General features: G+C 44.9%; 2 protein-coding genes across 2 annotated transcripts; both read right to left on the bottom strand.

The window, feature by feature from the left end:
- Positions 1 to 20020: 20020 nt before the first annotated feature.
- Positions 20021 to 39124, bottom strand: LOC137528071 (granzyme A-like). The gene is made up of 5 exons (XM_068249330.1): positions 38896 to 39124; positions 29650 to 29797; positions 27931 to 28072; positions 26373 to 26645; positions 20021 to 23035 (listed from the first exon to the last, which is right to left on the bottom strand). Exons 1-5 carry the CDS (start codon positions 38948 to 38950, stop codon positions 22865 to 22867), a joined length of 789 nt encoding a protein of 262 aa, XP_068105431.1. The 5' UTR covers positions 38951 to 39124; the 3' UTR covers positions 20021 to 22864.
- Positions 39125 to 69452: 30328 nt separating this feature from the next.
- Positions 69453 to 72072, bottom strand: LOC137541603 (zinc finger MYM-type protein 1-like). Its single transcript, XM_068263029.1, has 3 exons — positions 71991 to 72072; positions 71669 to 71896; positions 69453 to 71389 (listed from the first exon to the last, which is right to left on the bottom strand). The coding sequence occupies exons 1-3, from the start codon at positions 72070 to 72072 to the stop codon at positions 69453 to 69455; spliced, it is 2247 nt and encodes a 748-aa protein (XP_068119130.1).
- Between the last annotated feature and the right edge of the window lie 45121 nt (positions 72073 to 117193).

Below are 117193 nucleotides of genomic sequence, written 5' to 3'. Positions count from 1 at the left end.
ATTCTTTGCCTTTTAAGGGTCACTATTGTGAAACATTTCAAAATATGAAATGTTGCAGCGTAAAATGCACCATAAATTACTTTTTTCCTATGTTGCTGTCAACAGGTAGTAAAAGCCACATTTTTGGACTAATGTTGAGCTTGAATAGTACGGAATCATAATTTCATATCACAATTCGCAATTATGATGCAAAATCGTAATGCAAATTTCTGGCAAATTTGTAATTATTTTTGGCTCATGAATGTAGTTATGGCCCCCCAATAATGCAAAATTTGAATCTGTATTGCAAGCAAAAAGACCTCCTCAACACTTTCAAAGATGCTATGCCAGGGGCTGCCATATTTAGTATAGCAAGTGCTGGTGGCTGGCTACGTTTGTGGCTGCTGATTGTTGTTCATTGGGGATCTTCAATCAACATACCGAGAGGATATTGGAGGGGAAATTTCCAAGGATATTGGATTGGGATTGACCACAGGTAAGTATTTATGGTTAATTAAGAATAATAAAGAATTTTATTAGTGGTTATGATTTTGTTTAACTTTTAACTCTCTGTGGAAATGGGTAAAAGGTACTGCAATTCTGCTCAGACTACTTCAGATTCAGAGTGAGCGGCATTGCAGAGGAGACAGTGTGGACCTGGAGCTCTAGCATCTGCTGGAGCCTGGAGCCTGAGTAGGTGAGTGTGTAGCTCTATCTTCCACCTCGCTTGTAACTCTGGAGCTCTAGCATCTGCTGGAGCCTGGGTAGGTGAGTGTGTAGCTGTATCTTCCACCTCGCTTGTAACTCTGGAGCTCTAGCATCTGCTGGAGCCTGGGTAGGTGAGTGTGTAGCTGTATCTTCCACCTCGCTTGTAACTCTGGAGCTCTAGCATCTGCTGGAGCCTGGGTAGGTGAGTGTGTAGCTGTATCTTCCACCTCGCTTGTAACTCTGGAGCTCTAGCATCTGCTGGAGCCTGGGTAGGTGAGTGTGTAGCTGTATCTTCCACCTCGCTTGTAACTCTGCCTTACAGGGGGAGCACAGTGGCAGGAGGGGGGGCCCTAAGGTGAGGGAGGGAGGTTAAAGGGACTCCGAGCAGTGCAGAAACTATGGAAAGATGCATATCATTTTAAAGCTCTCTTTCTCCTCTTTCCAATGATATATAAACCACCACCCTACGTCTTTTAGTTTTCGCTATTTCGCGATTGAAATTGCCGCGGTCGCGATTTCGATCGCGAAAATAGAGAAAACTAAAAGGTGTAGGGCAACGATTTAGGTGTCGTCAGAAAGAGGAGAAAGAGAGCTTTAAAATGATATCCATCAAGCCATAGTTATATTGTATTACACAGGACGACACTTTCCCCAGTGTCAGCAGCTCCATTCTGCTGAATGCAGGTGCTGACTTTGACAAAAAGTCGCCCTGTGTAATACAATATAACTATGGAAAGATGGATATCATTTTAAAGCTCTCTTTCTCCTCTTTCTGACGACACCTAAATCGTTGCCCTACACCTTTTAGTTTTCTCTATTTTCGCGATCGAAATCGCGGCCGCGGCAATTTCAATCGCGAAAATAGCGAAAACTAAAAGGCGTAGGGTGGCGGTTTATATATCATTGGAAAGAGGAGAAAGAGAGCTTTAAAATGATGTGCATCTTTCCATAGTTCCTGCACTGCTCGGAGTCCTTTTAAAGTACCAGCTATCAGTGCTGCCCACCCTCCCATCCCACCAGCCAGCAGTGTTTCCACCCTCCCACTCCACCAGTGTTTCCTACCCTCCCAACCCACCAGCCATCAGTGTTTCCAACCCACCGCCCCTGCAATTCCCACTCAACCTACACCAGCCACCAGTGGTTCCCACCCCCACCAGCATTTCTCCCACCCCACCAGCACCCAGCATTTATCCCTCACTCCCACCCACCCCACCGGCACCCAGCGTTTATCCCTTCCTCCTACCCACCCGCACCCAGTGTTTATCCCTTCCTCCCTCCCTCCCACCCCACCAGCCCCCAGCATTTATCCTTTCTTCACTCCCACCCCACCTGCACCCATAGTTTGTCTATCCCACCTCACTAGCACCCAGCGGGAGAAATGTGCGTTTACTGTATGTCTGAGGTAACATTTCCTGTATTTCATATATGGGGAGTAATATGTGCATTTCACATGTGTTGGAGATAATGTTTTCTGCATGTAGCATCTGTGGTAATGTTTTCTGCATTTCACATCTGTGGTGTCTGCATTCTATATCTATACAATGCATGTAATTGCGCTCATGACATATTCACTCAAACATCCTCCTCCTCGCCCCCCTTCATGAACTCACTCACTGGATGTTGTGGTCTTAACAAGACCAGTCTGCGCCTTCGGGGTGTATGGCCCCCCCGTCGCCTTCCAGGCTAAGCTCCGTTCCCTTTCAGGTCGGGTGCAGGGTTAATCCGCGCAGGGTCGGGTGCAGGGTTAATAAAAAAGCCGTTGCAAAACAGATAAAAGTTTTTAAAAACAGCACTGAGCAGCTAACTGCACAGCGCTATTTTTAAAAACTTTTATCTGTTTTGCAACGACTTTTTTTTATTAAAGTGGAATTACACTATTGAAATGTCACAGAGTAAACATTTTATTAAAGTGGAATTACACTATTGGAAGCTGGTCTTCCTGTGTTTTTTTCCTTTTTACATCCTATCAAGCCCCAAGATATAACCTAGCCACGGATTAACCGTGCAACCGACCTGAAAGGAAACGGAGCTTAGCCTGGGAGATGACGGGGGGCCACACACCCCGAAGGTGCAGACCGGTCTTGTTAAGACCACAACATACGGTGAGTGAGTTCATGGAGGGGGGCGAGGAGGAGGATGTTTGAGTGAAATATGTCATGAGCGCAATTACATGCATTGTATCTTTATATCGCTGGAGTTAACACAGAGACTTTTTTTGCAGCACTTGGCATAACTGGCATAAATATTGTGCAATCATACATTATTGATTGGACTTTGAGATTAATCGTTTGATCTGTTACTTTGAGCGAGTGCTTTAAAACCTTTTTTTTACATTGCATTTTATATCTGTGGTAATGGTTTCTGCATTTCATATGTGTGGCGTAATGTTTTCTGAATTTTATATATGTGGAGGAATGTTTACTACATTTCACATCCATGGTAACGGTTTCTGCATTTCAAATCTGTGATAAAGGTTTCTGCATTTCCAGTATGTGGCGTAACAATAGGCTCTATTCATAAAACTTCTGAGTCGGAAAAAATCCTGGAGGTAAAATACCGCAGTGGTATTTTACACTTCTGGGTGGTCATTCATAGAAATCTTCCCAGCTGCGATAGCAGAGCGGAGATCTCCCGCTGAAAGCTGGCGGTAAGCTGTCGGAAGACATGCGGAAACACTTCAGCCGGCAGAGTCCCTCCGTGCACTGCTCTCTCTGGGAGGTCTGTCCCATTCACTTGTATGTAATCCGCAAAATCAGAGAAAGCGGTATTTCCCGTCCACATACCGCTTCCTCTAAACTTTATGAATGGCCATTTTGTTACTTTTTTCTAGATAAATCTAGAAAAACACTGGAGAAGGCGGAAATTTCTCGCTCTGCTGGGGGATCGTAGATTTTCATGCGGGAACAGCTTTTATGAATGCCCACTTTGCTAAATGGACGGGAAAATCCGCTGTTTTGAGCGGAAAACTTGCGGTAAGGTTTTATGAATAGAGCCCAATGTCTACATTTCACTTGGAAATGGTTTGTGCATTTGACATTTGGGGCAAACATTTCTGCAATTCACATGTGTGGTAATGGTTTCTGCATTTGAAATTGGGGATGATGGTTTAGGCATTTTACATTTGGTGTAATAGTTATTGCATTTGGCATCTGAGGTTTCTGCATTTTATATGTGGCGTTGTGTTTGTTTTATTAGTTATGTCTTGGTAGTACTGAGTAGGACCCCTTTTTGCTTTGAAAACTGCTTTCATTCTTTATAGCATTCTTCAGATTTTGGTCAAATTGATGTGACAGCATCACGCAGTTTCTGCAGATTTATCGTCTGCACATTCATGATGTGAGACCACCACATCATGGGGGAAACACTGCATTGTTGTGTGCTTTTTTTGTGGGGGGAATGCTGCCTTATTATATGCATATTTTTTGGTGAGAGAACATTGTCTAATTACTTCTAAAAATTTAGGGCCCTTTTCACATCCCACGTCATGGCCACACCCATTTCTGACATCCACATCATGTCCATTCCCATTTTTCATCGGACTACCTTTCTCCTTGGTACCCCAAGGTGCCCCGGATCTATTAGGATCCTAACAGTGCCCATGCTTGTACAAGTAGTCATTAAAGGTACTATTATCCAAAAAACTTTTCTTTTCTTGTATGTCTTCGGATCCACTCCAGGAGATGTCTCACTTGTCCTTAACCACTTGAGGACCACAGTCTTTCTACCCCTTAAGGACCGGCCACTTTTTTTCCATTCAGACCACTGCAGCTTTCACGGTTTATTGCTCGCTCATACAACCTACCACCTAAATGAATTTTGGCTCCTTTTCTTGTCACTAATAAAGCTTTCTTTTGGTGCTATTTGATTGCTCCTGCGATTTTTACTTTTTATTATATTCATCAAAAAAGACATGAATTTTGGCAAAAAAATGATTTTTTTAACTTTCTGTGCTGACAATTTTCAAATAAAGTAAAATTTCTGTATACATGCAGCGCGAAAAATGTGGACAAACATGTTTTTGATAAAAAAAAAACATTCAGTGTATATTTATTGGTTTGGGTAAAAGTTATGGCGTTTACAAACTATGGTGCAAAAAGTGAATTTTGCCATTTTCAAGCATCTATGACTTTTCTGACCCCCTGTCATGTTTCATGAGGGGCTAGAATTCCAGGATAGTATAAATACCCCCCAAATGACCCCATTTTGGAAAGAAGACATCCCAAAGTATTCACTGAGAGGCATAGTGAGTTCATAGAAGATATTATTTTTTGTCACAAGTAAGCGGAAAATGACACTTTGTGACAAAAAAAAGAAAAAAAAAAAAGAATCCATTTCTTCTTCTTACTTGCGACAAAAAAAAATGAAATCTGCCACGGACTCACCATGCCCCTCTCTGAATACCTTGAAGTGTCTACTTTCCAAAATGGGGTCATTTGTGGGGTGTGTTTACTGTCCTCACATTTTGGGGGGTGCTAATTTGTAAGCACCCCTGTAAAGCCTAAAGGTGCTCATTGGACTTTGGGCCCCTTAGCGCAGTTAGGCTGCAAAAAAGTGCCACACATGTGGTATTGCCGTACTCAAGAGAAGTAGTAGAATGTGTTTTGGGGTGTATTTTTACACATACCCATGCTGGGTGGGAGAAATATCTCTGTAAATGACAATTTTTTCATTTTTTTTACACACAATTGTCCATTTACAGAGTTATTTCTCCCACCCAGCATGGGTATGTGTAAAAATACACCCCAAAACACATTGTACTACTTCTCCCGAGTACGGCGATACCACATGTGTGGCACTTTTTTGCACCCTAACTGCGCTAAAGGGCCCAAAGTCCAATGAGTACCTTTAGGATTTCACAAGTCATTTTGCGGAATTTGATTTCTAGACTACTCCTCACGGTTTAGGGCCCCTAAAATGCCAGGGCAGTATAGGAACCCCACAAATGACCCCATTTTAGAAAGAAGACACCCCAAGGTATTCCGTTAGGAGTATGGTGAGTTCATAGAAGATTTTATTTTTTGTCAAAAGTTAGCGGAAAATTGATTTTTATTGTTTTTTTCACAAAGTGTCATTTTCTACTAACTTGTGACAAAAAATAAAATCTTCTATGAACTCACCATACTCCTAACGGAATACCTTGAGGTGTCTTCTTTCTAAAATGGGGTCATTTGTGGGGTTCCTATACTGCCCTGGCATTTTAGGGGCCCTAAACCGTGAGGAGTAGTCTGGAAATCAAATTCCGCAAAATGACCTGTGAAATCCTAAAGGTACTCATTGGACTTTGGGCCCTTTAGCGCAGTTAGGGTGCAAAAAAGTGCCACACATGTGGTATCGCCGTACTCGGGAGAAGTAGTACAATGTGTTTTGGGGTGTATTTTTACACATACCCATGCTGGGTGGGAGAAATAACTCTGTAAATGGACAATTGTGTGTAAAAAAATCAAAAGATTGTCATTTACAGAGGTATTTCTCCCACCCAGCATGGGTATGTGTAAAAATACACCCCAAAACACATTGTACTACTTCTCCCGAGTATGGCAATACCACATGTGTGGCACTTTTTTGCACCCTAACTGCGCTAAAGGGCCCAAAGTCCAATGAGTACCTTTAGGATTTCACAGGTCATTTTGCGAAATTTGATTTCCAGACTACTCCTCACGGTTTAGGGCCCCTAAAATGCCAGTTCAGTATAGGAACCCCACAAATGACCCCATTTTAGAAAGAAGACAACCCAAGGTATTCCGTTAGGAGTATGGTGAGTTCATAGAAGATTTTATTTTTTGTCACAAGTTAGTGGAAAATGACACTTTGTGAAAAAAACAATAAAAATCAATTTTCCGCTAACTTTTGACAAAAAATAAAATCTTCTATGAACTCACCATACTCCTAACGGAATACCTTTGGGTGTCTTCTTTCTAGAATGGGGTCATTTGTGGGGTTACTATACTGCCCTGGCATTTTAGGGGCCCTAAACCGTGAGGAGTAGTCTTGAAACCAAATGTCGCAAAATGACCTGTGAAATCCTAAAGGTACTCATTGGACTTTGGGCCCCTTAGCGTACTTAGGGTGTAAAAAAGTGCCACACATGTGGTACCGCCGTACTCAGGAGAAGTAGTATAATGTGTTTTGGGGTGTATTTTTACACATACCCATGCTAAGTGGGAGAAATATCTCTGTAAATGACAATTGTTTGATTTGTTTTACACACAATTGACCATTTACATAGAAATTTCTCCCACCCAGCATGGGTATGTGTAAAAATACACCCCAAAACACATTATACTACTTTTCCTGAGTACGGCGGTACCACATGTGTGACACTTTTTTGCAGCCTAGGTGCGCTAAGGGGCCCAACGTCCTATTCACGGGTCATTTTGAGGCATTTGTTTTCTAGACTACTCCTCGCGGTTTAGGGCCCCTAAAATGCCAGGGCAGTATAGGAACCCCACAAGTGACCCCATTTTAGAAAGAAGACACCCCAAGGTATTCCGTTAGGTGTATGGCGAGTTCATAGAAGATTTTATTTTTTGTCACAAGTTAGTGAAATATGACACTTTGTGAAAAAAACCCAATAAAAATCAATTTCCGCTAACTTTTGACAAAAAATAAAATCTTCTATGAACTCGTCATACACCTAACAGAATACCTTGGAGTGTCTTTTTTTCTAAAATGGGGTCACTTGTGGGGTTCCTATACCGCCCTGGCATTTTACGGGCCCAAAACCGTGAGTAGTCTGGAAACCAAATGTCTCAAAATGACTGTTCAGGGGTATAAGCATCTGCAAATTTTGATGACAGGTGGTCTATGAGGGGGCGAATTTTGTGGAACCGGTCATAAGCAGGGTGGCCTTTTAGATGACAGGTTGTATTGGGCCTGATCTGATGGATAGGAGTGCTAGGGGGGTGACAGGAGGTGATTGATGGGTGTCTCAGGGGGTGGTTAGAGGGGAAAATAGATGCAATCAATGCACTGGGGAGGTGATCGGAAGGGGGTCTGAGGGGGATCTGAGGGTTTGACCGAGTGATCAGGAGCCCACACGGGGCAAATTAGGGCCTGATCTGATGGGTAGGTGTGCTAGGGGGTGACAGGAGGTGATTGATGGGTGTCTCAAGGTGTGATTAGAGGGGGGAATAGATGCAAGCAATGCACTGGCGAGGTGATCAGGGCTGGGGTCTGAGGGCATTCTGAGGGTGTGGGCGGGTGATTGAGTGCCCTAGGGGCAGATAGGGGTCTAATCTGATAGGTAGCAGTGACAGGGGGTGATTGATGGGTAATTAGTGGGTGTTTAGGGTAGAGAACAGATGTGAACACTGCACTTGGGAGGTGATCGGACGTCGGATCTGCGGGCGATCTATTGGTGTGGGTGGGTGATCAGATTGCCCGCAAGGGGCAGGTTAGGGGCTGATTGATGGGTGGCAGTGACAGCGGGTGATTGATGGGTGGCAGTGACAGGGGGTGATTGATGGGTGATTGATAGGTGATTGACAGGTGATCAGTGGGTTATTACAGGGAAGGACAGATGTAAATAATGCCCTGGCGAATTGATAAGGGGGGGTCTGAGGGCAATCTGAGCATGTAGGCGGGTGATTGGGTGCCCGCAAGGGGCAGATTAGGGTCTGATCTGATGGGTAACAGTGACAGGTGGTGATAGGGGGTGATTGATGGGTAATTAGTGGGTGTTTAGAGGAGAGAATAGATGGAAACACTGCGCTTGGGTGGTGATCTGATGTCGGATCTGCGGGCGATCTATTGGTGTGGGTGGGTGATCAGTTTGCCCGCAAGGGGCAGGTTAGGGGCTGATTGATGGGTGGCAGTGACAGGGGTGATTGATGGGTGGCAGTGACAGGGGGTGATTGATGGGTGATTGACAGGTGATTGACAGGTGATCAGTGGGTTATTACAGGGAAGGACAGATGTAAATAATGCCCTGGCGAATTGATAAGGGGGGTCTGAGGGCAATCTGAGCGTGTAGGCGGGTGATTGGGTGCCCGCAAGGGGCAGATTAGGGTCTGATCTGATGGGTAACAGTGACAGGTGGTGATAGGGGGTGATTGATGGGTGATTGATGGGTAATTAGTGAGTGTTTAGAGGAGAGAATAGATGGAAACACTGCGCTTGGGTGGTGATCTGATGTCGGATCTGCGGGCGATCTATTGGTGTGGGTGGGTGATCAGTTTGCCCGCAAGGGGCAGGTTAGGGGCTGATTGTTGGGTGGCAGTGACAGGGGGTGATTGATGGGTGATAGGTGATTGGCAGGTGATTGACAGGTGATCAGTGGGTTATTACAGGGAAGGACAGATGTAATTAATGCACTGGCGAATTGATAAGGGGGGGGGGGGGTCTGAGGGCAATCTGAGCGTGTGGGCGGGTGATTGGGTTCCCGCAAGGGGCAGATTAGGGTCTGATCTGATAGGTAACAGTGACAGGTGGTGATAGGGGGTGATTGATGGGTGATTGATGGGTAATTAGTGGGTGTTTAGAGAAGATAACAGATGTAAACAATACATTTGGGAGGTAATCTGACGGCGGGTTTGCGGGCGATCTAATGGTGTGGGTGGGTGATCAGATTGCCCGCAAGGGGCAGGTTAGGGGCTGATTGATGGGTGGCAGTGACAGGGGGTGACAGGGGGTGATTGATGGGTGATAGGTGATTGGCAGGTGATTGACAGGTGATCAGTGGGTTATTACAGGGAAGAACAGATGTAATTAATGCACTGGCGAATTGATAAGGGGGGGTCAGAGGGCAATCTGAGCGTGTTGGCGGGTGATTGGGTGCCCGCAAGGGGCAGATTAGGGTCTGATCTGATAGGTAAAAGTGACAGGTGGTGATAGGGGGTGATTGATGGGTGATTGATGGGTAATTAGTGGGTGTTTAGAGGAGAGAATAGATGTAAACAATGGATTTGGGAGGTGATCTGATGTCGGATCTGCGGGCGATCTATTGGTGTGGGTGGGTGATCAGATTGCCCGCAAGGGGCAGGTTAGGGGCTGATTGTTGGGTGGCAGTGACAGGGGGTGATTGATGGGTGATTGATGGGTGATTGATGGGTGATTGACGGGTGATTGACAGGTTATCAGGGAAGATAGATGCATACAGTACACGGGGGGGGGGGGGGGTCTGGGGAGAATCTGAGGGGTGGGGGGGTGATCAGGAGGGGGCAGGGGGCAGGGGGGGGATAAAAAAAAAATAGCGTTGACAGATAGTGACAGGGAGTGATTGATGGGTTATTAGGGGGGTGATTGGGTGCAAACAGGGGTCTGGGGGGTGGGCAGGGGGGGTCTGAGGGGTGCTGTGGGCGATCAGTGGGCGGGGGGGGGGCAGATCAGTGTGTTTGGGTGCAGACTAGGGTGGCTGCAGCCTGCCCTGGTGGTCCCTCGGACACTGGGACCACCAGGGCAGGAGGCAGCCTGTATAATACACTTTGTATACATTACAAAGTGTATTATACACTTTGTAGCGGCGATCGCGGGGTTAACATCCCGCCGGCGCTTCCGTATGGCCGGCGGGATGTTACGGCGGGTGGGCGGAGCCAGTTGCCGGGGGAAGCGCGCGTCATCAATGACGCGATCGCTCCCCCGGCATGCCTAAAGGACGCGCCGCCTGAAGGCGTATTGCGGTCCTTTAGGCGTCCACTTTGCCGCCGCCCATGGGCTGTGGGCGGTCGGCAAGTGGTTAAGTTACAGATTCTTTGCAGGGGTGTCAAACTCAAATACAAAGTGAGCCAAAATTGAACACTGGGATCAAGTTGCGGGCCAACCTCAAGCAGTATTGAATTGTGGTCTCCCATTGCTTGTTGGACTGACATATTCCAACTTGCCTTAACACCCTTTCAACCAAAAAACAGTGAGGGTGGGGGAAAAGGAGAGGACACATATTAATTAGTCTTCCTGGGGCCCTGTATGGTCTTAATCCGTATCCAATGCTCAAACTAATTAGCTGTAATGATGAGTGGAAAGGTTTGTGTTAGGAGTGGAGAGGGGCAGGTTAGTGTAGGAGTCAAGTGGGGAAGGTGACAGGCATGAGAGGTTAGTGTTAGAATAGAATACAGAGCAGGAATAAGAAGAGATATTTCCCAAAAAGTAACTTTGGCATTATCCCGAGCCAAAAACACAGGCAACCATAACAAAAGTATGCGAGAAAGGATTCTGTTTTTAGAGGGGAAGGGGGCTCTGACTGGGGGAAGGGGGGTGCAGTTATAGTGTTTGTCATACGTGCTATATTACCCAGATATGCCCCTGCCTCCTTCCTCTATACAGTTTTCTGGTCTCTATATCTTTACCTCCCTCCCTCATCCTTTTTCCTCCCTCCCCCATATGGCTTTCCAGGTGTTCAAAGGCTTTCACCCCCCATATATCCTATATGGTGATTTAAAAGGGCCATCATCATGCAAGTGGGGAAACCACTTGCAGGCCAAATTTTAGGGCTCTGCAGGCCTGATTTGGCCCACAGGCCAGAATTTGACATAGCATTACATATAACATAAAAATAAGCATAGGCGTATAGTCTCACTAATATTATAAATGCAAAAGTTTGACTGTTTGGATGTTTTGATGTTTGTTACTCAGTCATGCAATAATGGCTGAACAGATTTGTTTCATTTCAATGCAAATTATTGATGCCAAAGGCTGCAAAGCTAACAAACTAGGCAGGGGCGTAGCAATAGGGGTTGCAGAGGTTGCGACCGCATCGGGGCCCTTGGGCCAGAGGGGCCCCGAGGGGCCTTTCCTCAACTACAGTATTAGCTCTCTATTGGTCCTGTGCTGATAATAATTACTTCTATAGATACTTTGAATAGCGGTAATCATTAACAAGCTGCTCCCCATCCCCTTCTTGCACCTCTGACACTGTAGTTGCCATTGGCAGGTTTTGGTGCGCCGTATCAATTGTTATGTATAGAGTGCTTGGGAGGCCCCATTGTAAAACTTGCACCGGGGCCCACAGCTCCTTAGCTACGCCACTGAAACTAGGTAATAGGGTATTTGAGTAAGGCTAGAAACCCACTAGGAGAGCTTTTCTGAGCGCTTTGTGATTTGAAAAGCTGTAGCGAATTTAATGCTATGGGTGTGATCCCACTTGAGTGATGTGATTTTATAAAAATCCCCCATAGCATTGTATTACCAAGAGCTTTTTCAAATCACTAGCGCTTACAAAGCGCTCCCAGTGGGTTTCTGGCCTAATTGTGTGTTAGGGTTAGAAAAAGTGGGCGGAGCCAACACCAGCCAAATACATACCCGGGCAATGCCAAGCCATCAGCTAGTATATAAAAAATAAGCATGGGTGTATAGTGTTTTCTATATTGAGGCTATTATTGGCTAAAGCGCAACATAGAACAGGCATTATATTGTAAATTTGGCCTGTGTTGATAAAAATTGTAGTTAGATGTCAAAAAGTCACAACCTTCAACTGAGTCATATCAGACTACAAAAGGTTACTGAAAGTTCAGTAAATTAGCATCTCTGTGATGGTAGCTGTAGACAGGCATCCACACAGACAACCTTTCAAAATAAAACTAGGACTCCCTGTGGGTGGGATACATAACATTTCATCAGGTTGCTACTATCCAAAATGACTCAAGTGAGGACTGTAAAGTTGAAAGAGCAACTTTACTGGAAGATAGTAGTAGGGTAAAAATAAATCAAGATGTTGCAAAGTAAGAAGTTACAAAATAGAAGATCAAGAAATGATTGCTACCTGCTGTATAATTCGTTCATGTTGTTTGATACTTTGTGAGCCTGCAGGTTATCATTTTTACTGCTGGCGGCCGTGAAAAGCCAGACAGCACCAACTGCCCTTATTTACAAACATGCCCACTACCAATGTGATAGGGTAAAAGGTTGTTTATATACAGTCAGGTCCATAAATATTGCAACATCGACACAATTCTAACATTTTTGGCTTCATACACAACCACAATGGATTTGAAATCAAACGAACATGATGTGCTTTAACGGCAGACTGTCAGTTTTATTTTAGGGTATTTACGTCCAAATCAGGTTAACGGTGTAGGAATTACAACAGTGCTCCCTTAACAAGTGGGAGGCACATATGCAAACTGTTGTAATTCCTACACTGTTCGCCTGATTCGGATGTAAATACCCTCACATTAAAGCTGACAGTCTGCAGTGAGGCTAGGTGCCCACATAGCAGAAACGCTAGTGTAGCAGTAAATCATGTGTTTTTTATGCTAATGGAAGTCTATGGGCGGCAGGAAAAAACTTTTTTAAAAACGTTTTTAAAAACGCAGGTTTTGTTGCATAATATTCATAAACGCATTAAAAACGCACATAATGAAAGTCAATGGGAATGCAATGGTATGCGCTTTTCATGCATTTTCCAAGCGTTTTATATGCGTTCCCCCCCCCCCCCCCAAATTTTTTTATGCTGTACTTCCGCTTCCTGTTCTCTTCCTAGTGATTTGCATAAATGCAAAATGAAAACACATGAAAAACGTTTTGTATATGCGAACCGAAAAAGCATTAAAACTCACCAAAAGTGCAGTAAAAGCGTGCACAACATTAACATAAAACATGACATAAAATGCAGCCTTTCACATTATGTTATATGTGTACCCAGCCAAAGAACATCTTGTTCATTTAATTTTTCATGGTTGTGTATATTCATGGACCTGACTGTATTTGCAAAGATAGAGATAGGGCCTGTTTCCACTACACGCAGATTGGATGCAGAATGGATGCAGAAAAACTGACTCCAATGAATGCCTATGGGCCTGTTTCCACTAAACGCGATTTTTCTGATGCAGATTTTCCCATAGGCAGTCTATAAGGGCCTGTTTCCACTACACGCAGATTTGATGCAGAGTGGATGCAGAATGGATGCAGAAAAACTGACTCCAATGAATGCCTATGGGAAAATCTGCATCAGAATAATCGGGATCGGTTGAAAAGGGCGCCCGAGCTGCCTGTATGAAAAGGGCGCCGCCATAGACATCAATGTTATTTCTGGAAATATGGGCTACAAGGTGTAGAAAAGGGCGCCCGAGTTTTGATATAGGCTACAAGTGAGCTCCCCTTTGTAGCCCATATTTTTTCGGCTACAAGGTTTTCGGCTACAAGCGGGCTCCCCTTTGTAGCCCATATTTTTTTCGGCTACAGTAAGGTGCCCCTCTGTAGCCCATATTATTGACTTTTTTTTTGTAGCCGAAGTTTTTATATGGGCTACAAGCACTGTAAGCCGAATTATTTCATTCCCCCACTATCCATGGCGGCCTGGAGGGGGAATAGTAATTAACACATCCCGGAGTTTCTTTCTAGCCGAAGTTTGTATATGGGCTACAAGCACTGTAAGCCGAATTATTTCATTCCCCCACTATCCATGGCGGCCTGGAGGGGGAATAGTAATTAACACATCCCGGAGTTTCTTTCTAGCCGAAGTTTGTATATGGGCTACAAGCGCTGGAAGCCGAATTATTTCATTCCCCCACTATCCATGGCGGCCTGGAGGGGGAATAGTAATTAACACATCCCGGAGTTTTTTGTAGCCGAAGTTTTTATATGGGCTACACCAGGCGCCTTGGTTTTTTTGTAGCCCAAGTTTTTATATGGGCTACACCAAGTGTCTTTTTTGTAGCCGAAGTTTATATGGGCTACACCAGGCGCCTTTTTTGTAGCCGAAGTTGGTATATATATGGGCTCCACCAGGCGCCCTTTTTTACCGGCGCCCTTTTCATGTAGACCCGAATAATCGCGTTTAGTAGAAACAGGCCCATAGGAATTCATTAGAGTCAGTTTTTCTGCATCCAATCTGCATCCAATCTGCGTGTAGTGGAAACAGGCCCATACTGCTTGGCTGTTGAAAACAGTCATCTTCCACAATGCAATGAGGTACACAGACAGGAATCTGTTCTATTCGAGAAAAGGTAAAGCTTTGTTGGGGGAAAAGAGGTATTAGCTACTGACTGGGATGAAGTTCAGTTTTGATTTAAAGTTCGTCAGTTTTGCTTTAAAGGAAAAAAACTAAAATAATTATGGGAAAGCTATAGTTGATTTTGTGTCTACTGAGCATGTTCAAGGAATGTCAAGGTGAAATAAATTACAATTATTTCATGATTTCCCATTGAAAACTATGAAAATTCAGAATTTCGAAATTTAATCCAGAATTTCAGCAGATTCGGAACTTGGCAATTTCGACCATCCCTGCTCGCTAATAGTGCTGGTGCTTCCACCTTCCAAGCCGAGGAAGAAACATCGGAGTCAGTGAAGTGTGCCATGAGGCGCAAGTAAGTGAACCAGTGGTGTAACTACAATTCATGGGGCCCACAGTGACACTTTAATGCCCCCCCCCCATGTTCACACCCCTTCCCTTGCCTCCCCTTGGTGCCCTTCAAGGCCTTTGAGCCTGTCTCACAAGGGTCATAAGACAAGTGTGGCCATCATGATCTTCCCACCCATAGTGATTGTGGCCACACAAACACCTGATTTGAAATATAGTCCCCTGTATCCGAGGAATGGAAGGTTAGAAGTTGCCCCCACCCCCCCCCCCCTCCCCCACTGCTCCTCTATAGTTACATCCCTTAAAGGGAACCTAAACTGAGAGGGATATGGATGTTTCCTTTTAAACTATACCAGTTGCCTGGCAGTCCTGCTGATCTCTTTGGCTGCAGTAGTAAGTGGATGACACACCTGAAACAAGCATGCAGCTAATCCAGTCTGACTTCAGTCAGAGCACCTGATCTGCATGCTTGTTGAGGGGCTGTAGCTAATACTATTAGAGACGCAAGATCAGCAGTAGAGGTAATTGGTATTGCTTTAAAAGGAAAAATCCATATCCTTCTCACAGGGGCGTAACTAGAAATTACTGGGCCCCCCTGCGAAACATTGGATGGGGCCCCCTCCAATCAGGACAGAGCATTCGGGCAGGGGTAGAGAGGTTGGGGGCTGGATGTTGTACAGAAGAGCCTGCTACACAATGAATAGATTCTGTCTACAAATCTTTGTGTGCAAAACTTTGTATGATTCCTTATCAGTGGCTGAGCAGATGCAGTCATTAGAACAATTTTACAGAAAGCGGAACATTTCTTTCTCTCCTTGCCCTTAGTTGTCAGTCTCTCAGGATGGGGCCCCCTGTGGCTTTTGGGCCCCCCTGCGGCTGCATCCTTTGCAGGGTCTATTGTTACGCCCCTGCCTTCTCATTTTAGGTTCCCTTTAAATGAACTACCTGTGACCCTGTCCACTTGCTCGGGTGTGGTATTCAGGATAATTTCTGTTACATTGCTGAAACTTGCATTGAAATGTAACAACACCATGATGCAGCCATAAGTAAAACTGAAATATAGGGGGCCAATCAGTGGCGTAGCTAAGGAGCTGTGGGCCCCGATGCGAGTTTTACAATGGGGCCCCCCAGGCACTCTATATACATAACAATTGATACGGCGCACCAAAACCTGCCAATGGCAACTACAGTGTCAGAGCTGCAAGAAGGGGATGGGGAAGAGCTTGTTAATGATTACCACTACTCAATGTATATATAGAAGTGATTATTATGAGCACAGGACCAATAGAGAACTAATACTGTAGTTGAGGGAGGGCCCTTCGGGGCCCCTCTGGCCCAAGGGCCCCGATGCGGTCGCTACCGCTGCACCCCCTATTGCTACGCCCCTGGGGCCAATTCATAAGGCAGTGAAATAAGAAGAACCTTCTTCCCTTTAACAAAGTGCATTGACATGATGTTAGTTCCATGGAATATGTTGGCGCTTTATAAACTAATAATAATAATAATATGTTTACATTTATTTTTTAATCCTATTTACAAGATGCACAATATTGTTGAACACATTTAAAACATCTCCCTAAATAAAATGTATGAAGCATGTTTTTATTATACTTGAATATTATTCTCATTAAATGATATGCTATATTTTGCTGTCATTTCACTTTATAAGTAATTGGCTTATATAAAGAGCACCATAGTTCTAAATGAAGTCTAATTATTGAATGACATCTAAGCGCCTTCTACAGGTTCCTTGTACACAAAGGTCATTTCTGAAACAGTTGGAAATCATTTGCTGCACTAAAGGGATACTTAAAGAGGAACTCCACTGAAAATAATGTAATAAAAAAGTGCTTCATTTTTACCATAATTATGTATAAATGATTTAGTCAGTGTTTGCTCATTGTAAAATCTTTCCTCTCCCAGATTCACATTCTGACATGTATTACATGGTGACATTGTTACTGTGGACATGTTATGTAGCTGTTTCTAGCTGTTCTGGCTGTTAGACAGCTCTAAACAGCCATTTCCTGTCTGTGAACATTGTTACATTGTGGCAGTTTGCCAGGAGTACCGCGGTATTCAGAGCCTCTAGTGGGAGTGGTTTCAGCACAAAATCAGTCACACAGCGCCCCCTGATGGTCTGTTTGTGAAAATCATTCTATTTCTCATGTAAAAGGGGGTATCAGCTACTGATTGGGATAAAGTTCAATTCTTGGTTGGAGTTTCTCTTTAAAGAGAGTCTGAAGCCTCCAGAAAACACTGTTTTTATTTTACAATGCTGTTAAGCATGAATGCCCCCTGTGAAATGCAGCAATCTCAAAAAATCCCCTGGGGAAGATTAGGGGATTGGTTCCTTGTAGCTTTGTTCAGTAGCTCTGCCTCTACTCCATCAATCTGCTCGGATCGCCGCCACTCCCCGCCCCTCTCAGTCTTCTTTCACTGAGAGGGGCGGGGAGAGGCGGCTGATCGGCGCAGATTGATTGGACTGGAGGCAGAGCTACAGCCCAACGTTCTGCCTCCCCCGGGCAGCAAAATCCACGACCTGGAAAAACATGGATTTTTGCCCCGTGGTTTTGGGGGGATTAATTGAGTGTTCAGCCATGGGATGCGGCATTTCAGAGAGGGCATTCAAGCTTAACAGCATTGTAAAATAAAAACAGTGTTTTCTGGAGGCTTCAGAGTCTTTTTAAAGGGAATCTGAAGTGAAAATAAACTTATGATATAATGATTTGCATGTGTAGTACAGCTAAGAAATAAATACACAGAGGCTCTATACGTGCTACCTGAGAGCTACTGTTTGTCCCCTGTTTTATTGCCTGATGAAGCGGGCTTGATCCTGCGAAATGCGTTGCATCTATTGGGGCACTAATAAAGTGTTTATTTATGTCAGACAAGTAGTCTAGTCTGCTTTCGGAGGTAAGTCCACCACTGCCTCCCCAGCATATTTTAAAACTTTTAATTATTGTTTTTATTCTGCTGGCGCCTCTGTTCATCAAAGTCATTATAGTGTCCACCCTTGGTGGAGGGGGGACCCACCCCTATCTTTCTTCTATCTACATAGAGCGACTTCTTAACCCTGAGTGAGGACAGATCTAATCTCCTCACCTGCATTCACAGTGGTTGCCTCAGCGGTAACTCTTGTTTGTGAGTATAACCTTCTCACATTACATTATTCACTATTGTTCCGAGCATACTACACCATATTGGGCTTTCGTTGTCTTTTTCTTATTAGCGGCAGAGATGTGAGTCTAATATTTTTTACAGTACAGGAAGAGTTAAGAAACTCCAGTTTTTATCTATGCAAAAGAGCTTCACTGATCTCTCCGACTTTCAAAGTCACAGAGATCTCTGTTATCTGAAATCTCAAGTGTCAGTCACTGTATTTTGTTTTTTCTGCAGAGGAAAGTTCAAAAAGTCATTAGCCTGCTCTGTGAAATCGTTTACAATGCTGAGTAGTGTGTAAATTGCAAATATTAGAGAATGATACAATGTTATAAAAAAAAAAAAAAAAAAAAAAAAAAAATATATATATATATATATATATATATCTGAAAATAAAAAAATTAGACTATTTTCTTTGCTACTAATGTTCTATTAATTATCACTTCTACACAATCAATTCATTATATTCTCATTTTTTTCTGCATCAGTGTCCTGTAATAAAAATTCAGTTTTACTCATCACTGGGGCTTCCAACAGCCCCCTGCAGCCGTTCCGTGCCCTCACAGTCACTCACGGATCCTCCTGTACCTTGCCACCAGCTAGTTTAGTTTTTGGCCAACAGGCTTACTGCGCCTGCGCAGGTCTGGTCATGCGTCTCCTTCTTCGCATTCCTATTCGCAATAGTGTCCTGCACAGAAGGCTGCGCATGGTCAGGCCTGTCAGCGAAACGAAGCTAGCTAGCGGCTGGGTACCAGAGGATCCGGGAGTGACTACGAGGGCACGGGACGGCAGGAGGGGGCTGGTAGAAGCCCCAGGTGAGTAAAACCGATTTTTTTAAGTATCCCTTTAAGTTTTAAGGTAAGCATCTTCTGCATGATATTTTAATAGATAAGATATTACATTCAATATAAACATTAAAACTATGACATTTACAAATTATATTATCATGAACTAGAGAGAAAAACTGTAGAGGTTGGCACTGCTGGCAAACTCATTTATTAAAGTGTAGTCAATACAAATCTGTAATATTGCATAACGAGTGACATTACACTTACCGATGCAGGTCAAGATGCTGTAGGTGGGTGCAGGGCACAGTAAGCCTGATGGCCGTTTCGCACATCTGCGCTTCTACGGAGGCTACCGTGCCCTGCAACGGTATGCGTTATGTCACTTCTTATGCAATATCATATATTTGTATTGATTGCACGTTAATGAATGAGCTTGCCAGCAGTGCCGACGTCTACAGTTTTTTTCTCTAGTTGATAATACTTATGCCTGTTACTACAGTCAGAGCATGCACAGAGCAACCCCACTCCAGGTCAGCTGCTATAGCCCTGTTGTACAGCTGCTCCTCAGAAGTAGCCATAGTGCTAAAGCTGTGCTCTGTCTTTCTCTGTACACCACAATTGATATTATAAATGAAGTCAAGTAACAAAGGGAGGTCAACACTCATAAGGAACTTGCATTTGTTGTTCCATCACCATATACATCCGACCGTATTACCAACTATTATTTCAGGGCCACACAGGGGCCCCTTTGTCAAGGCACAGTACAGAGATTATCAGTACTGTGCCTTGACAAAGGGAACCTATACTGTTCATTTACAAAGGGGACCCTGCGTGGCCCCAAAACAACTGTTGGCAATACAGCCGGATGGATTTTTCCCTTTTCGCTAAAGTTCCTCTTTAATTTAAACACAAATCTAACTGCAATACAGATCTAACTGGCACAATGCACAGGACTGCATTCCTCACCTTTTAGAATTTGCCGGTCACAAAGACAACAAAAGACCACAAAAAAAAACATTTCTCTTAATGACTTCTTCAAACTGCTTTCCATAGAGGACAGTCACAGGACACAAATCACAGTTGTCAATTATATATGAATATTGCTTTATTTGTATTTATTATTTTTAGAAAACATTTATATATAAAGTGTTCTGTACTTACATTGAAAAACTAACTAAGAAAAGCACTTACAGAGGAACTAAATAAAAAAAAGCCACATTATAAATAAAAAAATACAACAATACTACCTAGCAAAACCTCAAACACTGTGGAAATTATTTTGATAAATGGGTTGCTGCATCAAATTCATGTTACCACCTATCTTAAAATTGCAATTGCAACGTTTTTCTGAGATTGCGTTTGCTATTCTGAAAGCCTGTGCAGTAGTAACTCACATTGGGCTTGATTCATTACCTTGGAGATGCAGTGTGACTTAAATGAACTTATGTGCTCTAATGTTACCAGCGCGACTTAACCACTTAACGACCGCCTAACGCCGATAGGCGTCGGCAGGTCGCAAGTCTTTCCATGTCAGTTTACGGAGGGTGTCTCCGTGAACGGTCTGCAAGCCGCCGATTGCGGCTCGCAGGCTAAATGTAAACACGTGGGGAAGAAATCACAGCACAGCAGCGCTGTAGGGGAGATCGGCGATCCCCAGCCTCTGATTGGCCGGGGATCGCCGGCATCTGATAGGCTGAAGCCTATCAGAGGCAGCGCAGGACGCATCGCCGTCCTGTGCCGCCCAGGGGACGGAGGGGAGGGGGGGAAAGACAGGGAGGCCCGATATCGCTGCAGAGGGGGGCTTTGAGGAGCCCCCCCCCCGGCTACACGCAGCAAGTCGGCAGCGATCAGACCCCCCCAGCAGGACATCCCCCTAGTGGGGAAAAAAGGTGGAAGTCTGGTCGCCCTGGCTATTATACGATCTGTGCTGTGGGCTAGAGAGCCCACGCCGCACAGATCCGACCAGCAGAGCGGGCATGCTATACACACTACAGGCAGCGTAGCATGCGCTCCTTAGCAATGGCCGTTTGTTGTGAAGTCCTGCGCAATAGGGACGGCCGCTACTACATTAACTAACGGAGTAGCGGCCGGAACTTCACAATGAATGGCCATTGCTTAGGAGCGCACGCTACGCTGCCTGTAGCGCACCCGCTCTGTAATTAAGTCGTACCATTAGAGCACATAAGTTCATTTAAGTCACGCTGCTTCCCCATGCTAACAGTAATGAATCAAGCCTATTGTCCCAGCATGCAACACGATCCTTCTAGATCCCTTGCCTCGGCAGGATGTCATGGAGGATTCAGCTTTGAAGTAGTTAAATAGATGCTTATACTTTAAAAAAAAAACATCAAAAGTTTTGTATTTATTTTTAAAATGTAATGTTGCTTATTTTGCAAAGCATGAGGACACACTGCAACGATGTTAAAGTGACACTCAGGGCAAAATTTAAATACATTCTTAGTCCCCACTTTGCGACAATCCAGATGGCAAGTGAAATGTGCCTAAATGTACCCCCACTCATCTGAAATTTCTCCCAAAAGCCTCCTCCCATGATGCATTGCACAATAGCACACAGCAGGGCAACTAAAATTATAAACTGAAGTTCACTTGTCCAATAAGAGTTGAGATAGAGGTGGGTACAAAAGGTGGGTGCAACAATAAAAGTTTAATGGCACTGTAAGAGCCATTGTTTTGCCTACTGAGTCTCCACCACCTTCTGTTTGTCACTGTCAGCAGCCCTAAGGAATCTGCCATTAAGTCCATACAATAGTGGCATTGTACAGATAAGCTTGAGGCTTGTAATGTCTCCTTTAGGCTCTATAGCACACAAAGTAAACTTTTTTTTATTCAACTACAACCCCAGCGGACAAATGGGCTTTACTTATCAGTACAGATTTTAGTGTTAGGAGAACTTATGGAGAAGCATGTGATCAGTTTGATCAGCTGATAAATCGGAACCTTACAAATCAATCAGCTGATCAAAATTTTAACATCCTTCTCCTTGAGTTCTCCTAAGCATTGCCATGCCTGCTTGTCAGTTACAATTAAAGTAAATCTGAGATGAGCCAAAACAAAAAGTTTTATACATACCTGGGGCTTCCTCCAGCCTCCTTCAGACTTTGGAAATTATGGGATCCATAGCGGAGGATCCAGGAGGCGTGGGAGGACGGCAATGGACTGATCAGCCTGATGGGGGCTGGAGGAAGCCCCAGGTATGTATAAAACCCTTTAAACAATTGTCCGCTCCATCTGTGTGACTTTATTATTTGGCATGCCATCAGTTACAAACACTGGGGCAAACACTGCCTACATTCCTGCCGTCTGCCCAAAGTTTTGGTGGGATTTCCATATTGAAGGAGTGTAGGTAGAATATTGAAGGAGAAAAGTACTTTTACACTTATTTTATATTCTCCTTTTTTTCCCTTTAACTCTTCCCCAAAGGCCCTTAATGCCTGTTCAGATAGGCACATTGTTTATTTACATTACATCTTCCTGTGTCCACTAGTTAGCACTTTTCAGCAGATAGCACACAGTCTCTCCATTCATTTAAATATAGAGAAAATCTACCATTATTCCCTGAATAGTAAAGACTTCAAACAAACATTGATATTCTAAATTGTTTAGCAAAAGGGGACTTTTCTTGCATATATACAATATATACATTGGTAACTGAGATGCAAATAATTTCAGTTTGCAGCATCGTAGCAACAGGGGATGCAGATGTTGTAGCTGCACTGGGGCCTATGGACCAGAGAGGCCCTCCAGGGACCCTCCTTTAACTGCTATAGAAGCTGAAGTGTTTGACTTACACTTGGGCCAATTGCCACTGTATGCAGCTTGTAACTGGACCAGCCAGATTCACATCTTGCTGAACCTGATTGGTCTAGTTTCAATTTGCAAGAAATTTGCATGCAAGCCTAAATTACCATATGTGCTTCTCATTGACCTTCGCTATTTACCAGTATATATGAGGACATCGCCTCTTATGCATGTACAGTTACAAAGTAGCTCCTCCGATGGTATCTCTGATCCATGTCAGATATTTGCTTGTTAGGCGTGTGTAGACTCCGGGGTACTTGGGATTTCCACATATTTTGGGAGGCTTAGGTCCAAATGAGACAAGGCCAGTGAAATACTTATCACAGATTAGCGGTCCACCAGAATCGCCCTAAAAAAAAAAAAAAAAAAGATAAATGGTTTGTTTTACATTGCAGTAATGTCACTAATGGTTTTCTACAAACGGCTGTCTGGAGCCACAGGGTTCCATTCTAATGGTGGCCACTAATTATCCACTATTTTTCATCCAATCTTACCATTTCTACGGTATGTAATATAAGGGACTGCCTATAGTATCCATTCAATACATATACTACGTAGATATACTACATAGATTTGGTAAAATTGGATGAAAAAGGTTGGATCATTAGTGGCCACCTTAAGAGTTAATCAATTAATATGTGATGCTGGCTGTCCAGAGCCAATGAGAGGGCAGGAGAATATCACCAGTGAATATTGCAGAGTGTTAATTCAGCAGAAGAGGAAACAGCAGCCTCCGTAGAAGCGCATCCTAGCGTGAAACGGCCATAAGGCTATTTGTGCCCAGCACCCACCACCACTTCACCGCCTTTTAAAGAGACACTGAAGCGAAAAAAAAAATATGATATAATTAATTGGTTGTGTACTACGGATAATTACTAGAAGATATGCAGCAAAGAAAATATTCTCATATTTTTTATTCTCAGGTATATAGTGTTTTTTATTACATTGCATCATTCTCTAATATGTGCAGTTTACACACTACTCAGCATTATAAATGATTTTTTCAGAGCAGTCTTGTGAACTATTGACCTGTCCTCTGGCAGAGAAAAAGAAAATTCTTCACTGACAGTTGAGATAATAAACTTCAGAAGACAGCCCTCTCTGCGACTTTGAAAGTCGTAGAGCTTAATGGCTTTTTTGCATAGAGATAACAACTGGAGTTCCTTAACTTTTTCTGTACTAGAAACAATTAGACATATGTCTCTGATCTTAATGTTTTATTTCTTAGCTGTACTACACATACAAATCATTATATCATAATTTTTTTTCGCTTCAATGTCTCTTTAAGCAACGATATGTCACATTTTATCTACATGTATTGGATTATGTTATGCTACACTCTGGAATAAAGACAGCGTTTTGCAGTGTCGACTCTCATCTCCCTCTCTTCCTTGCCAAATCATTTCAGAATGTAAATCAGGGAGAGGAAACATTTTAAAATGGGCAAAAACTGACTAAATACTCTATAGATTAATATTGTAAACAATAAGCAATTTTATTCATTGTGTTATTTTCACTACAGTTTCTCTTTAAAGCAACACCATTTTAACAATGAGCTAAATAAGATGTAATCTCAGATTTGTGTGTAGGCCCTGGGGGTGGTTTTGCAGAAATAGTAGTGGATCAACTAATTGCCAAACCCAATTCTGGGCACGGCCCAGTCGTGCTTAGCTAAATAAATGATTCTGATTCTGATATTATAGTTACATGTCCAATTCACTTTCTTCTTCTTCCTACTCCTACTTCCTATTACTGAACCGGAGATGAAAATAAACTAATGTGATAAACAATTGGATCTGTCCTCCAACTCCTAAAGATTATTTTTTTTTAGGGGAACGGGAAAAAAGGGTGCCGGCAGCTAGTGGTCAAAAAGGGCATCGTCATTCACTCCCATAATAAATATCGTTTAATGGGCTCCGAACAGGAAAAAAGGGCGCCGGAGATAAATAACGTTTTACAAATGGCGCCCGGAGTTTTTTAATGTTTTATAACTGTGCTTGTCATGATTTACATTTACAAAATGCACCCGTGACGAATAATGTTTATAAAAATACTAAACATATTTATCCTATTTAACTAAAACATTATTTAAAATTTTATCCCTTACTGTTTGTAAAACATTATTATTCACAAAAGCGACCAGTACGTAACGTAAATTGCAATATATTTTTTACAGTCACTATTTGTAAAACATTATTATCCACATAACAAAGCGATCACTAAGGGGGTAGGGGGTTAGGCCCGGTTCACACTTGCGGTGGCCCTCCGGAATCGCCGTGCCGGAGCCGCACCGCCTGCAGAACGGACGGAACGGACGCACGGCATAGCAATTAAAGCCTATGCGTCCGTTCACATGGGTCCGTTCTGCAGAACCGGAGCCGGACCGGATCCGGGCCGGATCCGGACTCCGGCCTCCGTTCCAACATGCGCTATTTTTTCATCCGGCCCCTCCGGCAGCCGTATCCGGGGCGGAGCCGGACTGCACCATCCGGCCAATACAAACAAATGGGAACCGGAGGCCGCACAACACACTGGCTGAGAAATCCGGATCTTCTACCCCACTTCCTATGCGGATTTTTGCGGCGATATTGGCTGGGGACACACGGGCAAGCATTTTGGAGTGGAGCAGCACGAGCTGGAGGTGTTGGCAGGATGTTGGCAGCATGTCGGAGGTGAAGGTGAGTGCTAAACAGCAGAGGGCCTGATTCCACAGGTCCCCGTTCTGCTGACCTCCCAGACCCCAACATTTTTTTTTTTTTTACGTATATTTTGCCAAACGGATCCGGATCGCATCCTGATTGCCACCTGATGCAACCTGACCGGATCCGGATCGGATCCGGATCAGAACCGTACGGTTCCGATCCGGATCCGGTCCGGATCCGGTCAGGTCATCCGGTCCGTTTGGCAAACAACCGCTAATGTGAACCGGGCCTTAGACACCACCAAGGGGGTCTGGGATCTAGGAGGGTCCTGGTCCTGTACATAATACAGAACGGCAGCGGACCAAAAAATTATACATGACCTTTTCCAAGCAGGAAAAAAGGACCCTCTTCTCTTCCTGTTCAGTTTGCAAGTGTTATGCAGCCAGCCAATCACCAAGCAGCTTCAGTCCCATGTCATGTGATAGAGATGGAGGCCACATGGTGATTGGCTGGCTGCACAGCACTTTTAAACTGAACAGGAAATGACGACAACTTGTATTGCTGCTAGGAGCAGGTAATGTATAATCCTCCGCTATGCTGCCGCTCTACAGGACTGCTCCCTCCTTAGCTTCTGCTTCCGGCTCCCACTGCGACTCCCCCCCCCCCCTTCCCCGCACACAGAGCGGTGCAGTTGCAATTACTTTCAGCCACAGAAGATTACTCAAACATTATACTGTATGAGCATTCTTACTTCTTTGCATCTGCTTTGCGTAAAAAAACAGACTGTGAGCATCTAGTTTCCACATGCTGTAAGTGTGAATAATTTACAGTATTTTGCTGCAATTTCCAACAATTCATGAAAAATGAATTTGCAAAATGAAAAATTGCTGGTGGAAAATGCAAACAAAATGCAATCACAGTGCGATGCAAAAAAAATAAAAAATAGAAACTTTGGCGCACACAAGCAAGCACCCAGCTTCACTCTGTAAGATATGCAATTCTGTCAAAAAATCTTGGACAAATCACTGGAGACTAGATCTTTACCTGACAAGCATCATCTTTGCGCTTTTTCAGAGGTCCTGCACATATCATACTGCTGGTTATCGTTACTTTTTGTTTCTTATATACTTTACTACAGGTCGTATTGTCCACAATGGTCAAATCGGCCTCCCGAAGAACATTTGAAGGTTTATCGCTTCTAACGTCAGTGACTCCCCACCCAGCGGTGGTGCACAGTGTCCCAGCCTTCACATTGGGTTCTTGACTTGGTAGCTGAAGAAGTGACACAAATTTATTCATCTTGGCGGGCTTATCCAGCTGTTGGAGAAAATCAAAATAAAATTCATTAGATACGTGCATTAAACACTACTTCACTGGAAAGATCAACCATATACAAGTTGCAGTAGTTTGGTATAAGTTTATTTCTGAAGCCTACTAAGGCTTTGTAAGATTTGCTCCAGAGGTTTCCCATGTCCTCCTCATCCCTACCGCCGCTTACTGTGACCCTCTGGATCCTCTTAATATACTCAATAACCAAAAAGTGACATACCTGCTATACTTTCTTTATTCAATACTTGCTTTATTCAATTGCCAAATGCCCATAAGATCACATAAAACGACTGCAGAGCACTCCCTTTCATCCATCACAAACATACATGTCTCACACCATACAGGGTACCGGCACCACCACACCTCCGGAATCCACAGGATGGTAGGAACAGAGCCACATATATACGCCAGCTTGGCTGTACACTTCCTAGTAGGTAGAACAGTACTTGCAGGCTTTGCAGCACACCCGGTCAATCCCAGGCTACCTCTGGCGATCTGAGGTGCGCTTCCGCTTAACCAAAACTTTCATGAGGAGTGATATTACTTTTTCTGTTCACAACCCTACAACCCGGTAAGCAGACACTCCACACTGGGGAGCAGTGTGCAGCTGTAAGTCCTGCTGGTGTTGATGAGGCGCCAAACTGGAGGGGGTAGCAGCCAGTATAAGGGTGGCTGCGGGCAGGACCTGCGTCCCCCATCCCCGCTTCCCCTCCAGCTATTTGCGCAAAAGTTGCTAATGTGATGTAGGCAGCGAGCGGGGAAGCTTACCTTCTTTACTTGCGTTCCACCGCTCACAGCTTGACTTTCTGCAATGCCGCCCTCTGTACTTCGGAAGTGACGCAGTGAGCGAAAGTAAGGAAGGCAAGCTTCCCTGTTCACTGCATACATTACATTAGCAACTTTTGCCAAAAGTTGGAAGGGGAGCGGGGACGGGGTTGCTACCCCCTCCACCATGGCAGCCTCCTCGTCACACACAGGCTGGGACACAGAAAACGGATCCGTTTCTGTGTCCAATGCTGTCTGTGTAGAGAGGGGATCTGTTTTTCTATTGATTTTCACTACCCCTCCGTGTATCCGGGGTCGGTAAAAATCATGCAAATCCGGACGGTCCATTCAGGTTTTCAAAACGGATCCCCCAGAATGGCCACAGATGCGTTTTTTTTTCTAGTGAAGACGGACGCTATTTTTAACATTGGTGTCCGTGGCCACGGATACGTTTTTAGAACAAGTGTGAACCTACTCCTAGTGTTAAAGTAAGTTTTGTTCTTCTTACCTGTAAAAGCTGCAGATCATTCACCTTTGTAGACTTGTCAAAACAGGGGTGCTTAATAGCCCGCTTAATTTTGAATAACTGCTGCTGGTTTGTATCGCCCGTTATTGCATGAGCACCCAATAGGGCCTTTGTTGCATTTTCACTGCAAACAAAAATAAGATAATAAAAACAAGATACCATATATTTATTGTACAGTGCCAAAATATTAAGCATAATCTAATAACATAAATTTTACATAAGGGAAATCTGAAATCTTCATTTTATTAATTGTATTATTATTTCCTTTCGATTGTAACCTCTCACAAGGGCAGGCCTCTCTCACCCGTTTGTGTCTTGCACTCCATTATACAGTTAATTCATCATGTTACGTTTGCTACTGTCATTTCCAATTCTGTATTTTGCACCGATTCTCTATTATGTCACCAATTCTGTATTTTGTTCATTGGTGTACACCATTGTCTGTATTATCCTGTACCCCTTGTTTGTTTTTTACTTTGTACAGCGCCACGGAATATGTTGCAGCTTTATAAATCAATAATAATAATAATTAAGATTATTAAACAAAAGTTTATACTTGTTCATTTATTTATTGAGGAAAATGGTACAATGTTACATATTTGTGTGAATATGATTTTTTTTCAAGGCAATTAAATATTAATTAGGTGAGTGGAGGCCCTGCCTTATTTGAAGCCCTGTCCCATTACGGTTACAGAGCTTGTTTTTGTCTGTCAGGAGCTTATTGATAAGCGGATGCCAAATCGGCTGTAAAATACCCAGTCAGGAGCTCAGGCACTGGATGATTCCTGCACCATAGATGTCTGTGCTATATGTTGCAATCTTCTCACTAGAGATTCAGACTGTTCTGACTGACTCTAACTGCCAGTGAGGTACAGGGCAGCTTGCAGAAGCCTCAGAAGGGAAGACAAGAAGGGAATATAATTCAGGAAAGTCCATTTTTATTGAGGTCTGAGGGCAGATAGATCACACATGCACAATCTAATGCTCTAATGACAATATGAACCTGTATTTACAGAGAAGCTCTAGCAACATATGGTAGAATGTAGTAAATAATTTAGCATACCTACTTTTACATTAATTATCCTAGTTTTGGCATCTGAAACACTTCCTATATCATATTGTTGTATCTTGGTATGTAACCCCGCCCTCTCAGTGATGTCATAGCCTAGACTATGTGGAACTCTCCTCCCAGATCATTCTGGGAGAACAGGTATTATTTCTGCTGACATTTCAAGTCAGGGTGAGGCAAGATTTTACAATGGGCAAACTCTCACTAAATAATTTATAAAGTAATATTGTAAAGATTAAGACATTTTATTAATTACGTTATATTTGATATAGTTCCTCTTAAATGACAACTGTAGTGAAAGGGATTATATTTATTTCCTTTTAAGCAATACTAGTTTCCAGGCTATCCTGCTGATGCTCTGCCACTAATGCTTTTTGCTATAGACCCTGAACAAGCATGCAGCAGATCAGGTGTTTCTGACATTAGTGTCAGATCTGCCCATATTAGCTGTATGACTGTTTCTCGTGTGATCCAGCCAAATAGATCAGCAGGGCTGCCAGGCAACTGGTATTGTTTAAAAGGAAAAAAATACGGCAGCCCCCATATACCTCTCACTACAGTTGGCCTTTAAAGGGGTTGTGTTGTTTCTCTGTCTCTAGCTTGTCTGATATGTTTCTATGTAATGTACTTACACGTTACAGTGGGCAGCGGTTATCACCCAGTTGGGTTTAATGAGAGCCCCACCACATATGCTACCCTTCCCATTCAGATTCAGATACACCATGTAAGGTCTGGAGTGTGGTGTTGCCTCATTCCCTCCAATAATTTCCATACAGACATCTGTAAGTTGCAGAAGAAGATATTAGCATGCATGGCAGTCTTAAAGAGAATCTGTACTCTAATATTCTTACAATAAAAAGCATACCATTCTATTCATTATTTTCTCCTGTGCCCCTCTGTGCAGTTTCTGCCACTCTCTGCTGCAATCCTGGCTTGTAATTAACAGTTTTAGGCAGTGTTTACAAACAAACTAACCAGCTTCTAATAGGCTCAGCTAAGCACAGTGTGTGAGTCATCTCAGAGTGTGCAGGGGGCCTGCAGAGGGTGTGTATCGCTTCTACCAATCACAAGCAGCCCTGCACATTCCACACAATCAAGCCTTAGCCCGACAAACAGGACAGAGGAAAGATACATTGATTTATTACAGAGACAGTGCAGTTAGGAAAGACTGCAGTAAGCCAGAGCAGATTAGAACAGGCATAGGAAGTTATAGGATAGAAGAATTAAGGCTGAAACATTTGTTACAGAGTCTCTTTAACATTGCAAAGCCTTATTCTGTCTAATTAGTTTCAACATTCATTATAAATTATTAATGAGGGCAGCATGGTGGCATACAGAAAAGTTAATTGGCTTCCCCCTAAAAAGTGGCCCCAGACTAGGATACATACTCTACACCAGGGGTCCCCAACTTTTTTCAGTCAAGGGCCGGATCAACCTACTTCGAAATGCTGGGGGGCCAGAACATACATAAAATGATGTTGAAAAACATTACATTGAATACAGGTACTGATTCCCCCCATCATGCCCCGGAGGAGAACTCCCAGCAGCAGCCATTCAGTCACGTGGTGTCCGAAGAACAATGAAACATACTCAGGTGACAACCTGTCGTCCAATTGGACAGCAGTGTCATCTGATGCAGAGTTGGATTGGTAGCTGTTAGAATGTCAGTAAACTTGAATTCTAGGTACTTAAGTCTAGTAAAGACTTGAGATGCAGGGTCTCTTTAAGGATAGTTTCTCGGAGAGAAGTTATGAAGTCATTTACAAGAAGCATGTTCCTCTAGAACAGTGGTGCTCAACCTTTTTTGGCCCGAGGGCCGAACTTCAAATCAAGAAAAATCTCGAGGGCCGGAACACATGCATACAAAATTTCGATGTAAAACGTTTAACGTTTTTCTAGTAACAGTTAACATGGTGTTGGAAATGGAAAGAAAACGACAATATAAGAATTGTTGTACTCACCATTTGAAGCACATTTTCTTAATGAGAAGTTTGTGGCTGTTTGGGTGTATGCACAGGGCAGATTAATGCAGCAATGGTATCAGAGTGGCCTGTAGTGTGCTGGCTGAGGAGGCTGTCAGCTCTGTGTGGGGCTGAGGAGGCTGTCAGCTCTGTGTGGGGCTGAGGAGGCTGTCAGCTCTGTGTGGGGCTGAGGAGGCTGTCAGCCCTGTGTGGGGCTGAGGAGGCTGTCAGCCCTGTGTGGGGCTGAGGAGGCTGTCAGCCCTGTGTGGGGCTGAGGAGGCTGTCAGCCCTGTGTGGGGCTGAGGAGGCTGTCAGCTCTGTGTGGGGCTGAGGAGGCTGTCAGCTCTGTGTGGGGCTGAGGAGGCTGTCAGCTCTGTGTGGGGCTGAGGAGGCTGTCAGCTCTGTGTGGGGCTGAGGAGGCTGTCAGCTCTGTGTGGGGCTGAGGAGGCTGTCAGCTCTGTGTGGGGCTGAGGAGGCTGTCAGCTCTGTGTGGGGCTGAGGAGGCTGTCAGCTCTGTGTGGGGCTGAGGAGGCTGTCAGCTCTGTGTGGGGCTGAGGAGGCTGTCAGCTCTGTGTGGGGCTGAGGAGGCTGTCAGCTCTGTGTGGGGCTGAGGAGGCTGTCAGCTCTGTGTGGGGCTGAGGAGGCTGTCAGCTCTGTGTGGGGCTGAGGGGGCTGTCAGCTCTGTGTGGGGCTGAGGGGGCTGTCAGCTCTGTGTGGGGCTGAGGGGGCTGTCAGCTCTGTGTGGGGCTGAGGGGGCTGCCAGCTCTGTGTGGGGCTGAGAGCTCTGTGTGGGGCTGAGGGGGCTGCCAGCTCTGTGTGGGGCTGAGAGCTCTGTGTGGGGCTGAGGGGGCTGCCAGCTCTGTGTGGGGCTGAGGGGGCTGCCAGCTCTGTGTGGGGCTGAGGGGGCTGCCAGCTCTGTGTGGGGCTGAGGGGGCTGCCAGCTCTGTGTGGGGCTGAGGGGGCTGCCAGCTCTGTGTGGGGCTGAGGGGGCTGCCAGCTCTGTGTGGGGCTGAGGGGGCTGCCAGCTCTGTGTGGGGCTGAGGGGGCTGCCAGCTCTGTGTGGGGCTGAGGGGGCTGCCAGCTCTGTGTGGGGCTGAGGGGGCTGTCAGCTCTGTGTGGGGCTGAGGGGGCTGTCAGCTCTGTGTGGGGCTGAGGGGGCTGCCAGCTCTGTGTGGGGCTGAGGGGGCTGCCAGCTCTGTGTGGGGCTGAGGGGGCTGCCAGCTCTGTGTGGGGCTGAGGGGGCTGCCAGCTCTGTGTGGGGCTGAGGGGGCTGCCAGCTCTGTGTGGGGCTGAGGGGGCTGCCAGCTCTGTGTGGGGCTGAGGGGGCTGCCAGCTCTGTGTGGGGCTGAGGGGGCTGCCAGCTCTGTGTGGGGCTGAGGGGGCTGCCAGCTCTGTGACACAGCGTGTCCCGTTGTCTGCTCACGGTGTCTGCCTGCGGAGGAGGAGAGGATCGGGTGGTATTGCGTAGTATGGCACTCGGCGGGACGCGCATACACCAGCATGTGCTTGTATTCAGCCCCGGGTAGTGCTGGGATAGTTAGAAAGCCTCGCTCATTGGTTACTGCAGGAACCTTCCTCCAATAGGAACTAGGCTGATTCCTATTGGAGGAAGGTTCCTGCAGTAACCAATGAGCGAGGCTTTCTGACTCTCCCAGCACTACCCGGGGCTGAATACAAGCACATGCTGGTGTATGCGCGTCCCGCCGAGAGCCATACTACGCAATACCACCCGATCCTCTCCCCCTCCGCAGGCAGACACCGTGCGGGCCACAGAAACTGGCTTCGCGGGCCACAAATGACCCGCGGGCCGTAGGTTGGGCACGGCTGCTCTAGAAGGACACATAATGTGTTCTCAGGTCTAAATGTCCGACATTCAGACTACGAAAAAGTAAACAGAGCCGATATTTGGAAAACATTGCATTCCCTGCATCTAGGGCATAAAGCACTGGCGCACTAGATGATGAGGTGGGTCACATGCCCATGCCCGCCAGTTGTAGGCTTGGGGGTATGGCTCGGGTGATATCAGAATTGAACTCTTTGATGTTCATATAAAAGTAAGAGATGGGATGGCAGAGGGGACTTCTTCTTCTGCATGCTATCCTGTAAATATATGTGATGTACATAGGACATAGGAAAGACTGCTTATACTCAAGCAAAAACAAAAGATGCCTGATTGCTGAATAAACCCCTTAATGGTGAAGGTGGCTGTCTCCGCTCTATCTCCTGTATGCTGTCGCTGTAAGTTGCAGCTCTACTGAGTTGCTGGTGCCGGAGTAAAAGGTGTGTTGTGCTGTTGCCAATAGCAACCAACGTATAGGTTCTTACAGTAGCCAGCGAAGACTGCTCTCTGGCTTCTACAGCATGTGGATCGGTGGTGCCAGCACTGCTATTCTGTATGTGGGCTGCTGATACTGAAAAGTGCAGTGGCCAACATCTATAATTTTGTGTTTGGGGGGGGGCGGCAGTGAAAAAGGCTCAGGGGGCTGCTTTCGGCACGCGGGCCGTAGTTTGAGGACCTCTGGTGTACACAATATAGACATATGAATTTAGAATATGAGCCCCTCTGAGGGACAGTTAAGTAAGACAATATACTCTTTACAGTGCTTCGGGAAGATGTAGGCGCTATATAAATACTAATAATAATACTGCCATAGGCGGACTGGCCCGGGGGGATGGGGGGCATTTTCCCCCTGGGCCGCCTCCTTCCACTGTGTTTCGGGCCGCCAGCTGAAGAGGGAGGCCCGACTTCTTTCCTCCTTCCTGTCCTGCTCATCATCAGTAGAGGCTGCGGTAGTTGGTCTCACCAGCACCTGGCTGGTGAGAGCCCGACAGAGACTCAGCGGAGCAGCCAGCATCACTTACACGCAGGCTGTTCACACAGCTCTAGTCTACTTCCTGCTGCCACGCCCCCTGTCTTCCCGGGTAGGCAGCGGTAGTTTTGAAGGGTCCCCTACAGCCTGGCCTGCACCAGCATGTGAGCTCACCCAGGCCAGCAGTGAGTGAATCTGCTGCAGGGTGAGTGGAGACAGAACTGCTGCAGCTGGGAGCTCCCCTGGGAAGAAGGGAGAGGCAGGACCTGCACAGTGCTACATCTGACTGTGTAAGTTGGCACACTGTAGATAAGCTCCATTGCATGAAAGTCCTTATCTCTTCTTCTCTTATCTCTTCTTATTCATCAGTGTGTGTGTGTCTTCCCCCTCCTGCCCTGCTATCTCCTGTCTCCCAAATACATGTCTTTGCCAAACGGGACATAGGAAACCAGCAGTCCTGGTGAGATCTCCCTGCAGTGTGTGTATCCTCCCCCCCCCCCCCCCCCTTGTCTGTCGTTGTTAATCTCTCCCCTCATCTTTCTTATGTCCCCCACTCTTTCCCGTATTTCTCTCCCTTCTGTCTCACTTTTATGCATCTGTCTCTCTGTCTCCCTCTCCATCATTCACTTTCAGTTTCCATCATTCATTTTCTCTCTCTCATACACATACACACACTGCAATATACACACACTCTACAATACACACGCGCACACACACACACACTATATATATACACATACACACACACACACACACGCACCTTATGCAGCACCTTACAGAGTACATAGTTTGATAAAGGAGAGCAAAAAGAAATCCTGTACAAAGGGCTGCACCACCAATTAGAAATGTGAAAAAAGCTTTATTACATTTTCTGCACAAACATTATAAAAACATTTAAAAGGATACAAGGGCTGTACCCAACAATTCGCCACAATACAATAAATTGCGGAAACAAATCACAAATGCCTCACCTCCTAAGTCTAGAATGAGCCCTAATGGCTGCCACAAAGGTTTACTCAAAGTGGGTTCATTGAATTGAACCCACCATTGTGTACATAAGACCCGGGTCTGGGCTAGTTTGTAAAAAGTGTGAACCAAGAGATATCCTATATGTACCCGTGAAGTGACAGATAAGAATGGTGCTAAGATATAACAATATGCTCATGAACCATAATAAGTGGTAAACATAATTGAAAGTGACCAGTGCATATGAGGATCACGGATACCAAATAATTAGGAGGTATACATACATAGCCCAAGACAATGGATGGAGGCAGCCATGGAGTGAGGGTGGAGGGAGGCACACAGGACGGTCCACGCGTGGCGTGGTTCAAAAAAGACCACTTCCTCCTGAGGAAGTGGTCTTTTTTGAACCACGCCACGCGTGGAGCGTCCTGTGTGCCTCCCTCCACCCTCACTCCATGGCTGCCTCCATCCATTGTCTTGGGCTATGTATGTATACCTCCTAATTATTTGGTATCCGTGATCCTCATATGCACTGGTCACTTTCAATTATGTTTACCACTTATTATGGTTCATGAGCATATTGTTATATCTTAGCACCATTCTTATCTGTCACTTCACGGGTACATATAGGATATCTCTTGGTTCACACTTTTTACAAACTAGCCCAGACCCGGGTCTTATGTACACAATGGTGGGTTCAATTCAATGAACCCACTTTGAGTAAACCTTTGTGGCAGCCATTAGGGCTCATTCTAGACTTAGGAGGTGAGGCATTTGTGATTTGTTTCCGCAATTTATTGTATTGTGGCGAATTGTTGGGTACAGCCCTTGTATCCTTTTAAATGTTTTTATAATGTTTGTGCAGAAAATGTAATAAAGCTTTTTTCACATTTCTAATTGGTGGTGCAGCCCTTTGTACAGGATTTCTTTTTGCTCTCCTTTATCAAACCTGCTCTTTAGTCCTGTGGCTAGCACACCGTACACACATATATCTGGAACAATTGGAGTGCGGATGCAAACTATGTTTGAATGGATTACAGAGTACATAGTCACGTCACTTGTCCTCAGGGGAGCTCACAGTCTAATCCTTACCACAGTCATGGTGTAAAGTCCTACCATGTTATTTTTATGTATTTATATAGCACTGGCATCTTCTGCAGAACATTACAGAGTACATAGTCATGTCACTGACTGTCCTCAGAGGAGCTCACACTCTAATCCTACCATAGTCATAGTCTAATGTCCTACCATATTATTATTATGTATTTATATAGCACTGGCATCTTCTGCAGCACATTACAGAGTATAGTCATGTCACTGACTGTCCTCAGAGGAGCTCACACTCTAATCCTACCATAGTCATAGTCTAATGTCCTACCATATTATTATTATTATGTATTTATATAGCACTGACATCTTCTGCAGCACATTACAGAGTACATAGTCATGTCACTGACTGTCCTCAGAGGAGCTCACAATCTAATCCTACCATAGTCATAGTGCAATGTCCTACCATATTATTATTATGTATTTATATAGCACTGACATCTCCTGCAGCACATTACAGAGTACATAGTCATGTCACTGACTGTCCTCCGAGGAGCTCCCACTCTAATCCTACCATAGTCATAGTCTAATGTCCTACCATATTATTATTATGTATTTATATAGCACTGACATCTCCTGCAGCACATTACAGAGTACATAGTCATGTCACTGACTGTCCTCAGAGGAGCTCACACTCTAATCCTACCATAGTCATAGTCTAATGTCCTACCATATTATTATTATGTATTTATATAGCACTGACATCTTCTGCAGCACATTACAGAGTACATTATCATGTCACTGACTGTCCTCAGAGGAGCACACATTCTAATCCTACCATAGTCATAGTCTAATGTCCTACCATATTATTATTATGAATTTATATAGCACTGACATCTCCTGCAGCACTGTACAGAGTACATAGTCATGTCACTGACTGTCCTCAGAGGAGCTCACACTCTAATCCTGCCATAGTCTAATGTCCTACCATATTATTATTATGTATTTATATAGCATAAATGAGATCTGGTGGCAATAAATCAGTTTGAGATGGTGTGAGCTTTGTGACATGGTGCATTATCCTACTGAAAGTATCCATCAGAATATAGAGTTATAAATCCAGCTCCGATGCACTTTATGCCATAGCTCACTCGGCAGTCACTCCGACCCAGGTTTTTCCTTACTGCTAATAGCAACTTTTTTTTTTTTTTTACCTTAAGCCTGGCTCGCTGGGGGGGGGGGGGGGGTAAACTTATATGATTGCATGTATTGCTGCTTTACACTATATATATATATATATATATATATATATATATATATATATATATATATATATATGTATATATATATATTTGCTCACAAAAAGATATGGATTTGCGCTGGCGCTGCAGTGAAAGGGCCTCTAGGTTGCGTTTCCCCCCAGGCCTAAAGGCCCCAGTCCTCCCCTGAATACTGTCTTACAAAAAGAAGAGAATTTGTTTTAATTCCTCCCTGATGGTGAAGCACCAGCATGGGGCCTCCCCTTAAAATGGCATTAAATCCTAAAAAATTCAATAAAAAGTGATATCTATAAGTTCCTACCTTACAATCACTTCTTTTTAAATTGTTCAAGAGTAAAAAAAAAAATTATACTGGTTATTTTGTTATTTTTTTTAGTGATTACAAGGCCTTGTAAAAAAAATTTTTTAGAATTTATTTATTGCCACTTGCCATTCTGTCCATCAGCTGCTTGAATGAAGCCACCGAGCAGCTCCTACAGCATCACCGCTCAGATCTGATAAGATCTCTTTGGCATAATAATGCAGCTCTGAAGTTCATTAGAGGCACGCAGAGTTGTGAGCCTGAGCTCACTGGTATGACATAGCAAGTGACAGCTGATCTCTCATCCAGCCTGCAGCAGCTGAGAACCACATGCTAAAGAGATGGCCTCCCTTTCTTGCTGCAATGGAAAAGGTCCTCATTTAGAAGTGCGTGGGAAGAAAACATGGGCGAAAACAATAAGCAAAGATGCAATATTTGAAATAAAGAACATCCACTAACCACACTGTTTAGGCAGCCACCAGCCTGCTTAAAGTGAACCTAAGGTGAGATTTTTAAGGAGGCTGCCATATTTATTTCATTTTAAGCAATATACCAGTTTCCTGGCAGTCCTGCTGATTCTCTGCTTCTAATACTTTCAGCCATAGACCCTGAACAAGCATGCAGCAGACCAGGAGTTTCTGGCAATATTGTCAGATCTGACAAGATTAACAACATGTTAGTTTCTGGTGTACTTTTTTAAAATTATTATTGATAAATTGTGAAAATATTACCTAGAGGAAAACTTAGGAGAAAAAAGTGAATTGAATAGGGGGTCATATGTTCCTTTTTGGTGTTAGCAGAGGCGTAAGGATCACTATGGCAGTCATAGTGTCTGCTATGGGGCCTGTAGCCAAGGGAGGCCCAGTGGCAATGGCTGGTGGCAAAGTGCAGAGTAATGTAAGTGGAGTAAAGGAGAAATTGTATCTATACTGGGGGCTACCAAATACTGAGGGCCTCGTTACTACCTATACTGGGGAGCAATTACTGGAGGTCCCACTGACTAACCACACTGGGGGGCTACCTGAGACTGGAGGTACCTCTGGCTACCAATAGTGAGGAGCACTTCTGGCTACCTATACTGGAGAGCTACTTAATACTGGGGGTATTGAAAAAGTAACAAAAAGTAGGTGAAAAAGTACTGTCAAAATAATTTTGAGTATCTTTTTACTTGCTGTTTTTTTAAAAGGCATTTTATCAACAAGGTGTAAAATATCACCAAGGAGAAAACTCAGGAGAAAAAGTTAATTGCATTTGGGCCCAGCAGTTCTGTAAAATACTCCTAACATAGGAAGATTTGGCTCCCGCAGAAGGACTGTCCCTGCAAGGAAGACACTTGGGAGCTGTGCAGCTGTCACCGATACATAATCACAGAGTAACACAGAGTAAAAACCCATCTATCAGAAATGCATAAAGTAACACATTTCTTGTGGATGAAGTTATGTATGCTAGGCATGCTGCTTGCTTTATCACCAGGCATTAATAGAAAGAAATAACAATGTGATTCTGTACTTACAGCCACTAATGTGCAGGAGGAAGGACAGAGCTGAGAGGAAGCAGAGAGGCCTCATTGTTAGGAATCCCTGCAGCAGTCTTCAGCCTGGGTTAGAAGAAGCAGCCTATATATATGCAAACAGGTGATGTGGTTTGACTTCTGAGAAATGATCTCTGCTGCATATGGGGGTCTGTCACTCATGTGGTTATAGAATAGGCTAGAGATGTCTCACCAGAAAATAATGGTCATGCTTCAGCTCTGTTCTGAGGAAGTCTTTTAATTCTTTATCTTCAGTAGTGTGGCGTGAGGTCTCACAGAAGGGCGTTCTATTAAAAGACCCTTACACTTAAAGAGGATCTGTAGTAAAATGAGTAAAGAGGACCTAAACTCTTCCACAGGAAAGAAGGAAAACACAGAGAAACCCAACCTGTGTGTATTTAGAGATAACAGCCTGTCTAATCCCCCTTATCTGCAAATAATGAGCCAGTGCAATTTGAGCTGTTAGCTCTGTCTGATCTGTGCTACAGGTGTGCACTAATATGTAAACACAGGAGGTTAACTCTTTCTCTGCTCCCATGAAACCAGGAAGTAACCACTGCAGATTTTCAGTAGGAGTTCTGTGGGCTGCAACAAATAAATGTTTGTGTCTAAAGGTTATTATACTGTTGCTTATCTTTTAGAGTGGAGAATAAGTTCTGGCTTTAGGTCCCCTTTAATAAATATTTTACACAGAGTAATAACCCTGTTTACCTATTTAGCGGGTAAAGGACAAGCATCTTAGAGTCTCCTTATTAAAAGAGGCTCCCAAATACCACCATAAGTTCACTCAATACTTATCCTCACATGTGTGGAGATAGTTACCCCGCCTCTAATACATAGAAGTAGGGGAACTATGGGGAAGCAGCCCCTGCAACTGCCTCACACACTTACCCTCTCTCTCTAAGATACAGGCATCCATCCTCTAGATTAGGTGTTGTTGTTGCCACATGTTATGGTTATGCGTATTATGATGGCAACACTTGTTATAAACTGCCGCAACACACAAACAAGAAAATAAGTAACAGGTGCTCTTGGGTCCACTTTACAGCACTTAAAGGGGCACTGTGGCGAAAAATTTTAAAATGTAAAATATGTGCAAACATAGACAAATAAGAAGTACGTTTTTTCCAGAGTACAATGAGCCATAAATGACTTTTCTCCTATGTTGCTGTCAATTACAGTAGGTAGTAGAAATCTGACAGAAGCGACAGGTTTTGGACTAGTCCATCTCTTCATAGGGGATTCTCAGCAAGGCTTTTATTCTTTATAAAGATATTTCTTAAAATGGATTTAAACAATGATGCTGGCCAGCTTCCCTGCTTACTACACCGTTTTTGACAGCTGGACATAGTAACTGCTGTTCACTAAGTGCTTTTGAAAATAAATACATTTCTGAGAATCCCCTATGAAGAGATGGACTAGTCCAAAACCTGTCGCTTCTGTCAGATTTCTACTACCTACTATAAGTGACAGAAACATAGGAGAAAAGTAATTTATGGCTCATTTTACTCTGAACAAAATGTACTTTTTATTTGTAAATGTTTGCACATATTTTAAATTGTACAATTTTTTCGCCATAGTGCACCTTTAACCACTTGAGGACCACAGTGGTAAACCCCCCTAAAGACCAGGCTATTTTTTACAAAATTGGCCACTGCAGCTTTAAGGCCAAGCTGCAGGGCCGCACAACACAGAACACAAGTGATTCCCCCCCCCCTTTCTCCCCACCAACAGAGCTCTCTGTTGGTGGGGTCTGATCGCCCCACCCGGTGTTTATTTTTTTAAATAAATATTTATTTATTTTTTATTATTTTTGCCTACTTCTTTTCTTTTTCTTTTTTTTTGTAATCCCCTCCCTCCCCCCAGCCGGCCAATCCTGGCGATTGGCTGTCATAGGCTTCTGCCTATGAGAGCTAATCGCTCTCATGTGCCCCAGGGGGACAGCCTTGTCACATGGCTGTCCCCAGTACATTGCTGCTGCTGATCGCAGCGCTGTACTTTTGTGAAGACGGCGGTTTCACCGTCTAACAGTCTCCTGAGTGGCAATCGCCGCTCAGAGACTGAAGGCTGGGAGGAACTCCGCCCCCCGAGCAGGAGATGCCAGTTGACGTTAGGCGATTCTGGGGCTGCTGCCGCGGCCAGGCCCGTGGCGTGGGGCGATCGTACAGTAGTTAAGCTCACAGACGGCGCCAAAGTGCCCCCTCATATTGGTGAGTCCGATTCTAACCATGCAAAAAATGCTACTCTCTTCACATCTGAAGGCTGGGTGGATCTCCGCCCCCCGAGCAGGAGATGCACGCGCAGCCTGGGCGCGATCTCCTGCAAACTGCAGCCCCAGGACTTGACGCAATTGGTGTCAGGCGGTCCTGGGGCTGCCGCCGCGTCCACGTCCCTTGGCGTGGGGAGGTCATATAGTAGTTAAGCTCACCGATGGCACCAAAGTGCCCCCTCATATTGGTGAGTCTGACTCTAACCACGCAAAAAATGCTACTCTCTTCACATCTCTTTTTATGCGGATGATTTTAGAGGCCCAAGGATCAAATAAATGAGTGAAAATGAAATAAAAGCACCTCACCTTTCAACTAGCTACTGACCGAGCTCTGGATATATGTGATCTGCTTAATTTATTCTATAACTGTGCTAGAGGTGGGCAGATTGAGAGCTCGAAAGTTGCGTTCATGCAAAAAATTTGCATTGGCTTGTGACCGTGGCCCTCCAGTTGGGCAGGGGAGGGAGTCTTTCACCAATAGAGGCTGGGGAAACCGATGGACAGGGCTTTGTATTGCTGCCCCACTCATAAAAAAGCTCACCCATATCATGGACCATGAGGGCTAGTGTGGTGGAGCATCAAACTGGTGGGCCCAGTTATTCTGACTATAATACCAGCCTGCATGGTGGAAAAGTGCTTAAAACAACTTGGAGAGGGCAGTTATTTTTTTTTTAACCTGGGAGTGTGGCGTAGCAGTGTATTGCTGAAAGATAGCTCCACAGCACAGGACCCGACTCCAACATTGCGCAGAAGCTACTTGCAATGCTCAGTCATTTAACAGAAGACGCCAGCAAGTGAATTTGTCGGTAACTCCTGAGAGATATCAGGTGATAAGAAACTTGCACGGGGTAAATTTCTTATCACCTAAAATTGCATAGGTCCCCTTATTTGTTTAGCTCATAAATTAAAGAGGAACTTTAACTAATGATTTAGCTTCATCCCAATCAGTAGCTGATACCTCCTTTCCCACGAGAAGTCTTTACTTTTTCTCAAATAGATCATCAGGTGGGTCTGTATGACTGATATTGTGGTGAAACCCCTCCCATAGTGTGATGTCATGACCATGGTCCTGACAGTTTGCTGTCTGTGAATCTCATTGCCAGGGCCATATTTACCATAAGGTACTGTAGGCATGCGCCTACAGGCGTCTGATGATGGAGGGGCAAATCACTCCCCTCCCCTAGCGCCTCCCTCCTACCCTATGCAGAGTCAACTGGCTCTTGGCATTCCACTGACAAGATCTTCCTTCAGTCAGGGGCACCACTAGCCGGCTACCTAATGCTAAGGGACACCTGTAGCTACCTATAATGAATAAGGAAGAAGTGACAGCTGGGACAGCCAGCACACTTGCGATGCAGTTTGGTGGGGTTTCTGGGTTTCTGGAGGGTGAAGTTTATCGTGCCAAGACATCTGTGCCTATAGACTCCTGTGATGTAAATCCAGGCCTGCTCATTGCATTGTGGGAAATAACGTCTTTTTCCAATTGCCAAGCAAGCAATATCTCCCTCTTTGCATAGAACTCTCAGTAACGAACATTCCGTACAGGTCGCCTGCCACAACTAAAGATGTTGCCGCCAGTAATACATTTCAGAATGTAAATCAGGTAGAGGAAAGATTTTACAATGGGCAAACACTGACTAAATAATCTATAAATTAATATTGTAAAAAATAAGCACATTTTTTCATTATGTTATTTTCACTACAGTTCCTCTTTAACTCTCCTTATAATTGAGGAGGCTCTGCCTTTTTAACTACTCAGATCCTCGTTCCGGGTTTGATTCGGTGAACTACCATTTCTTTCTTTAGCTATGATCTGCAAAAGTAATCTGGCTGCATGCTTGTTCCTGGTCTAAGAACATTAAACAGAATCAACATGACTGTTAGGGAAATAGCAGGTTCTGAAGAAGAGACCCTGGCCATCAGAACAGGGTGATTCAGATGTCTTTAGAGGTATGCATTTTCTGGGTTGCTAAAAACGAAGCCGAGGAAATATCATTTGTCAAGTGACATCTTCCACATTTCTGGTATGCTGGTAACTGGCAGTGCTGCGGCTTAACGGACACTTTCATGGTCCTCCACCTGCATTGTTGCTGTCAGATTCCATTACTGACAGTAAGGTGATGATCACACATCAACCACCCACCTAAAGCATAATTTCCATGGGAGCATTTACCAATTTGCTTCTACAAATGTATTCTTTCACTGATACTGCTGAGTCAATTTGAATATTGAAACCAAAGTCACAGGTCTTAAGGTTCCTAGACTGCTCTTGTGTGTCGCTTATCAGTGGTGGGACAACTAGGTGGTCTCCGTAGCAGTGTGGGTACAGTGGTTACACAGGAACTGAGCGTCTTGTCCCGTTTATAGGAAACAGCAGTTACATAGTGACTGTGAAGATGTATGAGAAACCAGACTTTTAAACACACAAACCTCAGTAGACGTAGTTAGTGTTACTAACGGCATGATGGTCATTTCATGTACATTGTGGTAAAGGGTAGCAAGCAGATTGTCCACTGTAGCAGGTCAGTCATGCATGAAATTTCAGCGATTTCTCATTAAAGGACAACCGAGGTGACATGTGGCATAATGAGATAGACATGTGTATGTACAGTGTCTAGCACACAAATAGCTAGGCTGTGTTCCATTTTTTCTTTCTCTGCATGAAAAAGTTAAACATCAGGCATGGAAGTGACAGTTTCTATCTGGGCTGAACTGGGTCAGACTATAGCATAACCCTCACTAATAAGTAATTACAGCCATAAAACACTTTCCTGCCAGTAAATGGATTCTGAGAGCAGGAAATAGATAAAAAGGGTCAATAATTCATAGATTTGAGCTCTAGCATACTTCAATGAAGGTGTCATTGAGCAGAGACAATGAAACAGTAAAAGCGTAATTAGATTTAAATATAAAATAAAACTGTGGGATATCTAAAAAGGTCATTGTATAAGAAGGTACAGCAGGCAGAGGGGGCACAGAGGAGGTACAGAGGACAGAGATGGTGCAGTGTTCCGACTTAAGAACAGATTCAGCTTAAGAACAAACCTACAGTCCCTATCTCGTTCATTAACTGGGAACTTCCTGTAGATTGATCAAGCTATCAAGCAGCATTGCACATTTCAGGAAACTAGGAACCATACCTAACTAGCACTGAGAAAAAGGACAATAAGTAATTGAACTATTATGACAGGTGATAGAGGCTACACCACAGACATAAGGTTTGATAAAGTAATTCATGTTCTCAAGGCATATCTAGAGAGACATTGGGAGGGGGGTTGCCCCAAAATGTAGTAGAAACCAGTGGAATGTAAACCATAGTACATTACCAGACTTCTGACTTCTAGCATTTCACGGGTTCTTATACCACTGAAGGCATCATTACTGGTTGTTTTACTGAATTTAATTGAATTGTCACCACCTGTATTATTGATCTCAATATATAGAAAATGAAAAAAATAATAATTTATATGTGGTATTAACTAGAAAGAAGCAGCAGCACATACAGACCACATCTGTTAAAATACATCAAAGCTTGGCATCATTATCATCTTTTGAAAAGCCACAGCTACAAGCATGTGTGGTGACACTATGACTCACACTTAGTACAAAAGAAAAAAAAGGATCTACTAGTAATTCTACGATTATTAATTTAAAATTCACACAAATAATTAATCTGCATATGTAGTGTACTATGCCTAATGTTCCTAGGAATTATTTTTTTGTTATCCGCTATCACACAACTGCAACTTCTTGTCCCCCATAGACTGCCAGGCTCTATTGTGGACCAGAGAGAGGCTGTAGTCGAAACCATGTATCTTCACTGGTCCTCAAACCCTCTCCACACTCCATATAACTTAAAGTGAACCTCCGGACTAAAAATCTACTCAGCAGAACTGAAAAGGCTTGGTGTTTCTTTAACAGTTTCACAGCAGCAGAACTTTGTTTTTCTTACCAAAGCATCATTTTTAGCTGCATTTTTAGCTAAGCTCCACCCATCAAACTTTTTTTCCCTTTTGCTGTGCAGAGCATGATGGGATTTACTATGTTGTTGTTCATGTTGCCTATCAACTGGGAGAGGTGGTCAGGACACTGGACAGTTGGAACTGTGTCTCATGCTCCCTGTCACCTCTTTTCAACCAAAAAGATGGCTGCCATCATGAAATCAAACATTTGCCTGTTCTTTTAAAACAGGGTGGGTAAGAGATTATATTACCTATATATTTTAATTAACATAACTCATGTAACTTCAGCACTGCGTAATATGTTGGCGTTTTATAAATTCAATAAATAATAATAATAATAATAACTTAATGACAGTATGTTTGTTTAGACTGAAATTCCTCTTTAACAGGCAATGAGCAGAAAATAAGTCACAGTCACCTTTCACATCCTGAGTGGGAGCACGACAAAATTCTTAAAGGAGTCATCAGGCAAAAATATGGGTCTACTGCTCCACTTACCCTGGGCTTCCTCCAGCCCCTTGCAGACGGCACGTCCCACACCGCAACTCTGTGCTCAGTTTTCAGCCTGGGGTCCCCTCAAATTTGGGGTGCTTTTTTAAACTTACTATTCTTATATATTATTATCTTCTAACTTTATTTTATATCTTTATCTTGCAATGCAAGTGTGGGGGAGGTGGCAGATTTATCACTAAATAGGGTCTTCAAAAACACAAGTAATAATAACAAATAAGGATTGTACATTTCTACTGAAGGTTAGGGGTAGTAAATGAGATACAGATATATCTAAGTTGATGCAAATTTTATGGTCATTTTTAAGGTTCAACAGACACAGTACTGTCCTGCAGGGAGGAGCAGCCCCTGCTGTTCCAATGGGATCAAGGGCTGAGGGGCGGCTCCAGCAACTCACCATTCCTTTGATACAAGGTTATTTTCTCTACTTAAGGTGTTGTTGTGACCACATTTGCAATGGGAGGGGAGTCATGGTGGCTGCATTGTTATGAGGGGCCTCATAGTGGCCAAACTTGTTATATGATTTCTGGCAGATGAGCCCCTGGCCCTGGGGGTCCTCATGAGCCGAAGGGGTTTGAATGTTTGAGGGGTGTCCCTGCTTGCTTTGTTCCTCTGGTGGAAGCACACTTCTAGCAGAGCAGTAGCAGAAGCAGAGATAAATTCCAATGCAAGTCCATTGCTATCTGTTAGTGGCAGCAAATAGTTGACTAAGTTACTATGAGCACTGAGTACAGTGGGGGAAAGGCACTTTACAAGTGTCATTGTTGTTACAGAGCTGTTAACATCTGGAGCAGTTGTGGGGCCTCAGTCAGCATGAGAGAGTGAAAGTAGACGCCTACAACTGTGCCTATTGGTAAATCTGGCCCTGGCATTCAGCATATCTTCCTCCGTGTTGGTGAGAGTTTGATCCAGATTATTTACACATTTTAGCCAGTAAACTGTAACATTTACAGATACATTTAGTCAGTTCTGTTTTTAAGCAAATGCAATACATGCCATTGCCTGGAGTGTCATTGGTCCTGGGGCACCCTGCCCCTCCTCAAGACTAAGCCCCACCCTCATTGGTGTTCTATTACCTGCTTCTGCTGCGTCCAGATAGTGTAAGTTGCAGGCTGCCGCCACTTTGTGCCACCTATGCCCTTCCCCGTGCATCACATAGACATAGGGATAGAGGTCCCTATGTCCCCGTTTTTGCCTTTTTCAGCCCATCATGCCACCTCTTCTCCTCTGTGTGTCTTTCTGCCCCCTGTGTGCCCCCTTCAGCCCCCCCCTCGTGCCTCCTTCTGTCCCCCTGTGCCTGCCTCTGTCCTCCAATGCCTCCTTCTGCCCCCTTGCGCTACCTCTGCTACCCTGTGCATCCCTCTGCACAGGGTCCCTATGCTTTTTATATATAATTGATATTTACAGGAATATAGGTGAGACTGAGACTGTATGAATCATATAGGTTGATATCCTGCATGTGGTATTCATTTCTTATGACTATTTAAATTGCTCCCATTCTCTTACACTGTTAATATCAAAGACCTCAAACCATCTATAGTAGGTCATTGGGTGACTGGGGTTCAAATTCAGAAAATGGGCGGAGCCACAAACATACAATCAGATTTTTTGATTGATTTTAATGGGCACATTTCAACTGCTTTTATTCTCATATTATTGATGCCAAGGAACCCAAAGCTCACAAAGTTGGTAATTGACTGACTGTGTGTCAAGGTTAGAAAAGGTGGCCAGACCAAACAACAACCAAATACATATCCGAGCAATGCCAGGTCTTCAGCTAGTTAATCTATAAAAAGTCCCTCTTTTTAAAGGACAGTCTCTGTTATAAGTCAACCAGTCCATCTTTGCTCCTCTGTTTCACACAGATCTGTATACATTTAGACTAATCATTTAGTGATTATTATTTTTGGAAACAAAAATAGTAATTGCTGTCTTCCACCCCCACATTTCCCAAGAGATCCACAGGAAGATAAAAAACCCTTACAAAGATTGTCCAATCTTAATTGGTAAGTGAGATGTTCCATTACCTCTAATTAATTTAGTTGCTTGTCTTTGTTTATGATGTAGAACACCAATGTCCTGCTAATAGTGTGGTGCCCAAAACAGTAAACCATACTCCAAATGATTTATATAGTAAAAAACTCTTTGCACAAATACTCATTGACCATGCTTCACGTAACCACATTGGTATGGCATTCACACTGGGTTTGCTCTTTGGTTACAGTGGATTTTTACTGAGCAGGTTGAAGAGGAACCCGTCAAGAACTTCAGGCAGTATCTGTGAATGCTGAATTTACCATGAGAGATTATAATCACCTTACAACCGCCTATCGAAACCACTACTATGGACACTATGAACACATTTGTTTCAGTGATAGAGCTTTGGGGTGGCAGTCAATTGGCTATTCATAGACTGTCACTCTCCCAGAAACAGTCGCCTACCAATGCTGCAAAAGTGTCCCATGGACCATTCCTTAGCATGGGGCCGACAGGACGCGTATACTGCATTCCCAGATAATTGGTTATCTTTGGAGACTGAGAGCTTTTGCTAGCGATTCAAGTGGGAAGTCTTTTTAAGATGTTTTTGTTAGGGCCAATTTTTGAGAATGGAAAAGATATGAAACAGAAAGCCTGTTGACCCTTCACACCTACTGTAAGAATTATGAACATCTGGATATATTCAGAGAAGTCTATATATTCAGAGAAGTCTTTGACAAATTTGGTGCTGATGAAACATTAATTTACATGCATTCCATTTGTAAAGAATACAAACAGAAGACTACAAGGCTACATCTGACAACATTCTGTTCCAGAATGCAATGGTCAAATTGTTCCCACTTTAACATATAATTATGTATTTGAAACAGTACATGTTGTAAATGGTTGAAATTAGATGATTTTTTTTTCAAAAGCATCAGAACTTTTCTTTCTGTTTCCTTATGCTTCAGATAGAACCACTGGGCACTGAGAACAGAGGATGTGGGTCCTACCCACAAAATGCACTGTCATTGTGCCAGTCAAATGTTCTCTTTTAAAGTGAGCCTTTAGCAAAAAAAAGCCCCCCGACTGGGTAGAAGAAACCTCTGGATAATCCAGATATCTCACGCCTGTGCACTAGCACAGAGCCCAATGCAGTGTGTAGTGGCGTAGCAATAGGGGGTGCAGAGGTAGTGACCGCATCGGAGCCCATGGGCCAGAAGGGCCCACCTTCTGTCACAGTATTAGCTCTTTATTGGTCCTGTGCTGGTAATTATCACTTCTATAGATGCTTTGAATAGTAGTGATCATTGACAAACTGCTTCCCATCCCCTTCTTGCACCTCTGACATTGTAGTTGCCATTGGCAGGTTTTGGTGCGCCATATCAATTGTTATGTATAGAGTGCTTGGGGGGCCTCATGTAAAAGTTGTACCGGGGCCCACAGCTCCTCAGCTACGCCACTGGCAGTGTGCCATGCTCGTTCTCGTACAGGAGTGCAGCTTAGGGGTTCTAGCGCTGGAATGGTGAGGTAGAGGGAGATGGGAGAAGCCTCTGAAACCAGAGGCTTCCCTCTACCAAGGTAAGTATGTGATTTTTCATAATTTTTTAAACTCACAGGCTTGCTTTACTGAACAGCCTTTTCAACATTGTTACATTCTTATACCCTTGGGTGCCTCTGTTATATTTATATGTATATTTATTTAGCCTGCTGTGAGAAAACGCGGAAAAGCCGCCGCGGGTGCTCAGAGCTAGGCGGCTGATTCCGCGTCCAACGCGGCAGGTTGCACGCGTGGGCCTGCATCTGCTAGCATGACTGAACGCGGAGAAACCACCGCATGTCCTGAGAACAAGGCGGCGGATTCCGCGTCCAACGCGGCGGTTTGCACGCATAGGCCTACATCTGTCGGTATGGCTGAACGCGGAGAAACCGCCGCATGCTCTGATAGTGGTGCGGCTGGTTCCGCGTCCAGCACAGCGGATGGGTTACAACATCTGGTGTGGCTAGGACTGATAGTCCACACAGGTTCAGAAGGACGCGCGCGCGCGCTGAGAGGCAGAGCTTTTATGACAGCCAGAAGGGAGTCAGCTGACCAAGCCAGTCAGCTGACAATTGTATCAGTTCTCATTGGTCCAGCACTTAGGGGAGGCGCTGGAGAGCTCTATAGTATATATACTGGGTGCTGGTCATTCCTCTGGTGTCTGTCGTTGCGATCACTACGTGGAAGCACTCAGACCTTTTGTCAGAATCTGTGTTATTCTCTAGACCAGTTCCTGGGTGTTGATGATCACGGACCTCACACCCCAGATTAGGAATACTGTATTTCATCTGTGTTATGCTCTAGACCAGTTCCAGGGTGTTGATGATCACTGACCTCACACCTCAGACTAGGAATACTGTATATTATCTGTGTTATCCTTCAGACTAGTTCCAGGGTGTTGATGACTACGGAACTCACACCCAAGACTAGGAATTAGCGTTACCATCTTGTCATATTCAGACTAGTTCTGGGGTGTTGATGATCAAGGAGCTCACACCTAAGTCTAGGCATTGTTTGATTATTTGTTATGACCTTCTGCTTTCCTGACCACTCTTCTGATCTCTGATTTTGTACTTTACATAGTTACATAGTTACATAGTTATTTTGGTTGAAAAAAGACATACGTCCATCGAGTTCAACCAGTACAAAGTACAACTCCAGCCCGTCCCCCACATACCCCTGTTGATCCAGAGGAAGGCGAAAAAAAACCCACAAGGCATGGTCCAATTAGCCCCAAAAGGGAAAAATTCCTTCCTGACTCCAGATGGCAATCAGATAAAATCCCTGGATCAACATCATTAGGCATAACCTAGTAATTGTAGCCATGGATGTCTTTCAACGCAAGGAAAGCATCTAAGCCCCCTTTAAATGCAGGTATAGAGTTTGCCATAACGACTTCCTGTGGCAATGCATTCCACATCTTAATCACTCTTACTGTAAAGAACCCTTTCCTAAATAAATGGCTAAAACGTTTTTCCTCCATGCGCATCTCATGTCCTCTAGTCCTTTGAGAAGGCCTAGGGACAAAAAGCTCATCCGCCAAGCTATTATATTGCCCTCTGATGTATTTACTATATCTGATTCTCCGTTGCCAAACCTTGCTTGCCTCAGGATTCCGAATCAGTCTCTTGTCTCTGTATCTGACCTGTCTGTCTGTTGCCGACCTGGCTTGCCCGACCTCGAGAACTATCTCCTCTGTTTAGAGATAGTTCACAGATCTGTCAGTGACACTCCTCCATTGGTGTCACTCACACTCTGGTCCTTCCCACTCTCAACCTGACTCCTCATATTGGGGAACCTCAGGCCATTAAAGGGAGCCTGTTCTTTGGGCAGTATCTCTTACTGCCTTGCACCCTCTATACGGGTGCTCTCCTCAAAGTATTACTGTTGCACCAAACACTCATATTACTCAGGTGTCCAGAGGTTAGAGATATATCTGATTATCGGTGATACTGCAGATCATCAATAATCGGGTATATATCTGTATTCTCGGTGATACTGCAGATCACCGATAATCGGATCCTCTCTGTGTTACACCGATCGTTACACCTGCTAGTTCCCTGGCAGTATTTTATGGCAGTTTGTAGAGTGACTATCTGCAATCAACAAGACCATCAGTCCAAATGGGAGGCAGGCAAAGCAGATCTGACATGCATGTCCTGTCGATCTATGGGGAATATTGTATTGTGAGTACCAAGACAAGACACAGAACCTTTATAGCATGCTTTTCTCCTGGTGGAATGGAAGCACCAGAGATGCAGCTACTAGTGCACTCTCTATAGGCAGTAACAGTTTTAGGGTCTTGCTCAAGATCTCCTCACTGAATAGGTGCTGGCTTACTGAACAGGAAGAGCCGAGATTCAAACCCTGATCTCCTGTGTCAGAGGCAGAACCCTTAATCATTAAACTACCCAGCCACCACTCAGCTGTCAACAATTGAAAGGGTCAGCCAAAAGACACAATCAGTATTTGTGGAAAATGATGTCTCCCAGGGTTTCCCTGGGGTGAAATAATGTTTTAAACCTAAGCTAGAGTACCCCCCCCCCCCCCCCCAAAAAAAAAAAAAAAGTTAAAACAGAATTCACTTGATCATGTGATAGTGTTTTTTTTCAAACAGTTTCGACAATAGTCATTCCTTTTTTCACTTGTCCCCAACCATTTCAACTTTAAAATGATACCTAGCCCAAACTGGTCATCTTTACTGCAGCCTAACCTACCTTCCTGAAATGATACCTAACCCAAAACAATGCCAAAACCTTACCGCCTAGCACTAATGAACTAATAAATCGAACTTCTCCCTACCCTACCCTACCCTACCCATTATCCCTACTTATTTATGTCTATCCTTAGCTTGGTACTTATCTTTTGACGAAGAGGCCAGTGCCCAAACTAGCTGCATGAAAGCAACCTACTGTACTTTATGTAAGCTGATCTTCAGCCATGGAATAAGTTCTAGAGTGAAGAGAAGTAGTAAGTAATTAGTGATGACCATGTCTAGGAGACCTCATGGAGAAGCATGTGATTTGTTTAATAGATTTGCAAAGTTCTGATTTGCTGTGCTAACCTTGTGCTTTAGCACATGATCATGGCTAGCAAATAAGAGACTTAAATATCTATCACCTAGCCAAACTGATCACGTGCTTCTCCCCGAGTTCTCCTAGACATGACCATCACTAGTGGTGAAATAACAAAAGACCTCTTTCCTAGATCATTGCTGGGAAGTAGGTTGGTTTTCCCAGCATAAAAGGAACTCACAATGAATTGAAACCTGCCACTGAGTTGAATCTGACTGAATAAAACTGAAACATCACTATTTATAAATTGTTTTATGTGTGTGTGTGTCAAAACCAAGCTATTTCCTTTGAAGTATTTCTTATCATTCATTTCTAAGAAATGGTCCTATTATTCTCTATCAGGTGGTCTAATATTTAAGCCCTGTTCTGACACCTCTTGCTGCAGCTGACTCACTCTGTCCCCCCAGAAAGAAGCGGAAGCCTTTATTTCTAACACAGGAAAGGCTGATCACGTCATCTAAAGTGTTAAGAACACCTTGTGATGGGCTTTTTTAACCAAAATCTATCAACTATTCCTTACCAGAGTTTTGCAACAGGGATATGTGCAGGGCCGGTTCAAGTAACAATTGGGCCCTAGGGCAAAATTAGCCTGTGGGCCCCCCAACAGACACCCCCAAACCAAAAAGCGTCATTAGGAGCCCTTTGTTGCAGCCAAATTTTCCTCCTGGGCCCCTGAGCTGGCTGCTGACCCTCCCCCAATCACCTCCCAACTTAACAGACTCTGCAGAGTCCCTGGGGAGCAACAGTTAAGATGGGGGAGGGACAACTTGGGGGCCCCTACAGGCTCTGGGGCAATTGCCCATTTTTTCCTATGGTAGCTCCCGCCCTGGATATGTGATGGTGCAGGCTAGTGTTGTACTTTACTCTATTGGTTGAACTTGATGGATATATGTCTTTTTTCAACCCAAATAACTATATAGAGCTACTAGAGAGAAAGGTTGAACAGTTCTGTCTGTAAAGATACAAATAGTCCTACAGGGATCAAGTCATCCCCACCAAAAAAGCCTTCACTAATTAAACCTCAGCTCTGGAAAACAAATTATTTAAGATTTGAATAGCCTTGCCAGGCGGCAGAGCCTCTTTTTTTGGCTTCCTGTGCCGATATGGGGAAGGTGAGTATTGGCAGCATAAACTAGAGTGTACCTTCCCACACAAGTGTGGTCCCCTTACCCCCCCCTTTCCCCACTCTTAGTTTATCCACCATTTCCCTCCCCCATAACAACTGCTCTCACTATTTCTCACCCCTGTTAATCAATTTTGCTAACATAACTCCCATCCCCCCTAATATTAAGTAACCCCTTTTACCTACCCATTCACATTTACAACTGTGAGGAGTATAACTACCCTCTCAACCCCTCACTAAAAACAAGTGTGAGCAGCATGATTTCCCTTCCTCCATAATATGTATGGGCAATATAAAACCTCTTTGCTCACCATAGCATGTTTAGCCAGTCCAGCAGTGCCCCACCCCCACATTAAAATAGTAAGTGTGGCCTGTATATAAACTCTCCCCATCCCCCCATAGCAAGTGTGGCAAGTCACACCCACTACCAAAGTGTGGCCAGCATAACAATCCTCCTCTGTCACTCAGCAAGTGTGTCATGAACAGCTACCCAGAGATCAATCATCCAGGAACCAATGCTATCCCTACAGCTAAGTTAAAAGCCAGAGTCTTAGTTACAAAAAATGCATTCCCTTGCGTAGTCACCTACACTGTGCAGTGATACCCCAGTATTCAAAGGTGTCCTAATTCTGGCCCTGTAATAGCCCATACTCACGGGCAACTTTTCTTCACTGTCGCTAGCACACGGGAGCGTGTGCGCGACAGTTCGGCGACAGCTCGTCGCCACGTCCCTCCGCGTACACACGCGGAAGAGGGATCAGCGGTGCGACGGAAGCTGTCACCGACGTTCCTCCTCCCCCCCTCCGGAAGCGCCGTGTTCTGTATAGAGGTTGCTGGGGCTAGTCCGCATACACACGCGGGCTAGCGACAGTTGCGGCGAAGTTGCGGCGGCAACTGCCACCAGGCGATTGACCGCGCCAATCGCCTGGCGACAGCAGGGACGAGCGACGGTTCGGCGTGCGCGCGCCATACTCACGGGTGACCTGTCGCCGCAACACGCGCGCGCCACGTGGTTGCGGCGACAATTGTAGCCCGTGAGTATGGGCCATTAGATAGTGCAGACATGCAAACCATTCATTGCATCAAACATATCTAAAGATTAGTGATTTAGTGAACCTCAATTTTTTTCCCTAACCGTACACAAACGGGCAAACCAGGTGAACTGCCATAAACTTCAAAGGCAAGGTGAATTCTAATACCTATAGGGACTGTTTCTGGCCACAAAATGGATAGAAATGTTGTTTAAAGCTTCCTAACACCTGGACAGTGACATGTTGAAGGGGGATCCATGGCAAAAGTTCCCCAAAAAATTACATCGTTTACACAGAGTCGTGTTTTAACCTCTAAAGGGCAGAAATTATATTACATTCCTAAATTTGTGGAATAAAGTGCCTTAAAACATCTGGAGTGTGTACATTTCGATGAGTAAGTGCATACCTCCCAACATTTTAAAATTAGAAATCGGGACACAGGCCACACCCCTAGCCACACCCCCAACACACCCCTGGCCACACACCCTAAACAACCCCAAGTCATGCCTACCATAACGTTTTTTTGAAGATTTTTTTTTTTTAATATTGATGCCCTTATATTTTTTAATAAATATATCCCTCATATACCCTGCCCGTGGGTAGGGCTAACTGTAATGTAGTTATACCAGCTAATGTAGTTACATAAATAAAATATGAAGTAAATGCACATGACAGACAGCGTTTCCCCAGTAAATGCATGACATGAGAGACAGCGTTTCCCCACTAAATGCACATAAGAGACAGCGTTTCACCAGTAAATGCACGTAATGAGAGACAGCGTTTCCCCAGTAAATGCACATAATAAGAGACAGCTTTTCACCAGTAAATGCACATAATAAGAGACCGCTTTTCACCAGTAAATGCACATAATAAGAGACCGCTTTTAACCAGTAAATGCACATAATAAGAGACCGCTTTTCACCAGTAAATGCACATAATAAGAGACAGCTTTTCACCAGTAAATGCACATAATAAGAGACAGCTTTTTACCAGTAAATGCACATAATGAGAGACAGCTCTTCACCAGTAATTGCACATAATAAGAGACAGCTTTTCACCAGTAAATGCACATAAGAGACAGCTTTTCACCAGTAAATGCACATAATAAGAGACAGCTTTTCACCAGTAAATGCACATAATGACAAACAGCCAGCTGTCCCCAGTATATGTAGCCAGGGTTATATGTGCCCAGTATATGTAGCCAGAGGTATACGTCCCCAGTATATGTAGGCAGGGGTACATGTGCCCAGTATATGTAGCCAGAGGTATATGTGCCCAGTATATGTAGGCAGGGGTATATGTGCCCAGTATATGTAGCCAGAGGTATATGTCCCCAGTATATGTAGCCAGGTGTATATGTGCCCAAGTATATTGTAGCCAGGTGTATATATGTGCCCCAGTATATTGTAGCCAGGTGTATATGTGCCCCAGTATATTGTAGCCAGGTGTATATGTGCCCCAGTATATTGTAGCCAGGTGTATATGTGCCCCAGTATATTGTAGCCAGAGGTATATGTGCCCCAGTATATTGTAGCCAGGTGTATATGTGCCCCAGTATATTGTAGCCAGGTGAATATGTGCCCCAGTATATTGTAGCCAGGTGTATATGTGCCCCAGTATATTGTAGCCAGGTGTATATGTGCCCCAGTATATTGTAGCCAGGTGTATATGTGCCCCAGTATATTGTAGCCAGGTGTATATGTGCCCCAGTATATTGTAGCCAGGTGTATATGTGCCCCAGTATATTGTAGCCAGGTGTAAATGTGCCCCAGTATATTGTAGCCAGGTGTATATGTGCCCCAGTATATTGTAACCAGGTGTATATGTGCCCCAGTATATTGTAGCCAGGTGTATATGTGCCCCAGTATATTGTAGCCAGGTGTATATGTTCCCCAGTATATTGTAGCCAGGTGTATATGTGCCCCAGTATATTGTAGCCAGGTGTATATGTGCCCCAGTATATTGTAGCCAGGTGTATATGTGCCCCAGTATATTGTAGCCAGGTGTATATGTGCCCCAGTATATGTAGCCAGGGGTATATGTGCCCAGTATATGTAGCCAGGGGTATATGTGCCCAGTATATGTAGCCAAGGGTATATGTGCCCAGTATATGTAGCCAGGGGTATATGTGCCCCAGTATATTGTAGCCAGGTGTATATGTGCCCCAGTATATGTAGCCAGGGGTATATGTGCCCAGTATATGTAGCCAGGGGTATATGTGCCCAGTATATGTAGCCAGGTGTATATGTGCCCAGTATATTGTAGCCAGGTGTATATGTGCCCCAGTATATTGTAGCCAGGTGTATATGTGCCCCAGTATATTGTAGCCAGGTGTATATGTGCCCCAGTATATTGTAGCCAGGTGTATATGTGCCCCAGTATATTGCAGCCAGGTGTATATGTGCCCCAGTATAGCCAGCGGTATATGTGCCCAGAATAGGTAGCCAGGTGTTGTCCCGTCCCCCCCAGGAGGAGAGAGCGAGGGAAGGAGAGCGGTGGAGAAGGGGGGCCATCTCCCCCCCTTCCCTCACCTTAGGGTGCTCTCGCTGTCCCCTTCGGAATGAAGCGCGGTGGCTGGCAGAGTGGCGGAACTTACCTTCCGTGTCCTCCGTCTGGTCTCGTCGCCGGCACGGGATGATTTGCCACTACTCTGGTCTGATCCAGACCAGAGCAGCGGCTGCGGAACTTCCGGCCGGCGCTTAGAGCGACACAGAAGGTAAGTCCCGCCCACTGCCAAACGCTGCCGCACACACAGATTGGAGGAGAGAGTGAGGGAGGGAGAGCACCCTAAGGTGAGAGAAGGGGGGGGAGATGGCCCTCTTCTCCGTCGCTGCCCACCGCTTTCCCTCCACTGCGCTGCTTTCCTCCTGCTAAGGGCGGCTGTCAATACTGACAGCCACCCGGGACTTTGGGGGCTCTTACCGGGATAGCCCCCCCAAATCGGGAGAATCCCAACGAAAACGGGACGGTTGGGGACTATGTAAGTGTAAGGGTTAGGCCCGGTTCACACTGATAGACGAAACACCACGTTTACTGCACCGCAAACAACCACAAAGAGCTTATCTATTTAAAAAAAAAAAAAAAGTTTTTGTTGCAGCCGCTGCAGCAGATGCTCGAACATTTTTATCTGTTTTTGAAAAAAAATGGTTTGTTGCAAACGCTGTAGCAGAGGCCAGAAATATTTTGGCTTGGCGTTGCAAAAAAAAATAAAAATTGACTTCTCTATTTTTCAAAAAATGATTTTTGTTGCAGTCAGTCACTGCAGCAGAGGTCTGAACAATTTCATCTGTCTTTGAGAAAAAATGTTTGTTGCAGAGTCAGACTAGAGGCTGTAGCAGAGGCCAGAAAGATAGAAAGATTTTGCCGATGATTGAGTGTCAGGATCATGTCCTGTCATGATCATGTTTGTGACTTATCCTGCTGACCGCAATGTTTCTGCGATCAAGCGGTTCTGCTCAGTTGTAATTCTATTCTTGCAAGTTTTATTTTGTAAATGCCATGGATCTAAGACCTAGTTCTGTCAGTCTGCCTGCAGCTCCTGATCAGTCTCATTACCATTCAGTTGTGCCAGGATTTGCATATCTCCATTCAGTGAATGCTACCAGGTTAAAAGTCTGCTTCCTGTTTACTTCATTGCTCTGCATAGCTACAGCTATGGCTGGTGCTACGAGCCCCTGTTCCAGTAAATGATATTTCCTGGTTGCCTTGATCGGTGGTTGTTGTAGTCTAGTTAGTATTGGAGTGGCGATTAGCGCGCTCCTTCTAGCATAGATCATTATCGTTTGCACTGCCGTGCTTTGTCTTGTCCTGTCTTGTATCTTGCGACCACATTGTCTCCAACGGTGGCTGACGGTGGGTCCTCCAGTCTTGTTCCTTGTGGATCGCATTCGCCCTAGCGGTAGCGGCCAGGGGCGTAACAATAGGCCCTGCAGCCCCTGCGCCCATGGGGGGGGCCCGCTCGGGCCGTTTTGTGGGGACTGGAGGGGTGGCAGTATGAGGGGAAAGCCTAGGCCACAGTCGGCGGGGAGAGGGGAAGTTCCCTCCCCTCTCCCTCACCTTGGGGCTCTCCCCTCTGCACTCCCCTTCAGCTAGTGTGCTAGCTCCAGTGTGTGGGCAGCGGGCGCCGGGCAGCGGCGGGCATATACATACCTTCTTCCGTGCGTTCCATCGCAGACTTCTCGCTCTAGCGGCTGACGTCACTTCCGCTCTAAAATTCTGCAGGGGGGCCCGGTGGGGCTTAGTTATGCCCCTGGTAGCGGCAGTGGATCCTCCTTGCCTGAGTTCCTGGAGTGTAGACCATAGCCGTGGTGGCTGCTGGCTGCACTCATCTGTCTGTCTTGTCCTGTGTTTACGCCTGCTGTTGCCTGGTGTGAGGCAACCGATTAGCAAGCGTCTACGCAATCTGTTTGTCTGTGTTGATCGCTTGCTGTCGCAAGCGTTCATTCTGTCTGTCTCAGTCTACTTGTGTTCATTTGTATTACTTGTTGTTAGTTAGGGTGGCACGCTTGTCACTGGGCGCCTAACGCGCAGTGACCGTGTATTAAACGCGTTCTCTGTTGCGAATGAGTGTGGAGTTTGCGTTTAGCTAGTGTTTGTTATTTTCCTTACGTTGTTTATTTTACTGTGTGTTCCTTTATTCCTTTCTTGCTGTTTCACCCTGTTCTGTTTATCTGTCTGCTATCGATCTTCTTGCGATTAGCTCTCTCGTTCTATCTGTCCTGCTCTTGAATGTCCGCCGTCGCTGGGTGGCGACTAGATTGGCGGACGTTCGCCCAGTCTGTCCTTGCTCTTTTCTGAGTTACGCAGTTTACACGCTGCGCTGTGTTCCCCCCAGCAACCAGTGTCCATTGGGATTTGTGGGTCGCACAGAGGCACGGTTGCTCTGTGCTCCACAACTCCCCCTTGTGTCTGTTTCCTCTCCTCCACTATATTTGGGGGAATTCCTGTCTCTCGTACAGCGCTTGCATGCGATCTCCTCTGCATCAGCGTGCGCATTGCACACTGACTGGGGAGATTATCCCACAAGCCTCACACTGAGTCTCAAACCTGCATTTTATGCAATTGTAGCAAATTTACTGAAGCATAGTAGCAAAAAACACCATGTTTCAAGTGTTAATAGATAGAGCAAATGCTCATAATTGAAAACCTTTGACATAAAGAAAACACACCCCTAACTTATCAGGAAGAAATGGCCAAATTAAAGGAAAAGTGTATGCTACACACATATTATAGAAAACATTTCATATTGAAATCATCATTGAGTCCATTAGGATTCAGTGTACTGAGCCTATCGATCCACTGGCTTTCACGTCTAAGCAAAACAGTCTGTCCATCCTTCCCCTTTCCAGCAGTGACTCTCTCCAATACGCACCAACGCAAATCACTGACCATGTGATCATATTCAAAGAAGTGTTTGTCTACAGGGAAATTTCTCAGGATCATTGTCATATTTTTTTATACAGTCTAATATCACTACGATGCTTGTAAATCCTAACACGGACAGATCTGGTAGTCTGAAAAATATAGGGCTCTGACAATTGAGGCTTTATACAGGGCAGTAGAGAATACTAGATGACATGTCCTGTAGGCAGTGCCAACCAGCAATGTCTTTGGGGGCCAGCAAGAGGTGCAGGGCAGGTAAGTATTGCAGGTCTGAGAGCACAGTGCGGTGGAACAACGATTGCAGATTAAGGACCAGGCCTGCAGCAAGCATAAGCAGGACACAGAACAGTGGGTAGCACAGCACTGGGTGTATAGGCAGCTGTGGAGCAGAGACAGTGTGTAGTGACAGCAGACTACAGACCGGGCCGGAGCAGCAGGCAGAAAGACCTCACCTCAAGTTAGGACATTTAGGGCCGGTTCATGTAGGTGCTTGGCCGCGTTTACTGCTAAAGCGTCTGTGACTCCTCGGCTAAACGTTCCCATTAAAGTGAATGGGAGTGTTTAACATCGCGCGGTCACCGTTGATTACCGTAGATTGCGCAAATCCCGTTTGCGCAATCCCAATTTTTGCGTTTCAATCCCAATTTTTTTCAGGTGATCCTGGACGCTGCATGTAGCAATGGCAGTCAATTCACTGCCGTGTCTTCACGTCCCTTTGCGGGGATGAAAACCGCCAATCGCGATGGATGCTGACGATCGCCTGCAGGAAAGACCGGCACCACCCCCAAACGTGAGGACGCAGAACAGAAGGCCAGAGGACGCCGCCAAACGTCCGTGTGAACCTGCCCTTAAATAAATTATCAGGGAGTTGCTAAAGGTGGTTTGGCCAACAAAATGGCAAAGACAGTTAACCATTTGCACACTCACCATTATTATACATTGACAGAATTGTGTAAAAATACTGTATGTGATAAGAGTGCTAGTATAGTACAAAGAAGTCGATGCATAGTAATTTTGATTCAAATGTGAATAGAGATGGCTCGAACCTCAGATTTTGGGTTCAAAAACCGCAAATGTGAACCGGCGAACTTGGCGAATCGCAACAGACTTCAATGGGCAGGCGAACTTGAAAAACTACAAACACTGTTTCTGGCCAAAAAAGTGATGGAGAAGATGTTTCATGGGGTCTAACACCTGGAGGGGGGCATGGCGGAGTGGGATACACGCCAAAAGTCCCCGGGAAAATGACAGATTTGACGCAGAGCAGGGTTATAATCCCTAATTGGCAGAAATCACATTGCATTCCTAAATTGGAGGCATAAAGTGCTTGAAAACATCTTGCGTGTGTATACATGGATCAGCAGGTAGTGTAAGTAGTGTACTGCATTCACCGGAACAAGTAATGATCACGAAGGGGAATTGACGCATGTACATGCCTTTTTGTTTTGTTGTTGCAGCCGCAGTGCAGCCAGAAAAATTAGGCAGGCATGTACACGCACCAGAAAAATTATTATTATTTTTGTTAGCGGCCTAATACAGTGTGCAGTCACACAGTTGCAGTGAAAGGTATACACTGACTGGAATAATACAATGTGCAGTCACACAGATGCAGTAAAGGGTATGCACTGACTGGTATAGTACAGTGTGCAGTCACAGATGTAGTGAAAGGTATGCACTGACTGGTATAATACAGTGTGCAGGGCCTGGCACAGTATAGCAAGGGCCAGCTGCAACAGACAGGGCTGTATATGCAGTGTTAGTGGCACACACACACACACACACACACACACACACACACACACACACACACACAAAACATCACAAGAACATTAGCTCTCAAAAGAGCTTTTTTTGGGGTGCTTTTCAGCAACAAATATCAGCAAGGAGCAAGCTAACAAGAGCTAACGAACGCTCCCTATCTTCCAGCAACCTTTCCCTTCTCTCACTATAGCAGCAGCAGACAGAGCGAGAAGATGGCCAACGCTGCTGCCTTTTATAAGGAATGGGGGGGGGGGGGGGCGGGCGTCCAGGAGGGAGTGCAGCCTGATTGGCTGCCATGTGTCTGCTGACTGTGAGGTAGAGGGTCAAAGTTTAGCCCAATGATGTGGTAAAGAGGGCGGGTCGAACTCGCTATGTGTTCGCGGTTCGACACGAACGCGAACAGCAGAAATTCACGCGAACAAGTTCTCTGGCGAACCGTTCGGGTCATCTCTAATTGTGGACTACTGGTAAAGTTGTTTTAAGGAATACTAGTAAAGTATTGCTTTCAACGATTATCTGTTGATCCAATATTTATCCAACCTGGTCCCCTCAAAATTTATTTCACCTTGGCCCAAAATGCATTTTTATTAGAAATGTATTTGTAGGTTGTGGGGTTTTAGGTAGCTAGTTTAAAGGGCCACTATTTAGAATGTAATGGCATTTTAATAAAGTCCTAATCAAAATTCTGATGTACACATACCTATAGTGAATATGCATCAAAGGCATTCAGGAACAGTCCATATGAAGGAATAGAGGGAATAGGGGTGAACAGCAGCTGCAGTTGGAATAAAATTGTTGAATTCTATGAACAGATGTTTCGGTGTGTATTTGTGTACGTGTGTGTGTACGTTTGTGTGTGTGTGTGTGTGTACGTGCGTGTGCACACGCATGCATGTGTTACCCTCTAACAACTTACTGGGCTATTACAACCTGTTAAATAGGGTTATCGTTAGCAGATAGGGTAAGGGAGCTTAGATCCATTAGCTAGAGTTGGGAGGTTATGGTTATACATTTGAAAGGTTACCATCAAATGGGGGTTGGGGGGATAGGAGTGTATGTGAGGAAGACAGAGAGTGGTTTTGTTACTGTTTGTTTGTTTTTTGTTTTTTTGATTAGTTCTCTACCTTGGCCACATAACATTTTGTAAAAGCTTTCAGTACAGTATATAGTACCTGGGGGAAAAAACTGTGCTGCAGCACCATCTTGTGTTCTGTAGAGATACTACAGAATTTTTATATCATGTTGATGTTTCATAATGAGATATGCATTAAAGTATAAATCCAGGCATAACACATGTACCTATGCAAGGTGAGATGAGTATATACTCTTCTCAAGTGTCAGTCTGGGGAGCAACCTTACACACTGACAAACAGCATGCGTAAATGCAGGCGGGGTATGAATTTGCATTTGTGTCCCTCCTCCAATTCAGAAGTGTTTTCTCAAAGAATGGCATTCTGCAGTGCATTTAAAAAAATGTACTGTGGGGATGACTAAGTACTTGGTGGCAAATCCCTTGTTGGCAACCACAGAGGCCAGGCGTTTCTTGTAGCTGGCCACCAGGTTTGTACAAATATCAGGAAGGATTTTGGCCCACTCCTCGTTGCAGATCCTCTCCAAGTCACTAATGCTCAGGTTTCAACCTTAAGGCCAGTGGGCTGAGTGTGGCCCTCCTTGCCATTTTATGTGGCCCCTGAGAGCTTCAAATGTGCATCATTATAAACAGTGAAAGAAGGACAGCACACTGCCTTACCAGCCTGAGAAGCACACTGGTAGCAGTGTTTCTGACTGCAACATTGTCAGTTTGAGCAGAGATGCAGCAATATCTCATGGGACACCCCCAGTGAAATTAGCAAAGGCCCTCATCTTGGGATCTAAACCCCCTTGTTTGGCTGATAATACACACACCTAGACACCTTCCCCTCCGTCACCCTCTGCCCACATTGCTGAGGAGCAAAGCAAAGCAGTGTAGGGCTGGGGCGCCCATGCAAAAAGGCATCAGGAAAAAAGGGCGCGTGGTGTAAACGAAAATCGGTAATAGCGCTTATAAAAATATTGTATTGTATTTCATTTACAATGTTTTACAAATTAAAAAAAAACATTTAATAATGTGTATGAAATAGCAAATTGTGAATTCGATAATATTCCCTGTTTTAAAAGTGAAACTTATAATTACGTTTGTTAAACAAAAATATATGTATTATCGTTATAATTGTATAATATTGTGTATAACCTTCATTTATCGTTTCTTCATGTAATAAAATCTGAAAATATTGTTTATTACGAAGAAAAAAATATATAAGTACGTTCGAAATAACTGTTGTAAAACATTAGTAAATATTACTACATTTACTACAACTAAACCTAACCCTACTCTCACACAGAACCCTCCCTCTACCTATCCCTAATCCTTAGACCCCCCCTGGTGGTGCCTAACCCTAAGACTTCCCTGGTGGTGCCTAACCCTAAGACTCCCCTGGTGGGGCCTAATCCTAAATCTCCCCTGGTGGTGCATAACCCAAAGACCGCCCTGTTGGTATCTAACCCTAAGACCCCCTGGTGGTACCTAACCCTAAGACCCTCCTGTGGTGCCTAACCCTAAGACCCCCCCTGGTGGTGCCTACACTGCATAACCCTAAGATCTCCCTGGTGGTGCCTAACCCTAAATATCCCCTGGTGGTGCCTAACCCTAAGACCCCATTGGTGGTGCCTAACCCTAAATCCCCCCTAGTGGTGCCTAACCCTAACCCCCCCCCTTTAGTGATTGCTTTATTGTGTGGATAATAATGTTTTACAAATAGTGACTGTAAAAAATATATTACAATTTACTTACTGATCGCTTTATTATGTGAATAATAATGTTTTACAAACAGTGAGGGATAACATTTTAAATAACGTTTTAGTTAAATACGATAGATATGTTTAGTATTTTTGTAAACATTATTCGTCACAGGCGCATTTTGTAAACTGAAATCATCACAAGCGCAGTTTGAAAACGTTAATAATCTCTGGGCGCCCTTTTTTCTTGTTCGGCGCCCATTAAACTATATTTATTAAGGGAGTGAATGGCGGCGCCCTTTTTGTCCACTTGCCTCATGCGCCCAAATTTCCTGCTTCCGTGCTGGGACCCACTAGAGCATTTGTTTTTTGAACGTTTAGGGGGTGCTAGAACCAGTTCGGCATATCTGGACGAGTAAGTACATCCAGATAGGCTCTGCTGCCGCCGCGTGGTGCGCACTATCGAGCGCGCTCCCGCCGCCCAACGCTAGACCCCGATCAGTGAATGGGAATATAATTTCCATTCACCGATCTAACTTCCCCGCAGAAAAAACGACGCTTTCTATTGAGAGAGCGCGGTATTTCTGCCCCCCAGGAAACTTCTCCTTGTTCTTTTAGTTCCTGGATGCGAGATCGTTCGCATCCAGGACTTTTTTGACTGTGGCCATCTTGTGGCCAAATAGTAAACTGCACCCACATACATTTTTCAATAAACAATTATCTTATTTTACATTTAAAATTGGCTGCTTCCCTCCCACACCGAAAATTACTCACATACATTTTTTATTAAGAAAAAAAAAATACAATAAAAAAAAAACCAAAAACAACATAAATAGTTACCCAAGGGTCTGAACTTTTTAAATATGCATGTCAAGAGAGTATGTTGTTATATTATTTTAAATTATAAGCTTGTAAGTAGTGATGGATGCAAATTGAAAAAATGCACCTTTATTTCTAAATAAAATATCGGTGCCATAAATTGTGATAGGGACATCATTTAAACGGTGTAATAACCGGGACAGATGGGCAAATAAAATACATGAGTTTTAATTACGGTAGCGTATATTAATTTCAAACTATAATGGCCAAAAACTGAGAAATAATGAATTTTTTCATTTCTTTCTTAATCTTCCTGTTAAAATGGATTTATAAAAAAATAATTCTTAGTAAAATGTACTACCCAAAGAAAGCCTACTTAGTGGCGGAAAAAACAAGATATAGATCAATTTATTGTGATAAGTAGCAATAAAGTTATTGCCGAATGAATGGGAGGTGAACGTTGCTGGGATGCATGAGATTTTCGGCACTGCGGTGCTGAACCGGTTAAATCACTGTGATACGTTAGTGACATGCCTGTCTTTATGTATGGATCCTTTAATGTATGGATTACTGTTCACGTATATATGTTAAATGTGTTCTCTGTCTAGTACTGGATGAGTTAATTTGGTTTAACACAGCAACTGGAGACCTTGCTGTATTTTGTCTGTCCTTGTGCAGAGTAAGAACAATGAATTGCTGTGCAATAAGTTACATTTCTTACATTTGCTCACATTCTTTGTCCACAAAGCAACATCAAAAAAGCAACATGTTCTTCTTGCCCTTGGGTAGAAGAAAAACATGTTTTTGTTCACTGTTGATTGGCAACATGTGGTCTTTCTGCGCCTGCGCGCAGTGAGAGCATGTTCTGATCACGCGCTAAAATAGCAACATATGGTCTTTCTGCGCTTGCGCGGAATAAGATCATGTTGTGATCACGCGCTGAGGCATCATCAGCAGCATGTGTTCTTTCTGCGCTTGCGTGGAATAGAAACATGTTCTGATTAGCTGCTTATGCGCTTGCGCGGTTATGACGATTCTGTCCGTTAAAGGCAGGGGGAAAACACTTTGACTTTGGGATCTTTCCAGATGATCAGCAGACGTGCTGTTCGTGTATGTTCCAGTTGTTTCCCCTTCGAGGTCGCTGAGGTCCCCCGATTCTCCCTGGGTGATGTCTACAACAGCTTGGTAACGTGTTGATGCATACTTCTAATTACTCAAACTAACTATGATTCTGCAGGCTTAGATAATATTGTAACAGGATTGTAGGACTAAATAAACAATTTCTTTGCGTTTTATATACATGTTTTGCAGCAATTTTGTTTATTCCCATCTTTGAATGGTAAGCGAAGTTAGAGGGTTTAAAAACCCTATTTGCTTAGGCAAAACATTAATTGGCGTAGTCTTGGCAGGATCCTTCCTTTTAATTTGTTTAATTATATGCTCAGATTTGGTTGATATTTTGCCCAGTGGCTCCCCTGTGCACCAGGAGTCATTGTGCAAAGTTTTGCAAATTGAGGGTTCAAATCGATATATCTCATTAAAGGAAAGAGATATTGAGATTTTGCAAACAGTTTCAATATCTACTCAAACAGAGGTAGCATTTAAGCTACTTGGCATTTTGCCAAAAGTTTCAAAGTGAGATAACTTTTGAACCTATTATCAGGGTGTACTTGGACTTGGGGTGCAGTCATACTTTGATGAGGGTCACCTCTGGTCCAAATCCCGCCCACTTGGCAGAAAGTAAAAAATTCTACATGTTTAAAAAGATGGATAAAACGAAAAATGAAAGTGTAGTGGAGATTCCCGGCTGGTCCGGACTTCCCTACAGCATTCTAGTTCAAGAATTAGTGAATTGTGTGCCTGCAGAGTCATGGGAGAGTAAGTTGGGAGATGTTAACCACCCTGGCGTTCTGATTAAATCGCCAGGGTGGCTGCGAGAGGGTTTTTTTTAAATTAAAAAAAAACTATTTCATGCAGCCAACTGAAAGTTGGCTGCATGAAAGCCCACTAGAGGGCGCACCGGAGGCGTTCTTCCGATAGCCTCCGGCGGCCAGAAGTAACACGGAAGGCCGCAATAAGCGGCCTTCCGTGTTTCGCTTACCTCGTCGCCATGGCGACGAGCGGAGTGACGTCATGGACGTCAGCCGACGTCCTGACGTCAGCCGCCTCCGATCCAGCCCTTAGCGCTGGCCGGAACTGTTTGTTCCGGCTACGCTGGGCTGGGGGGACCCTCTTTCGCCGCTGTACGCGGCGGACCGCCGCGCTGCAGCGGCGATCAGGCAGCACACGCGGCTGGCAAAGTGCCGGCTGCGTGTGCTGCTTTTTATTTCATTAAAATCGGCCCAGCAGGGCCTGAGCGGCAGCCTCTGGCGGTGTTGGACGAGCTGAGCTCGTCCAGACCGCTCAGCAGGTTAAACCTCTAGATGTAGTGCATACTCTAGAGGGTGTGTGTCCCTGTTAAGTCAGGTGATGCAACTGCCTTAGGGCAAAACCCCTTAATGTTGGTAATGTACTTAAGGGGGTCCCCGTTAAAGCGGGTGATGTTGTCGCTTTCGGGCGACATAGTGGGATGATGCTGACAGCTTACAGAAAGGTTTGATAAAGATTGTGTGTGTTAAAAGAATCAGAAATCCTCAATGTTGTTAATTTACTTGAGGGTATAAGCTTAGTGTAAAAATATATTGTCCAAGCAGGAGTTATTAGAAATCCTGACAAACAGGATTCATATGCCTGGGATTCCAATGCTGCAAATGATGATTGGGCCGTTTGTCCTGCGGATCTCATTTTTCAATCCTAAATTAGACTCTTTAATTGAAATAATGAGAATAAAAAAAGATCATTGGGGTTATCAAAATTGAAGAAACAAAAAATTTAAATGTAACATTTTTAAGAAATGTGCTGGAGGAAGTAGTTGGGAAAGATACTCCTATGATCACATATTTTGGATTGTTATCAGGGGAGCAGGGAGCTTCTGTAAATAAAAAGAAGTCAAACTCTGCCACTGATCATTGCACAGAAATAGGACAGTGTGCATTTAACTGGGTTGAATATAAGTATATCAGGTTTCATAAAGTAATTGTTTTTGGGTTTTTTGTTTTGTTTTGTTTTTTTTTTAGAAGATTTTTAGCACAAATGTGTTTTGTTGGATTTGAAAAGAATAGGAATAGCTGGGAGCTTTCTTCAGGTTGTTACTGCTGTTTTGTTCCTTTTAAGGAAAATCCCATACTCTTGATGATCAGGAAAAAACAGGGATGGGAAATAAGGGATAGAGAGTAACCTGACAGCGAAGCTCAGATTTTCCTACTAAGTTTTTAATACAGTCTGTGTCTTTGTTGCATAGATATGGAAGTATATTCTCCACAGAAACTTGGAGTGCTGTGTTTAAACTTGTAAAGCAATTTTCTAAAAGTGACAGTACCCCACTGCACTGGCAGAGTTAAAATGGTAATATAATCTGGACAAGACAGGTGGGTTAACCTTTGTTGTTTTTAGTGAATGCTTTATATGGTGTATCTGTTATAGTGAGTTTTGAATAATTGTGTATTCATAGTTCTGGTTTTGAAAGCATAGAGGAATGTTTGAAGAAAAAACATTTGTGCACGAGTGTTGAGAGCTCCTAAGGAATGTGTGCGAGCCAGTAAGTGAGTATTTGAGATGCTGCTCTCCCCAGTAGAGGGTGCTTGGCACACATTTTAATAGGGGTACATGCTGTACAGGGGCGCCTCTAGCCATTTTGTCACTCCAGGCGAGAAAACCTGTGGCGCCCCCCCCCCCCCCCCCGTCTTCAGCCACATGAAACATCCCCTCCCCCCGGGCCAACCCTTATTCCCCACACACACACACAATATTATACTACAATGATAAAGTTTCACATTTTATCTTGTTTCTATACTTTGCAAGTTTTATATCTTCAGTAAAAGACAAATTACACACTTGGAACAATAACATAAGTACAATTAAATATAATGCACACAGCTGGAATGTTTTTGAGTGTTATAACTGGAGACAAATAAAATTTGCGTGCATGGAACAATATAACTTAAGAACAATTAAATATAGTGCACAAATGAACAATGTAAACATTACAAAAGTGCTGGATTAAGATCCATAAGGCACATTATTTAAAGCTGAACATGCCTGGACTGAAGAACAAATAAATATAGTGCACAAAGTAGGAACTTCAACTGCTTTCAAGTTTCATAACTTCAGTAAGAGAAACAAATTATGTGCTTGGAACAATAACTTAAGAATAAATATTATTAAGTGAACAATAATGTAAACATAAAAGTGCTTGATCAATATCAAAGTCAGAATATTTAAAACTTAACACGCCTGGACTTTCTAGCAGCAAAATCGTTAATGACATCGTCAAATGATATATTCCCAGACACATCTCTATTAATGCTCATCATAGCAAGGCCATTGAGACGTTCCTGTGACATGGTTGACCTCAAATAGTTTTTCATTAGCTTCAGTTTTGAGAAACTTCTCTCAGCTGAAGCTACAGTTATGGGAGTAGTTGCTGCAATTCTAAGGGCTAGCCACATGTTAGGATAGATCTCCATTAAACGTTTTTCCTGTAAAAACGCCAACAGTTCCAAGGCAGTCATGCTGGATTTAGGTAAATCTGGGAAGACTTGTAGTTCTTGTGCTAGTCCTTTTCCATCAAGGTCACAATGTCCATTGTAGGTCAGGCTGTCACAGAGCTTTGTACATTGCTCAATCTTCTCCTCAATGGAAAGCTTAGGAAAGTTTGTAAGAACTCCAAATTTATTTTCAATTTCACCGATTGTCAGAAATCTCTCTTGCAATGATGCAATTGAAGTATCCACTACTCTGTTAAAGAAAGAGACTTCCAATTGCCTAAGTGCATCTTGAATAGGCTCATCCGGGGCCTCATAGGAGAAATGGAGTTTGGTTTTTCTCAGCCTCTTTTGCTTTAGCACAGGTTCCACATTCATCTCCTCACAAATATCCTTTGCTGAGATCTGTGCAGAAACAAATCCAGTACCTCTGTAATCAAGTAAGGAGGCTTCTGTTTTTTTCAGAAGGTCTACAGCAACATCCAACTGCATGGATTCTGACTGCATTAGCTTGCTTACAATTTTGATTTTCTGAAGTATGTCATACCATACAACAGTACAGATCAAAAACCGGTATGACCCCACTTCCTCAGCTAAAGATTGCGCCTCTACTTGCACTCCAGGGTCAGAAGACGTTTCCCTCACTTGAAGAAGAGCCTCCCTAATATTTGAAGCCTGGTATCTTACAGCTTCTACACTTTCCACCCGACTCTCCCATCTTGTTTCAGACCATGATTTCAGTGTGATGGTGACCTTGCTTTTTAAAATACTCCATCTCTGAGTAGAAGCTGAGAAAAGTTTGAAAAGATTTTGTAGGTAACCAAAATAGGCATTGGCCTCAGGAGAGTTTTTAGCTGCATCAGCAACCACTAGGTTTAATGTGTGAGCTCCACAGGGCACAAAAAATGCCCTTGGGTTGATTTCCAAGAGTCTGGCTTGCACGCCCTTCCTTTTCCCTCTCATATTTGCGCCATTGTCATAGGACTGTCCTCTACAGTCTTCAAAAGAGATGTTGAGATCTTCAAGTCTCTTCAAAATGAGAGATGCCAGGCCTTCACCAGTAGTTTCTTCTGCTTCAAGGAAACCCATAAAGTGCTCTTTGATTTGAAGACTTTCAAGGGCCACAATTCTAATAATCACTGACATCTGCTCCTTGTGGCTCACATCAGGTGTACAATCCAAAATGATTGCATAATATTTAGAATCTTTTATTTCTTTCACAATGGCATCTGTAATTTTGTTTCCAATACAGTCAATCAGCTCATTCTGAATATTAGGTCCCAAATATGTAGTGTGACTGGCTCCCCTTTGCACTTCACTAATATGCTGTTTGAGTACCGGGTCAAATTTAGCCATAAGTTCCACTTCCTTTAGAAAGTTTCCATTGTTTGGTTGGAAAAGGGCCTTTGTTTTGCCTCTCAAAGCAATATTTCGTTCTGCTAGAGACTGTATAATAGCAACCAACCTTGTTAAGACTGCTCGCCATCGTTTCTTTTCAGCATCATAAAGTTCCATTTCTACTTTATCTATCGTTTTGCCTTTTTGAAGACGGGTCTCTAATTCCTTCCACATTGACATATACGTATGATGCTCTGCACTGTTCTCATGGTTCTTTAAATGCTCTCCACAGTTCTTCCAATCTTGAAATCCGTCCTTGATCAGTTTGAATTCTTTGTTGGAGAACAGCTTACAACAAAAGCAAAATACTGTGTTCCTTTTTTTAGAATAAATGAGCCAACTTCTTCTTATTTTTTCACCATTTACTAGAATTCTATGGAAGATGTGGTGGTGGCAGCATCTCCCATCTTCTCTTCTTGGAAAAATAAATCCAGATTCAACATAATATGGTCCACTTCTCACCAACTCATCCCTTACACTATTTGTAAGGACTGGCCAATCAGCAGGGTCTAGAGGTGCTGCTTTGATAGGGTCACACGCCCTTGTCTCACCATGCGCCTCTGGAGCTTTTTGGACTTCAACTTCAAGTACTTCGGAAGAAGTTTGTTCCTTTGATATTGTATCTGCGGCTTCATGACTTGCTGCGATTCCTGCTGTACTTTCCTGTGCTAAAGGGACCTCTGCAAACACCTGCACTTCAGATCGTTTCTCAGTACTTGTCTCTGTTGTACAATGTGTTGCCTCTTGTGTTTCAGGTCTTGAGCACGATGCAGTTTCACCTGTGTGAAAAGCCAAACACTTATGTAGCATGAAATCCTTAGAATCTATAGATATTTTACTCTAATAAAGAATAGAGGGTAGAAAGTGATGTACATGTGACCGTTACTCCAGATGGTCCTTCCTCACTGGGTCCACTAGTGGGATCTGATTTTGAGCGTTCCAGGTACTTCTTCATGGCATCTGTAAAGTTTTTAATGAATTTACATTAATCTACACTCTTAAAGCACTTCAGTGCAAAATTAGACAGTATAGTCACTGAAAGATCCTGGTCTTATCACGAACCACAGTACTGCATGTTGTAAAACCTGAACTCTGAGCAAGATCAATCAAAACGATAATGCACATGCATACTGACTGTCCAAATTATTAGAGACACCACACCAATAATGCCATGAGGTTTTTAGACCAGTAGTCATCCTCTGGACACCTAAGATATTGTTTCACAAGAAAAGCCAAGTATGTTTGTAGTTTCCTAAATATTGAATCCATCATTTTGTTACATGACTCATTCCAGTTTGTTTAAATATTTTAGAATACCCATGTAGAGGCTAAACAGATCTCTTGATACGATATCTCTTGTGTCTTCATCATGTGTCACTAATGGAGCCATCCAATTTAGAGTTCTGGGTGTCTCTTGTAATCCGGGCACACAATGGCCTCAATTCACGGAGCATTATCAAACGTTTATCAAACACTTTATCAAACGTTTGATAATTTACCTCATGGGTAAAATCTCATTTTAAATTCACTAAAGTGTTATATATTTATCGAATGTTTTACCGATAAAACGTTCAACAAATATATAACACCTTAGTGAGATTTTACCCATGAGGTAAATTATCAAACGTTTGATAAAGTGTTTGATAAACGTTTGATAATGCTCCGTGAATTGAGGCCATTATGTATAAAAACTTTCATTTGTAAATATGAAATTTTAACTAGAAAATGTTCTGAATCACATAGCATCAGGCAGCATGGTTGCAGATTTGTACCTCAATTTCTTCAATGCACAGTTAAGCACCTTGTCTTGGTCATTTGAATACTCAGGGCTGTGGATTTAGTACAAAAATAATCCGACTCAGACTCCTCAGTTTCTGAAACCTCCGACTCCAGGTGCCCAAAATTGCTCCGACTCCTCGGCTCTGACTCCATAGCCCTGAGAATACTGTCCAAATCCAAGGTTTGAACTATCAAAGTTGTACTTTTTCATCAGAAGGAAATCCCATTGCATTGCAATGAAACTCACAGGCATCTTATGGCCCATACTCACAGGCTACATTTTGTCCTGTCGCCAGCACACGGGAGCGTGTGCGCGACAGGTTCGGCGACAGCTCGTCGCCAGGTCCCTCCGCGTACACACGCGGAAGAGGGATTACTGAAGCGACGGAAGCTGTCGCCGACGTTCCTCCCCCTCGCCGGAAGCGCCGTGGATTTCCTATTATGTTGTTGTCGCTAGTCCGCATACTCACGCGTAATAGCGACAGTTACGGCGAAGTTGCGGCGGCAACTGTCGCCGGGCGATTGACCGCGCCAATCGCCTGGCGACAGCAGCGACGAGCGACGGTTCGGGGTGCGCGCCCGTGTTGCGCCTCATACTCACGGGTGACCTGTCGCCGCAACACACGTGTGCCGCGTGTTGCGGCGACAATTGTAGCCCGTGAGTATGGGCCATTATTTTCAGTCAGACAGAAAGTGTTTCATACTGGCAAAGAGGGGATCCTTAAAATCAGACATTTAAAGTGAGAGTAACCTTAAGTTTAGTCAAGTCTCCTCCCTCAGGGCACCACTCACTGGCTGTGGCAGATGCAAAGTCTATAATGATGCACATTTCCCAAAAGCTTGGTAAATCCTTGTTTATTGGGAGCTCCTACCTACCTATATGATGTGCACTACATTGGAGCCCTGTTGCTTGACCAAAGCGGCTGAGGGGTCATCACTAAACTTAAGGTGAGGTCAAACCAGGTTCACCTTTAGTAACTTAAAATTCTCCTATTTTATTTCTATATGAAATACCTCTGTATTGAACAGCTTTTTGCTCCGCCTCTTTCCTCCTTTTTTTAAATTCTGCCCCTGAAGGCTTTGATCTTTTCATGATGAAGCCTACAAAGGAGGAGTGTACCAGTAATGAGTAAAAAGCTTTCATAACAAACTGCTTCACAATATGATGCACAACCAAAGTAAATGTCTATTCCAGCTCCCCATAAAATATATTATACAATTCAAGAGTTTAATAACACATTCAGAAACTTAGCAAAGCACAACTGATCCAGGCTATATGCAGTGAAGTTCCCATGGGCTGTCAGCAAAATAGAAGGAATATAAAGCCCCCGGTGCAACTTTGGAATTTAAAAGTAACCAAACCAGAAATCCCAAATTGCAGTAAATAAACAAGACATCAATTTTCAACCCCAAGGCTAGGTTCACAGTGGGATGATGCGTCGTGATGCAACGTTAAAGATGCAATGCAAAATTACGACTCAACACAAAATGGTAACTCACATTAACGCTGTGTTACCGTTGCATAAAATAGGTATAGTGAAGCATACGGACAATGAAAAGTATGCTTCCCTGTACATGTTGACATGTGCGTTAAAAGGCAAAGCACTGCAGCAGTGCGTTACCATAACACAACACAATACAACGCAACGCTAACGTCACACAACAGCAGATAACATGGCCAATTCTGAACATGTTCAGATATATAATAGCACAAATAATGTCAGGTGGTATGTCCTCTACAAATCAAATCAGATACCGTTTCCCACAGATCAAATACAGATATGACCCCCATAGATCAAAAGCACATAACATGACCCCCACAGATCAAATGCAGATATCAGATCAAATGCACATAACACGTCCCCCTCCCCCAGATCAAATGCATATAACACCTCCCCCATGGATCAAATGCAGATATCAGATCAAATGCACATAACACGTCCCCCACAGAACAAGGCAAGACATAATTCCCCACATAAAACTATTTCATGTATCATGTCCGCCACAGATCAAATGCTTTTTTACATAACAAGACTAGAGTGAAAACATCACACTGTGACAAAGATTGTCATTAGCCTCTGCTTCTCTAAGGACAGTCAGTGACATCTCTATTCACTCTGTACAGTGCTGCTAAAATATGGTAGGACATTACATTATGACTATGGTAGGATTAGATTGTGAGCTCCGCTAAGGGCAGTCAGTGACGTGACTATGTACTCTGTAAAGTGCTGCAGTCAATGTCACTGCTACAGTATATATTATTATTATAACTTACTATTTATATAGCACCGACATATTATGCAGTGCTGTACAGAGTATATTGTCTTGTCACATAACTGTCCCTTAGGGGCTCACAATCTAATCCCTACTATAGTCATATGTCTATGTAGGCCTGGTGCACACCAGAGGAGTTTTTCTGAGCGTTTTGAGTTTTTGAAACCTCCTGCTTATGTTATCCTATGTGTCTATGCACGCTGGAGCAATGAGGTTTTGTAAAAAAAAAACAACCCATAGCATTACATTGGGAAGATCTTCTGAAACCTCTAGTGTTTGGGGAGCTTTTCTGGTGTGTCTCAGCCCAAAGTATCGTGTAGCGTGTATCATAGTCTACGCCCAATTTTAGGGGGAAGCCAATTAACTTATCTGTATGTTTTTGTGATGTGGGAAGAAACTGAAGTGCCCGGAGGAAACCCATGCAGACATGGGGAGAACATACAAGCTCCTTGCAGATAGTGCCCTTGCTAGGATCGAACCAGGGACCCAGTGCTGCAAAGCAAGAGGGCTAACCACTACACCCCTGTGCAGCCCCTTCTATAATTACAGAGTGAAGGGATGTCTCAGGAACCTAATGAGGCTTCTCTCAGTGCTCTGATGTCCCCTAAAAAGGCATTAATGCTAATCATATGAGTGTAGCGCACCTCCTCTTCCTTCAGTATGGCTGCACAGTAGCCACATGAGCACGCCCGTGCATGCACAGTAAGCCAGAGCTGTGGGGTTCATGCTACTGTGCATGTGCGGCCGTACTTGTGTGGCTACTGCATGGCTGCTCTCATAATTGAAAACAAGTGCGACCCCTGCCTGCTCAGCGACAGGGAACATTGGACCACTTCTAGTGACAGCTCACTACTCCCGCAGTGACAGTTCATAGCCCCTAGACACAGCTGAACTTGTGACAACTCACTCTTCCCCATCCCCAGTGACAGATAATTTTCCCCTTATCTGTTACCATGAAGGCAAACCGTAATGCTGGGAATACACCATGAGATTTTGTGGCAGATAGATGGTTCGATAGATAATTTCCAACATTTCCGATTCTCAATCGTTTTTTTTGATCGATTTCTCATAGAAGTGAATGGAAATCGATCGGACAGTAAATCTGAAAAATCTTATTGTGTATTCCCAGCATCACACATCATGGGACTGTTTGTTTTCAATAGCATTAAAGTGACCCAGAGATCACGAATTACAACATTTTTTGAATCCCTCATCATCCTCCCATTGCCCTCTGTTCAGCGGTAATCAGCGCTGACCTTCTGTGCATGCGCAGAAGAGCCCGGCAGACATCACTGAGCCAAATGCCGGAGCTGATTATCGCTAAAACGGAGGACTGCGGGAGGATGGCGAGGGAAGAACCGTGCTTATGGGGGTGGAGGAAGCCCAGGGTAAGTAAAAAAACGTTATAAACTGTGATCTCTGGTACACTTTAAAGTGGATCTGAACTCAGAATGTCCTCTCTGCTCTTAAAGATAGGCAACAGCATAATAACTTTTACATTGAACCTGAGATGAGAAGCGTCTCAAGTTCCATACTTACCTGGGGATTCCTTAAAGGAGTTATCCGGGCAAAAATAAGAAAATAAACGCTACTTACCGGGGGCTTCCTCCAGCCCCAAGCGCCCAGCATGTCCCTCGCCGCAGCTCTGCCTGCAGCCGTTCGCGCAGCTCCGTCCCCGGCGATGACGTCAGGCCGACCTCCAGGTCGGCCTGTACTGCGCCTGCGCAAACGTCACTGCCAATCACCGCCACGTGGGCCGGAGCAGACTGCGCAAGCGCAGTAGTTCTGCGCCTGCGCAGTCCGCTCCGGTCCACGTGGCAGTGATTGACAGCGCCGCTCGCGCAGGCGCAGTACAGGCCGACCTGGAGGTCGGCCTGACGTCATCGCTGGGGACCGGGACGGAGCTGCAGCAAACGGCTGCGGGCAGAGCTGCGGTGAGGGACATGCTGGGCGCTTGGGGCTGGAGGAAGCCCCGGGTAAGTAGCGTTTATTTTCTTTTTTTTGACCGGATAACTCCTTTAAGCCCCGTTAGGGCTGCTCGTCCCTCGCCATCTCCCTGGGTGACTCCTGTCACCTGCAGTTGTCCCCGAAAGCCTGGCTGCACTCTATCACGCTCTCTCCCGTCCCTGTACTTGTACTGCGCAAGCACAGATCGCGCCCAGGGACAGGAGCGCACCTGGAAGGGCCGCACATGTGTGACTGAGCGCAACTCGGCCAGGCTTTCAGGGACAATTATGGGTGACTGGAGTCACCCAGGGAAATGGCAAGGGACGAGCAGCCCTAACGTGTTTAAGGAAGCCTACGGTAAGTATTGTACCAAAGACGCTGCTCGTCTCTGGTACACTTTAAACAAAAACATTTCTTTATTACAGCTGTTACAAATATTAAAATAAATAATCACTTTTTCTACTTCCTGCTTTCATGGAAGCATACATATTGTTAACATCGTGTGCTTTCTAACGAGCTTATCTGCCGTGGCATGGCAGTCAGGTGACACAGTGAGGATCAAATTACAACGATTAGTTATAAATGAGGGGGAATGAAACAGGCTAAATCTAAATACATACAGGGTGCATTTCTCCACATTTTCCTTCTGTCCTGTGTAAGAGTTCAGGTCCACTTTTTTTTTTTTTAATTAATGCAGCAAGGACTGATAAAAAAACTTTAGCCTAGTATGGGCTTACCTTACTAGGCTGCCTCAGCAGCACTCCTAATGCAGCCACTTGTTTGGGGGTCTGGGAGGGGAAGGGGGGGGGGAGAGAGAGAGCAGAACACAAGGCCAGCCAAGGGGGGGCTCAGCAGGGGGCACAGACAGAGACACAGTAGTCGTGCACTCGTGCTCCTTCAAATTCCAATTTCTCTCCCTGTCCTGTCCCCATGTGATGCAGCGCCAGCCACTGCCAGGAGAGTCACGCTGCCTTCAGGCGGGGGGCGGAGTTAGAGGCGGCGTCGCACTCGCACACACACGCAGTAAACAAACTGCGGCTACTGCTAGGGAGAGGGGCGGTGGGCGGGGGCTAGGCGATTTGGAGGAGGTGGAGTGGGCGGGACTTTCAACAAACTTTATTGGCTGGGCCTGGGGGGTGTGCATAAGCGGCAGAGCACACACAGCACCACGTGGTGTAAATAAACCACGTCACGCTCGCCGCCGACAAGCGCAGGCAGATTCAGCAGCTGATTTTAAGAGCGGCGATCAGCCGCACGTAGTGTAATATCCCCCTCCGCAGCAGCGCGCCGCCGCCCCCCTCCCTTCATGCCGCTCCAAGCACCTGCTTGTAGTGACAGCAGGTAAAGGCTCCCCTGGTACCAAAGACGCTGCTCGTCTCTGGTACACTTTAAACAAAAACATTTCTTTATTACAGCTGTTACAAATATTAAAATAAATAATCACTTTTTCTACTTCCTGCTTTCATGGAAGCATACATATTGTTAACATCGTGTGCTTTCTAACGAGCTTATCTGCCGTGGCATGGCAGTCAGGTGACACAGTGAGGATCAAATTACAACGATTAGTTATAAATGAGGGGGAATGAAACAGGCTAAATCTAAATACATACAGGGTGCATTTCTCCACATTTTCCTTCTGTCCTGTGTAAGAGTTCAGGTCCACTTTTTTTTTTTTTAATTAATGCAGCAAGGACTGATAAAAAAACTTTAGCCTAGTATGGGCTTACCTTACTAGGCTGCCTCAGCAGCACTCCTAATGCAGCCACTTGTTTGGGGGTCTGGGAGGGGAAGGGGGGGGGGAGAGAGAGCAGAACACAAGGCCAGCCAAGGGGGGGCTCAGCAGGGGGCACAGACAGAGACACAGTAGTCGTGCACTCGTGCTCCTTCAAATTCCAATTTCTCTCCCTGTCCTGTCCCCATGTGATGCAGCGCCAGCCACTGCCAGGAGAGTCACGCTGCCTTCAGGCGGGGGGCGGAGTTAGAGGCGGCGTCGCACTCGCACACACACGCAGTAAACAAACTGCGGCTACTGCTAGGGAGAGGGGCGGTGGGCGGGGGCTAGGCGATTTGGAGGAGGTGGAGTGGGCGGGACTTTCAACAAACTTTATTGGCTGGGCCTGGGGGGTGTGCATAAGCGGCAGAGCACACACAGCACCACGTGGTGTAAATAAACCACGTCACGCTCGCCGCCGACAAGCGCAGGCAGATTCAGCAGCTGATTTTAAGAGCGGCGATCAGCCGCACGTAGTGTAATATCCCCCTCCGCAGCAGCGCGCCGCCGCCCCCCTCCCTTCATGCCGCTCCAAGCACCTGCTTGTAGTGACAGCAGGTAAAGGCTCCCCTGGTACCAAAGACGCTGCTCGTCTCTGGTACACTTTAAACAAAAACATTTCTTTATTACAGCTGTTACAAATATTAAAATAAATAATCACTTTTTCTACTTCCTGCTTTCATGGAAGCATACATATTGTTAACATCGTGTGCTTTCTAACGAGCTTATCTGCCGTGGCATGGCAGTCAGGTGACACAGTGAGGATCAAATTACAACGATTAGTTATAAATGAGGGGGAATGAAACAGGCTAAATCTAAATACATACAGGGTGCATTTCTCCACATTTTCCTTCTGTCCTGTGTAAGAGTTCAGGTCCACTTTTTTTTTTTTAATTAATGCAGCAAGGACTGATAAAAAAACTTTAGCCTAGTATGGGCTTACCTTACTAGGCTGCCTCAGCAGCACTCCTAATGCAGCCACTTGTTTGGGGGTCTGGGAGGGGAAGGGGGGGGGGAGAGAGAGCAGAACACAAGGCCAGCCAAGGGGGGGCTCAGCAGGGGGCACAGACAGAGACACAGTAGTCGTGCACTCGTGCTCCTTCAAATTCCAATTTCTCTCCCTGTCCTGTCCCCATGTGATGCAGCGCCAGCCACTGCCAGGAGAGTCACGCTGCCTTCAGGCGGGGGGCGGAGTTAGAGGCGGCGTCGCACTCGCACACACACGCAGTAAACAAACTGCGGCTACTGCTAGGGAGAGGGGCGGTGGGCGGGGGCTAGGCGATTTGGAGGAGGTGGAGTGGGCGGGACTTTCAACAAACTTTATTGGCTGGGCCTGGGGGGCGTGCATAAGCGGCAGAGCACACACAGCACCACGTGGTGTAAATAAACCACGTCACGCTCGCCGCCGACAAGCGCAGGCAGATTCAGCAGCTGATTTTAAGAGCGGCGATCAGCCGCACGTAGTGTAATATCCCCCTCCGCAGCAGCGCGCCGCCGCCCCCCTCCCTTCATGCCGCTCCAAGCACCTGCTTGTAGTGACAGCAGGTAAAGGCGCCCCTGATGCTGTATATTGTTAAAAAACATTGACCTTTAACTCTTACTTCATAGGATATACTTGTTCTTTGATAAAATATAGTAGGAAAAGAGATGAGAGATTGTAACGCAACTGGCTTGTGTGTGACCGTGTGTGTATCTTGTTTGATGCAGCACTGTGAGTGTACCTTCCATTTAAGTTTGTTACTAAAGTCAGTGTTGAAATAAAGTTATGAAAATAATTTTATTTCGGCTGTGTAGTGAACGTCTCGTCTATATCAAATGGGCTTGGAAATGTATCAGACTATTTAAGATTGATTGATCGATCAATTGATTAAGTAAGTATGGAAAGTTCTGCAGTACATATATTTTAAGGGCCAGGGGATGAAGAGAATGTGATATCTACGTAAGTTATGGTGCGGATGCTGAGCTAGTGAAATAGAATGATGATTAGACAGTTATAAATCAGCAAAAATAATTGGCAAATACAGCTGATTATTTTGGGTTTTTCTAGAATTTCAAAACCCCTGCAAATATTCACATTTTGCTTACAGGGTTAAATGTGATTATTCTGCTGATGTCAGGGTGATATCTGTGCCAGCAACTTTTCCCTTGGTTCCCTTGTTTTTAGCTATAATTGTGCAGGAGTGTTTACCTGTTGAGCTAAAGGGTTGTGAATATTGTACTGATTAGCTGAATGACATAAGTGTCAGAATGTGTTAAAGAAAGTGTGAATTGAGTTGTTTCAAATGAACTGTGTGAAGTCTAATTTGATTCTTTACTGATATAGAGAGAGTGTATTATATGTTCAAGAATACCTCTGTTAAAGATGCTCGAATGTATGCATATTCTAGTTTAGAATGATAAAATGATGCAAACAAACTGTGAAGATAACAGATTTAATTTATACCACCAGGTCATTCTAATAAACCTAGGGGAGGCGCTGTGTATATACAGGCCAAAGAGTCATCTAGCCCAGGTTCTCCTGAGGGCCCTTTTACACTTAATGCGTTAGTATGCATTAGTACGCATACATTTTTAGTTTAGTTTTGTTTTTTGTTCCCAATGGCAGTATACTGCAAAAAAGGCTTCAACTTTTTTTTTAATTTTTTTTTTCCAGTGTATAGTGTGAAAGAAGCCATAGGGGAACATAGACACTGGACTGTACATCAGTTATTATTTCGGTTACAGCTGGCAGCAGCTGATTAAGTGTAAAGGGACCCTAATTCCTTTATTTGTAGAGAGGGAAGCTTGTCAGTAAGGGGTGATATACATTTTAGTTCCACTAATGTGGTAAAAGTTGGAGACAAAATTTGGGTTCAAGGACCAACTGGTCCTCCAGATAAAGCGGAGGTAGTTGCTAAAGGGAAGAACAAAACTTTATTGATAATTTTGTTTGGAAAAGAGCAGTGGGAGCATGTCCCACAAGAAAAATGTTACTTTCAAGAATGATTTATACTTGTTTGTATTTATAGATCATTGTCGTGCATGGTATATGCTTGGAATCCTTGGTATCGTGTTGTTGGTCACTTCAAGGGTTGGAGCCTGGACTCCGGGCACTAAGCTAGTGCCTATAAATTCAACTGCTTCCCAATGGATGATGATAAACAGCACAAAGTCCAGTCCAATCAGGAGTGCCGAGCTGGAGGCTGCTGTACAGTTGCTAATTTAACTCTTTCTGGAACTGTGTGGCAGGTGCCTAGTCCTGCTAAAAGACCACATTTCCCATGTCCATTGGGTGATAAGAAGATTAAGGATTTAGGAACATTCTTTGTATTGCATCGAGATGAGGGGTATCTTAATATCTATCTGTGTCACTAGTTGACACCTCAGCTTGAGTGGGGTTAAACATGTGTAAGAATGCTACTGATATTTTTAAAGTGTCCATTCCACTACAAGGATTGCAATGTTTATTCGTGAACATTAATGTCTAAAATTGATCCAGGACAGTTCGACATGCTCAAAAGACTGTTCTGCATACTCAGATAACTTTTCCTCCTTCAAAGACTTGTCCAAAGGGCCGTATCAAAAGAGCTTGGTATGATACCTTGCTTGGTGGTTATGGCTCTCTTACTGGAACTTTAAATGGCTTTGATATAGAGACTCTTGCTAATAGATTGCATAATGCAGGAAGTAAAATAAATGATGATTTAACTTTACAGGCTAAATGGATGCCAACCATATATTATCCTGCTATGATTAGTGCTGGTGTTGATACAATGATTGCTGATATAACTGATTCTTCTGTATATTTTACTAATCAGTTTGATACTAACATGACAAAGTTTGTTGATTGGACTGTCTTTACATTGCAAACCATTTATCAGATTCAACAGAAATCCTCTATGCAATTAGCATTAATGACTGGTAATGAACAAGTATGAAGGTCAGTTTTTAATTCTTCAGTTCCCCAAGATTGGTGGATACATTTGGAATCTGAGAAAATGACATGCAATGATACAGTCTGCACAGGTATTATTGTAATGTATAATGTCACCAAAATGTCTGTCATGTGTAAATTTGTGGTCATGCCTTTGATTATGGGTGCTCCTGGTTTTCAGCACTTCTGGCAACCAGAGTTTTGATGAGCGTAATCAAACACATGACCTTTCATATTGTGATAGTACCCTAGAAGGTACACTTTGTAAATTGCAGTCGGCAGTTTATGAACCTTGCCTTTTGCAGAATACTATTAATGTCTGCAAATGGACTGTCCTTCCATTAAATTATGAAATGATGGTGGAGATTGCTCCACAACAGATATGTTTGGTGACAAATGTTTCAGTAATACCCCATATGGTCACTCCTTTTTCAGGATGTTTGTCTAATGTTTCTAGCATTATTTGGCATAATGATTTTTTTTTTTTATTGCAGGGGGATAGGGAAACCTCAGTTGCTAAATTTTGGTCCCCAATTATGCCTGATATGCCTAATTGGGATTTTAACTTGACGCGGTTACATAAATTAATGAATGCTTCTGAAGACGTTCAGAAACATATTGTTTTATTTAATAAAACTCTTGCACAGCAATATTCTGTCTACAACTATTGTTGCTGATAACATTGTGAAAGTTGGCTCTTCTATTGCAGATGCCACATCACATCATTGGTGGAATATTTTTATGGGATATTCTTCTAGTGCTACTTCTGTGTTGAACTTTCTTATTCATCCAGTACTGGTCTTCTGTATTGTGATGTTCCTCATTACATTGTGGAACTGTTATGTGGCTTATCGGCTTTGCCGTCGGCCTAAGGTTAGGTTTGCAACATATGGTTCGTGAACACTAATCAAGGGCCGAATGTGATACGTTAGTGACATGCCTGTCTTTATGTATGGATCCTTTAATGTATGGATTACTGTTCACGTATATATGTTAAATGTGTTCTCTGTCTAGTACTGGATGAGTTAATTTGGTTTAACACAGCAACTGGAGACCTTGCTGTATTGTGTCTGTCCTTGTGCAGAGTAAGAACAATGAATTGCTGTGCAATAAGTTACATTTCTTACATTTGCTCACATTCTTTGTCCACAAAGCAACATCAAAAAAGCAACATGTTCTTCTTGCCCTTGGGTAGAAGAAAAACATGTTTTTGTTCACTGTTGATTGGCAACATGTGGTCTTTCTGCGCCTGCGCGCAGTGAGAGCATGTTCTGATCACGCGCTAAAATAGCAACATATGGTCTTTCTGCGCTTGCGCGGAATAAGATCATGTTGTGATCACGCGCTGAGGCATCATCAGCAGCATGTGTTCTTTCTGCGCTTGCGTGGAATAGAAACATGTTCTGATTAGCTGCTTATGCGCTTGCGCGGTTATGACGATTCTGTCCGTTAAAGGCAGGGGGAAAACACTTTGACTTTGGGATCTTTCCAGATGATCAGCAGACGTGCTGTTCGTGTATGTTCCAGTTGTTTCCCCTTCGAGGTCGCTGAGGTCCCCCGATTCTCCCTGGGTGATGTCTACAACAGCTTGGTAACGTGTTGATGCATACTTCTAATTACTCAAACTAACTATGATTCTGCAGGCTTAGATAATATTGTAACAGGATTGTAGGACTAAATAAACTATTTCTTTGCGTTTTATATACATGTTTTGCAGCAATTTTGTTTATTCCCATCTTTGAATGGTGAGCGAAGTTAGAGGGTTTAAAAACCCTATTTGCTTAGGCAAAACAATCACTAGCGATTTGCCTAAATGCTTAGCTAATGTAAATGGATGGGACAAATTCCATAGTAGCGATTGCGTTTAGCAAAATCACAATTGCAGGATATGCAGTTTTGGAGCATTTGTGCTTCAATGTGAAGTATTGAAGCATTGGCAAATTGCTTATGAATCACTACACAGAGATTTGTGTGCGATTTTAAATTAATGCTAACTGTAAAAAAAAATTATAATAATTAAAACCACCAATCAGAGTTGAAATCGCTAATCGCAAATCGCAATTACAATCACTGGAAAAAAAGTTTACACATTTTAAAATTGCTTCCAAAATCGCCAGAAAATGCTCATGAAATTGCTTACAAATTGCTAATTCAAAACGCCAGCGATTGCGATTTGTAGTGGCCTATTTACCTGCTCCAGCGATGCATCAGTTCTCCTCTTTTCCAGCAGCTGCTCGCTCTGTGCTTCCATACCTCTAGCTTCTGATCACGTGACATGCATTTGTAGCCAGATGTATGCTGCTGTTTGGAATGTGTGGCTATCAGGAAAATTAGAGAAGACCCAAAGCAGCCGTGGAGCAGGTACATATTAAACTGCTACACTGTGCTAATCTGCAGAAGGAGGAGGAGTGGGCCCCCAACGATCACTATAGTTACGCCACTTAGTTGGAGGCTGTTCAATAAATGTTAAATCTTAATAAACAATTTGACCTGCGACTTAGACTGTTTTAGATTTTGGGCCCTAATGTGATTGAGTGTGACACCCCTGCACTAAGGATTTGAGTCTGATGTTTGGCAACTTGAACCTTCAGCTCCCTCCACAGATTTTCTATTGAAGACTGGCTAGGCCACTCCAGAAACTTCATTTGCCTCTTCTTGAGCCATTCCTTTCACTCCTTGGCCATGTGTTTTGGGTTATTTTCAATGCCCTAGCTGAGGAAAGGAGGTGTTCACCTAAAATTTGATGGTACATACATGGCCCAGTCCATTGTCCCTTCGATGATGTAAAGGTGACCTGTCCCCTTAGCAGAAATCACCTCCAATATATATTGTGTCCACTAACATGTTTAATAATGAGATTGGTGTTCTTGGGGACATAGGTAGTGATGAGCTGAAATGTCTCGCTTGCGTAATCTTGCATTGCAATTACGATGCAAAATTGTAATTCGTATTTTCAAAAAATTTGTAATTAATTTGGACGTCATTCGTAATGTTGCGTCGTATTTTTGCATTAAATCATAATTTTGTGTTACCCATAATTTATGAAAAATCATGCAACATTATGAAAAAACAAGTAACATAAAATTACACACAAAAATCCTAATTTTGTGTAAGTACACGCAAATAATAATAAAAATAATTATAGAAATTGTTGTAATTATGAAAATTACACATATAGTCGTAATTAGTTAAAATGTCATGTAGTTTTGATGGCTTAAGGGGCGCGATGCCAGGAAGTGCTCGCTGTCACTTCTAGATTCTATCATACGTCATCGTAATTGTTATGAAAATGATGCCACATTTCTTGAAATTGTAATGTTCACATTACGATCATCTCTAGTCATAAGCAGCATTCCTTCTCCTCCAAACAAGGCGAGTTGATTTGATGCCAAAAAGCACAACTTTGGTCTCATCTAACCACAACATTTTCACCCACTTCTCTAGATCCTTCAGATGTGCATTGGCAAACTGCAGAGGGCCCCGTCTTGAGCAGAGGGACCTAGCAAGCGCAACAAGTTTCAATGCCTTAAAGAGGAACTCCAGCTTAAACAAGCATACTGTCATTAAGTTACATTAGTTATGTTAATTAAAATAGATAGGTCATATAATCTCTTACCCACCCTGTTTTAAAAGAACAGGCAAAGGTTTGTGATTTCATAAGGGCAGCCATCTTTTTGGTTGAAAGGAGGTGACAGGGAGCATGAGACACAGTTCCAACTGTGTGCTTTTCACCCCTTCCAGTTGCTAGGCAACGTGAACAACAACATAGGAAATCCCATCATGCTTTGCACAGCATCAGGGAAAAACCACCCGGCAGTTTTCTTTGATGGGTGAAGCTTAGCTAAAAATGCAGCTAAAAATGATGCTTTGGTAAGAAAAACAAAGTTCTGATGCTGTGAGACTGTTAAAGAAACACCAAGCCTTTTCAGTTCTGCTGAGTAGATTTTTAGTCCGGAGGTTCACTTTAATGTTATAAAAATGTTAGTAATTGTTTTCTTGGTGACTATTTTCCCAGCTGCCCTGAGATCATTGACATTTTCACCCCTTTGTAGTTCTGAGCTGCTTAGTCACCATCATGATCAATGTAACTCCACAAGGTGAGATCTTGCATTAAGCCCCAGACTGAGGGAGATTGACAGTTATTTTGTGTTTCTTCTATTTGAGAATTATCATGCTAACTCAGTGGCGTAGCTACAGTCTTTGGGGCCCCGATGTGGAACTCTGCCAACTGTTGCCACCTTCACTCCAAGCTACATGGTGATAGTCTTGTTACCAAGTCCAGCCTTGTGCAGGTCTACAATCTTGCCCCTGACAACCTTGGACAGCTATTTGGTCTTAGCCATGGTGGCTAGTTTGGAATCTGATTGATTGTTTTTGTAGACAGGTGTCTTTTATACATAGTTACATAGTTATATAGTTATTTAGGTTGAAAAAAGACATACGTCCATTGAGTTCAACCAGAGAACAAAGTACAACACCAGCCTGCCAGTGTTGATCGGATACCTCATTATCCTATTCGAGTTTGGTCGAATTCGGATAGTAAACTATCAGAAATCACTCGAAGTTCGATATTCGAGTTAATCGAATATCCGATTCGAACTTGGATATCCGACGTCACTATCCGAGTCTGTATTCAAGAAAAATATTTGAGCTGGCCTTAAATAGCTTTTAAAACTTGTATTGGAGGTCCATGATGCATGAAACCACCTTTTTTTTATGAAGAAAAACATCAAGTGATTATGTGATGATGTAGTAGTTATAAAAAAGGTATCAAAAAAAGTAAATTAACTTCATGAAAAGTGTTTGCATGAGAAGGTGTGTCCAAAATGGTTGTAAGTTGAAAGTCTTCATTTACGTCTTCTTCTTCTTCTTCTTCTTCTTCTTCTTCTTCTTCTTCTATATCTTCTTCTTCTATATCTTCTTCTTCTGACATACATAAATCGCAGCCATGGTCGTCAGCAGCGTCTGAATCTCACGAAATGTCTCATGCAGGTAGAAGACATATTGTTAGACTTGGACTCCAAAGATGGGTTCCATACATCACTGCAAACCAGAGTTACAGGGTTGCAAAAGTAGTAAAATCCCCCATAGGCTTTCATCGGCTCCCTATTTCACTTTCCAAAATCTCACATCTTTTCAAAGGGCAATTGCTCAGCAGTGGCAAATTTTCTAGCATTGTAGGAACTGTTAGGGGGATCATAACAGGTGAGTTTCGGGCCCCTAGGCCGAAGAGGTCATAGCCTAGGGTCACAAAAACCTGTTTATTTGGGCAATTTCAATGGTGGTGATTCTGACGTACATAAATCGCAGCCATGGCCATTAGCAACGTCTGAATCTCAAAGTTCGGTTTGTGTGTTATATGCCTCTTTCTGAACTAAGTATACTGTTTCTAATGCAATGCTGACACACTGTGGTGACCGGCGGTATTACACGCTTCTTATTTCGTTGCGTGTCACGCTGGTTACCTCCACTTCCGTCTTTCCTTCTGGCTTCTTATTTTCCACTTGCATCATTTCCGGCGGATGGATCGATGACGCACCTTCTTCTCCTTCCTATCTGTATTTAAACGCCGCAATGGCGGCTGCACTAGTACGCTCTCCTCTCCTTGAGGAAGCGGACGTGGGTCCGCGGAACTAGTGGGACTTATCCTGAGGGGAACTCCTGCCTGCCTCGCCACCTTGCACTCCCAGTTATTCGGATCTACCCGGTCTAAGTATTATGTTTGCACATTCAATTTTTCACTCTGCACACTTTATCTATGGGCTGCTCCCATTAGTCCTAGGTTTGTTCACATGTATTTTTGCTATTTGCACAATCCATTATATGAAATGTTGTTTTGTATTTTTTCATTATGCACTGCACTTTAGACTGAACCCGGGTTCCTCCACTAAAAGGGTTTTATTATGAACCCTGAGTGGATTTAGATATGCTCATGTACATACATCTATACTTCATTGATTGGCTTTTTTGGGGGGATGTGCATTGATGATTAGATGGCGTGGCTGTGCTATTATGTGTTTTTAATTGTTTTTATTTGTGCATTGGTATAAGCATATGGGCATATTATACTGTAATTTGATGTGTTGCTCTATATACCTTAGATGAACTATATGCTGTTACTGAAATTGGTGTGTATAATAAAGTTTTCTTGTACCATATATTTACCCCTTACTGGTTGGTGCTTTTTTAAAGGGCCGCTTTTCTCTTTTTTATAAATTACCTGGTTTTGACCCTAGCACGTCCAGCATATATACACATTGGTGTGCGGATACTTTTCCACTTTAACGTCTGAATCTCACGAAATGTCTCATGCAGGTAGAAGACATATTGTTAGACTTGGACTCCAAAGATGGGTTCCCTACATCTCTGCAAACCAGAGTTACAGGGGTGCAAAAGTAGTAAAATCCCCCATAGGCTTTCATTGGCTCCCTATTTCACTCTCCAAAATCTCACATCTTTTCAAAGGGCAATTGCTCAGCAGTGGCAAATTTTCTAGCATTGTAGGAACTGTTAGGGGGATCATAACTGGTGAGTTTCGGGCCCCTAGGCCGAAGAGGTCATAGCCTAGGGTCACAAAAACCTGTTTATTTGGGCAATTTCAATGGTGGTGATTCTGACGTACATAAATCGCAGCCATGGCCGTTAGCAACGTCTGAATCTCACGAAATGTCTCATGCAGGTAGAAGACATATTGTTAGACTTGGACTCCAAAGATGGGTTCCCTACATCTCTGCAAACCAGAGTTACAGTGGTGCAAAAGTAGTAAAATCCCCCATAGGCTTTCATTGGCTCCCTATTTCACTTTCCAAAATCTCACATCTTTTCAAAGGGCAATTGCTCAGCAGTGGCAAATTTTCTAGCATTATAGGAACTGTTAGGGGGATCATAACTGGTGAGTTTCGGGCCCCTAGGCCAAAGAGGTCATAGCCTAAGATCACAAAAACCTGTTTATTTGGGCAATTTCAATGGTGGCGATTCTGACGTACATAAATCGCAGCCATGGCCGTTAGCAACGTCTGAATCTCACGAAATGTCTCATGCAGGTAGAAGACATATTGTTAGACTTGGACTCCAAAGATGGGTTCCATACATCTCTGAAAACCAGAGTTACAGGTGTCCAAAGTTGGTAAAATCCCCCATAGGCTTTCATTGGCTCCCTATTTCACTTTCCAAAATCTCACATCTTTTCAAAGGGCAATTGCTCAGCAGTGGCAATTTTTCTAGCATTGTAGGAACTGTTAGGGGGATCATAACTGGTGAGTTTCGGGCCCCTAGGCCGAAGAGGTCATAGCCTAGGGTCACAAAAACCTGTTTATTTGGGCAATTTCAATGGTGTTGATTCTGACGTATATAAATGGCAGCCATGGCCGTTAGCAACGTCTGAATCTCACGAAATGTCTCATGCAGGTAGAAGACATATCGTTAGACTTGGACTCCAAAGATGGGTTCCCTACATCTCTGCAAACCAGAGTTACAGGGGTCCAAAATTGGTAAAATCCCCCATAGGCTTTCATTGGGCCTCCTATTTACAGTTCCAAAATCTCACACCATTTCAAAGGGCAATGGCTCAGCAGTGGCAAATTTTCTAGCATTGTAGGGACCCTTAGGGGGATCATAACTGGTGAGTTTTGGGCCCCTAGGCCGAAGAGGTCATAGCCTAGGATCACAAAAACCTGTTTATTTGGGCAATGTCAATGGTGGCGATTCTGACGTACATAAATCGCAGCCCTGGCCGTTAGCAACGTCTGAATCTCACGAAATGTCTCATGCAGGTAGAAGACATATTGTTAGACTTGGACTCCAAAGATGGGTTCCATACATCTCTGCAAACCAGAGTTACGGGTGTCCAAAATTGGTAAAATCCCCCATAGGCTTTCATTGGCTCCCTATTTCACTTTCCAAAATCTCACATCTTTTCAAAGGGCAATTGCTCAGCAGTGGCAAATTTTCTAGCATTGTAGGAACTGTTAGGGGGATCATAACTGGTGAGTTTCGGGCCCCTAGGCCGAAGAGGTCATAGCCTAGGGTCACAAAAACCTTTTTATTTGGGCAATTTCAATGGTGGTGATTCTGACGTACATAAATCGCAGCCATGGCCGTTAGCAACGTCTGAATCTCACGAAATGTCTCATGCAGGTAGAAGACATATTGTTAGACTTGGACTCCAAAGATGGGTTCCCTACATCTATGCAAACCAGAGTTACAGGGGTCCAAAATTGGTAAAATCCCCCATAGGCTTTCATTGGGCCTCCTATTTACAGTTCCAAAATCTCACACCATTTCAAAGGGCAATGGCTTAGCAGTGGCAAATTTTCTAGCATTGTAGGGACCCTTAGGGGGATCATGACTGGTGAGATTCGGGCCCCTAGGCCGGAGAAGTCATAGCCTAGGGTCACAAACACCTGTTTATTTTGGGCAATTTCAATGGTGGCGATTCTGACATACATAAATCGCAGCCATGGCCGTTAGCAACGTCTGAATCTCACGAAATGTCTCATGCAGGTAGAAGACATATTGTTAGATTTGGACTCCAAAGATGGGTCTCCTACATCTCTGCAAACCAGAGTTACAGGGGTGCAAAAGTAGTAAAATCCCCCATAGGCTTTTATTGGCTCCCTATTTCACTATCCAAAATCTCACATTTTTTCAAAGGGCGATGGCTCAGCAGTTGCACATTTTCTACCATTGTAGGGACTCTTAGAGGGATCATGACTAGTGAGTTTTGCCACCGCTGAGCCATTGCCCTTTGAAATGTTGTGAGATTTTGGAACGTGAAATAGGAGACCCAATTAAAGCCTATGGGGGATTTTACCACTTTTGCACCCCTGTCGGCCGCTAGCCAATCGGAAGAGGCAGAGAGGAGAGGGGCGGCGCAGCGGGAATGGAAGACGCAGCAACGTCATAGCTGGGGGCGGTGCTGGGCACAATGCGTCAGCGCACGCTGCCCGCCACCCCCTTTGCTCGCCGGAGTCTTCTTCTATGCCGCGCATCTGCACTGACTCTAGCCAGCGCGGCCGAAGAAGGGGAGACCAGGAGGAGCCCCAGACACCGCCGCTGGAACTGGAGGGTGGTGAGTGGCACCTACACCTAACTACTCTATACCTGGCTAACTTTACTGAAGGCACCCACACCTAACTACACTATACCTGGCTAACTATACTGAAGGCACCCACACCTAACTACACTATACCTGGCTAACTATACTGAAGGCACCCACACCTAACTACACTATACCTGGCTAACTATACTGAAGGCACCCACACCTAACTACACTATACCTGGCTAACTATACTGAAGGCCCCTATACCTATCTACCCATACTGAAGGCACGTATACCTAGCTACCTAAATGTTGGTAGATCTCCTGGGCTTGGCAAATTTTAAAGTAGCTCACAAGCCAAAAAAGTGTGGGCACCCCTGCCCTAGGCTATGACCTCTTTGGCCTAGGGGCCCGAAACTCACCAGTCATGATCCCCCTAAGACTCCCTACAATGCTAGAAAAATTTGCCACTGCTGAGCCATAGCCCTTTGAAAAGATTTGAGATTTTTGAAAGTTAAATAGGGAGCCTAATGAAAGCCTATGGCAGAATTCAGCACTTTTGCACCCCTATAATTCTGGTTGGTTATCATCATCACCTGCTGACTTTAGCAGTTAATAGCAAAGGCCCCTTACATCCTAGCAACACCAAATTTGCAGGATATGTTAAAAAGATAGCAGGAAACAATATTTAACGGACTTCCTAGGCCACAAATGTGAAAAAAGTTAAATACCTTTTCATAATCCAGATCCATGGAGGACGCCATCCGCGCCCTCCCGTTCATTCCCCCATGGCTCCCGCAGTAATACCGGCCCCGGTTGGGCCCCGACCCCTCCAAACGGGTCGGGTTCTCATTCCCTCCTCAATATGACCGCCACAAATTGCCGCTGCTGTGCAGTCTGCATAGGCGCGATTGCAGCTGCACAGCTCCAGGCCCTCCTCCCGCCGCGTCATCAATATCCGTGCATACATCGGACGCATCGGGAGGAAGTGCTAGAGCTGCGCAGCCGCAATCACGTCTATGCGGACTGCACAGCCCGGCAATCCATGGCGGCCATATTGAGGGGGGAATAGGTTGAGAGCCCGACCCCTTCAGAGTGGTCGGTACTCGACCAGGGCCATTATTAGTGCTGGAGCCATGGCGGAATAAACGGGAGGGTGCGGATGGCGTCCTCAATGGATATGGATTATGAAAAGGTATTTAACTTTTTTTCACATTTGTGGCCTCGGAAGTCCTTTAAAAAATGTTTTTATTTTTTTTATTTGCTGTGTGTGGGAAATCTGAAAAAAAAAATGGCGTGGGGTCCCCCCTCCCGAGCCTCTGTAACCCCTTGTCCCCCATGCAGGCTGGGATAGCCAGAATGCGGAGCCCCGGCCAACTGGGGCTTCGCACCCTGAGCTATACCAGCCCGCATGGTCCATGGTATGGGGGGCTCCCGGGGGGGAGGGGCGGCCAAGCCTTCCACTCCCCCCCCCCAGTGCCCCAGGAAGAGGTGGGGGCGACGACTCCCTGGGGGGGGGTTCATGGTGGCATCTGGGAGTCCCCTTTAAGAAGGGGACCCCAGATGCCCACCCCCCTCCCAGGAGAAATAAGTATAGGGGTACAAAGTACCCCTTACCCATTTCCACAAAGGGTTAAATGAAATAAAAACACAACCACGAGAAAAGTATTTTAATATTCTAAATTAACCATAAATACTTACCTGTACCTTTAAAAAAGTTTTCCCACGCCAATATCCAAGGTAAATGATCCAACGAACTGTATCCTCTTATGTTGCGATCTTCAATTAAGTTGATTGAAGATCTCCGACGCCTCCCACATAGCAGAGAATAGCTGCCGGCTCCTGCTGTCTCTCCCCACCTCCTCACCTGTCACTCTCACCTAGCCTGGCACCCATGGGTGCACTGGGTGCCAGGCTAGGTGAGGGTGACAGGTGCAGGCAGGTGGGGAGAGACAGCAGCGGAGCCAGCATCTTCACGTCCTGAGCTCAGGACGCATCCTCTGCTATACTAACGTTTCTTGAATCATCAATTTTTTTTAATGAATCGGTTCTTTTTTTTATGAATCGGCTCATTTTACTTTTAAACTTTAAAATGTATTTTCTCAAAAAGTATAAGGTCTTTTTGAAAAAAATTTTTTCCTCTTGTTCCCACTATTCCACTTAACATTCCCAACAATTTTGGTGTTTCTACTATGTAAGGGGACTTTGCTATTAACCGTTAAAGTCGGCGGCCATTAAAGTCTATGGGCGAACCGAACTTTGAAAAAAAGTTCCCGGTTCTCTGCGAACGCGAACCACCAAAGTTCGCCTGGAACCGTTCGCCGGCGAACCGTTCGCTACATCTCTACCAGTGACAGTCCCCCTCCCTAGTCCCTAATCACACAAACTTAACTGCCTAAAATACAATCTATCTACAATACAAAGCAATACAGGTGAATATCAAGTGTTGGAGTGTAAAAACGCTTGGTGTATTGAACAATAAATGCACTACTTGCACAGACAAAAAGCACTGGAGCAATCTCTCAGTACAGTCAGTCAGTAAGTCACAAGCAGGACGAGTGAGGCAACTTGGTGCCCGCTATTTATAGAGGGGGGCTTGGCCAGGCTCCCCCTCTGTGATTGGCTGCAGTCAGAGGGCTGGGAGCCCTCTGATTCGCTTGTGAGGACTCGAGGTTACATCACCCGCTGATGACGCTATCCGAGCTCCGTATTCGAGCTCGGATAGCTCAGATATCTCCGGATAGCTGATTGCTATCTCCGGATAGCTGATTGCTATCCGAATGCGCTCGGATAGCTCAGCCCTGATAGCTAATACTATTCGAGCTCGGTATTCGAGCTCGAATAGTGAAAAAAGAGCTAGGATATCCGGGTATCTCGGATATCCTAGCTCGGATGAGCATCACTACAGCCTGCTCCCTCACATATCCCTGTTGATCCAGAGGAAGGCGAAAACCCCTTACGAGGCACGGTACAATTAGCCCCAAAAAGGAAAAATTCCTCCCTGACTCCCGATGGCAATCAGACAAAATCCCTGGATCAACATCATTGTGCATTACCTAGCAATTGTAGCCATGGATGTCCTTCAACGCAAGGAAAGCATCCAAGCCTCCCTTAAATGCAGGTACAGTATAGAATTTGCCATAACTACTTCCTGTGGCAATGCATTCCACATCTTAATCACTCTTACTGTAAAGAACCCTTTCATAAATAAATGGCTAAAACGTTTTTTTCTCAGGTCCTGTAACAAGCTGGGATTAGGAGCATTCCATTACAGAGGGTGCTCCTAATCTCAACGTGTTACCTGCATACAGTGAAGACAACTGGAGGCCTGAAATCTTGCTAGATTATAGGGGACTACATATTTATTTCACTCAGTACAATGCACATCAAGCTCTGACTTTGAGACACAGAGTTTTTGAGGGTTCTTTTGATTTTATTCTTGCATGGTTAGTTTGCTTGAAAAAAGACATTTGTCTATTAATTCCAATCAGAATAAATAAATAAATAAATAAAAATAAACAAAACACCATCCTGAACTTGCATATATCCCAGTTGATCTAGGGGAAGGGGAAAAACCTTACAAGGCCTGGGCCTGGGCCAATTAGCCTTCAAATGGAAAAATTCCTTCCTGACTCCAGATGGCAGTCAGATAAATCCCTGGCAGTGATGCTTGGATACCCCAATCACAAATTCGAGTAAATCCGGGCACGGCAGAATCGAAATCCAGATACGCCATGATCGTGATCTGGATTTGAATCAGTTTGAGTCAGAGCTTTTTTGAGATTTTAGCAGTGATTACATGTAAAATAAATGATCATGGCCGTGATCACGGATTTGACTTTAACGTTAATAGCAAAACCCTCATACATGCTACAATCACCAAAATTGCATGGATTATAAAGGTGATCAGTGGCTACAACTTAAAAAAATGTTTTTTTCAAAAAAGTCTTTATATTTTTTGAGAAAATTGATTTTAAAGTTTCAAATGAAAGTAAGAGTATTCGTTATTAAAAATATGCCAAAACCTGCTGACTTTAGTGGTTAATAGCAAAGCCCTCTTCCATGATATAAACACCAAATTCGCAGGATATGTTAACCACTTGAGGACCACAGTCTTTTCGCCCCTTAAGGACCAGAGCCTTTTTTTCCATTCAGACCACTGCAGCTTTCACGGTTTATTGCTCGGTCATACAACCTACCACCTAAATGAATTTTACCTCCTTTTCTTGTCATTAATACAGCTTTCTTTTGGTGCTATTTGATTGCTGCTGTGAGTTTTACTTTTTATTATATTCATCAAAAAAGACATGAATTTTGTCAAAAAAAATGACTTTTTTAACTTTCTGTGCTGACATTTTTCAAATAAAGTAAAATTTCCTATACATTTGAGCACGAAAGTTATTCTGCTACAAGTCTTTGATAAAAAAAAAACAACATTCAGTGTATATTTATTGGATTGGGTAAAAGTTATAGCGTTTACAAACTATGGTGCCAAAAGTGAATTTTCCCATTTTCAAGCATCTCTGACTTTTCTGACCCCCTGTCATGTTTCATGAGGTGCTAAAATTCCAGGATAGTATAAATACCCCCCAAATGACCCAATTTTGGAAAGAAGACATCCCAAAGTATTCAGTGAGAGGCATGGTGAGTTCATAGAAGATTTTATTTTTTGTCACAAGTTAGCGGAAAATGACACTTTGTGACAAAAAAAAAAAAGTTTCCATTTCTTCTAACTTGCGACAAAAAAAAATGAAATCTGCCACGGACTCACTATGCTCCTCTCTGAATACCTTGAAGTGTCTACTTTCCAAAATGGGGTCATTTGTGGGGTGTGTTCACTGTCCTGGCATTTTGGGAGGTGCCTAATTGTAAGCACCCCTGTAAAGCCTAAAGATGCTCATTGGACTTTGGGCCCCTTAGCGCAGTTAGGCAGCAAAAAAGTGCCACACATGTGGTATTGCCTTACTCAGGAGAAGTAGTATAATGTGTTTTGGGGTGTATTTTTACACATACCCATGCTGGGTGGGAGAAATATCTCCGTAAATGACAATTTTTTATTTTTTTTACACACAATTGTCTATTTACAGAGATATTTCTCCCACTCAGCATGGGTATGTGTAAAAATATACCCCAAAACACATTATACTACTTCTCCTGAGTATGGCGATAACACATGTGTGGCACTTTTTTGCACCCTAACTGCGCTAAGGGGCCCAAAGTCCAATGAGTACCTTTAGGATTTCACAGGTCATTTTGCGACATTTGGTTTCAAGACTACTCCTCACGATTTAGGGCCCCTAAAATGCCAGGGCAGTATAGGAACCCCACAAATGACCCCATTTTAGAAAGAAGACACCCCAAGGTATTCTGTTAGGAGTATGGTGAGTTCATAGAAGATTTTTTTTTTGTCACAAGTTAGCGGAAATTGATTTTAATTGTGTTTTTTCACAAAGTGTCATTTTCCGCTAACTTGTGACAAAAAATAAAATCTTCTATGAACTCACCATACTCCTAACGGAATACCTTGGGGTGTCTTCTTTCTAGAATGGGGTCATTTGTGGGGTTCCTATACTGCCCTGGCATTTTAGGGGTCCTAAACCGTGAGGAGTAGTTTTGAAACCAAATGTCGCAAAATGACCTGTGAAATCCTAAAGGTACTCATTGGACTTTGGGCCCCTTAGCGCACTTAGGGTGCAAAAAAGTGCCACACATGTGGTACAGCCGTACTCAAGAGAAGTAGTATAATGTGTTTTGTGGTGTATTTTTACACATACAGATGCTGGGTGGGAGAAATATCTCTGTAAATGACAATTATTTGATTTTTTTTACACACAATTGTCCATGTACAGAGAGATTTCTCCCACCCAGCATGGGTATGTATAAAAATACACCCCAAAACACATTATACTACTTCTTCTGAGTACGGCGATACCACATGTGTGACACTTTTTTGCAACCTAGGTGCGCTAAGGGGCCTAACGTTCTATTCACAGGTCATTTTGAGGCATTTGGATTCTAGACTACTCATCACGGTTTAGGGCCCCTAAAATGCCAGGGCAGTATAGGAAGCCCACAAGTGACCCCATTTTAGAAAGAAGACACCCAAAGGTATTCCGTTAGGAGTATGGTGAGTTCATAGAAGATTTTATTTTTTGTCACAAGTTAGCAGAAAATGACACTTTGTGAAAAAAAAACTATTAAAATCAATTTCCGCTAACTTGTGACAAAAAAAAAAAAAATCTTCTATGAACTCACCATACACCTAACAGAATACCTTGGGGTGTCTTTTTTCTAAAATGGGGTCACTTGTGGGGTTCCTATACTGCCCTGGCATTTTACTGGCCCTAAACCGTGAGTAGTCTGAAAACCAAATTTCCCAAAATGACTCTTCAGGGGTATAAGCCTCTGCAAATTTTGATGACAGGTGGTCTATGAGGGGGCAAATTTTGTGGAACCGGTCATAAGCAGGGTGGCCTCTTAGATGACAGGTTGTATTGGGCCTGATCTGATGGATAGGAGAGCTAGGGGGGTGACAGGAGGTGATTGATGGGTGTCTCAGGGGTGGTTAGAGGGGAAAATAGATGCAATCAATGCACTTGGGAGGTGATCGGAAGGGGGTCTGAGGGGGATCTGAGGGTTTGGCCGAGTGATCAGGAGCCCACATGGGGCAAATTAGGGCCTGATCTGATGAGTAGGTGTGCTAGAGGGTGACAGGTGGTGACAGGAGGTGATTGATGGGTGTCTCAAGGTGTGATTAGAGGGGGGAAATAGATGCAGGCAATGCACTGGCAAGGTGATCAGGGCTGGGGTCTGAGGGCGTTCTGAGGGTGTGGGCGGGTGATTGGGTGCCCTAGGGGCAGATTAGGGTCTAATCTGATGGGTAACAGTGACAGGTGGTGATAGGGGGTGATTGATGGGTGATTGATGGGTAATTAGTGAGTGTTTAGGGTAGAGAACAGATGTAAACACTGCACTTGGGAGGTGATCTGACGTCGGATCTGCAGGCAATCTATTGGTGTGGGTGGGTGATCAGATTGCCCGCAAGGGGCAGGTTAGGGGCTGATTGATGGGTGGCAGTGACAGGGGGTGATTGATGGGTGGCAGTGACAGGGGGTGATTGATGGGTGATTGACAGGTGATCCGTGGGTTATTACAGGGAAGAACAGATGTAAATATTGCACTGGCGAAATGATAAGGGGGGGTCTGAGGGCAATTGAGCGTGTAGGCGGGTGATTGGGTGCCCGCAAGGGGCAGATTAGGGTCTGATCTGATGGGTAACAGTGACAGGTGGTGATAGGGGGTGATTGATGGGTGATTGATGGGTAATTAGTGGGTGTTTAGGGTAGAGAACAGATGTAAACACTGCACTTGGGAGGTGATCTGACGTCGGATCTGCGGGCGATCTATTGGTGTGGGTGGGTGATCAGATTGCCCTCAAGGGGCAGGTTAGGGGCTGATTGATGGGTGGCAGTGACAGGGGGTGATTGATGGGTGGCAGTGACAGGGGGTGATTGACAGGTGATTGACAGGTGATCAGTGGGTTATTACAGGGAAGAACAGATGTAAATATTGCACTGGCGAATTGATAAGGGGGGTCTGAGGGCAATCTGAGCGTGTAGGCGGGTGATTGGGTGCCCGCAAGGGGCAGATTAGGGTCTGATCTGATAGGTAACAGTGACGGGTGGTGATAGGGGGTGATTGATGGGTAATTAGTGGGTGTTTAGGGTAGAGAACAGATGTAAACACTGCACTTGGGAGGTGATCTGATGTCGGATCTGTGGGCGATCTATTGGTGTGGGTGGGTGATCAGATTGCCCGCAAGGGGCAGGTTAGGGGCTGATTGATGGGTGGCAGTGACAGGGGGTGATTGATGGGTGATTTACAGGTGATTGACAGGTGATTGACAGGTGATCAGGGGGGATAGATGCATACAGTACACAGGGGGGGGGGGGGGTCTGGGGAGAATCTGAGGGGTGGGGGGTGATCAGGAGGGAGCAGGGGACAGTTTAGGGTTAAAAAAAATAGCGTTGACAGATAGTGACAGGGAGTGATTGATGGGTGATTGGGTATAAACATGGGTCTGGGAGGTGGGCAGGGGGGGGGGGGTCCGAGGGGTGCTGTGGGAGATCAGAGGGCAGGGGGGGAGAAATCAGTGTGCTTGGGTGCAGACTAGGGTGGCTGCAGCCTGCCCTGGTGGTCCCTCGGACACTGGGACCACCGGGGCAGGAGGCAGCCTGTATAATAGGCTTTGTATACATTACAAAGCCTATTATACACTTTCCGTGCGGCGATCCGGGTGCTAGTAACCCGCCGGCGCTTCCGAACGGCCGGCGGGTTACAGCGCGAGGGGGGCGGAGCCAGTCGCCGGCGGCTGATCGCATCACGAATGACGCGATTGCCGCATAACCACGCCTGCAGCCGCCCCCGCCGATGGGCGTATTGCGGTCGTTTGGGCCCGGTCTTTGCCGCCGCCCATCGGCTGGGGGTGGTCCTTAAGTGGTTAAGTAGAACAGTGGGAACAAGGGGAAACATTTTTTTTTCAAAAAGACCTTATAGTTTTTGAGAAAATCGATTTTAACCTCCCTGGCGGTACAATAAATCCGCCAGGGGGCAGCGCAGCACTTTTTTTTTTAAAGCATGTAGCTAGCCTAGCGCTAGCTACATGCTTCCCCCCCCCCTCCCTTCGCTATCCCTCCCACCCCTCCGATCGCCACCGGCGCTTTTACCCTGCAGGGAATCCCGTTCTGAACGGGATTCCCTGTATGGGCTTCCCCATCGCCGTGGCGACGATCGCGCTGACGTCACCGACGACATCAACGTCGTGACGTCAGCGGACATTCCGATCCACCCCTCATCGCTGCCTTGCACTGATTGGGCAGGCAGCAAAAAGGGTCTGGGGGGTGGGACGGCGCGGATAGCGGCGAATTGGCGGGTAGCGGCGGCGATCGTTATGCTAGCAAAGTGCTAGCTGCGTGTAGCAAAAAAAATTATGTCAATCGACCCAGCAGGGCCTGGGCGGCACCCTCCGGCGGCTTACCCCGTGTCCAGCACGGGTTACCGCGAAGGAGGTTAAAGTATCAAAGGAAGTTTAAAAGGAAAAAGTATACAAGTAAATGCGGTAAATACATTAACTGTCATTTACCGCATTTAAATGTATACTATTTTCCTTTCCTCAAAAACGATAAGGTCTTTTTGAAAAAATTGTACCCTTGTTCTCACTGTTCTACTTAACATATCCTGCAAATTTGGTCTGTATATCATGTAAGGGGGCTTTGCTATTAACCACTACAGTCGGCGGGTTTTCAGCTTATAATTACGGCTAAATCCGTGATCACGAGCTGGATTTGGACCACGATCACGAGTGCATTTGGAACTGAATCCGTGATCGAGAGGTGATCACAAATTCAGAATCCAACCTTGTGATCAGGAAAAACAGCTCGTGACCCCGAGGCCGTGGAGAGCAACACTGATCCCTGGATCAACTCTAGTGTTGGCCCGAACCTCCGATTTTAGGTTCGCGAACCGGGTTCGCGAACTTCCGCGGAAGGTTCGGTTCGCGGTAAAGTTCGCAAACCGCAATAGACTTCAATGGGGATGCGAACTTTGAAAAAAAAAAATAATTATGCTGGCCACAAAAGTGATGGAAAAGATGTTTCAAGGGGTTTAACACCTGGAGGGGGGCATGGCGGAGTGGGATACACGCCAAAAGTCCCCAGGAAAAATCTGGATTTGACGCAAAGCAGCGTTTTAAGGGCAGAAATCACATTGAATGCTAAACTGCAGGCCTAAAGTGCTTTAAAACATCTTGCATGTGTATACATCAATCAGGTAGTGTAATTAAGGTACTGCTTCACACTGACACACCAAACTCACCGTGTAACGCACCGCAAACAGCTGTTTGTGTAGTGACGGCCGTGCTGGACTGGTGCGCACCATGGCGAGAGTGCAGGTTTTGGTGGCTTTACAGCCCATATGGTCGCCTGGCTGATGTAGCTGAATGACAGAACAGTGACTGTCCAGGTGATCAAATTTGGTCTGACCACAATGAAGCAACGACCTTATTATCTTTTGTGTGCCCCCCGAGACACTCATCTAGGCGCCGGTCATTGCTTCATTGTGATACGCAAGCCCCTTCACCACGGCAAGGTAATGATCACGAAGGGGAATGGGCGCATGTACATGCCTTTTCTTTTGTTGTTGCAGCTGCCCGCAGTGCAGCCAGAAAAATTAGGCAGTCATGTACACGCACCCAAAAATTTTTTACAGCGGCTGCTGCTAGCAGCGGCCTAAAAAATTCAGCAATCCGCCTGGAGTCCCGGACCCTGTTGGTGTTGGCGGAGAAGGTAGTGAAGCGGCCTGCAGGCAGACATGCTGTGTGGAGGGACTGGGAGCGACTTAGTCTTCTTGGGGCAGGGCAGGCAGCCAGTCACACGGCGTGCAGGCAGAGATGCTGTGTGTGCGGGGACTGACTTAGTCTTGGGGCGGGCAGCAGCCCTCCGGGATCCATGCCTCATTCATTTTGATAAAGGTGAGGTACTTAACACTTTTGTGACTTAGGCGACTTCTCTTCTCTGTGACAATGCCTCCAGCTGCGCTGAAGGTCCTTTCTGACAGGACGCTTGCGGCAGGGCAGGAGAGAAGTTGGATGGCAAATTGGGACAGCTCTGGCCACAGGTCAAGCCTGCGCACCCAGTAGTTCAAGGGTTCCTCATCGCTGTTCACAGCAGTGTCTACATCCACACTTAAGGCCAGGTAGTCGGCTACCTGCCGTTCCAGGCGTTGGTGGAGGGTGGATCCGGAAGGGCTACGGCGAGGCGTTGGACTAAAGAACGTCCGCATGTCCGACATCACCATGAGATCGCTGGAGCGTCCTGTCTTTGACTGCGTGGACACGGGAGGAGGATTAGTGGCAGTGGTACCTTGCTGGCGTTGTGCTGTCACATCACCCTTAAAGGCATTGTAAAGCATAGTTGACAGCTGGTTCTGCATGTGCTGCATCCTTTCCACCTTCCGCTGAGTTGGTAACAGGTCCGCCACTTTGTGCCTGTACCGAGGGTCTAGTAGTGTGGCCACCCAGTACAGCTCATTCCCCTTGAGGTTTTTTATACGGGGGTCCCTCAACAGGCAGGACAGCATAAAAGACGACATCTGCACAAAGTCGGATCCAGTACCCTCCATCTCCTCTTGCTCTTCCTCAGTGACGTCACGTAAGTCAACCTCCTCCCCCCAGCCGCGAACAATACCACGGGAAGGTTGAGCAGCACAAGCCCCCTGCGACGCCTGCTGCGGTTGTTCTCCTGCCGCCGTCCCCTCCTCCTCCTCCTCCCCCAAAGAAACACCTTGCTCATCATCCTCTGAGTCTGACTCGTCTTCTGCACACGACTTCTCTTCTTCCTCCTCCTCCCCCCTCTGTGCTGCCGCAGGTGTTGAGGAAACAGCTGGGTCTGATGAAAATTAGTCCCATGCCTGTTCCTGCCGTAACGGTTCCTGGTCACGCTCATTCACAGCTTCATCCGCCACTCTACGCACAGCACGCTCCAAGAAGTAAGCGTAGGGAATTAAGTCGCTGATGGTGCCCTCACTGCGGCTCACCAGGTTGGTCACCTCCTCAAACGGCCGCATGAGCCTGCATGCATTTTTCATCAGTGTCCAGTTGTCGGGCCAGAACATCCCCATCTTCCCAGACTGTTTCGTTCTACTGTAGTTGTAGAGGTACTGGGTGATGGCTTTCTTCTGTTCTAGCAGGCGGGAGAACATGAGCAGGGTCGAATTCCAGCGAGTGGGGCTATCGCAAATGAGGCGTCTCACCGGCATGTTGTTTTTCCGCTGAATTTCTGCAAATCGTGCCATGGCTGTGTAAGACCGCCTCAAATGCCCACAGAACTTCCTGGCCTGCTTCAGGACATCCGCTAAGCCAGGGTACTTTGCCACAAATCTTTGAACAACTAGATTCATGACATGTGCCATGCAGGGTATGTGTGTCAGCTTCCCCATATGCAAAGCGGCAAGCAGATTGCTGCCGTTGTCGCACACCACGTTGCCTATCTCCAGGTGGTGCGGGGTCAGCCACTCATCCACCTGTTTCTTAAGAGCAGCCAGGAGAGCTGCTCCAGTGTGACTCTCCGCTTTGAGACAAGCCATGTCTAAGATGGCGTGACACCGTCGTACCTGGCATGCAGCATAGGCCCTGCGGAGCTGGGGCTGTGTAGCTGGAGAGGAGAACTGCCACTCAGCCAAGGAGGAGGAGGACAGCGAAGAGCATGTAGCAGGAGGAGAGGAGGTGGCAGGAGGCCTGCCTGCAAGCCGTGGAGGTGTCACAATTTGGTCCGCTGCGCCCTGCTTGCCATCGTTCACCACCAGGTTCACCCAATGGGCTGTGTACGTAATGTAGCGGCCCTGCCCGTGCTTGGCAGACCAGGCATCCGTGGTCAGGTGTACCCTTGACCCAACGCTCTTCGCAAGAGATGACACCACTTGCCTCTCAACTTCACGGTGCAGTTGGGGTATGGCCTTTCTCGAAAAATAAGTGCGGCCTGGCATCTTCCACTGCGGTGTTCCGATGGCCACAAATTTACGGAAGGCCTCAGAGTCCACCAGCCGGTATGGTAACAGCTGGCGAGCTAACAGTTCCGCCACGCCAGCTGTCAGACGCTGGGCAAGGGGGTGACTGGCCGAAATTGGGTTCTTCCGCTCAAACATTTCCTTCACGGACACCTGACTGCTGCTATGGGCAGAGGAGCAGGAACCGCTCAAGGGCAGAGGCGGAGTGGAGGAGGGTGCCTGTGAAGGTGCAAGGGAGAAAGCGGCAGAAGCAGATGATGCACCTTAAGGAGGAAGAGGAGAAGGAGGGTGACTTTTCTTTTGTGTGCTGCTGCTGCTTTTGCTCAGGTGGCCATCCCATTGCTGTTTGTGCCTTTTCTCCAGGTGCCTTCGTAAGGCACTTGTCCCTACGTGAGTGTTGGCCTTTCCACGGCTCAATTTTTGTTGGCAGAGCGAACAGATGGCTTTGCTCCGATCTGAGGCACACACATTAAAAAATTTCCACACCGCTGAGCCACCCTGGGATGTGGGCACTATGGGGACCTCAGCAGCTGATGCTGAAGGGCAAGTCGGCTGGCTGTACATAGGTGGCGATACATGGTGCCGGACTCTGCCACCAGCTGTTTCTGACGAAGAGCTGCCCCAGCTTCTTTCAGCAACTTCTCTCCTCCTACTACTCTCTGACTCCCCCTCTGAACTGTCCCCCTCTTCATCTCCTCTATTGGGAACATACAGAGGATCCCTATCATCGTCAGCATCGTAATCATCCTGCCCAGCTTCGCTTGCCTCAGAAAAATCCAAACATGCACCATCAGTAGGTCCTTCATCCTCCTTACACGTTACATCCATAGTGTTGCCGCGTAACGCAGACATATGAGCTGGTGAAAATTCATCTGGCTGTAACAACAATGGCTGTGCATCAGTGATTTCAACACTAAATAATTCTTGCGAAGTGTCAAATGCAGCGGAAGTGGTGCTAGTAGTAGCGCTGGTGGCTGAGCAAGATGAGGTGTTCTGTGTCGCTAAATACTCAACCACGTCCTGACAATCTTGGGAGGTGATGGGACGTGCCTTCTTCCGAGCACTGTACTGTGGGCCAGGTCCACACGAAATTACATTTACACGACCTCGCGCAGACCTGCCGGGTGGCCTTCCTCTGGCTCTGCCACTACCTCTTCCTCTACCTGTTTTGTCCATATCGGGTATGCACGGAGTGGTATATCACACTGCGTGCACTCACGTAGGTAGGTGGGTTCACTTAACTGCACAGGTATGCGCACTGATGCGGTGGGTTCACTGAACACAACAGGTATGCAGTGGCGGGTTCACTGAACACAACAGGTATGCAGTGGCGGGTTCACTGAACAGGTATACAGTGGCGGGTTCACTGAACAGAACAGGTATGCAGTGGCGGGTTCACTGAACACAACAGGTATGCAGTGGCAGGTTCACTGAACAGGTATACAGTGGCGGGTCCACTGAACAGAACAGGTATGCAGTGGCGGGTTCACTGAACAGGTATACAGTGGCGGGTCCACTGAACAGAACAGGTATACAGTGGCGGGTCCACTGAACAGAACAGGTATGCAGTGGCGGGTTCACTGAACAGGTATACAGTGGCGGGTCCACTGAACAGAACAGGTATACAGTGGCGGGTTCACTGAACAGAACAGGTATACAGTGGCAGGTTCACTGAACAGGTATACAGTGGCGGGTCCACTGAACAGAACAGGTATACAGTGGCGGGTTCACTGAACAGAACAGGTATACAGTGGCGGGTTCACAGAACAGGTATGCAGTGGCAGGTTCACTGAACACAACAGGTATGCAGTGGCGGGTTCACTAAACAGGTATACAGTGGCGGGTCCACTGAACAGAACAGGTATGCAGTGGCGGGTTCACTGAACAGGTATACAGTGGCGGGTCCACTGAACAGAACAGGTATGCAGTGGCAGGTTCACTGAACACAACAGGTATACAGTGGCGGGTCCACTGAACAGAACAGGTATGCAGTGGCGGGTTCACTGAACAGGTATACAGTGGCGGGTCCACTGAACAGAACAGGTATGCAGTGGCGGGTTCACTGAACAGTACAGGTATACAGTGGCAGGTTCACTGAACACAACAGGTATGCAGTGGCGGGTTCACTAAACAGGTATACAGTGGCGGGTCCACTGAACAGAACAGGTATGCAGTGGCAGGTTCACTGAACACAACAGGTATGCAGTGGCGGGTTCACTAAACAGGTATACAGTGGCGGGTCCACTGAACAGAACGGGTATGCAGTGGCGGGTTCACTGAACAGTACAGGTATACAGTGGCAGGTTCACTGAACACAACAGGTATGCAGTGGCGGGTTCACTAAACAGGTATACAGTGGCGGGTTCACTGAACAGAACAGGTATGCAGTGGCAGGTTCACTGAACACAACAGGTATGCAGTGGCGGGTTCACTAAACAGGTATACAGTGGCGGGTCCACTGAACAGAACAGGTATGCAGTGGCGGGTTCACTGAACACAACAGGTATGCAGTGGTGGGTTCACTGAACAGGTATGCAGTGGTGGGTTCACAGAACAGGTATGCAGTGGCGGGTTCACTGAACAGTACAGGTATACAGTGGCGGGTTCACTGAACAGGTATGCAGTGGCGGGTTCACTGAACAGTACAGGTATACAGTGGCGGGTTCACTGAACACAACAGGTATGCAGTGGCGGGTTCACTAAACAGGTATACAGTGGCGGGTCCACTGAACAGAACAGGTATGCAGTGGCGGGTTCACTGAAAACAACAGGTATGCAGTGGTGGGTTCACAGAACAGAACAGAACAGGTATGCAGTGGCGGGTTCACTGAACACAACAGGTATGCAGTGGTGGGTTCACAGTACAGAACAGGTATGCAGTGGCGGGTTCACTGAACACAACAGGTATGCAGTGGTGGGTTCACAGAACAGGTATGCAGTGGTGGGTTCACAGAACAGGTATGCAGTGGTGGGTTCACAGCACAGGTATGCAGTGGTGGGTTCACAGCACAGGTATGCAGTGGTGGGTTCACAGCACAGGTATGCAGCCAGCCCAGGAACAAGTTAAGCCTAACTAATCTTTCCCTGAGAGACAGTCTGCAGCAGCTCGCCCTACTCTCACTAATGCAGGCACACGAGTGACCGTAATGGCCGCCGCTGCCTGCCTTATATAAGGGGGGGTGGGGCTCCAGGGGCTAGTGTAGCCTAATTGGCTACACTGGGCCTGCTGACTGTGATGTAGAGGGTCAAGGTTGACCCTCATAGTGCATTGTGGGGCGAACCGAACTTCCGGAAACGTTCGCCTGCGGGAGGCGAACGCGAACCACCCATCTCTAATCAACTCTTCTGGGAATTACCTAGTAATTATAGCCATGGATGCCTTTTAATGCGAGGAAAAGCAGAAAGTAGCCAGCACCATCCAAGATGATTTTATGCTCTTTTATTAAATCCCTCCATTACGGCAAATAAATGCGATGTTTCGAGGTGCTTACCTCTTTATCAAGCTTTGCTGCATGTGAAATTCAAATGACAATTTCTAAATAGATGGCAAAAACTTTTTTCCTCCAAACGCAAATCATGTCCCCTTGGCCGTTGAACTAGGGACAAAAAGCTCATCTGCCAAGCTTTTGTATTGCTCTATGATTCTGTCTCTCATAGCTACAATAAACTTACCATTACAATTATAGATCGGTCATTTCTTGGTCACAGGGCAAACCAGCAAAACCAGCAGGGGATCAAATACTTATTTCCCTCTCTGTATGTGTCCATGATAATAATAACATTAATAGCTGCAAAATCTGCTACATATGTGTCAGAGTGGTGATTTTGGGTAAAATTTACGTGACACACGGGCATATTTAAGAAAAATAAAAGAATATCGTGCTTGTGCTCTAGCTCTGCAGTGGCCCTGTGGTTTACAGCCAAACCAAAATTAGAATGCTGGCTCATGGGGGGCGATGCCAGGAAGTGCCTGCTATCACTTCTAGATACCTGCGTGTCAGTCACCGTAGCACGTACAAGTGTGGCAAGAAGACAGTTACCATAACAATATTGTGGCTTCTAAGACAAGACCACAGTAATTTACTATAAAAGGTATGGACCTACAGTATATAACATTGCACAAAAGGTTTCTATTTGGTTTCTTGTGTCTTTGAGAGACTTGAGAACAAGATGGCATTTTGCTTTCTAGCATTATTCACAGCGTCTTTGCTTCTCCCAGAAAGTAAGTTAGGCTCCAATACATGCCAAATATTTTGTTCAGTGTTTACAGTATGTGTTAGGCCTCTTTTCCACGGGCAGTTGATAGGCAGTGAAATGCCTCCCAAACTCTCACAACTGCCTGCTGCTGCCTGGTAACTGCTAACTGCTGCCTGGTAACTGCTCACTGCTACCTGGTAACTGCCCGTGGAAAAGAGACCTTTGTGTGCTGATTCTTGATCGTGCTTTTTAAATACTGTAGTCTTTTTCATTGTAATATACTTGCATTACTGACTGTTCTGTTTTATAATACTGTCATGTCACCTTCAGTATGTACAGTATAAGTTGTTACTCTGTGCCTATACTGATAGCAAACAAGCTACTGTATTTGCTTATCTCTGATTGAAAAATGTAAGGAACATGTATGAGTGCCCCATTTTTCTCTATTTTGTCCATATTCGTGTTTGCATTGCTTATAATTTCAGCACATCAGCAGTTCAGCAAAAACTAGACTATTAATGAGCATTGATGAGGATTGTGGGAGACCTGGTACATTTTCTACTGGCTTTAGGACTCTCGTTAAACAAACATGCCGCAGTGATCACCTGACAGGGTTAAAGTTGCCACCACCTGTGATACATGTCAGAATGTAAATCAGGGTGAGGAAAGATTTTACAATGGGCACACACTGGCTAAATAATTCATAACCAAATACAGTATTGTAAAAATAAGTAAATAAGAAAGGTTTTCATTAGGTTACTAAAGATACTGCTGCCTGTGATGAATTTCAGAAAATAAATTAAGGGGAGGAAAGATTTTACAATGGGCTAACATTAACTAAATAATATGATAATAAACATTGTAAAAAAATAAGCAACTGTTTTCATCACGTTATTTTGACTACTGTTCCTCTCCTCCCTGACGGTATTGACGTGTATGTACGTCAATATGGGCAGCATGGTGGCGTAGTGGTTAGCTCTCTCGCCTTGCAGCACTGGGTCCCTGGTTCGAATCCCAGCCAGGGCACTATCTGCAAAGAGTTTGTATGTTCTCTCCGTGTCTGCGTGGGTTTCCTCCGGGTACTCCGGTTTCCTCCCACATTCAAAAAACATACGGATAAGTTAATTGGCTCCCCCTAAAAATTGGCCCTAGACTACAGTACTTACATTACATAATATAGACATATGGCAATTGTAGGGATTAGATTGTGAGCTCCTGTGAGGGACAGTTAGTGACAAGACAATATATATATACACACTGTACAGCGCTGTGTAATATGTCGGCGCTATATAAATACTAAATAATAATAATAATAATATAAAACATGCTGCGAACGGTGTTGACATGCACACACACACGTTGTGCAGCGCCATGGAATATGTTGGCGCTTTATAAATCAATAATAATAATAATAATAATAAAAACGCCGCCTCGGAGTTTAGCGGCAGTAGAGAGAGCCCTCATTTGGCTCTCCCCGCGCCGAACTGAGCGGCGCCGATATAATACGCACCCCTAGATCCTTACTTGACTTATTTTGACAAGTTACAGGAAAAAAAGGTTATGAAAATTAATTGGATCATTTTTTGCACAGAAACCCTGGGGAAATTGAACGCCAGGGAGGTTAATGTTAGCCATTGTAAATCATTTACTTATGTATTTCTGCTACAGAGCTCATTGAGAAATATACAGTATTAGAACAAGATCCTCCAGTGCCAAAGGCGGAGATTCCAAAGTGCACCCCACCGTTCATTACCAATCAGGCATTGGGCTTGATGAGATTGTCAGACTCGCCAGCGTTAAAGATAATAATGTGCTGTGCAGCAGCCTATAGAAGAATTTGCCCACATAGACCAACTCTGTTTCAACACATACATTACACATAAACTGATTCACTATTTCATGTTTTCTCCTAGGTGATATTTTCATATTATAAATAAAAATACCTTTTAAGTCACCAACAAGCAATAAAATACTCAGAATCACTTTGATAGTACTTCACCTACTTTTTGGTACTTTTTCAATTGCAGAGGGCAAAAATTATTTTAAACAGAAGATGAAAAAGTGTCTCCTAGGAGAAAACGTAAAAGATACCCGAAGTGACATGTGACATGATGAGATAGACATATGTATGTACAGTGCCAAGCACACAAATAACTATGCTGTGTTCCTTTATTTTCTTTCTCTGCCTGAAAGAGTTAAACATCAGGTACTTAAAGAAAACCTGTACTGAAAATAAAAGTCAAAATAGGCATACACAAGTCATACTTACCTTCCATGTAGTCTACTCCTCAGTGTCTTTCTCCTGTCCTGCGTCCTATTTGTTCACTATGATCAAGGGAATTTTCCGTCCTCCATTTTGAAAATAGCCATTACCCATAACAGCTTTCTGGTCAGCACTAGTGTTGGGTGAACACCTAGATGTTCGGGTCGCGAACGTTCGCCGAACATCGCCGCGATGTTCGGGTGTTCGCGCCGAACTCCGAACATAATGGAAGTCAATGGGGACCCGAACTTTCGTGCTTTGTAAAGCTTCCTTACATGCTACATACCCCAAATTTGCAGGGTATGTGCACCTTGGGAGTGGGTACAAGAGGAAAAAAAATATTTGAAAAAGAGCTTATAGTTTTTGAGAAAATTGATTGTAAAGTTTCAAAGGAAAAACTGTCTTTTAAATGTGGAAAATGTCATGTTTCTTTGCACAGGTAACATGCTTTTTGTCGCCATGCAGTCATAAATGTAATACAGAGAAGAGGTTCCAGGAAAAGGGACCGGTAACGCTAACCCAGCACCAGCAGCAGCACACGTGATGGAACAGGAGGAGGAGGCGCAGGAGGAGAAGGCCACGCTTTTTGAGACACAACAACCCAGGCCTTGCATGAGGACAAGAAGCGTGCGGATAGCATGCTTTTTACCGCCATGCAGTCATAAATGTAATAAAGATGAGAGGTTCCATAAACAGGGACCGGCAACGCTAACCCAGCAGCAGCAGCAGCACACGTGATGGAACAGGAGGAGGCGCAGGAGGAGAAGGCCACGCTTTGAGACACAACAACCCAGGCCTTGCAGGAGGACAAGAAGCATACGGATAGCATGCTTTTTACCGCCATGCAGTCATAAATGTAATAAAGATGAGAGGTTCCATAAACAGGGACCGGCAACGCTAACCCAGCAGCAGCAGCAGCACACGTGATGGAACAGGAGGAGGCGCAGGAGGAGAAGGCCACGCTTTGAGACACAACAACCCAGGCCTTGCATTAGGACAAGAAGCGTGCGGATAGCATGCTTTGTACCGCCATGCAGTCATAAATGTAATAAAGATAAGAGGTTCAATAAACAGGGACCGGGCGGCAACGCTAACCCAGCAGCAGCAGACGTGATGGAACAGGAGGAGGCGCAGGAGGAGAAGGCCACGCTTTCAGGCGCAACTCAGGCCTTGCATGAGGACAAAAAAATGCGTGCGCAAAGCAATGCAATGAGTAGTTTTCAGGACACAATGGGCTATTCGGAGGAGCTATTCCCACCCCCACAATCTTCTACCTGTGAAAGGTCAATGGAACAGCCACAAATGTTGTGCCCGGATTCACAACCTTTTTCTGTGGAAAATGCACCTCGCACTGAAATGCAAGGCGAGGCCGAGGATAAACATGACGTCAACAACTCAACATGACGCAAAATGGGGGCGGAACAGAAAGCTGCTTTCAATGTTTTGAAGGCCTTAATTGCCTCCGGTGGCCAGTTAGATGCATCATTCATCACACCCAAATCCCAGAGCAATGTGTGCAGGAATTTGAATCGCAGGAGGTGTACCGAGATCATCTGGACAAGTGACCAAGTGACCAAGTGACAAGTGACCAAGTGACAAGTGACAAAGTGAAAATTGACAAAGTGACAAAGTGACCAGTGACAAAGTGACAAAGTGACTGACAAAGTGACAAAATGACAAAGTGACAAGTGACAAAGTGACAAGTGACAAAGTGACAAGTGACAAAGTGACAAAATGACAAAGTGACAAAGTGACCAGTGACAAAGTGACAAGTGAGAGGTTGTTACTCCACTGCACACAGTCACATATGAGGAGAGGTCTCGTCGGGACTGCTAATCCTCCTCAGCTTGCTCAAAGCCTTGAGGGTTCCTGAAGATCCTCTGCTTGGAGTTCGCCGGGGTTCAGCTTGGTGTCGGGGTCGGTGGCGTCCTCCTCACTCCAACGTGGCAGATCTTCTGTTGAAGGAAAAAAAAAAAACATTTTTTAAAGTCCAGTACCGCTTCTGAAGGACTCACCAAGAGATGCAGGAGCGCTTCAATCTAGCGCACCATCGCTCGCTGGGTGATGTCCCTCCCTACGCGCTGGAATTCTACGCTGCACATGCTAGCACGCTTTTGCGCAGTGCCGAGGTGCATTCCAGCAGATAGCTACCAAGCTTCTGTGGATCTGATTGGGCCACCATGTTGGATCTCTGCCAAGTCCTCCAAAATTTTGAGCAATCCACGTTGCTTGTGACTGAGCAGTGACAACTCTACAGTCAGCACCCCTGTCAGCCGCTAGCCAATCGGAAGAGGCAGAGAAGAGAGGGGCGGCGCAGCGGGAATGGAGGACTCCGCAACGTCATAGCTGGGGGCGGTGGGGCGGTGCTGGGCATAATGCATCAGCGCACGCTGCCCGCCGCCCCCTTTGCTCGCCGGAGTCTTCTTCTATGCCGCGCATCTGCACTGACTCTAGCCAGCGCGGCCGAAGGAGGGGAGACCAGGAGGAGCCCCAGATACCGCCGCTGGAACTGGAGGGAGGTGAGTGGCATCTACACCTAACTACTCTATACCTGGCTAACTATACTGAAGCCACCCACACCTAACTACTCTATACCTGGCTAACTATACTGAAGGCACCCACACCTAACTACACTATACCTGGCTAACTATACTGAAGGCACCCACACCTAACTACACTATACCTGGCTAACTTTACTGAAGGCACCCACACCTAACTACTCTATACCTGGCTAACTATACTGAAGGCACCCACACCTAACTACACTATACCTGGCTAACTATACTGAAGGCACCCACACCTAACTACACTATACCTGGCTAACTTTACTGAAGGCCCCTATACCTATCTACCTATCTACCTATACTGAAGGCACGTATACCTAGCTATCTAAATGTTGGTAGATCTCCTGGGCTTGGCAAATTTTAAAGTAGCTTGCGAGCCAAAAAAGTGTGGGCACCCCTGCCCTAGGCTATGACCTCTTTGGCCTAGGGGCCCGAAACTCACCAGTCATGATCCCCCTAAGAGTCCATACAATGCTAGAAAATGTGCCACTGCTGAGCCATAGCCCTTTGAAAAGATTTGAGATTTTTGAAAGTGAGATAGGGAGCCTAATGGAAGCCTATGGCAGAATTCAGCACTTTTGCACCCCTATAATTCTGGTTGGTTATCATCATCACCCGCCGACTTTAGCAGTTAATAGCAAAGGCCCCTTACATCCAAGCAACACCAAATTTGCAGGATATGTTAAAAAGATAACAGGAAACAATATTTAACGGACTTCCTAGGCCACAAATGTGAAAAAAGTTAAATACCTTTTCATAATCCAGATCCATGGAGGACGCCATCCGCGCCCTCCCGTTCATTCCGCCATGGCTCCCGCAGTAATACCGGCCCTGGTCGGGCCCCGACCCCTCCAAACGGGTCGGGTTCTCATTCCCTCCTCAATATGGCCGCCACAGATTGCCGCTGCTGTGCAGTCTGCATAGGCGTGATTGCAGCTGCACAGCTCCAGGCCCTCCTCCCGCCGCGTCATCAATATGCGTGCATACATCGGACGCATCGGGAGGAAGTGCTAGAGCTGCGCAGCCGCAATCGCGTCTATGCGGACTGCGCAGCCCGGCAATCTGTGGCGGCCATGAGGGGTGAATGAGTTGAGAACCCGACCTGTTCAGAGGGGTCGGGACTCGACCAGGGCCATTATTAGTGCTGGAGCCATGGCGGAATTAACGGGAGGGTGCGGATGGCGTCCTCAATGGATATGGATTATGAAAAGGTATTTAACTTTTTTTCACATTTGTGGCCTCGAAAGTCCTTTAAAAAATGTTTTTATTTTTTTTATTTGCTGTGTGTGGGAAATCTGAAAAAAAAAATGGCGTGGGGTCCCCCCTCCCGAGCCTCTGTAACCCCTTGTCCCCCATGCAGGCTGGGATAGCCAGAATGCGGAGCCCCGGCCGACTGGGGCTTTGCACCCTGAGCTATACCAGCCCGCATGGTCCATCGTATGGGGGGCTCCCGGGGGGGAGGGGCGGCCAAGCCTTCCCCTCCCCCCCCGGAGCCCTTGTCCAATCCATGGACAAGGGGCTCTTCCCCACCTCCAGTGCCCCAGGAAGAGGTGGGGGCGACGACTTCCTGGGGCGGGGGGGGGGGGGGGTTCATGTTGGCATCTGGGAGTCCCCTTTAAGAAGGGGACCCCAGATGCCCACCCCCCTCCCAGGAGAAATGAGTATAGGGGTACACAGTACTCCTTACCCATTTCCACAAAGGGTTAAGTGAAATAAAAACACAACCACGAGAAAAGTATTTTATTATTCTAAATTAACCATAAATACTTACCCTTTAAAAAAGTTTTCCCACGCCAATATCCACGGTAAATGATCCAACGAACTGTATCCTCTTATGTTGCGATCTTCAGTTAAGTTGATTGATGATCTCCGACGCCTCCCACATAGCAGAGAATGCGTCCTTTCGGACGCATAGCTGCCGGCTCCTGCTGTCTCTCCCCACCTCCTTACCTGTCACTCTCACCTAGCCTGGCATCCATGGGTGCACTGGGTGCCAGGCTAGGTGAGGGTGACAGGTGCAGGCAGTTGGGGAGAGACAGCAGCGGAGCCGGCATCTTCACGTCCTGCTCAGGACGCATTCTCTGCTATACTAACGGTTCTTGAATCATCCGTTTTTTTTTAATGAATTGGTTCTTTTTTTATGAATCGGCTCATTTTACTTTTAAACTTTAAAATGTATTTTCTCAAAAAGTATAAGGTCTTTTTGAAAAAATGTTTTTCCTCTTGTTCCACTTAACATTCCCAACAATTTTGGTGTTTCTACTCTGTAAGGGGACTTTGCTATTAACCGTTAAAGTCGGCGGCCATTAAAGTCTATAGGCGAACCGAACTTTGAAAAAAAGTTCCCGGTTCTCTGCGAACGCGAACCACCAAAGTTCGCCTGGAACCGTTCGCCGGCGAACCGTTCGCTACATCTCTACCAGTGACATTCCCCCTCCCTAGTCCTTAATCACACAAACTAAACTGCCTAAAATACAATCTATCTACAATACAAAGCAATACAGGTGAATATCAAGTGTTGGAGTGTAAAAACGCTTGGTGTATTGAACAATAAATGCATTACTTGCACAGACAAAAAGCACTGGAGCAATCTCTCAGTACAGTCAGTCAGTAAGTCACAAGCAGGACGAGTGAGGCAACATGGCGCCCGCTATTTATAGAGGGGGGCTTGGCCAGGCTTCCCCTCTGTGATTGGCTGCAGTCAGAGGACTGGGAGCCCTCTGATTCGCTTGTGAGGACTCGAGGTGACGTCACCCGCTGATGACGCTATCCGAGCTCCGTATTAGAGCTCGGATAGCTCAGATATCTCCGGATAGCTGATTGCTATCCGAATGCGCTCGGATAGCACAGCCCGGATAGCTAATACTATTCGAGCTTGGTATTCGAGCTCGAATAGTGAAAAAAGAGCTAGGATATCCGAGTATCCCGGATATCCTAGCTCGGATGAGCATCACTGCAGCCTGCTCCCTCACATATCCCTGTTGATCCAGAGGAAGGCGAAAACCCCTTACGAGGCACTGTACAATGAGCCCCAAAAAGGAAAAATTCCTTGTCTATTAATTCCAATCAGAATAAATAAATAAATAAAAATAAACAAAACACCATCCTGAACTTGCATATATCCCAGTTGATCTAGGGCAGCGGTGGTGAACCTATGGCACGCGTGCCGGGCCCGATACGCGTAGCCTAATCTGCTGGCACGCCACCGCTGCTTATGAATTGGCCGCAGCGTCTACTAGATGCCGCCACACCAGTTCATAGCCCGCAGCCCCGCAGTCTCCCGGGAGGCAGATCAGGGCTATGGCAAGATGGCTGTCGAAGCCCTGTACTGGAGACTATTTGTGTCTCCAGTACAGGGCTTCGGGCGCCATCTTCCCGTAGCCCTGCACTCTGCCTGTGAGCGGCAGCACGGGAGACTGCAGGAGGAACGTCCGGGGCCCCGGGGGAGGTGCGCGCCAGAGCCCAGCCGAGAGAGAAGACTTCTGTCAGGTGAGTACATTACTTTTTTTTGCAGGTGAAATGCGGCCCACTGTTATTTTCTGGTAAAATGTTTTGTCACATTGTGTTTATGTCCTGTGACATGCTGCCCACTGTGTTTGTTTTCTGGTGAAATGTGGCCCACAGCGTTTGTTTTCTGGTGAAATGCTGCCCGCTGCGTTTGTTTTCTGGTGAAATGTGGCCCGCTGTGTTTGTTTTCTGGTGAAATGCTGCCCGCTGCGTTTGTTTTCTGGTGAAAAGTGGCCCGCTGCATTTGTTTTCTGGTGAAAT

This window comes from Hyperolius riggenbachi, chromosome 1 (assembly GCF_040937935.1).
Source record: "Hyperolius riggenbachi isolate aHypRig1 chromosome 1, aHypRig1.pri, whole genome shotgun sequence".
In the NCBI taxonomy this organism is placed as follows: Eukaryota; Metazoa; Chordata; class Amphibia; order Anura; family Hyperoliidae; genus Hyperolius; species Hyperolius riggenbachi.
The sequence above is the reverse complement of the archived record's forward strand: the minus strand, read 5'-3'. Positions and strand labels throughout refer to the sequence as shown.

Coding starts and splice junctions, on each gene's coding strand:
- LOC137528071 (XM_068249330.1), bottom strand. CDS start 38,950: ATGAGGCCTCTCTGCTTCCTCTCAGCTCTGTCCTTCCTCCTGCACATT. Junction 29,798..38,895: donor CCTCCTGCACATTAGTGGCT/GTAAGTACAGAA, acceptor TGCAACTTACAG/ATGTCTGTATGGAAATTATT. Junction 23,036..26,372: donor GCAAAGATGATGCTTGTCAG/GTAAAGATCTAG, acceptor TTTTTTTTTTAG/GGCGATTCTGGTGGACCGCT.
- LOC137541603 (XM_068263029.1), bottom strand. CDS start 72,072: ATGAAGAAGTACCTGGAACGCTCAAAATCAGATCCCACTAGTGGACCC. Junction 71,897..71,990: donor ATCTGGAGTAACGGTCACAT/GTACATCACTTT, acceptor CTTTTCACACAG/GTGAAACTGCATCGTGCTCA. Junction 71,390..71,668: donor AAAAGCTCCAGAGGCGCATG/GTGAGACAAGGG, acceptor TCTCCAACAAAG/AATTCAAACTGATCAAGGAC.